The 123,621-nt window shown below is 32.5% G+C and overlaps 9 protein-coding genes and 2 non-coding genes across 14 annotated transcripts; 4 read left to right on the forward strand and 7 right to left on the reverse strand.

Moving 5' to 3' along the window:
• Window positions 1-3,270: 3,270 nt before the first annotated feature.
• Window positions 3,271-3,376, reverse strand: LOC123919188. Its single transcript, XR_006813100.1, has one exon. It is a non-coding gene; the product is annotated as a small nucleolar RNA R71 (small nucleolar RNA).
• Window positions 3,377-24,865: 21,489 nt separating this feature from the next.
• On the reverse strand, window positions 24,866-27,237 carry LOC123913881 (exocyst complex component EXO70B1-like). Its single transcript, XM_045964779.1, has one exon. The coding sequence runs from the start codon at window positions 27,006-27,008 to the stop codon at window positions 25,113-25,115; it is 1,896 nt and encodes a 631-aa protein (XP_045820735.1). The 5' UTR covers window positions 27,009-27,237; the 3' UTR covers window positions 24,866-25,112.
• An 11,758-nt stretch (window positions 27,238-38,995) lies between these two features.
• Window positions 38,996-52,469, forward strand: LOC123913779 (N-terminal acetyltransferase B complex auxiliary subunit NAA25). The gene is made up of 19 exons (XM_045964629.1): window positions 38,996-39,336; window positions 39,446-39,602; window positions 40,001-40,119; window positions 40,215-40,289; window positions 41,147-41,240; window positions 42,031-42,149; window positions 43,618-43,688; window positions 44,343-44,484; window positions 44,576-44,751; window positions 45,157-45,365; window positions 45,944-46,074; window positions 47,567-47,643; window positions 48,192-48,266; window positions 48,365-48,557; window positions 49,473-49,592; window positions 49,672-49,810; window positions 50,608-50,648; window positions 50,779-51,027; window positions 51,422-52,469. The coding sequence occupies exons 1-19, from the start codon at window positions 39,190-39,192 to the stop codon at window positions 52,124-52,126; spliced, it is 3,039 nt and encodes a 1,012-aa protein (XP_045820585.1). The 5' UTR covers window positions 38,996-39,189; the 3' UTR covers window positions 52,127-52,469.
• Window positions 52,470-53,705: 1,236 nt separating this feature from the next.
• Window positions 53,706-56,180, reverse strand: LOC123915846 (SWR1 complex subunit 6). Of its 3 annotated transcripts, none has more exons than XM_045967108.1 (4): window positions 55,836-56,180; window positions 54,962-55,068; window positions 54,723-54,855; window positions 53,706-54,160 (listed from the first exon to the last, which is right to left on the reverse strand). In XM_045967108.1, exons 1-4 carry the CDS (start codon window positions 56,044-56,046, stop codon window positions 54,054-54,056), a joined length of 558 nt encoding a protein of 185 aa, XP_045823064.1. In that variant the 5' UTR covers window positions 56,047-56,180; the 3' UTR covers window positions 53,706-54,053. The 3 variants fall into 3 exon arrangements, with proteins under 3 accessions (XP_045823064.1, XP_045823066.1, XP_045823065.1); XM_045967110.1 differs by having other exon boundaries at window positions 54,763-54,855; window positions 55,836-56,174; XM_045967109.1 differs by having other exon boundaries at window positions 53,706-54,855; window positions 55,836-56,176.
• Window positions 56,181-58,905: 2,725 nt separating this feature from the next.
• LOC123915101 (cation/H(+) antiporter 24) lies at window positions 58,906-62,163 on the reverse strand. Its single transcript, XM_045966252.1, has 3 exons — window positions 61,945-62,163; window positions 60,483-61,490; window positions 58,906-60,000 (listed from the first exon to the last, which is right to left on the reverse strand). Exons 1-3 carry the CDS (start codon window positions 62,161-62,163, stop codon window positions 58,906-58,908), a joined length of 2,322 nt encoding a protein of 773 aa, XP_045822208.1.
• A 22,379-nt stretch (window positions 62,164-84,542) lies between these two features.
• Window positions 84,543-88,639, reverse strand: LOC123914014 (probable protein phosphatase 2C 26). Of its 2 annotated transcripts, none has more exons than XM_045964986.1 (11): window positions 88,410-88,638; window positions 88,274-88,325; window positions 88,091-88,170; window positions 87,516-87,597; window positions 87,261-87,331; window positions 87,054-87,133; window positions 86,712-86,809; window positions 85,309-85,432; window positions 85,139-85,221; window positions 84,911-84,959; window positions 84,543-84,830 (listed from the first exon to the last, which is right to left on the reverse strand). In XM_045964986.1, exons 1-11 carry the CDS (start codon window positions 88,568-88,570, stop codon window positions 84,778-84,780), a joined length of 933 nt encoding a protein of 310 aa, XP_045820942.1. In that variant the 5' UTR covers window positions 88,571-88,638; the 3' UTR covers window positions 84,543-84,777. The 2 variants fall into 2 exon arrangements, 1 of the variants encoding a protein (XP_045820942.1); XR_006811755.1 differs by having other exon boundaries at window positions 84,809-84,830; window positions 85,139-85,216; window positions 88,410-88,639.
• A 73-nt stretch (window positions 88,640-88,712) lies between these two features.
• TRNAG-GCC lies at window positions 88,713-88,783 on the forward strand. Its single transcript has one exon. It is a non-coding gene; the product is annotated as a tRNA-Gly (tRNA).
• An 87-nt stretch (window positions 88,784-88,870) lies between these two features.
• On the forward strand, window positions 88,871-89,632 carry LOC123914016. The gene is made up of 2 exons (XM_045964988.1): window positions 88,871-88,936; window positions 89,047-89,632. The coding sequence occupies exons 1-2, from the start codon at window positions 88,906-88,908 to the stop codon at window positions 89,490-89,492; spliced, it is 477 nt and encodes a 158-aa protein (XP_045820944.1). The 5' UTR covers window positions 88,871-88,905; the 3' UTR covers window positions 89,493-89,632.
• Window positions 89,633-90,065: 433 nt separating this feature from the next.
• On the reverse strand, window positions 90,066-94,298 carry LOC123914015 (malonyl CoA-acyl carrier protein transacylase). Its single transcript, XM_045964987.1, has 10 exons — window positions 93,812-94,298; window positions 93,629-93,714; window positions 93,437-93,503; window positions 92,010-92,152; window positions 91,469-91,517; window positions 91,230-91,367; window positions 91,046-91,126; window positions 90,791-90,967; window positions 90,626-90,712; window positions 90,066-90,507 (listed from the first exon to the last, which is right to left on the reverse strand). Exons 1-10 carry the CDS (start codon window positions 94,067-94,069, stop codon window positions 90,445-90,447), a joined length of 1,149 nt encoding a protein of 382 aa, XP_045820943.1. The 5' UTR covers window positions 94,070-94,298; the 3' UTR covers window positions 90,066-90,444.
• A 7,207-nt stretch (window positions 94,299-101,505) lies between these two features.
• Window positions 101,506-102,488, forward strand: LOC123916647 (auxin-binding protein ABP19b-like). Its single transcript, XM_045968163.1, has one exon. The coding sequence runs from the start codon at window positions 101,575-101,577 to the stop codon at window positions 102,217-102,219; it is 645 nt and encodes a 214-aa protein (XP_045824119.1). The 5' UTR covers window positions 101,506-101,574; the 3' UTR covers window positions 102,220-102,488.
• Window positions 102,489-108,954: 6,466 nt separating this feature from the next.
• LOC123919083 (UDP-glycosyltransferase 87A1-like) lies at window positions 108,955-112,605 on the reverse strand. The gene is made up of 2 exons (XM_045971306.1): window positions 112,020-112,605; window positions 108,955-110,100 (listed from the first exon to the last, which is right to left on the reverse strand). Exons 1-2 carry the CDS (start codon window positions 112,492-112,494, stop codon window positions 109,130-109,132), a joined length of 1,446 nt encoding a protein of 481 aa, XP_045827262.1. The 5' UTR covers window positions 112,495-112,605; the 3' UTR covers window positions 108,955-109,129.
• Between the last annotated feature and the right edge of the window lie 11,016 nt (window positions 112,606-123,621).

The raw sequence follows: 123,621 nt of genomic DNA on the forward strand, positions 1-123,621 counted from the left end.
TATACAGTAAACTAATGATTATGCGTGTAAAATTTTGCATAGTAATTATTCTTAATCGGATTTTTGGGCTGAATCAAGTTCAATGTCACATTCATCAGCTCAATGTCACATACATTGACCTATAGATATAACATTTTTCCACCTCCTAAGGTATGCATTACTCTAACTCTGGATCTCCATCTCAAGCTTATATACTGACTTGGGTGTCATAATGTTTTCTACAAGTACCCCCACTTTTTTGCATCATCAATCACCTTCAACGCTCGAATTCCGACTTTCGACTCAAAACAATCATTCCACTGGTTCACACTATTGTGAATTTTCTACTCTCTATTTTATTTTTTAAGATAAAACTTGAATTCGATTACGAACAGTAATTATCATTTCATCTACGATCAAATGAAACATAAAAGAAACTAAACTCAAAATGAATGAAATACAGCTAGCTAGCTTGAAATAAAGACAAATAAAACTCGAAAATTAAGAAATCCGCGTTTAAAGGTAACCGTGTTTACTGGTAGAATCTTTATGCTTCGAATTATTCACTTAATTAGTTAGTAGTAGTTAATTAGGTACATTTCATATTGGGAAGTACATTTCTTCAAATACGTACGGTAGTGTGTATGTGTGTGAGTGTGTCTGTCTAAAAATGCTATATTAACGGTTAAGAATAAGCATTTGCAGTTCTAAACTACTCTCTCCATTCCAAAATATAAGATATCATTGACCACCGCACGTTTGCTAATACATAATTTTGATTACGAATATTTTTAGTTTTCTATTAGAAAAAATTATAGAAGTTTGATATTTTAAAAATATTCATCAAAATAAATCAAACGAAATATTATATGATAATATTTACAATTATATACTGTCATAAAAATAAGATAAAAACAAGACATGTGAATAGTGCATTTAGTCAAAGAAATTCTTATAAAATGGGACGGAGGGAGTAATACTATTTTGTTTGTCTAAAATTTTGAATATTTGTTCTGCACTTAATATGTGGCAGTTTAGAATGGATTACATGAACTCGGCACGGTGGACATTAATAATTTTAGTAAATTTTGTCTGAAATTTAGAGATAGCTCGGGAGAAATAACATGGTCAATATTTCAAGACTACAAGAGATAAATGTCATATCTTCACTCAAAACTTTAAATATTAGGTTTATGTGTCGTCTCTCTTATAAATTTAACATTTTTTTATTTATAGTCGATGTGAGACTTAAACACTCATACTTGAATTCCAACAATCTTCCCCAAGTGTGAGTTTTTGATAAAGTGCTAAATATTGGTTAAAATGCATGTTTAAAAGGCACTTATTGAATACAAATCCTTGGAATATAAATCACTTTTGATGTAAATATAGTGTGTACTAAGAAATTGTGCAAGAATTATCAAATCCAACCATTTTGTTAGGTTCATGCTGATATTAAAGAAAAGAAACAAAATCCTGAAGCATTCGCTGCAGCGAGCATGCAGCGAACAAAGGCAGAGATTTCATAGTACTTGGCGAACACCCAGCGAACCTGCAGCGAACAAACTCGCTACAGCGAAACCACAGCGAGCATGCAGCGAACGAAGGCAGGGAGTCCAAGGTACTTGGCGAACACTCAGCGAGCATGCAGCGAATAAGCTCGCTGCAGCGAGCACCTAGCGAGCATAGGATGAGTCACAGCTAAATACACGTGTCAGCAAACCTCTTCAACTAAGCAACTTCTTCGCGCAGCGAACAAGGATTCGCGTAGCGAATAGGCTTTTTCCAGAAGTCTATAAATAGCATTTCAGATCATTTTGTAAAATATCAAGTTAGATAATATCAGATAGAAAAACACTATTTTCATAGATATATCCTGTTAGTGAGGCTTTGAAGGTGGATTCCACACAACTTGAGAAATCAAGCCCAATGGTTTTTCAATCCTTCTCATCTTCACTCTTTTGTAAGTTTATCATGGCTATTCATAGCTAAATCTCTTTTGTTGGGATTGGATGTAATTGAATTATGATCATGAATCTAGTTTAACCTTGCTATATGTGTTTTATTTATCAATCATTATTAGTGATGTCCTTGTTTTCATGCTTTTATTAAAAGATTTAAATGATATAGACATATGTTATTTGAATCAAAGATAGGATAATCACTTGTTAAAGTTCAAAGTTTAGACATAGATTTTGAGATTTAATAGTCACTTAAAGTATTAGAGCTTAATGCTATTTTATCGATTAATGATTCGAGACATCGGAAAGTTAATAGATACAATAGATTTCAAGACATATTCCGGACACGGTTATGATCAACGAGTAATACGTGACGATATTGATTGGTAAATGAAATATATATATCAATAGTTAACTGATACATGTGAATGATTTGATGAAAGCCAATTCCAACAAGTTTTTATCTTAAAAGTTTATCACGCACTTTTATCGCAATTTTATGTTACGAAACCAAATCAAAACAAACCCGCACTTAGAATCATGGAATTTGTGTATGTACAATTGATATCACACTAGTCCCTGTGGATACGATATAACGAAAATACTTGCTTTTGTATTTCAACAAAATGGCGCCGTTGCCGGGGACTGGCGTTTGATATTAGTTGTTTAATCGCAATTTCTATCGTTTTAAGCAATTTTGTACTTTTTAATTTCAGTTACTATTCGTTATCTTTTGTGCACGCTAACTTGTCTGGTTAGATTGTTGTCCTGTTTATGCGAGGAAAGATTTCTGCAGAGAATTTACTTTTTGATCCAGAAATCGAAAGAACAGCTCGAAGGAATAACAGTCAAAGAAAGAAAAGGAAACAATTAGCCAAACAAAAGAGGCTGCAAGAAGAAAATTCTGCTTCTATTTCTTCAACATCCTCAATAGCCGAAGAGATGGCTGACGATCCGCCACGTAACGAAGGTGCCGGTATGAGGCCATGTCACAACAGTCCACGAAGGCTTGCTCATCTTGCAAGACCTCCCAGAGGTGCAAGACAGACGGAGATGAAAACCGGTCTCTTGCAACTGTTATATGCTAACCCTTTTACAGGTTTATCACATGAAGATCCATACAATCATTTGGTCAAATTTTATGAAATTGCCGGTTCACTTGGAGCCCCTGAAGCGGAGGAGGAAGCGGTGTTCATGAGAATGTTTCCACATTCATTGATAGGAAAAGCCAAAGATTGGTACCTTGATTTACCAGCTCAAGTCATGACAAATTGGAATATTTTGGAAGAAAAGTTTCTTGATCGATTCTTTCCGCATCACAAGTTCATGGAGTCAAAGACATCAATCGCAGTGTTTTCTCAAGGTTCCAATGAGACTCTATGTGAAGCATGGGATCGATACAAAGCAATGCTGCGTAAATGCCCTAATCATGGATTTGATGAACTAACCCAAATTCATATTTTTAGAAATGGTCTTTTGCAGGATTCAAAGCTCCTTTTAGATGCAACAGCAGGTGGTTCTCTTTTATCATTAAGTGCTGCAGATGCTACGACTATCATTGAAAAAATGTCACTTAGTGATCGACAAAGTGAACGCAGCAAAACTCAAAGGAAGCCTGGGATTCTTGAACTTGATCCATCAGATGCTGTATTGGCTCAAAATAAGCTTCTTACCAACACGGTGGAGGAGTTATCCAAACAAATGTCAAAGTTGATGACTCTTCAAGAAGGATCGGGGAAAGCAAAGCAAGTAGCATCTTGTGAATTATGCACCGGAGATCATCCAACTGGTCATTGTCCTCCATCTCATGAAGAGGTGAACTTCATGGCAAATCAACAAAGACAGAGTCAGTATCCGAATAATGCTGGCTATCAAAGGGGAAACAGCTCAAACTATGGTCAAGGTTGGAGACAAGATGTTGGCTCATCAAATAGGCAAAGACAATATGAAAGCTACAGTCAACCACCGGTACAACAAACTCAAAATTCAAGTTTGGAAGAAGCTTTGAGATCATTCATAGAGACGCAGACCAAACAGAATCAACAACAAAATTTGATGAATCAACAACAAAATCAGTTTGTGCAAGAAACTCAAGTCTACCAAAGAGGCAATGATGCGGTGTTAAGAAATCTTGAGACTCAGATTGGTCAAATAGCAAAAGAAATGGCCAATAACAAAAATCAAGGAGGATCATTTGCAGCCAACACCGAACCGAATCCAAAAGAACAATGCAAGTCAATTACAACAAGAAGCGGTAAGGAAGTTGGCAAGGGAATAGGTGATAATTTGAGGAAGGAAGAGGAGGTGATGAGACGAGCAGATGAAGAGGAGGAAGGAGAAAGTGAGAATGAAGCAGAAGAGAATAAAAAGGAAGAATTAGTTGAAAAAGAAAAAAATGAAAAAACAGAAAAAAATGAAAAAATTGCAGAGAAGGGAGAGAAGGAGGTTGAAGTGAGAAAAGAAAAGAGTAGTTTACCTCAACATCTGCCTTATCCACATGCTCCATCAAAGAAGGATAAAGAAAGGCAGTATGCAAGGTTTATGGATATCTTTAAAAGATTGCAAATCAACATTCCATTTTCCGAAGCTTTAGAGCAGATGCCAACATATGCAAAATTTATGAAAGAAATCCTTACCAAAAAGAGGAAGTATAATGATGATGAAGTCATTCAACTTGATGCAAGCTGTAGTGCCATTATTCAACGAACCCTTCCGACAAAAGAAAAAGATCCGGGGAGAGTCACGTTGCCAGTCACCATTGGTAATGTGAATGTTGGAAAAGCCCTTATTGATCTAGGGTCAAGCATCAATCTTATTCCTTTATCGGTGATTCAACGGGTTGGTGGTCTTGACATCACCCGTACAAGAATGACGTTGCAACTTGCTGATAAATCCATCACTCGTCCATCGGGAATGGCTGAAGATGTTCTTGTAAAAGTTGATAAGTTTATGTTCCCTATAGACTTTGTGGTGATGGACATTGAAGAAGATGATGATGTTCCATTAATTCTTGGAAGGCCATTCATGAAAACAGCTCGTATGATGATTGATATTGATGACGGGGTGATGAAAGTTCGAGTTCAAGATGAGGAGGTTAGTTTTAATTTGTGGGAAGCTATGAAGCATCCACATGAGAAAGATATGTGCTTCAAACTTGATGCAACTGAAGAAGCCATATTAGATGTAAGAAAGCAAGCACATAGACCTTCATCTCTTGAACAGGCCTTGACAGATGCTTTCGAAGCACTTGACCCCGAGAAAGAAGAAGAGATTGAGGACTTCTTGAAGCAACTTGATGCTTTTGAAGAATTACCTCAACCTGAAGTAGAGATTGACGAGTTGAAGGAGGATGGAAAGCCGGTAGAAGTAAAACTTGAGCTGAAAACATTACCATCACACCTCAAGTATGTTTTCCTTGGGGATGACAATCAAAAACCTGTAATAATCAGCAGTTCTCTATCAAAAGGTGAAGAAGAAAGTCTGATTCAAGTGCTGAAAAACAACAAAGAAGCAATAGGATGGGCATTATCCGACTTAAAAGGTATTAGTCCATCTTATTGTATGCATAATATCATGATGGAGGATGATTATAAACCAGTTGCACAGCCCCAACGTCGTTTGAATCCAACAATGAAGGAGGTTGTAAGAAAAGAAGTGGTGAAATTACTTGAAGCTGGTATGATTTATCCGATTTCCGACAGTGCTTGGGTTAGTCCGGTCCAGGTGGTCCCAAAGAAAGGTGGGATGACGGTAATCACAAATGACAAGAATGAGTTGATACCATCAAGAACAGTCACAGGTTGGCGGATGTGTATAGACTACCGGAGACTCAACAAAGCAACCAGAAAAGATCATTTTCCATTACCATTCATGGATCAAATGTTAGAAAGATTGTCAGGTCAAGAATTCTATTGCTTTTTGGATGGTTATTCGGGGTACAATCAGATTTCAGTCAACCCCGAGGATCATGAAAAAACAGCTTTCACATGTCCTTTCGGTGTTTTTGCTTATAGAAGAATGCCTTTCGGATTGTGCAATGCACCAGCAACATTTCAACGGTGTATGCAAGCAATTTTTTCTGACTTGATCGAGAAATGCATCGAAGTGTTCATGGATGATTTTTCCGTGTTCGGTCCGTCATTCCAACATTGCTTGAAGAATTTGGACACCGTACTGAAGCGGTGTGTTGAAACGAATCTGGTTCTTAATTGGGAGAAGTGTCATTTCATGGTGACCGAAGGTATTGTTCTTGGTCACAAAATCTCTTCCAAGGGTATTGAAGTGGATAAAGCAAAGGTGGAGGTCATTGAAAAGCTCCCTCCTCCGGTAAATGTCAAAGGAATCAGAAGTTTTCTAGGTCATGCCGGTTTCTACCGAAGATTCATCAAGGATTTCTCCAAAATTGCCAAACCATTAAGCAATTTACTTAACAAAGGTACGTCTTTTAAATTTGATGATGAATGTTTAATTGCTTTTGATGAATTGAAAGAAAGATTGGTGACTGCACCCATAATCATAGCACCCGATTGGAAACTCGAATTTGAATTGATGTGTGATGCTAGTGATTATGCAGTTGGTGCAGTCCTTGGACAAAGAAAGAACAAAATTTTTCATGCTATACACTATGCAAGCAAAGTATTAAATGATGCACAAGTTAACTATGCAACAACCGAGAAAGAATTGCTTGCTATAGTGTATGCACTTGAGAAATTTCGTTCTTATTTAATTGGTTCAAAGATTGTTGTGTACACTGACCATGCAGCTATCAAGTATTTGATTACAAAAGCTGATTCTAAGCCGAGACTCATTCGGTGGATGCTCTTACTACAAGAGTTTGATCTTGAGATAAAAGATAAAAAGGGAACAGAAAACTTGGTAGCTGATCACTTATCAAGACTTGTAAACAATGAGGTGACCAAACATGAACGTGAGGTTCTTGAAGAATTCCCCGATGAAAAACTGCTTATGGTGCAAGAAAGGCCATGGTTTGCTGATATGGCTAATTTCAAAGCATCTGGATTAATACCGGATGATTTCAATTGGCACCAAAAGAAAAAGTTCCTCCGTGAAGCAAATCAATATGTTTGGGATGATCCTTATTTGTTTAAGATTGGAGCAGATAACCTGTTGAGGAGATGTGTTACCAAAGAGGAAGCCACAAGCATCATGTGGCATTGTCATAACTCACCATATGGAGGTCACTATAATGGAGAGAGAACAGCAGCAAAAATTTTGCAGTCAGGATTCTTTTGGCCGAGTTTGTTCAAAGACACTTATGAACATGCTCGGAGATGTGATAACTGTCAAAGAATTGGTGGAATTTCAAGGCGCAATGAAATGCCACTTCAAAACATGCATGTTGTTGAAGTATTTGATTGCTGGGGTATTGATTTCGTTGGCCCTTTTCCATCATCATTTTCAAATGAATACATTCTTGTGGCAGTAGATTATGTGTCTAAGTGGGTGGAAGCAATTGCGTCACCAAAAGCCGATGGCAAAACGGTGATAAAATTTCTAAAAAGAAACATTTTCACTCGTTTTGGAACTCCTCGTGTGCTTATTAGTGATGGAGGATCACATTTTTGCAATTCTCCACTAGCCAAAGCACTTGAGCATTATGGAGTCAAGCACAAAGTAGCATCACCATACCATCCTCAGACCAACGGACAAGCAGAAGTTTCGAATCGTGAAATAAAGAAAATTCTGGAAAAAACTGTATCCGCATCAAGAAAAGATTGGTCATTGAAGTTAGACGAGGCATTATGGGCATATCGAACTGCTTTCAAAGCACCAATAGGCCTTACGCCTTTTCAGATGGTATATGGTAAGGCATGTCATCTTCCGGTCGAACTTGAACATAAAGCCTATTGGGCTTTGAAATTTTTGAATTTTGATGAAAGCCAAGCCGGAGAGCAAAGAAAAGTTCAGCTTCAACAGTTGGATGAATTGAGATGTCAAGCTTATGAATCTTCTAAGCTGTACAAAGAGAAGGTCAAAAGCTATCATGATAAACGGCTTGTCAACAAAGAATTCAGGCCAAATGGTTTTGCTTTTCAACTCAAGATTGAAGTTATTTCCGGGAAAGCTTAAATCCAAATGGTCCGGTCCTTTCAAAATCCGTGAAGTGAAACCATATGGTGCAGTTGTGTTGGAAGATCCAGCTACCAATGACACATGGACTGTGAATGGTCAAAGATTGAAGCTCTATTTTGGTGGTGAATTTGATCGTGGCACTACCAAAATCCCACTTTCCGATCCTTGAAGCTCCAAAAAGAACGTCGAGCTAATGACGTAAAACAAGCGCTTGTTGGGAGGCAACCCAATTTTGTAAGTATTTATGAGTTTTAGCATGCATTAAACACTTTTGTTATGAAGGAAGCAAGTTGGCCAGACACAGCAGGCCAATTATGCAGAAAAATTTTTCTGGTGTGTGTTCGCTAAGCGAATAATCCATTCGCTAAGCGAACAGTGCGAAATCTGCAGTTTTATAATTAAGTGACAGCTGGCCATTTTTGGCCACCTCACATGCCACCTCACACCCCACTTCCACAAAATCAGAGGGGAGTACGAATCTCCCCCTTTTCAACCCTAATTCCACTTTTCTAAACTCCCTCTTCTCACAAAATTCTCAAAACCACCATCTCCATCCTTCACCATCTCAAATCTAAGACAACACCCACTACCCCATTCATTTCTACTTTCAGTTTGTGCATCTCCATCACTTAGGTATGCAGAATTTTAACTTCAATTTTCAATTTTTATCATTTTTGTTCATAGTGTAAGATGCATGATATTATGGGTAGAAAGATGCATAATTGTATAGATAGTTTGAAAATTTTGATGAAATTATGGGTAGCCATGTATGTTCTTCAATGAATTAGGGTACACAAATTTAAATCTCTTCATGTTGAAATTCTTCTTGACAAAATTGTGAACAATTGTGAATAAATAAGTTGCTTTTGAATTTCTTTTGTGTAAATTTGTTCACACATGCTACAAATTTGTTTCAAGAAATTGAAATTTTAAACCCTAAATTTAAACTCTCTGTGTGTGTATAGTTGTTGTCTGCTAAAGTGCATCTTGCAAAACCCTTGTGTTAATTGTTACTTTATAACCGGAAATTTTCGCTAACAATTTGCGACAGGAACTTTCAAAAGTTGACATTCATGCTCTGTAATATAAATTATCTAATTATCTGAGCAAAAGACTTATGTGGTTTTTCGAAGTAATTTCAGGAATGGCACCAAAAAGACCCGCAGCTAGCACCGGAAAGAAGCAAAAGACTGGGGCAAGTTCATCGCACACAGCCTTTGACCCCAGCAGGTTTCGTGGACCGGAGCAATTTGAGCGGTACCAAATACTTGAAAAGAAAAAGATTTGGAATGAAAGGAAATTCGAGATTTTTGAGCATGGCAGCTATGAGAGGTTTGCAACAATCATCAATGATAGGCGTTGGGGTAGAATTATTGACCCACCAAAATATTTCAATACTACCTTTGTGAGAGAATTTTATGCAAATGCTTACCCATCTGAGGGTGAGCCATTCTCTTTTACCACTATGGTACGCGGAAAAACCATCCGTTTTGACCGCAATGCCATCAATGAGTATCTTGGCAACCCTTTCACCCTACCCGCCCATGAAACCTTGTGTGATTTTCAGAAGCAAAGAGCCCGCAAGACTTGGGACATTGACACCATGCGAAGAAAACTTCTTAGGCCTAACCATGACTTCGTATATGGCACAACCAACAGACCTTTGAGGGCCCTTAGAGATGATATGCGCACCTTCACCCTACTCCTTTTCCTACTTGTTTTATATAACATCCAACCTAATTCTCACACTTCTGATGCTGTCATGAATATACTTGGCCTCATTCATTACATAAATGAAGGCCTTGAAGTGGATTTGGCCGGTATCATCTCTGGTTGGATGAAAGAGATTACCTTGTGTGGCCACCCTGACAAAAACCTTAAGTCCACTGCTGTGAGATCCGACAGTCCTTTGGGTTTCCCGTGCTTAATTATGGGATTGTGTACAGCTAATAGGATACACATTCCTGAAATTGGACGTGAGGAGATTGGGAAGATTGATGATGATTATGTGGATCGGTACTGCAAACCGAAGAAGAGAAGAGCTGCACAACAACCACCACCACCCCCACCACCCCAGGCCTCCACCTCTGCTGTTCATGATCAGAATTTTTATAACCATTTTACTTATTTGTATGATCAGAATGATGCAGGGTATAGAGCCATGAGTGCAATGCAGCAATCTTTCTATAATCAGCACACCGGGCAGTCGGTGATGACACCACAAGATTTCGAAGCCTATGTTGCATGGCCTGAGGTCAGGCCTACTTTTCTCGGAGGGGGTAATGCAGCAGATGCTGAAGCTGCTAATGAAGGAGACAATGCAAGTGAAGGAGAAGCTGGTTCTGATGCATCTATGCAAGAAGGAGATGAAAGTGATGCTGGCTCCGAATCTGGTTCGGAGGCCGGTTCTGAATCCGAGTGAAGAAAGCAAGGAGATGGCTGAAAAGCACGCCAAAATGAGTGAACTTTAAAAGCTTTCAGTCATTTAATGTTTAAGTTTTAGTAGTTTATCTTTTGTATTGACTATGTGGAACATGTGGAAGTATGAATGTGTGTCACTTGTTTTGTGTTTTGTTGTGAACATATGATGAATGTTTGAAGTTTAATGCATGATAATTAGTAATTTAATATAGTAGTATGATAGTCTAGTAATGTGAAATATTGTGAATAGCATTTTGAAGAACAAGCTCACATATGTTTGAAATCGAAAGATAGGTTTGTGATAAATCAATGTGTTGAGCATGATAGTCAATTTGTAGAGATATTTGTCAATCTTCTTTGATTAGTGTTCAAAATAGGCTTAGAAACTTAACATGTTTTTGAAATGTGTTACTTGTCCTAAGATGATTCTCACTATTTTTGTTGAACATGATTGAAACTTGTGTTATCCAATCTAGCCAGGTGAGAATGTGTGAACTTTCCATTGTTTACATAAATATGAGAGTGCCGGCAATTGTGTATGCTCATTTGATTTTAGCTTAATCTTGCTGTCACTAATGTGTTTGATGTTGTGGATATGATCAAGGCCTTGTTTCTTTTTGAGTGATAACCACTTAGCCAAATTTAACCTACCCTGTGAGATAGTGATCTTTTGTGTCCCCATTTGAGCCTTAAATTTTGAAAATTGTTTGTTTTATAAACCCTGAAACCAGAAGAAAAGAAAAACAACTACTCTACCCTTGTCTTAGGATAGGAGAGCAAGTGTATTTTTATAAGGGTTATATGATAAAGTTGGGGAGAAGTAGGTTGAAAAATAGATAAATAAATTGGTTGAAAAAAGGTAGTGTTATGGTGATTGAAAAAAAAAAAAAAAAAAAAAAATGTATATATGTGAAAAAAATAAAAGAGTTGCTTGACACAATTGAAAGTCAAAAGGAAATGAGAAAAGAAAACAGAATTTTGTGAAAAGTGTCAAAACAAAAGAATCACCACAAATGGAAATAGGGGGAAAAAGAAAGGGAGTGAATGAATCATGAGATGAATTTTGCAGATTTTGTGCTCTCTTATCCTTGAGGCTTTTTGAATCCATAGAAAAACAATGAATTTTTGTAGCCCAGCCCCATTACAAGCTTGATGAAGTCCTTAGTGATCCACAACTGATAGCATGTTTTGTGATTTTGCTTGGATAAATGTTTGAATTGAATTGTTGCATGCACATTGCTTGGATTGAGTTAAACACTTACCCTTGAGAGAAATAATTGTGAGAAATTTGAGATAACACTTGAGTCTTGATTGTTTGATAAGAATGTTGAGAATTTTGCTTAGGCATAGGAATCATTTCATGATCATGCTTTATTTTCTTTGAATGTTTTGAGAACTAGTTTTTGAGATGACATTGCTTTACTTGTGCTCTGAGATTTTGAAAACTTTGATTGATTACAAACCCACTCTTTTGAATGAATATTGAGCTTGTTAAAATACCTTTTGTTTGAGGACAAACAAAGTCCTAAGTTGGGGAGATTTGATAAAGTGCTAAATATTGGTTAAAATGCATGTTTAAAAGGCACTTATTGAATACAAATCCTTGGAATATAAATCACTTTTGATGTAAATATAGTGTGTACTAAGAAATTGTGCAAGAATTATCAAATCCAACCATTTTGTTAGGTTCATGCTGATATTAAAGAAAAGAAACAAAATCCTGAAGCATTCGCTGCAGCGAGCATGCAGCGAACAAAGGCAGAGATTTCATAGTACTTGGCGAACACCCAGCGAACCTGCAGCGAACAAACTCGCTACAGCGAAACCACAGCGAGCATGCAGCGAACGAAGGCAGGGAGTCCAAGGTACTTGGCGAACACTCAGCGAGCATGCAGCGAATAAGCTCGCTGCAGCGAGCACCTAGCGAGCATAGGATGAGTCACAGCTAAATACACGTGTCAGCAAACCTCTTCAACTAAGCAACTTCTTCGCGCAGCGAACAAGGATTCGCGTAGCGAATAGGCTTTTTCCAGAAGTCTATAAATAGCATTTCAGATCATTTTGTAAAATATCAAGTTAGATAATATCAGATAGAAAAACACTATTTTCATAGATATATCCTGTTAGTGAGGCTTTGAAGGTGGATTCCACACAACTTGAGAAATCAAGCCCAATGGTTTTTCAATCCTTCTCATCTTCACTCTTTTGTAAGTTTATCATGGCTATTCATAGCTAAATCTCTTTTGTTGGGATTGGATGTAATTGAATTATGATCATGAATCTAGTTTAACCTTGCTATATGTGTTTTATTTATCAATCATTATTAGTGATGTCCTTGTTTTCATGCTTTTATTAAAAGATTTAAATGATATAGACATATGTTATTTGAATCAAAGATAGGATAATCACTTGTTAAAGTTCAAAGTTTAGACATAGATTTTGAGATTTAATAGTCACTTAAAGTATTAGAGTTTAATGCTATTTTATCGATTAATGATTCGAGACATCGGAAAGTTAATAGATACAATAGATTTCAAGACATATTCCGGACACGGTTATGATCAACGAGTAATACGTGACGATATTGATTGGTAAATGAAATATATATATCAATAGTTAACTGATACATGTGAATGATTTGATGAAAGCCAATTCCAACAAGTTTTTATCTTAAAAGTTTATCACGCACTTTTATCGCAATTTTATGTTACGAAACCAAATCAAAACAAACCCGCACTTAGAATCATGGAATTTGTGTATGTACAATTGATATCACACTAGTCCCTGTGGATACGATATAACGAAAATACTTGCTTTTGTATTTCAACAGTTTTCCACATTTTATAGTTATTCAATACCATGATCCACTCACGCTCCCCTATAGTTATTTGATACCACTTGTTGGGAAGTCCGAGAGAGCTAGAAAGAAACTACATGTCAATGCTTCACGACCACAAGAGAAGGATACGCCACATATATTCTCACCCAAAACATTAAGGTATACTCTGCAACTGTTTTGCTTAGTCGAGCGTCTTTAACTGCCCTATTTATATTAAAGCTGAATCTGTTTTTGTTCTTCCCTCACCTCAGTTGATGTGTCTCTTATAAATCTAACATTCTTCCTATTCATAATCATGTGGAACTTAATCACTTACATTTGAAACCCAACAAATTTTAATAAAAAATTGTTTGTATTTCACTTTTTATTATTATAAAATTGATTTTTTACTAAAAATAATAAATGACTTTTAAACTATTTTTTAGAGGTTCATATTGTATTATTAGTTGAGAGTTTATAATGAGATATGTGTTGGTTAAAAACATACATGTTGAAAAAATGTCTCACGTTATCTAGTACTTTTTATGTCCGACAATAAGTAACGCAGTTGACAATTTCACACATGTCAATGAATAATTTTGTTGATTGATATTTTAATTATATATATATATATATATATATATAGTAGTAAAAACGGATTCAAATGGAAGATTTATAGCTCAAAATCAGGGCAGCCTGAGAAATTATTTAACTTAATCATTATGCAATCATTATTCTCTATAGCTACAATACACATTAATTTTTAGTTAAAAATTTGTGGGCTAAAAAAAAAAAAAAAAAGCTTCATATATACAAAATATTAAAAAGTGGACGTGGCTACCATATAATAGCTCATTTCCAAATTAAAGCCCCACACCTTTCCTGTTTCATGTATATATAATTGGAGAGAATGGGGACTACTGTGATGTGATATTTCTATTATTTATAAATTAAATAAATAAAAAACTATGACAGATATTTAATTTGTTTGCCATTTTATTTTACATAAAAGAATTTTGGTGATGATATATTTGATATGTACAACTCATCATTGATGAAACTAATAAGGTCCGTGTATATTTATCAAAAACTAATAATAATAACGTCTATGTATATAAAATAAATACAAACAAACAAAATAAATAAATATATTAATAAATATCAATTACTATAATTGATGGATCAGAATTTCTTTGCTGAAAGCGTGTGAAATTAAAACTATACAGCTCTTAAAAAAAAAAGTATACCATCATATCTCACCATCACTTCCTATTTTTAATAGGCAATCACAATACCATTTTGTGTACATATATATATAACTATGTACTATAAACTTCTGAAAGAAAAATACTACTACTAATAATTGTTAGTCCAATACTCAAATATATAATATTAGGCTGGAAAAGTACGAAAATTGTAATCAATAATGAAAAAACTCTATTTTAAGTGATTTACAACCATGCAAATATCTGTAAACTTAAATATGTAGGGTGTTGCTTTTATATATTTTTTCAAAAAATGTACCCTGGATTTTTTTTACAACCATGCGATATTTTTTGTTTTAGGCAATGAGAGACAATAGCAATGGTTTATAGAATTTGTGGCTAAAATATAAAAAAAAAAAACCGTGGCCTATTCGAATAGGCAACACAATGGCCACATATTTTGAGCATGAAATCTATTGCTTAAGCGTTTAAACAACAGTTTTTGTGCTTTTAGCCACTAAACAAAATCTAGTGGCTTAAACCACCGTGGTTTGAACCAACTAAAATTGTACAAAATAAAATTTGTTCAATATTTTAAATATTTGTCTTATTTGTATTGTTTTATCCGGTCCTTTTAAAATTGGGTATTAGATCTAACTCATCTATCCGGGGACGGGCCTAAGCAGTGGCGGAGCCAGGATTATAGCGGAGCTTGGGCACAATTTTAACCACAATATTTTTTTGGATAGCATGAGTTAAAACAAAAAAAAAACTAGAAAAAACCAACAAAACATGAGTCAAATAAGAGGGATAAAATATAACATACCAATAGTATACTACATAAAATTAGGAGGTAAATGCCCTTTCCGAGACTTCTTTGCGGTGAAGGATCGGATAATATCAATATCATCAAGTGACTTGAATATCTTCCGCTCGGTATAACATATCATCAAGTCATTGAACCACTCATCATTGATCTTGTTGCGCAATTTATTCTTAATAATCGACATTGCTGAAAAAGCCCTTTCAACGGATGCTGTCGACACCGGTAATATCAAAGCCAGCTCAATAAGTTTGTAGACCAATGGAAATACGAAACGTTTATCAGTGGAGTGGAAGTCGTACGCGTATCTTCTTTCTTTATTTTTTTAGTGTATCTTTTTCTGGTTTCTATTTATATAAAAAAAAAAAAAAATAATAGTTTGGGCAGCTCGGGCACGTGCCCGAGCATGCTGTATGGTGTCTCCGCCACTGGGCCTAAGTGTGGCCTTGTGTGGGCTTGAGCCCGCACTATGATTTGGGAAGAATTTTTTTGATACTATATACACTAAAAATACACAACACATAGAGATAATTTCACTAATAGATTAAGTTGCCCACACATAGAAAACAATTATTTTGGTCCTCAAATGTGTTATTTTAGTCATTTTGGTTCTCGAATATTTTTTAGGTAGTCAATTTAGTTCTTAAATATGTTTTTCGTTAATCAATTTAACTCATAAAATTACTAACAAAAGATGCACTAGAGATGTGTTTGCAATTTTAGTATATTTATGGATCACAATGACAACATTTTACATATTCACAATTAAAATGATTGTTTTCCCTATAAAAAAATAACTCTCACTGCAAATTCATTCATCTCATGATTGTTTATTTATTTATATAGAGGGGCATTTTTATCTACATTGATGAGAAAATCAATATTAAAACCCGTAGGATATTTATTTTTATTAAAAATGAATTATTTTTTTTTACTAAATTAAAAATGAATTGTTATACATGCTTAATGCTATAAATTTATATAAATATGTTGTCCCCACAACTTAAAGTTTCTGTGTCCGTCCCCGCATCTATCCTTACAAAATCGGCTTATTATCTCGCAATTGATGTGAGACTTCTTAAGATATCCTTACCAAAAACACAAAAAACCATATCAGTATCTTACTTATAAACTCATATTCAAGTCATCTCACATTCGTCCGATGTGAGACTAACATTTCATTATATTTTGTAAATCAAAACCCTTGGACATGTTAATAAAGAAGGGTCATGCTAACTAGTGCCCGGGGGCACTAGTTAAGGATACAAAAAAAGTAATTTTTGCATTGGAAATGACACTTTTTATACTTTATAAATATTGACTACACAAATTTCAATGTAATTTTACTATAATTAGTATCCTTAACTAGTGCCCCCGGGGGCACTAGTTAACATTTTCCAATAAAGAATAATTTCTTCATACTAGTATAACTCAGCCTCGATGGTAGATATATGAAATGAGCATTTACATTGGTCAATTCAGTCAACTTTCTACTAACTGCAAATTTTGGCAGTTAGTATGTAAGAATGTGCGTACAATATATAGGACGAAGCTTCGTGGCACTGAGGTTTCAGGCACCGACCACATTAACTCAAAACCTCAATCAAACTCTTCTCTTAAACAATAGTGGTTGTTACATCAACGCACGAGGTATACCATTTTTTTTTTTACAATTAAATCTAACACAAACAAAGAATCTAATTATTAATTTATTTAAAGCACCAGTCCATTATTGAATAACGTGAGCTTAGTCTGTCATTACATTAAATCCAAGGTGGAAGCATATTAATTAATCAACCTCACTTTCTATTTTTATGATCGATGTATAAATGATGAGTAATCATCATTTTAATTAATTGATTAGGAATACTCCCTCCGTCCCAAAATATAAGGGAAAATTAGTCAACCAAAATTGATGTATTTAGTCCAAATTCTTAACCAAATACATCAACTTTCTTTGACCAATTTTCCCTTATATTTTGGGACGGAGGGAGTATTGTACAAGATTATTCAAATCAATCCTACCGTGGTACCTCTAATTAAGCTACATATTGATAATGTTCTTGTAATCTAAGCTCCATCAATCTCGAGAGGCTATAAGTTTATTTATTAGTATTATGAGTCAATTGCAAGTGCATGTTCTTTAACTTGAGAGTTGTTAATTAACATCCCGATAAACTATCATCTCTAAGATTAATAATTGATTCCATAAAACCTTGAGCAATACTCTCTCCGTCCCAAATTATAAGGAAAAAAAGCCTATTTTTTTTGTCCCAAATTATAAGAGAAAAAATCATTTTCAAAAATGTTTTTTCCTTATTTTCATAAAATTAAATGCAAATTGCATTTAATTTCTTCTCTCTCTCATTTTCTCAATAAACAACAATCAATAAAAATTGTTTTTACATCTTCCTATACAACTTATTCCAAGGAAAACTCACAAAAACATACTTCAAATTCTCATGTTTTACTTTTTCTTAATAAGTGTGATTTTTTTATTTTCCCTTATAATTTGGGACGGAGGGAGTATTTAACTTACCGTGTGAATTACTCCATTTCTTTCTAATGACTACCTCCATCTCTATATTAATACTCTCCCTCTGATCAATAATAATATTGTGTATCTGTTTGCTAACTTATAGCTTATTGTATTGGTTTACAAGCTTGTTCCATAAAATTAGATATCTTGGGTAACAAATTTTTCTCATTAGCTCATAGTTTTCTTCTTTTCAAATGTTATTTAAAGTAGCATTTTCATCTATTTTTATCCTTATAATTAACCGATCACTCAAATTATAACTACTCACTCACACAAGTAAATAATTTCAAAAAAAATAATTATATATGCATTTTTATGTCATCTTATATCCATAACAGCTTGCCAAGCACTTTAACTTTAATCAGGTAGCTTTTTAGCTACAAGTTACCAACTATAAGCTAGTTTTTCAGCCATCGGCTAGCTTTTCAGTTATCTTATAGCTTAATTCTACCAAACAAGACCTATAAGTAAAAGTAATTAAGTAACAGTAAAAGTAATTAAAAAGAAATTAGTTTTGTCCACAAATTCTAATTCAATTGATGAAAAATTGAAATTGTTAAGTTGTACGTCGTGACCAGAGTTTGTATCCTGACTAAGGCACTTATATATGTGTGTCTAAGTTTCTAATTGCTACTGTCATTTCATCTAATGGTTAGTGTCACTCTCTTGCTCCTACTTATTTTTCGGAAAAGAGACTAAGACACCAAGTAATATGTTGCAAATTGTATCAACGTAAAAGGGGTTAATTAACTAAGAATAAATTGGCATGATATTCATCTTTTGTACCCTATAGACTCCTCGAAAAAATCGGTTGTAAAGAAGATCTTACTTTGTGTGTCCTACAGATTCTTTAACGAAGATTAATTACTATCGCTAAAGAACAGTCAAAACTTTACAACTCAATCAATATGGTAACCCAAAGAAAAAACGGGTTCTACCAATGAGGTTGATTTAGCGGAAACAATTAAACTCCTTCAATGTGGTGAATTATGGTTCGAATCTCGGTTGGCAAACTGATGTGTTATGAGAGAATTCCAGATATCGTCTCACTTTTATGTTGCTAAACATCTACTTTTCTATCCAATATAAGACTCTTACTCATACTTGATATACAAACAAACCCAACTCAAATGTGAGTTTATCATTCACGTTGGTTCGTTTAATGTGAGCAAGAGTCTCACATATTGGATGTTGAGCAATATATATACACACACACACTTTTATAACGTCTGATAAAGTTTTGATGAATATATGGACTATGACGTGGAGTTGTCTAAAGTTTGGGCCGTCTTCGACTATATTTTGAGGCTTTACTCGAATATTAAAAATGACCCCTAACAAAAATAACAAAAACTACTTTCATAAATTATCAAATTAAAACATTTATTAATATATGATGACCACTTGACCCTTGATAGTTGGGGTACAGATTCATTGTTGTAACATTTAATATTTATACACAGTTTTACATTATATTAGGTCTCGTCCATTGATTTGAGATCAAATAACTCAGATTCCAACTTCATTTTACACAGTAAATTGATTTCTGTTATTTATATTAATCGGACAATTGGAATATGTAATTATGTCATGCAGTTATAATTGAAAATTTCATCCATAATAACTGATATATATTAAAAATATCATAGCTGACAATGTTTAATAATACTAACATGACTAAAGTTCAATGTGGCGATCTCAAGACTCAGTCACAACAAGACTCGATAATGGTATATATCAAGGCGATAATTTAACTAAAAGTGAATGTGAATGAAAAAACTTCCGCTTGATGGGAATCATATCAAGTTAAAGATCTCATTATCTATCTATCTATGATTATGTGACCTAGCTATAATACAAGTTGTATTATTTATGTGTGATCATTTGATCTTCCCCTCTCGCACTTAAAATTTAGTCATCTAACTTTTATGTAAAGGTATAGTACTCTAACTCATGACCATACACACTACTTGATTGGGAAATTCATCATTACATTATTGGAATTGGATTCATATATATCCCACATTATTTTGATGAGTTTGTTAAAATGCCATTGGTGTGTGAATATGAAGCTAGGCTTGATTCACGGCAAAGTCGATATCTTAAAATAAGTTGGTATAAGGTTGAAGAACATTAATTGAATGGACCCTTCATGACCCAATCCTATATCCTATTAGATTTTTGTAGGTGTTCTTTTAGTTTGTGTGGTTAACGTACTTTCCTAAGATCTTGTTGGTGTATATATCTTGCACTAATGTCCAAACAATATGGACTTCCATAGAGATAGAGACAAGTTTATAGCATTCACTTGTATGCTGAAATAGACATCTATACTTACCATATATTTTGCTAATTTAATAATACATTTATGCCCTATGATAATAATTTTCACCAAACAAAAATACCAAAAAATTGAGTAAAAAAAAAGTTGAAAGAATCAGAATATATACAAAATCAATTTCGGTAATCAGAGATTCTCTGACTAATTACTGTATTAAAAAAACAGAGAAAAGAAAGAGCAAAAACTTCTATTTTTATCTAAAAGTCTCCATTCTCAAAGACTACACCTACAAGGCTACAACCACAAAAATACAAATTTATCTCCAACTATTATGACATATATTGAAAAAAAAACAATATTCCCCTAATCTTAACTCAATTGATAAAGACATTACATTATATATGCAAAGGTTGAAGTTCAAACCCGAAGACACAACACTTATCCACCAAAGAGTGGAATTTCTACCACTAGAATACTTGAGGAAAAAAAATATGACTAGGTGAGATTTTACACCGTTATCTCTTCAACATTTTCTTAAGCGGCTTTTAGAATGCACAAGTATCTCACATAGTCTACGATAGATGGATTAATCGTCTTCTGTAAATTTGAAATTCATACTATTACTCATTATCATAATTGAGATAGTGATCTAATTGATGCCGACAAAAAATAAGGAAAATGAATACTAGTTCCTCGAAACACAACTTATTTCTCTTGTTTTTATTAAATCAATATTGATCAAGTTAGTGTCTCTGTCGTATATAGAGGACCCTGAATTTCTACTTAAAGTTGGCGACTAGTGATACCACTAGTCGTCAAAGTTTTAAGCAGATTTAAGTATTGACCTACCGTAAACTATATTATATGTAATACTTCCTCACCATAGCTAATAAATATAGATGTCATTGTAATTTTGTAACTACCATATCTAAGTTTATTTTCTAAAGTACTGCTTCAAGTTTCGGGACATTGAATAGAATCATGGAGAATATATGGAAAGATGATTTTGAACTAATGATGCTAACTGGCAAGACCAATAAATTGTATATATGTCCACGAGTGGGTTAGTATCAAATCAAATCTTATAATAAAAACAAACTCTTGGTCCTAGTGAATTTGGCAGATTGGCATCCGTGTATCATGCACGGTGCATGAACTTGATCAATTGTTCTCAGTCAAATTGAAGATTAGGGAATCAAATTGAATCAAATTGGTAATAATTAATACATTCTTTCATTATTGATGCATATGTTCAAAATATTTTCTATCATGAAAAATGTGACCTAAAAGATGTGATGGGAGTATATACTATAAAGTATTTTGGGGCCTCGAAGTAATAAGTTCAACATTGCATCAATGTTATGGGTTAACTATTTGACTTAAACTTAAATGACTTTCTTAAGCCAAAGAGGCAATCATGCACAAAGAAATCAAGCCAGACTGTCAATCAGAGAAATGGATTGTCTAGAGTCACGCAATCACGTCATGCGTCACGGCAAATTTGATTGGACTATCTGATCAAAAATTGAACGGTCTACGTTTGACATCATATTATGAATATGTTATCCAAAGATGGAATATGGATTGTTCAATTAAGATTGGTTGGGTAAGATTATGTGGTTGTGTGAACGCTGGATTATCTCGACCAGACTTCAGAAAATAGAAGCTTGGTCGATTAGCAGCAAAATGGGAAAGAAATCGTATTTTAATTCTCCACCAAACACACAGATAAATTGGTTCCAATGTTAGCAAGAGTATAAGGGATCCTCATCCTCCCATTCTCTCATACTATTAATCATACTTATATTTTGTCAAACAAAAAAACACCATTAGCTCAAGAACCTAATAGATTTAACAAGATTCATCCAATGTTACCAATCATAATCCCCTAGTTTTTCTGTTTGATGTTACAAACATATCCAGAATAGGGATTTTCTTTTGTTACCCTACTTATTTTCTCGCGCACCCTACAAAATTACAAAAATACTTTTGTCCGCTACTTAAGTAGGAGAACACCCTACAAGATTTTGTTTTTTTACGAAATTTTTCAAAAATTTCTCATTCTTATAACGTCCGCTACTTAAGTAGCAGAAGGGTAAAATGAGAATGGCGTATGGTGGCACACTTGCCCAATTTTTTAGTTATTAGGTTATTAGTAGTTTTAGAATTTGGCCTTCTATTATAGATAGGCCTTTTTGTTCTCTTTGTTGATTGATTCCTTCTTTTCACGCCCCCAAGTCTCACACGCACCCCCCCCCCCCCCCCTCGGCCTTCCAATCCAGTACCTGACTCTCAATTCTCATCCTAGAATGCGAACCTTATAAAATAGGGGCAAAGGAAAGGTGAGAGATGTAAAAATATTAGATTTTATTAGATTCACATTTTAGGATGCGAACTGTTTTTTTTCTAGATTTTGCGCCCCCTGAGTTCGCTACTTGGGTAGCGGGGGGAGTATTTTTGAAATTTTCAGGGGCGAACGAGGACTTCCAAAGAGTGCGAAAAGAAAAAGTCTTGTTGATTAAGGAGAAATAGTAGTTTTTTGTTTTATTATTCAGCTTTACTGAATCATCTTTTTTTCTTTTTCTTTGACAAGAAATTCTTGAAAGCTCTCTTCCTTTACATGGCATCAGAGTCTTGCCAACAAATCATCATTTTGAAATTATAACAAAATAATAAAAAGTAGAAGAGAAAAAACAAGAAAATGTTTCTGCTATTATTGCACTCTTGGGCATGTTTGTTTTATTTTATTAAATTAGATGTTTCTTTTATGCTCTTGTCTTGATAACTTGTTTGCTATTTTTAAATTCTTTCTTAATACTGCATGGAGCTTGTTCCTCCTATAGAAATCTCTCCTGTCACAAGAGAGGATCCAGGCCCCAGCCAAGTAAAGGCAGTGATACTGCGTGGAGCTTGTCTATAGTAAATTCTAATTGTTAATGTTAAGAAACAGTTGCGATAACACCTAAAAATAATTAACTTATACCCAACTTGAGAGGTTGTCGATTTTGATTTTTGTCGGCCATATAGGAATAGATTTCCTCCTATAGAAATATCTCTGGTCGCTAGAGAGGATCAGCCAAGTAAGGCAGTGTAGGTTCAAAAAGTTTTGCTAAGTTGAGCATGAGAATATTGTAGAGGTAGATTACATTTTTGCTGTATAAATACAGTTCATTTTGTCCCGTGAGCTTAGCTCAGTTGGCAGGACATTGCATTATATATACAGGGGACCGAGGTTCAAACCCCGGTCATCAAAGGCAATCAAACAAATTGTGCACCTTCATTAAATTATGGAAACACATGTATATTATTTATTCCCCTCAGCTTCATCTTCAATGCTAATGGAGTTCCTCAACTCATAATAGCACAAATTACACTTTGGTTCTTTTTCAGTAACCATTTATCAAGACCTATATTTTTCTGTCAGTTTTCGAATAATGTATACATGCGGCGATAAATGGATGATTGAATCACACTTTAAGTTAGAAACAAGCACTTCACACTAGTAGCTACCATTCTGTCTGCATCAATCGCAAGCTGAATGACTATTTCAATCGAATTCATTCAGAATCGCGGTAAAGCTGGAATGTCCTAAATTATGGTATAAGACTATAAGATAATATATTCATGGCTATAGTACAGGTTCTACTTCTCAGTATTCTCACAATATCATATAAAGAATGAAGACAAGGGGAGAATCCAGACAGATCTCTTGAGAGGATCAATCAATTTTACCTATTGTCCCTGTCTATTTAATTACTAGCAAACAAAAGGATGTAATAAGAACAAAAAACTTTTCCAGCGCCAATCAAATTCCATAGGCTTTTGCATAAATTGATAACGATAGAAACCAACTATATCATGAAGTTGACAAGTAGATAGAGCTGGATCATAATTTGGAAATGTTATTTCAGAAACCTTTCTCTTGACTTGTACACAAGAAATCATGGTATTCCATGAATCGTACATGTTTGGATTGACAGTGACTTTGGCAGAACCATGGTATAGGTATACCACTACAATTTTAGCAAAATCTACACCTTAGAGCTTCAGCAAAATCAGTTTCATCCTTGTGAAACTCACTATCAATCCAAACATATTCATGTGAATGAATACCAACTCCTCCTGGTGCTAAAACCTGGGATCTTCCTCCCAAATTCAAGTTCAAAAAGACCAAAACCAAAGACCCTGTCCTCTCTTTATTCATCCAATTATTTACACCTTGTCATGTCTCACCTTTCAGTCTTTAACTCTATAACTATCAAAGTAACTTAACTATTTCAACTAACCAATAGATACATTCTCCCTCTTCAGTTGGGGTCTGCTAAAAGAGGGAAAAATTACTAGTACTGTTTTTGAAACTCAAAATACAGTAGATCTGGAATTAATAAACCCGTGACTCAATTAGTCTAAGATAATGAATATAACTAATAAATGCTAGATGAGTCTTCCTTTTCAATGTTTTAATCTACGGCTGCAACTGTTTAGTTTCCTGGCCTAACCATTCACCACTCTCATATATCCTGCAAACCATCTAAAATCCAATTTGAACCCATACATCATTAGCACACCACTCCTAAAGGCTTGTGAATCTTCCTAGCTTACTCAACTTAGAAAGGTCCAAATCCAAATGATTCTAGTCCTTTTTTCCGATATATAAACTAGCTACTAGTCACTACCATAACTTACAAAGAAATGAGCATTATAATTAACAAATTAAATTTCATGATAAAAAAAAGCTCACTCTTAACTATCAATACCGTTCTAATTTCTAAACATTCAAATGTGAAATAACTACTACAATGGAACAGTTGAGGGAAATCACCAATTGAAACCTAAAATTTACAACAAAAATGATCTGAACAGGAAAACATACAATGATAAATATAGATAGATAGCAAATGTGGACTGCATTCAACACATTCAAAACTTTGTATCCTAATTACACTACAAATTCATAGATATATACACACAAGAATCCGTAGCCATTTACCTTCATTTTCGGACACCATTTGATCCGCTGCTTCCTTGAAACAAAGTGGTAAGCCGAGCTTCAACATCCTCTATTCCAAACTTGATATACTTATCACTATTCTTTGCAAGCTCTGGAACAATTCGAAACCTTCCAATAAAGCTTCCATATGCAGGCAACAAGATCTTTTCGATGGAGATCCTTAATTCTTCCCTGAGTTGCTCATCAAAGACAAACCACTGAGATTGAACTCTACATATTTCTTCAAAATGCAGATTGAACATCTTTAGTTTCTCCTTCATGGGTTTTGCAGCCATTGTCTCCACCTTCAGTAACCCAAACAACTTGTTCCACGAGCTTCTTTGATAGTTCATATGGCATTGCCGAATTTTGGCAGTGTGTTTTCTGATCCAATCATCACCCAAAAGCGTTCCTAATTCACTGTCTTTAGTCTTCTGAACAATGTATCTCCCATTATTCATCATAAAAACAGAGCACAAAGCCGGGTCTTTGTAAATTTTAGACTTTGCTTCCAAATTTCGTTCTAACAAGTCCATAACCCATGAAATTTGAACAGAAAATGAAGAATTTGATTGTAACCTATCATCATGCTTAGGGTAATCCTTCAAAGTAAGTGCATTGTCTTGAAAAACAAGTTCTAGGGTTTGGTACGACCGGCACACAGCGCGGAGGTAGTTCATCACGTAACGAGTGATTGGATGAAGACCTCCTCCGGGAACAATCGCCTTCACCGGATCACGACTAATCAGATTCTCCAATTCAATGAAAATTCCTCTAATAGCTTCTCCTAACCTCTTCCAAATCGTGATCGCTTCGTTAACAAGGAACGAGCAATACTGATCAGAGAACAACGATTCAAATTCAGGAATTAGGTCACGCATAGTCTCAAACACATCGAGGACTCTAAACAAACGTTCCGGCGAGCGACTACCTATGGCTACAGCATCGGCAAAATTCAGCAACTGAATCACTGCTCCACGACAGACTTCCATGAAGGAAAGATCAGCAGCTGCCGATGACGAAGACAAACCGGAGAAGACGCGATCGCAGAGACGCCGCTCACTCGGGAAGAGGATTTTGAGAGCGACATTCGAAGCCTTAATCCATCGTTCAATCTCGTCTTCAAGCTCTTGCCATGGCATCTTGTGAACCTCCGAAATGCTCAATTTCTGTAACCCTAACCTCGACAAACTCTCCTCCAAAAACTCCCTCCTACAACCACCGTAAACATGCGAGCACTCCTTCCCAAACCCCGCCGCAATCATCCGTTTCGCTATTTCCCGGAGATCGTTAACCGTCGCCGGAGGTAGCGCATCAATCACAACATTGTAATCAACAACCGCCTTCGCCACAGGAATCACATACTCATCACCGTCAATTTCTTCTTCTTCATCTTCCTCACCATTCGAATCATACAACGAACTACCGTTCTGAGTCAACTCGTCGCTGTTCCGCGTCACATCAAACGATTCACCTCCGATTTCCATAAGTGACCGAAACTCTTCCTCCGCACGAAACATAGCCTGTTGAAGAATATCATCAGCGCGTTGTAAACACGCTCCGACAACCTTATCATCGGAGAGAGGACTCCAATCTTCAATCGTCGAAACGAGCTCGTCAACGGTGGAGAGAAACGCGGTGGAGTTGCAACAAACAGAATTTTCCGACGAAAGATGATCTGAAATCTGACGGTCAAGAGAATTTACAGTTTGTTCAAGTGCAGCGCAGCGTACGGTATCATTCCCTACACCTTCATCAGAAAGTTTCTCCTTAGAAAATCTACCGTCGAAGTTTGAGAATATTTGAAGAATATCATCGGCCATGTTGTTGGTTTGGCCTAACGTTTTTGCTATGTGGCGCGCCACAGCGAGTAATTTCTCTTCGCCGTTTTCAGCCATTTTGTGGTTAGTTTAGTGATTAGTTTGGAAAGTGTTTTTCAGAGAAAGTGAAAGAGAAGAAGTGTAGAGAGAAAAAGGGTTTGGAATGACGAAAATATCCTTGGAAAAACGCGCTTTGTGAAGAGGTTAAAGTAGGGAGAGAGTGGGAAGTTGCGGTTGGAAGGGACGTGACGGGAACGTGGAAAGCGGTTTTCGGTGGTTGTTTCGTTTGTTTCGCAGCTTTTTGTGTCTTGTCTTGTCTTTATTTTATTTTTTATTTTTTTTATATTTTTATTTTCGACTATTTTCTTTAATTTCATTTCATGATGGTTATGTTTGTTAAAAATAAGTTATAAGCTAACTGATAGTTAAAAATTTAGCTTATAGCTAAAAAGCTATTAAAATAAAATTAGAGTGTTTGGTAAATTTAGTGTGTGTTTGGTAAGTCCAATAAGCTAGCTTATAGCTTATTGGACTAGTTTATAAGCTTGTTTGAAAAAAATAAAAGTGTTTGATAAAAAGCTTTTCTCACGAGCTTATAGCTTTTTTTGAGATGTTATTTCAAGTAGCGTTTGAGCTTATAGCTTATAGCTTTTTACAGTTTTTTCCATTTTTAACCTTTAATTTAATTTAATTATTTTTTATAAAATAAAAAACTACCCACTAAAACAAAAACTACCCACTACATATAAATGTTCTTTTATGTATTTTTATATTTATCAATCATTTAAAAAGCTAATTTTACCAAACACTTTAATTTCAATCAGCTAGCTTTTCAGCTATCAGCTATAAACTAGCTTTTCAGCTATTAGCTAGCTTATCAGCTATAAGCTAGCTTATAGCTTTATTTTACCAAACAGAGCCTTAGTTGTTGTAAGTACAAAATGACATAAAAATACATGGTTAGTGGGTATGGTTAGTGAGTAGTTACTATATTTTAAAAAAAATAAAGAAATAATAAATAAAAATAATAAGGTAAAAATGGGAAAAATGTAAAAAGCTATAAGATATAAACTTATACACTACTTAAAATAGCATCTCAAAAAACGTTATAAGCTAGTTAGAGAAGCTCGTTATCAAACACTTCACATTTTTATCAAACAAACTTATAAGGTAGTCCAATAAACTATCAGTTAGCTTTAGGACAATTTTTCCGCTCCCAGTGCATGCAGTCAATACTCCCAATCATCAATGTCATTCTCCACTTTGTTAGCCTCTTGTTGCATCAATGTCATTTTCTCCATTTGTTCAAGCTCTTTCTCCCTTAATTGTTTGAATTCAGTCCATTCTTTTTCCACCACCTCCGAGGTTTCCTTGCTTTATTTTTTACCCTTTTTTTTAGCTGCCTCCCTACCCATAGGACGAGCACTAGATCCTACAGAGTTTGAGCCACATGCATCACTCTCGTGAGATCTCTAAGATCCACTACTTCCCGAGCCAGTATTTCCTCCTAATTGACTATTATAACGTGGCTGATCACGGAGAGCTTGTCATTCTGCCATTAAAGTGAATTGAACATTCTTCCCACATGCGTATATTTCTTGCGCTTTTGCCAAAACGTCATTCTCCGACCAACTGCTTGCTTGCAAACGCCTAGCGGCCTCATAAGCGTCAATCCATTTACCCAGTATTTTGTTCATATAATTAAAACGGTTTCGGCATGCAGCTCCATCACACGGAGAATCGAATGAGCAATGCTCATTACAATAGTCAGCACTTTTACCCCAATATGTATCACCTTTCTCGTTTCTCCCGACAACACTGCTTGTTCCAAATTTAATCCACCCACTAATTAGCACCAAATTTTGATCAGTGTTCCACCCAATTTGATGGTTTTTCTTGCTCTTAGGAGTTGAATCATCTGAATTTGGAGTGACTTCATTAGCAATAGTTATTTGTGTTGAAAATTCGGGAAAGTTAGGTGTACCACCACTCGGAAAATTTTCATTAACCATCGGCATGTAACTATTAAACGGGGGTGTTTGAGATGGATTTCTCAGCATAGATCCATAATATGGATGAAAGTTTGGAACAAAGGATGATTGGTTGAAATTAGGTGTTAAACCAAAATTAGGTATGTTTTGAGGATGTTGATTGAAAAATTGATTTGAATTTTGATAATTGTTGGGATGATTAGAAGAATTTTGGGTGTTGTTGAAGTGATTATTGGGATCCATTTCACTTAAAAAAAGACTAATACTTCAAGATTAACACTAATAGGAAGATAAAATAAGATTATTATAGTGAAAAAATTCGTTTTTTTTTTTCTGTGTCCAAATCAAATGAACCAGGTCTCTATTTATAGACAAAAAAAAATCATGAATTTTGGTAAAAAAATAAAAAATTAATTTGCTATGAAATAATTGAGTTCAAAGTATTATTGTGATAAAAATCCGGCCGGCCAATCAAAAAGCAACACGTGTCAGGATAAGCTTCTCTCTCTTCGTCGCTCTGCCAATCACGCGCCTTGTCTGCGCGTGTGCTGCACGCGCCGTGCTTGAACGAACAGGAACATGCCACGTAACCCCCCACGTTCAGATTCAACACAGTTGAAAAAATTCAACTCCTCACTCCTCCACATCATTCAACACCCAATTTCAACATACCTCCTCCAATCATTTTCAACTATCAACCCCTATTAAACACACCCATTGTAATTGGTCTTAGCAAATACAGTCCAAAATCTCAAGAGAAAATTTTGGAGATGTCGAAATAGTGAGGTAAGAACAATGTTACCAAATTTCTTCCTTTTTCATGCATTTTAGTCATAAATTTTGATTTTTGTTTTCATATTTTCCAGTCATAAATTTCGAAATATTTTTCATGAATTCTTCAATTATATGATGTTTGTAATGGTGTTGTAGAGTATGTAAAGTTGTGAGCTGTTTGTTTGAGATGATGAACTCTGATATTGATGTGATGAATAGAACAAAAAAACCAGTAACAATGGCAACTGTGAAATGATGATTGAAATTTGCAAGGAATCTGGCAAGTAGTTTGGTAAGGAAATTGGGAAGGAGTTGAGTTAATGTGTAATGGTTACAATAATGATGTGTTTGATTTTGTTTAATATTACCTACAAGTCAATGTAATAGGTAGTTTATAAGGTAATGGTTTGAATGTTATGTACTAATAATTAGTATTGTTTATGATGTATCAACTGATAGTATTATAAATTTATTAAGGAATGAAAAATGCAGTACATATTCACAAACTTAAAGATTGTAAAATCTGCACAATTCATATTGAATACACATAAGTTAAGATGGTACATATTCACACATTTAAGACAATAAAATATGCACAATTGCAAAGGAACTTAAAGTATATAATTCATTAGATATTAATAAACATATGTTAATATCCCTTCATCAGCCTATGTGATCTCTATAGGTTGGTCACGAGTTGAACCAACTCCAACAATTGGGTTTTTAAAGCAATTAAGCATATCCTTTCAGTGCTTCTTCTTTTCACATTCACAAATTTCTTCTTCATAGTTTTCTTCTTCACATTCTTGTCATTGAAAACCTTGCCCTTCCTAACTTTGTCTTGTTCTGCATTGTCTTTCTCGGTAGGGATGACAATATGTAGGGTATGGGTAGGGTACTATAATACTCATCCCCATACCCGCAGTTTGAAAAAATACTCGTACCCGTCCTCATACCCGCGTGGGTAACAACCTTTGTACCCGTCCCCATACCCTATAGATACGTAAGTACTCATACCCGTACTCGTTACCCGCATTTTTTTCTAAAACTATATTGATCAATTATAAAATATCATATCGTTTTAATATAATTAATTATTTTTTTAAGATTTTAATGTTGAATCATGAAAATTATAAACAAAAAATTTACTAATCTCATGTTAAAGTTCATTTCTTTGTTGACATGTGTTTGTATTATGTTATAAATAATTGTTTTTATTAAAAATGTGTAATAGTTTAATAGTGTTGTATTTTTTACAATTGATATACATATGTTATTATATAATAATCTATATAAAATAAATAAATAATTGTTTTTATTAAAAATGTGTAATAGTTTAATAGTGTTGTATTTTTTACAATTGATATACATATGTTATTTTATAATAATCTATATAAAATAAATAAATATCCGTACCCGCACCCATACCCATTCATTTTTGCGGGTAATTACTCATACCCGTGCCCGTACCCAAAATGCAGGTTTTTACCCTACCCGTTATGGGTATTTTGTGCGGGTATCCACTGGTATGGGTCAAATTGTCATCCCTATTTCTTTGCCACTTCAATGTCTTGAATTTGTGTGCTATTTGGAATATCATCTGCAGTAATTTTAGGAATTATTGTCATAACTGAAGTAACAAGGTTTGTCACAAGAAAGAGGAGTTTGAATTGTGACCCTTTTAAATTTTAAACTGCAAAACAAGTTAAGACAATAACAGACTATAGCAGCACAATGTTAGATCAACTGGAGAACGTTCTCCTTAAAATATAAGTGCAAGGAAGTGTTTAGTGTGTATAGTGTTTGCACAAATAAAATAGTAAGTGAGAATAGAATCACACAAAGAATTTATCCTGGTTCACCCCTTAATAGTATGGGCTACTCCAGTCCCCACTTGCGTGGGATTATCCACTATAATCTAGATCAAGATTACTGAAACTTCCATTTGATCTAAGCCCAGATCAAAGACCCTTTATGATCTAAAACCAAGACCACAAAGTATCCAGCTATAACCAGCTGATCTACCTTTACAAGGTAACCTCAATCAATTATATCCAATTGACTTGAGAGAATCCTAAGAATTTATCGATGATTTCTTTTGGATCTAAGCTTATGAACCTAACCGGTTGTGAAGCTTACAAATTATACACTCAAAGTACTCTACAAAATATGATCCTAGATTTCTAGAGAGCTTTAGAGTAAGAGTGAAAAGAAGAGCTTGATTGCTTGAGATGAAATGTATTAGATTGCTTTGTGTGCTTCTAGTTCTTGCTCTTCCAACCAAATCAACGTGTTATTTATAGATGGAGATGTTCCCATGTTGCTTGGACATCACACATATACGTTGTGAGTGGAGAAATAGCCGTTGTGAGAGAAACAAAACAGTTCATGTGATTTTGTCCTTTAGATGCTCCAGGAGATCATTTTTCTAATGGTCTCTGACTGTCACATTGTACTTGTTGACAGAAATATTCTTTAGCCAACTGTCAATGAGTTGTTTCTGAGCATATATCCGTTGCACATGTATTTCCCATGTGTGGAAATAAGATTTGAATGCATTTGGATAAGATTGTCACCTAAGTAGAAAAACTTGGGAGATCATTCTCTAGGATTTTGGAGACAATTCTCTGAAGTGGTGTGGATAAGGTCCAACGAATTTATGAGCTGTTGCAAGTTGTCAAACAATTGTAAACACTCAACAAAGGCATAAAGTAGCAACTGTTCACTTGTCCTTCAAATGACACATGAATAGTAAAAGAATTATTCTTTTATGGAAGAATGTAGCCACCCTTGTCATACTCTTGTACTTGGATCAGATGTGAAGCTTCCTTGCAAGCTGTCACCACTTATTGTTGAGTTCTCATTGGTCTAGATTATCTTCTTTAATGATGTTCTTGGAGAACATAGAGCCTTGTTGCAAGATGTGATTTTATTATTCCTTAAAGAAGCTTATTCGAGTAAGTCCAATAACCAAAATCAATTCTTTGCGTTAAATGACTTATTTGCACTGTTATGATCCCTTAATAAGTCCAACTTAAAAGTTCATTCTTGTCTTGTACCTAGTTGACTTGAATAAGTGCTTATGCTTTTGAACACGTGAGTCTGGAGACCAATATGAGATCATTCTCTGAGACAGATTTGTCTAAAACGTGTTTGATTCTTTTTGAAAGTTATGGAGAAGAGGGAGAAGAAAAGGTAGTTAGTTAGAGTGAGAGATGAAAAATGAGAAGGGTTTGTTTGGGTTTGGGTGGAACGAACAAATGAGAAGGGTTTGTTGTAGTTAAGCCAAAAAACTTCTAATACTAAAGTCTATATTAGCAATACATAACTCTGCCAAACAAAACTATTGCTACTAAAATCTACATTAGCAAGACTTAGCTTAAACATTCGTCTGTCCAAAGATATGAGACACTAACAAAAACTTCTAATTAAGTTGAGACAATCAGACCAATGATTTTGAAGCATTCAAAGCACAATTTCAAGATTAGAAAAAACTTGAATCACCAACATGAAAGTGCATGAAAAAAATACAAGAGAGTGAAGTTTAATTTACGTTTACCATTTTTCTACTATTTTTCTTTTATTGTTCTAAATGACCAAACTTCTAATACAAAATAAAAACACTTGTTATAAATTATTTAGTAAAACATTTTGAAATTCCGGCATGCAGTGAACATATGTTGCGATAGATGCTACATCATCTCGTACCAATACAAAACACAATAGACAAGTTAAATAAAATGCATAACGTAAATAACATAGATAAGTTGTTAACCCAATTCGCTGCAACTCACCTACTCTTGGGCATACCAATCCAGGAAGGAAATCCACTATGATAGTAATGACTTCGGTAAGTAAATTAGGTTTTGCACCTTTCTTTAAATAGACAGAGCTTCATGGGTTTGGACTTCAACAGAACACAACTACTTCTACTCCAAAAAACCTTCAGTAGATATGTTTTAAAATTGGCAAAATTACACTACAAGTCCTTTATCTTATTTTTTTGTAACAGTTTGGTCCTTTATCTTTTTTTTGTAACAATTTGGTCATTTATCTTTTTTTTTGTAACACTTTGGTCCTTATCTTATTTATTTATAAAAAATAAAGGACCAACGTGTTACAAATAACAAAAGATAAAAGACCAAACTATTACAAAAAAGGGGACTAAAGTGTTACCAATAAAAAACATAAAGGACTAAAGTGTTACAAATAAAAGACAAAGGACCAAAGTGTTACAAAAAAAGATAAAGTACCAAAATGTTACAAAAAAATAAGATAAAGGACCTGTAGTGTAATTTTGCCTTTAAAATTAAATCTTCCACAAATATATTTGCATCAAATATTCCTATTGTCCATAGATATATTTTCTGCAGCAATCTCCTTGAAGCACAAAAATATATTTGACACGAATCAAATCTTTTATTTATTCCTTAATCTTCTATAACAAACTTGAGAAACCTGAGGATCAAATAATCGCCTTCTGAAGATTCCTAACCATGCGCGTCTTGGTGTACACAACTAGCACGAAACAATTTTTCAACCAAATTTTTAAAAGATTTCATGCGAAAATAATGGCGCGCTTCAGGTAGACATAATGTTGTACACACATGCTACAACATCTTGTGCAGCATTCTGGCTATAACTTGTTTTTACAAAATGTAGCCAACATAAAAAAACCTAACACATATAACTTCAATTGAAGACACAAATAAGAGTAAAAGTTATATCATAAAGAACTCAAACAAAGTAAAATAGAGAACATACAAGAAGTGAAAACAACACAATATTTTTATACTAGTTCACAATCAACATGATAAGCTAATCCAGTCTATTGACTTTGACTTTACCCTATAATATAAGAAGGAATAAGAAGGACTTCAATTATTACAATCATTTGATTACAATCACTATGATAAATCATTATCCTAGATCGCCTAGCTCAATTTTGAATGCTAAGGAAAACTAAAGACAAGAAAAGTATAGAAAACTTAGAAAAAATTGTACCATTTTTGGAATTTGGAATGAATTACACAAGTGAGGGATGATTTTTACTAAGCATATTATGAAATACCTTAATTTTGTGCATCTTATAAGTAGTCATGATGACATTATTATTGATTAAGTACATAAATATATGAAACGAAGAGACGAAGCCGACATTTTATTTTTATTTTTTAAGTGCTACGGCGATAACAAATTTGCTAGGGTTTTATCGAGAGGTTTTTGCACAAAACATCACAATCAATCAAGTTTTTTACGATCGTAGCGGCAAAAATCAGGATTCTACACACTTAATTTTTCACAATTAATAATATTTTAAGGTCTTATTAATTACACACCAATTAAGTTTTTTTTTTTACTAAATAAAAGGTATTCATTCATTCAAATTGATAAGAGTACATCGATGCAGTACAAATTCAAAATCACTAAAAACAAAAAGGATGAATCCGCGTACAACCTCACAACATCCATGTTAATAGCATAAAACGGCATATTGCATAAGCCTACATATTTGACTATATAGAAGTTTCCGGAATATCCATGTCTCCGGATCTGTAGCGTTGATGACACCAAAGTCATCGATTGGATCTGCACTGAATCAACTTTAATCCTTCAACCTGAAACAAATGAACATCGTACCAAGACGGGATGACAATACTCTGCACTAAGACGGGATACTCCGCACTAAGACGGGAAAATCAAAACAAAGGATGATGAAATCACAAAAACAAACCAAAGAAATACTAAATATATGTGGAAATCACACTTATTTAATTAAAATAGAAAGAAAAACAATTTAGAGGGGTGATTTGAGGCCTAAATTGACCCTAAATCACTCCCTCTAGTAGATCAAGAAGAAGAGAAAAAGTGACGACGGCTAGGGTTAAAGGAGGAGGAGAAGGAGAAAAATTGTTGTGTTTAACCCACTATGTTGGTTAAAGAGTTTTATGTGCACCTTTTTACTTGTGAACATTTATCATAATTAACAATGTGCACCTTTTTACTTTGGACAAATAAACCTTGACATTTAGTTAATTTATACTAGAAAATTGAGGGCTGACTAGGTAAGTTTTATTAAATGTCGTGCACTCATTTGGTAATTTAACTCACTTAATTATAAATATATGCAACCTAAATAAACGATCTATCAAATCAAAAATACAATTTTACATGATAGTAGTATGTAACTACTAATTATAAACATCAAACAAGTCAAATAAACACAACAACAACAACAACCAGTGAACAATATATAGTAGCTGTATTATGTTTGTCTAATCTTGAAATTTCTCTTTATTTAGAGTTACTGTAGTGAATCGTGATCACAATAAATCAAAAAAATAAAAATTATAAAAATGAAACTTAACCAATGTGAGAAAAATAAAGCCTAAATCATATACGAAACATAATAAAATCATGATATTATGATAGTGTAAGGAAAAAACAGCCCAATATAGAAAATTATAAACATTAGGTTTGCTAACGAAACACATGAAATACACATTAAGAAAAACTAAAAAAAAAGAACAAACACATAATATTGGGATTGAACAGAAATCACGCTGCAAGTGAGATATTAATTAAGAGCCATGATTCATTCATGTATTTCGTTTCCTATTAACAAGTGTTTTCCTTAGTTTTATGTTTTAAAAAATATTGGAATTTACTAACTTGTCCTTTCTTTATAACTAACTTAAACTAATAACAAATGGGTACTTTGGTCCAATATGAAAATGTGTACCTTGCTAATATATATATATATATATATATATATATATAGGGGTTTTCTAACTTAGACCCTAGTTAGGTCTAAGTTAGCAAGGTGCACCTTTTGAGTTGGACCAAAATACCCATTCTTTTAATTTTTGAAAGAATAGAGCAACAGGGGCATTAATAGACGTGGATCCAGTGTCGCGCGCGTACGGAAGGACCATGGTTACAGACCGTTGATTTCCATCAGACAGCCAAGATGTGATCTCATTAAGACTGTCTGATCAATCAGACAGCCCAGATCATCCTGATCTATCAGATCATCTTGTCTGCGCCACACTAGATTATATGCTGGAGAGAGAAAATTTTGCTTTTGAAAAAGGCAGCCACGTGTCAGCATATGAATGGGTCTGCGTGATTTTTTTCATTTTATACTTTAAACTCGATTATTTCGTCGTAAATTAATTTTTTATTTTTTATACCAAAATTCATAATTTTTTTTTCTCTACAAATAGAGACTTGGTTCGTTTGATTTGGACACCGAAAAAAAAACGCAATTTTTCACTACTTTAAACTCGATTATTTCGTCGTAAATTAATTTTTTATTTTTTATTTTTTATACCAAAATTCATAATTTTTTTTCTCTCTACAAATAGAGACTTGGTTCGTTTGATTTGGACACCGAAAAAAAAACGCAATTTTTCACTACTTTAAACTCGATTATTTCATCGTAAATTAATTTTTTATTTTTTATTTTTTATACCAAAATTCATAATTTTTTTTTTCCTACAAATAGAGACTTGGTTCGTTTGATTTGGACACCGAAATCCTTCTGAAACCATTTATATGGTAGAATGGTTTCAGAGAGTTGTAATCTGAAACCATTTTGCTGGTAGAATGGTTTCAGTAAGTTGATTACTAGTTATTTGCTTCTGAAACCATTTAGCTTGTAGAATGGTTGCACATAGTTGTATTCTGAAACCATTTTACTGGTAGAATGATTTCAGTGAGTAATTTATTAATTGTGTTTGCTTCTGAAACCATTTATCTGGTAGAATGGTTTCAGAGAGTTGTAATCTGAAACCATTTTGCTGGTAGAATGGTTTCAGTAAGTTTATTATTAGTTATTTGCTTCTGAAACCATTTAGCTTGTAGAATGGTTGCACATAGTTGTATTCTGAAACCATTTTACTGGTAGAATGGTTTCAGTGAGTAATTTATTAATTGTGTTTGCTTCTGAAACCATTTATCTGGTACAATGGTTTCAGAGAGTTGTAATCTGAAACCATTTTGCTGGTAGAATGGTTTCAGTAAGTTGATTATTAGTTATTTGCTTCTGAAACCATTTAGCTTGTAGAATGGTTGCACATAGTTGTATTCTGAAACCATTTTACTGGTAGAATGGTTTCAGTGAGTAATTTATTAATTGTGTTTGCTTCTGAAACCATTTATCTGGTAGAATGGTTTCAGAGAGTTGTAAACTGAAACCATTTTGCTGGTAAAATGGTTTTAGTAAGTTGATTATTAGTTATTTGATGAGATTAAGGTAGTGAAAAATTGGGTTTTTTTTTTCTGTGTCCAAATCAAACGAACCAAGTCTCTATTTGTAGAGAAAAAAAAATTATGAATTTTGGTATAAAAAATAAAAAATAAAAAATTAATTTACGACGAAATAATCGAGTTTAAAGTAGTGAAAAATTGCGTTTTTTTTTCGGTGTCCAAATCAAACAAACCAAGTCTCTATTTGTAGAGAAAAAAAAATTATGAATTTTGGTATAAAAATTAAAAAATAAAAAATTAATTTACGACGAAATAATCGAGTTTAAAGTATAAAATGGAAAAAAATTAACGCAACCAATCAGATCATGACACGTGGCCTGCCTTTTTCAGAAATTTCTCTCTCCGCGTCATCAAGCAACTACCACGCGCGTCTGTCGGTGCGTGTGATGCACGCGCGCTGCTTTTGGCCACTAACACGCTGCCACGTGTCCTGGGGGGGGAAAAAGAAGTGGGGGGTGCGTGTACTGTTGCGTAAAATTACAGAAATGCCCCTGTTGCTCTATTCTTCCAAAAAATTAAAAAATGGGTATTTTTGTCCAACTCAAAAGGTGCACCTTGCTAATTTAGACCTAACTGGGTCTAAATTAGCAGCCCCCATATATATATATATATATATATATATTGTATTTTTAATCATATCATATATATTCTTAATTTTTATAAAATGATCCAAACGAGATTGTCAAACAAATGAAGTATTTTGTTATTCAATAGAAAAAATAGTCAAAAAATATTACTACAATTAAAATTAGGTTAAATTGTATTTTTGATCCTTAATTTTCATAAACTTATAATTTTGATCTCCTAACTCACATGCCGCATAAACATATACATGGTCTCCTAACTCACATGCCATTATGACGTGTAATGTGAGTCACTTGTCACGTGTGCGTTGACTTGGTCAAAACTAATGAGCCATTCTTTTGTAAAAATGACTAAAATTAAGGGTTAAAATCGTAATATTTTTATAAAAATTTAAGGTCAAAAAAGTATTACTATTATAAAAGTTAGAGGTTAAAAATGCAATTTAGTACATGAACCTTGGTTAGTTCTCATTGTACACTCCAACAATCCCAATCCAAAGCAAAGCCCACTTCAGTTTCACTTCACTTCTTCTATTCTATCTAGGTTTTCTTCTCCTTCAGCCTCTCTCTCTCTCTCTCTCTCTCTCTCCAACACTTGAAGAACTTCGCAAAGAAAATCCAATTCCTCGTTTCTCTCCAATGGCATCAAAGTTCGGCTTCGCCGGAGGTATACCAGAACGAAAGGTTCGTCCAATATGGGACGCCATTGATTCTCGACAGTTCAAGAACGCTCTCAAACACGTTACTACGCTTCTCGCTAAGCACCCTAATTCACCTTACGCACTCGTAAGATCAATATTCCCATTCTTAATTATTTCTTTATACTAATAATAGTAATAATAATTGTGAAATTAAGCTAATTTTGTTTTGTTTTGTTTTTATCTCTAATAATTAGGCTCTTAAAGCTCTTGTTCTTGAAAGAATGGGGAAATCAGATGAAGCTTTTTCTGTTTCTCTCAATGCTAAGGACCATCTCTTTTCCAATGATTCTCTTTTGATCGATGATCTCACTCTCAGTACATTGCAGATTGTTTTTCAGCGTCTCGATCGATGTCAGCATCTCTCTCCCTCTCTCTCATGTGTAAAATTATGTTATACTGTAGTATATTTTTAGACCTACATAAATTTTGTTCAATTTTAGTCCTGCATAATCCCTTTTTTTTTTTGTAATTTTTATAAATAGAGACTAAAATTGAATAATTTTTTGAAAAAATTACAATTTTATAGCTAAAGATGTATTTTTTTTCCCTCGGTGAGTTGCCTAGTGGCTAGAAATGCACCCTTTGAAATAAGTGAGGAATCCCGAGTTCGAACCTTGACCCCTGCATGTCCCTACCAACTGAGCTAAGCTCACGAGGACATAGCTAAAAATGTATTTAATATTTTAAAAAAGTAATAATTTTGCTCTAACTTTTTTGACTGATGTTTGTTTGTTAATTTGTTTGATTAGTGGATTTGGCTACTGAATGTTATGAACATGCCTGTGGTAAATTTCCAAATAAAATGGAACTCATGATGGGTTTGTTTAACTGCTATGTTCGGGAGTACTCATTTGTGAAGCAACAACAGGTTTGTTGTTTGCTTTTCTCTGCGTGTTTGGTTTTATTTTTTATTTTAGATTTGTTATTTTACATCTTTATCGTTTTCTGTTTTACGATTTGCAGACAGCTATCAAAATGTACAAGCTTGCTGGTGAAGAAAAATATCTTCTTTGGTCTGTTTGTAGCATCCAATTACAGGTTGTCCCTGCTTGTTTTTTTCCCTTTATCCAAAAGTTATCTTATGCAGTATGTGTTGAAGTGTTTGTTTCGGTGCGCTGAGTGAGCTTGAGGGAGAATGAATCTGAATCGATAGTGAAATGTCATCACATAGCTGATAGATGTGTCTGCGAGATAGTAATATGCTGATTTTTTCAGTTTTTGCTATCCCATGATTTAGTGTAGTTTTGACTTGTTAATTTTATAATTATTGTTTTGGCTCTCGATTGTTTTTTCCTTGTTTCTGTTGGTCAAACTTGTAATTGTAAGACTAAAATATTCATCAATACTACTAATACATTAATTGATGATATGCTCAAGGCCTGTATGTCACCAGCGCCAAGACCGAAGCTGCTGATGATTGTAGTAGCTCTAGAGTCTTGGTCTGGTTTCAGGTTGCAGAAGTTTTGGTCCCATTCATAAGGAGGCTGTATAATTATATAGATGATTGTAATGCTGTAATATATCTGTTAGTAAAAAACATTTAACTGAAGGTGTTTGAAGCTATAACCATCTGTCATCCATTGTTAGATTTAAATGTGTGTAATGAGTCTTGAGTTGGGCAAGTTGTTGTTGATATCAGTATATGATTGCTTATATTATAATATTTGCTGAACCAAACTCTTGAATGCCACTTTGCAACTGTAGCACAGAGGTTTTCTGCATACCTTGTGCATATAGATTCCTTGTGATGCTTTCTACAACAGTTCATTGATGTAACATTGTTTCTGTTTCATTTTTCTTCCAAATATATTAAACTGTTCATGGTGATGGGCTTGATTTTATCCTGTCTAAAACATTTATATTGACTTATTTTATGTGTACTGAACTCCTGACAGGTGCTATGTGGCAATGGAGGAGATAAACTTTTAGTTTTAGCTGAAGGCTTACTTAAGAAACATGTTGGTTCACATAGCTTACATGAGCCTGAAGGTGATCTTCTAATTTCATTATAATCATCTTAAATATTATTTTGATAAAAAAGTAATTTTTTAAAACAAAAGGAGAAGATTACAGAGAGATTGGAGGATAAGGAATCCTCCTATGAAAACGAAAAAAGATACAAACCTACCCAGTCCTTTTACACATCTACGAGGGAACTCTAATAATACAACCAGCTGTACATCAAGTAGAAGCCAAATGCCTAATCCTATCCAAAAGAAGCTTATCACTCAGAGCTCTCCATAAAATGACACAAGTATAAAAATAGATGCAGGACTGGCTCTAAGTTTGCAGCCTTATATATAAGGGAAAATAGCCTTGTGTAGACTACAAGCTTAAATATATTATTGGTATTAACTCAAATCATGGGCAGCTATCCAAATAAAGGAGACATGATCTTAAAGGGAGCAATGGACTTCCGATTCGGTTTATTGAGATCAAAGGACCAAACCAGATATTGGAAGAAGGATTCACACAAATAACAATAACACCTTAGAATGATTAAGAGACCAAGTACTTTTATATAGAGGGTAAAATTACAAAGTCAAAAAAACCCAAGATACCAAGAGAAATTCCAACTCAAAAGTATTCCATATATTAAGTTACATAAAATGGAAAAATTTAAGGAAGAAAAGGGAAAAACACGTTGCAAAACCAAATTAAAAGAGGAAATTCCTACTCAGCAATTCTTTCTTATCTATTAACGGGCAGCATAAGAGTCTACCGTGCCGTTAAACAAAGCATACACACATGTGTTCTAAATTTCCAAAATTGGTTGCAGCTCTTATGGTCTATATTTCCATATTGGAACAACAAGCTAAGTTTGGGGATGCTTTGGAGATTCTATCGGGGAAATTGGGATCACTATTGATGATCAAAGTGGATAAGCTACGAATGCAGGTAATCTCAATAGCTTTCTTCCTGTTGTGTAACTTCAGTTTAACTTTTGTATTCAGCTTGCTATTTAATATGAATATAATTGTCATCCAATCCAATTAAATTAAAGGGATATTGGTATTTGGAAATTCAGAAATTGGGAGGATGTTTTTCAATGGTTAATATGGTGGAAGTCATAATTAAATAAATTTGTATGTTAATAGTTAGTCAAACTGAAAAGTGTCCCATTCTATGCAGTATTGTAACTTGTAAGGATATAATATTGGAAACAGTGATGCTATATATTGTGAAAGTTGTATCTCCTGAATATCACGAAACTGACTTTTTAGTTATATATGTTTATTATTTATTTTTATTAAAACAAAAAAGTAACATACAACCGTTTGCCGACAATTAGAAACTTAATACAAGGTTTTCCTTGGTACAATGAATTGCTTTGACAATAAGAAACTCAATCACAAGGTTTTTCTAGAGCTATGGCGACGCTATCGCTATGTAGTTGATGTGCTATTGTTAACAGATGCTCAAGTATATTCAGAGCATGCTGGTAGGTGTTCAATCGATTGTGAATTCCGACACGGTGAGGCACATCCCCCTGACGATGATGCCGTCTAGAACTGCCTTTGCGCCGACATTTACGTCAAATTAGCTGTTTGAGCTACACCCTGTTGCTTGACGGTGCCTCTATTTCTTCTAGGCGCCAGTAAAGAGGCATTGTACTGTGGCGCTATTGAAAAGCTCAATGGGTTTTCAAGTGGATGGAAGGAAGAAACACAGAGGTGGAGGTTGGTAATGAGGTAGAGTCATAGATGGGTGATTTGGGAAGTATGAAAGTTTACAGTGTACATAGAAGTTCTCTCTTTCTTTGTTTGATTCAATAGATGATTATTCCAATTTAAGATGCAACACGTCATTTGTGAAGGCTTTGCGAGTGCTAGCATATTATTCTATTGGAAATGTATCCTTTGACGCAAACACATTTTGAAATGGCCAATCAAGAGAATAAGTTAAAACTTGTACAAAAGTGTGCTATTTTTTTTATTTTTTTTATTTGGAGAAATGGACAGAACATAGGAATATGGTTTACCAAAAATCACACCAGAAGAATAAGTATTTAAGACCCATTTGTCTGCATTAAAAGATAAATTAATTGAATCAAGCAAAAGCTATATTTAAAAATTGCTTTGAGATTGGATTGTTTTCATGGTTTCTCTCTGTTCCTCTTTAGGCATTTTTTTAAAGGTTTTCCCTTGTTTCACCTGTAGATGGATTGGGAACTAGGAAGCTTTTTTTGTTCTCTTTAATTTTGTCCTTGTATTAATACATCATACCTTCTCGTTCCCCCTTGTATCTTTTCTTTCACTCTAACACTGTTCTTTTATAAAATAGAAAACAAAATAGGTAGAATTATTTTCATTTATATTGTTTGACTTTTCTCATTAACCTTTAAACTTTGACTTTAAGTTGACAGGGGAGACTCCTGGCTCTGGCGGGTGACTACACTGCTGCTGCTGATATCTTCCACAAAATTCTTGAGTCATGGTATGCCTTGGATGCTGACTTCTTTATCTAGACATGATATCTCAAAAGCTTAGCTGGTTAACCTGTGGTAGTTGTTAAATGTTATTAATGGGTACTAAAATGGTCTTGGTGGACTTTTCAACTAGGCGGGGTCAACTATAATGATGAAGTAACACCGTAATATTTATATTATAAATCATTCTCAAATTAAATATTTCTTAATGGTATGGCCTATTTCCAGGCCTTCCTCTACCCATATCTATTGGAATACCCTTCATTTGATTTACTTTCCTTACTGGACTTCTATAGGTCTTTTCCCCATATGCTGAAATAACTTAAGATGGAATTATATTATCTTTTTCACAATAGTTGCTACCCTACCTTTTTCTCTAATGCATTTTTCCTGAATTCTTTTCATGCCGTATCTACAGACATATCATGGTTTTCCCAATATTTGAATTACAGTTCTGTTCCTTGTCTTTTGTTCTTAATTTGTTCCTCTATGTTATGTTATGCTTAAGATCTACCTTCTTAACATGTAGCTTATATACTAAGTTGTGTCATCTCTGTAGATTTTCCACTTTGAGTCATGCAGTAAGTTTTAAGATGTCTGTTCCTGAATAAATTTCATTGCCCAGCTTTTTCTACCATTGATGTTGTTTCTTCTTTTGGCAGTCCAGACGATTGGGAGTCTTTCCTTCATTACCTAGGCTGTTTGCTGGAAGATGGCAGCATTTGGTTTGATGAGGCTGTTAACGATCCAGTTCACCCCCCAAAATTTGTCAGTTGCAAAGTATCACACTTGTCAGACGAACAGGTGAATATTTTGTCTTTGAGGGTGTTTAATTGTGACAGTATTTGTATGGAGCTTGATTCATGTTTAATTGTAAACTACTATATGAGTGCAGTTTGACTGTCAAATATCAATTGCATCAACTTTTATACGTAAGTTACAAACAGACACGGTTGATAATTCTATAAGATGTCCATACCTAGCAACTATAGAAATTGAAAGAAGGCGGCATTTACGTGGGAAGGGAAATGACAACGACTTAATGGATGGCATTGTGCAATACTTTTGCAGGTACCTTATAGAACAGACATAACATTCTTATAATTTGTTAGTTTTATTCTTAAATGTCATGCATATAGATGTAGTGCTTATTGAGGAGGCTTGAATGGAATTTTATATTGGCTTGAATGGAATTTTATATTGAGTCAATGACTATTGCTGATGGGGGAAAAACACCGGATCTAGTGATCCTGGTGCTGGAGTCTGTTGGTCGTCCTTGTGCAAACTATTTACTCGAGAGCTTTCTTTAGTTTGTTGAATTATTGTGTAGAGCGAAAATACTATTTTTAGTAAGGTTTAACATATATTTGTAACTCTAGGTTGGCTATATAATCATTTTTTAGAAAAACTGATTCCCTACATAAGTTTGTTGGTAAATGTGATATTTGTTTGATTAAGAACTCTGTTTGTTCTCAGGTTTGGTCACTTGGCTTGCTTTACTTCTGATGTTGAGATGTTTGTTGAAGTCTTCACTACTGATAAGAAGGCAGAGCTCTTGGAGAAGTTAATGAAAAACAATGATACATTATCAGCTTCACCAACCAAGACACTTGGGCTGTCTATAAGCCTTTTCAAAATAAAACAACAATTGTTGCTAGGTGACATGTTTAAGTCTTCTGAAAATGGTGGGTCTCATAATGTTCATTGCATATAAATAAATAGTTAAATACATATTCATTATTTATTCTCCTAGATTTTTCCATTGTTCTGTCTTGTTAGAAAAATAGAAAACATGCCTGACTGCATGAGCCTTATAGATTAAACTTTCTGGAAAGTCATTGACACAAAATTTGTTATTTGATCGGCTATCCTACCATTATTTAATTGACTTTTTAATAATTTAATTATAATTTTCTCACATGGATGAGGGGCATGTGCTTGATCCATACAACCAGAAAATATTTTTGACGGACACTTTTGACTCACCTGATTCTCAGTTGAACAGATCTTACACATTTTGTGTATATAAAACAAAGAATAGTTGTTATTAGTTGAATAAACCTTCAATCCTGATCCACTTTGACAATATCTATGTTGCTTTTACTACCAAATTGTTCATTTCTTTTAAAATATTCCTAATTGTTTTATTCCAATCTTTTATATTTGTTTTCCCTCTTGGGAGAGGTTAGAAACAAGCTGCTCCTGTTTTCAGCCTGTGGCTTCCGTAGTGAGTATTAATGTAGTTCTTTTTAACTTGTCCCAGATGTTGAGGCCTCCTGTGTTCAAATGTTTGAAATGTATTGCAAAAACCTTCCACTTTCAAAAGATTTAGATCCACAAGAGAGTATGCATGGCGAGGAGCTGCTTTCAGTTACATGTAATATTTTGGTTCAGGTATACCAGATTTAATTTGTGATTTATTTTTTTTGTCGCACATTGTCAAAAATTATTTTGAAGATATTCTACTCTTTTTATATTATAGTTTGATTTTGTCTTGTTTCCTGTTTACATATGAATATACAAGTTGTTGATAGTTATTAGTGTGGCAACTTATGCAAGAGTCTATTGTCTACATATCTTTTTTTCTGGAAGGGGTGGGGAGTTGTATGAGACACAAAGATGTAATGGTTAAGTGAGCGGGATATCAATGCAGACTATGCAGAGAAGTTTAAGGTAGGGTACATGAATATAAAAGATAAAATTAATCAAATATATATGTTGTAAAACATCTATAGAAAAAATATAATCAACTAAGTTATTGTTAAAGGGAGACTGTAAAAGACATCCGTAGAAAAAAAATATAATGATATAATCTAAAAATCAAATAAATAAAATTGTTACAAGGAGGGAGCTGAAATCTAGAGTGTATCCTTAACAGGTCACAAACTGTATTTGAGTGTATATTTGCACAGTGAGGGAATTGAAAAATTCAGCTAGAGAGTGTGTCAATGTTATCAATAGTGGATTAGACCCATTGCGGAAGCCCTAAATTCTGCCATACTTGTCCTCCCCAAAAAGCCATATGGCGGATGGCACCACAATCCATCACAAAATAGGAATAACGGTTGGCTCAAAAACTGGCACTGCAATTCGCCATGGCATGGTCGCTTTTTGACAACACTGGTGTCACGTAGTTGGAAACTCTGTTCCAGTATTGATCGTGGTGAACTGGAGAAGAGAACCCAATATTGTTTCCCGGCTGCAGACTCGCACCAATATCGATTCCCTCCCTGTATTTGAAAAACCTAAAATCTAAATCATCGGGTCCCAGGTTGTGAACATGATCATTTTTGTGAGATCTAGCACATGTATTCTTGCGTTCATGTACCTGACCAAAATAAAAGGTGCGTTATTGATAGTACCATGTGCGTACCTGAAGCATACCCAGTACAGGTGATCAGCCATTTCTGATGTACTGGTGCTTCTGAGGCTTGAAGTAATCCAGGCTTATTACACAATTTTCTTTTTAACATCAAAATTGGTTTTACCTTTTCAGAGGTCACTGCAGCATTGTAATATATTCAGATATTTCTACTGACTGTTTTCTTAAAAATGTTGAGAATGGATGGTTCTTGTTTTGTAGGTTTTTATTTACATAAAAAAGTAAATAATTTAGTCTTTTATCCCATCGATTAGGTTTTTTCTCCCAACTAAATAAACATATAAATAAATAAATGGGTTATATAATTTTAAACTAGTAGTTTGTCCAAAAAAGAATTTACATCTACATTACTTCAAAAATTAAATTCGTCATTTTGCTTTGGAATTGTGTAACATGGGCAAACATTGTTGTGTTTTAGAATTGCATTGCAGGTAATTTTTATCATTGCAAATACTTAGACAATGCTCTGACTGCTGTTAATGACTTGTGATACTATTGGTGTAGTTATTCTGGCGTACCAAAAATGTCGGCTATTTGGTAGAGGCAGTCATGGTTTTGGAGTTTGGCTTGTCAATACGAAGGTCAGGGATTATTATTTTGTATTATACCTTGAAATCTCCCATGAAAATGCATAAAGAAGAAGCATTTCATTGAACTTGCATAGGTTTTTGGCTTTCATGTAGCACATCTGGCCAATGTTTTTGGTGTCTTAACATCATATATATGTATATAGTACTATGATCCAGCTCGTTTAAAGTGAGCAACTCAGTTTAGAGTGTAAAATGAATATTATCATAAAATAAATATTAAATAAATGCATTTTTCCGAGTCTTAGATTAATTTTTTAATTTTAGTTATTTGGTCCACAGTCCACACAATGCCAGAGAATGAGAGCAGAGTAGTCTCTGTTCTTGAATAGTGTTGTGTTAGTGTATCGTGTCTTTCGCAGGAGGGCTGGGTGTGTTTTGTGTATTGATTACTCTCAGTTTTGGTTTCTTAGTGTGTTTATACTCATGCCTTTAATGCATTGGATGATTTGGTTCAAATTGGTAGATCAAGTTAAATGCTTATGATTCTGTTATAGGAACATTTTTTACTGTGAAATAACTGACGCACTTCTCTTCTGCAGATATGTATCACAGTACAAGATATTGCTATTGCACTTGTATTGCCACTTTGGTGCTCTTTCAGTGGCACATGAATGGTAAGGTAGTTCAGTCATAGAAAAGTGTGTTTGTGTTTGTGCTTTTGAATGATTTTGTTGCCACTATTCTATGTAAAGTATATTTTTCTTCTTTTCAGGTATAAATCACTGGATGTCAAGAATATCTTGATGGAAAGCATGTTACACCACATTTTGCCTCAGATGTTGGTCTCTCCACTATGGATTGAGTTAAACAGTCTGCTAAAGGACTACCTGAAGTTTATGGATGATCACTTCAGAGAATCTGCAGATTTAACATTTCTTGCATATCATCATAAAAATTACTCCAAAGTATGTCTACTTGTGTCTCTTATTATTTCTAGAAACTATCCTCTTGAACTAGATTATACATATGGAGTCTGGATGCATAGATATGCAATTGTAAACCTATTTTCTTCAAAAGATTTCTTCATGCATAGCATGCTAGATAATCAATGCCTAGTTGCAATATTCTTATCTAAGGAGATTATCAATCCATCTACACTGCCCCTGCCTCTCCCCAAAAATTTGACATAATTTTGTGGTGAATCCTTTACAACATTTGACTAGGTTTAAAGTCGTCTCATAATTGATGCAAGGCTAAAATTTAAACTGATGGCGTTCCTTTTGTAGAATACTTTAAAGGAACTTTATTTTTTAGTTAATATGTTGATCTCTGCTGAACCATGTTAGAAATGAAATCAAGATTTGATCATATTTGTTGTATTCTTAGTTGACAGCTATACTCAATACATGATTAGTGTGCACCTGTCCATTTAGTGTGTGTCGTTGTGATGCTGCTGCTCACATAACATAAAAACATATACACATGGACATGTTAGTTAGTACTTAGTACATAGCTTGTACTGTACGGTTGATGTTTCTGTATAGGTTGATGTTTCTGTATAGCCTCTGTAGTATACTGTTTTGTTCAAACGATCTCTTAGCATAGGTACAGTTCACATGTGTAACAAATAAGTCAGTTATAGTTAGTTTGAGTTGCAGTTATTCAGCTGCTATTATTTACGATATAAACATTATTTCACAGTTCAGCTTTATTATACATAAATATATTCTTGGAAATAATTTCGTCTTTATTCCATCAAATTCTCTCATCTATCATCTTAATTTTTTCTTCTATCTCTGTTGGTTCTAATGTAATGTTGAAAGCGCTGTGTCCATGTTTGAGTTGATTGAATTGAGGCTTACATTTACTTCATATTCCAGATAATTGAATTTGTCCAGTTCAAAGATAGGTTGCAACGCTCCAGTCTGTATTTGATGGCACGAGTTGAAACACCCATTTTACAGCTAAAGCAGAATGCAGATAATGTTGAAGACGAAGAGGTGATTCACATCTTCCAACTTTTATACAGGTTGCCACTCTATATATGATGGTTGGTTTAACAAGTTCATATTTTCTTAGGGCATCCTTCAAAACATGAAATGTGGTTCTCACTTCCTTGAGCTGTCTAACGAGATTGGGTCAAAGTCTTTGACTTTCAATGAAGACTTGGAGTCACGGCCCTGGTGGACACCAACAGTAGAGAAAAATTACCTTCTAGGTTAGTTTCTCAATAGTATTTCCAGCTTAGAAACTATGGATCTTGTATTCTTGTAATTATTTAACATTGATATTCATAAATAAAATGAATCCTCAGAGTATGTGAGATTTAAAATGAATATCAAATTGGCTTTTTATAACTATTTAATAAGTGAAAGTGATACTGCATGGTGTTTTGCCTCAAGTAAATGCCTTTTAGGCTTGAAGGGATGTCAGAAAACATGTCCATTTATTATGATGTGATTTATTATTGTTAAGTTAATGAGGTAAATTTTGTTTTTTGACCACACTTGCAGCAATGCCCTTTTGCCTGATCAAACACCACAGAATAATATTAAATAATACAGAAAAAGCACACATACAATATTTTTAGTTTAAGCAATGCAGTGCCATTGGCCCATATCGTTTAAACAACAAGATTTTAAAGATACAATTAACATTAAATTTGAAAATAATTGTGGTTAGGGTCTTTACAAATTACAACTGGTTGGAATTGAAAGGTATGTTCTGCATGTAAGTGACTGTGCAGTTCCAAATCCTGTGGTTCATTTAGTTACATCCTCTTCAACAATACCTTTGTCCATCCTTCTCCATCATTTTATTTCTCTCTATATCTCTAATTTTCTTTCTCTCTTAATCTTTTAACCATTTTTTATTTGTCTCTTTCACATTCATTTCTGCTTGCTGGAGAGTATCCTTCAGCGTTTTCAGACTTCGGATTATAATCTGGTATCATTCTGATGTAGTGTTTGTTGATTACTATATTAAACTTAGTGGAGATTTTGTCTTCTGTTTCAGGGCCATTCCAAGGGATTTCCTATTGTCCTAGAGAAATATTGGTAAGTCAAATCCATCTGAACGATTTGTTATCAGATTATAAATTATAATGTTCGTTGCTATTAAAACTAAACTACGGTTAGGATTTTTTTATATTTCCTTCCTTTATTGCATGGTTTGTCAACACTCTAGACCAAAGAGAGGGAGACAAGTTTAAAGAGAGACATTGAGAAGAAATCCCTACTCCCACGGATGATCTATCTTTCAATTCAAAGTGCTTCGTTATCAATCAAGGAGCATGTTGAGGTCAATGGTTCTGTTACACCAGACATCACTTTGGAGCTGAAATTATTGCTGGAGCGCTTTGCACAATTTTTGGGCTTTTCTCTTAGTGAAGCAATAGAAGTGGTCAAGGGTTTCTCTAATGGTGAAAGATCTGTGGTATGAATGCTTACACTTTTATGCGCTATTGGAAAATATTTCTAGGAAGTCAATGAAATTGAGACGTCATAACATTGCTTTAATGTTTTAGCAAGTTATATTATACACGTACAAATGCAAATTTTACTTGATTATTTTTCTAACAGAGAATTAAATTGAAATAATTTTGTGATGATTTTAGATATTTTGGAACCCACAAAATTATTGGATATTATACTACTGTACAAAATATACTTGCATACTAAATATGGTGGTTGAAAATTGAGCAGTTATAATTTGGTGTTCTAGCTACTTCTAAGTAGCATCATGTTTCATATATTTTGTCATCAATATATATATTATTGGAAGTTGTAACTAAGAATTTGATTCATTTCTTTAAAAAAAAATGTTGCAGATTTCTGACTCCAACTTGATTGACTGGTTGAATTTCATTGTATTCTTAAATGCGTGGAACCTGAGTTCCCATGAACTTGTACACCCAGATAGAAATGAACGTAGACCTATTATTTGGAATGTATTAGATTCATTGTTGGAGAAGCATATTTTAGAGAAGGTTAGGTCCATGGAGCCCCAGCTATGCTCTCCTTGGAGCGACATTCAACTTCTGATGCAGTTAGTTACAGAACCTTTGGCGTGGCATGGACTTGTGATACAGTCTTGTCTAAGATCCTGTCTTCCATCAAGTAAGAAAAAGAAGAAAAGTGGGTCTTCCTATCAGTCTAGCTCAAATATGGCTCATGCAATCACCGATTCAGTTCAGCAATTATCTCTTCTATTGGAGGATGTTATGAAATGGATAAGTGAATGGAACAAAAGACCCGAAGATGAGAACGCAGAGGGTATTCTTTCACTTCTCCGGAAAGATGGGCATACTGAAGGGCCGGGCCGGGTCTTTCACATTTTAGAAACATTTATTTCCTCTATGAGTAATGCGGATGTTGGTGATCGTATCTACCACTCACTTAAGTCTTGGAGTCCTGCTGATGTTGCCAGGAAAATGATGACAGGGAAGCTTAAAGTCTTGATGGAATTTTCAACCATCTGTGAATCAAAGTTGAAGTTATTGCAGTCTCTGAAACAGCAGATAGCTCATGTGTGAGGAAATGTCATCAGTGGCTGGTGCAGGAGTTTTATTTCAACTTGACAAACGACTTTTTAATCAGTCCAGATAGGATACTTCAATTTCAGGAGTTGAAAAATGTGCTTCAGTTCTCCTGTTATTTTCATTAATTGCATCTACTGATTTCATGTTAGAAGCTTCTGTCGAAGTCACAGTGTTTCATTGCTTGCTTAATTATTGGCTCTAGTTTTGTCGGTCATTCTGTAAAATTTTCCTGAATGCACATTCAACCCTCCCCTCTTTTTGAGCCGTTGGTGGAGAATTTTAGCTGTTTGTTTGAGCAAAAATTTTGGCAATGTATTATTGGTTTGATTGTTTTAAATGATAGTATATTCTTAATATCCTGTTCAGACCATTTGTTATCATTCCAAAGGTCTATTTTTTGTTAGGCACATACCTGGTAAGTGTTATGGTACTTATCTTCTACGAATCCCCGACAGATTCTCACACACGTTTTAACTATTTGAAAAAATTCTAGTAAAACAATGTGTCCAATTATTTGCATGGCAATTTGTAAGGGATTTGTCCGTGCAAGTATAATTTTATTTCTTATATTGTACTTAATTGAGCTTATGAGCAGTTTACCTACATATGCAGCCAATTGAGCTTATGAGCTAGTTTACCCACATATGCAACCAAACAAGATTATGCTTATGCTATGCATTTAGAAGGCGATGCTCAGGGAAATTTCACATGCATCAATGAAATAAATACTAGAAATTCCACCTCCATAGTCGTACCTTAGCTGCCCTTCAATTTACCCGCCCATTGATAGTCATAGACAATGTCGTCAAAAACCATTTAGACATGAAAAGGGAGTAAATTTTGCATTTGCTGTGCTACTGCACTTGAATTCAATTATTTTGCTAGTCATGGAGTTGAACTACCACACACAAATCTACCATTGAGTGTGCAACTTGAAGTTAAAACCCTCCATTTGTAAAAGAGAATAAGGTTTCCCCATAACCTGTTGCCTATTCTTTTTGTGATAAATATATGGAATTCTTAATTCAAAAAAATAAAAATAAAAAATATATGGAATTCTTTCAATAGAATAACAACTTTTGTATGTTGTGTCATAGAGTGCAATAGCTACTTCAAACAATCATTGTTTCTAGTGGGAGAGATTGGTAGAAATGATATTTTTCAGTATCTCAAATAAAAAAATGTTGCAGAAATACGAGAAGTTGTTGCCTTATTGATTGAATCAATTACAAATACTTATATCAATTTTAAGCACTTATACGTATTTTTATCCAGAAAAAAAAAATGAAGCTCTATTAAAGATATGACTAAATGAATCTTATTCATTGATAAATACAATAGTAAATTTTGTCTACTTTCTTTCTGTCTTTCAGGCATTAATCGAAAAAGGAGCAATAGAGCTAGTTTTTCCTGAAAACTTTCCGATGGGGTGCAATGCTGGTGTGCTGACAAAGATGAATAGTAAAAAGAAGAAAGACTGATTTCAGATGCTTGATAGCTTTTAATACTTTTGTTGAATACTATAACAAGCAGCTTAAAAATCCTATATAGAAACATTAAGACATAAACACCCTCAAGTTAAAATAATATATTTTGATTACTACAATAATGTCAAACATATAATCAATCACCACAACAATATAGTGGCGTTATTGTTTCATTTATTTTTGTTAATATTACCATAACTTATTCTTGTCTAATTGATTTGAACATGTACACCATTTTATGTATTAATCATGCAAGTTTTATTTCTGATAAGTACAAGATTTTGAAAGCATGTTGTGAAGCAAGTCGACCATAACATGTCGTTCTTCATATATTTTGTGGAATTGCTAGCACAACAGTTTGTCCCGACCCTTCAAAATATATAAATTGGGATGGAGCACACTTATATATTTTACTGATGTCGTTCTTACATGTATTATCTAAGCATGTGTTTGGTATCAAGGTGATAATACCCGCAATTACATTGAAATTTGAAGCTACACACCGTAGCTTTTAGGTACACGCGCGATGAAAGCCTTTCTACTGCATAAAAAACATGTACAAATTTAAATGAGTAGTTTGTGCCGACTGTCATGTCTTATGGTACCTACATGTATATAAAAATTAAGTGTCTGAATCACTTATCTAGCAAGTTTTAGGAAGTTTATTTGAAGCTAGTCTAATCATACAAGCAGATAAGCAAAGAAGGCTCTATCAGTAAAGTAAAAACAGAAAAAGCCTTGTAACATAATAAAGATAATCTTATAAACAATATCTTTAGTATATCCGAGCAGCTGAGAACATCATTAACAAGGTTACCTAGAACATAAGGATCCAGTAGGGTTTAGAAGAATATACATTTTTCTTTATGAAATGGACCAGGCAGCATAAATACTAATCTCAAAAGGGAAAAAGGGGAAAATTTGATTCACCAAACAACTTGCTTTGTACACAATGTTAGTGAAAATTGATACCTTACAATAGCAAGTATCAAAATATTGGACAGGGTCCAAAATGTTATATTAAAAAATGTATTAGGCAACAAATTTCAAGCATCGTGTATCATTGTGCACATTTTGACACCGATTGGAACAAAAGCGCATACCACATCTGACACAAGTGTAATTGGCAGAGAAACCACATACAGTACAAAAGTGGCGACGGGCGGTTGAGCTTGGAGGTCCGACAGCTGCTTTCCAATAGGTAGGAACATGTGGAGGCAATGATTCTAAGTTTGCCTGCATTTGTAGGATCAGGGTATATTAAAACAATAAAAACTAAACCAAGGAAAGAGTAAAATACTGAGTGTGATGTTGTCTCTCGTGGGCTTAATCATTAACTCACATCATTTAAGAGCTCAAGAAATGTTCTTGGGGCCTTCCTAGCTTCAAGTGCTTTTGCTTGCCTTGTTTTCCTTTTGGTGCCTTTAGATTGTTTTCTCTGCATGTACACTTCAAAAAATAAGGAATTAACTCAATTTGGATTTAATTCAGTCATTCATATACACAATTACTGCAAAGATCTTTCACACTGATAATCAATTAACCTTATTTTATATAGAATACAAATGCCCTTTTTTTTTGTCCGTAGACAAAGTGGTAAATAAATATCACTAAGACTTTCTTTGGGAAGACAAATAAGCTAGCTAATGTTTGGTAACAGTTTTTAAAAAAGAGTTTACAACTTATTTTACTAGATTATAGCTTATTTTTCAAACGCTATTTCAAGTAGCTTATGAGCTTATTTTTCAAACATTATTTCAAGTAGCTTATGAGCTTATAGCTTATCATTTTTTCTTCCAATTTTATCCCAGGAAAAAATTAAATATTAATTAAACATATATTTTTTATGTCATGTCATACTTATAAGCTAATTCAACCACTAATTTTACCAAACACTACAACTTTCAATCCGCTAACTTATTCGCTAAAACTAGCTTATCGGCTATCCGCTATTTTTTAGCAAACAGAGCCTAAAACTCACACAAATACCGAGTTGGTTCCTGTGTTTGAACACGTCCAGCCTAGCCTAGCAATATCGGCGATATCAGTTGGGATACTACAAATGCCCTCTTAACTGATAGTTATTGACATCCAAAACAGCTACAATAATGAAAAATTCTTCTAAAAAAATAGCAAAATTTCAGCTATTGAAAAGCAAGTTAAAAAAATAAATAAATAAATTTAGTAAAAAAAATGCAAGTAGGAAAAAAGCTAACCTTGATCATCATCATCTAGAGAAGCTTCATCATCATCAATATTGGGATCTGCAGCTTCAAATCCTGCATTGTCATTTTCCAAAGCATCCAATCGTGCGAGAGCAGCCTGGGTACGGTTGTCGGAGCTAGCCAGTGCGGCGACCATTTTGGTGGCAACTTTTCGGGTTCGACCAGACGTGCGGCGGATTGAGTTGGAACCATCTTCCTCCATTTCTAGGGTTTCACAGAAGCAGATATGGATTTGGTGACGACAACAATCGAAGGCAACTAGTTCAATAACACACACAGTAGTCTCTGATTTGAGTTCGTTGTGTACTTGTGTTAAGTTAAGTAGAGGTACGATAAAACTGATTAATTTTATTTTTGTCTTAAATGCACTTTTGGTCCCCCTATTTTTAAAAAAATGAAGTTTTGGTCCCCCAATTTTAAAAACTAGTTTTTTAGTCCCCCTATTTTCATTTTTTTTGAGTTTTGATCCCCCATCCTATTTTGGGGTTAATTTTGTTGATGTGGCCTTGTAACTAATGATGTGGTAACATTCATGTGGACAAATTTAATATACATGTCATTATTATATATTTTTAAATTCAATAAAACTTTATTTATAAATTATTTTAATTATTAGAATTATATATTTAACTGAAATAATAATTGTTAAATCTTATAAAATATGAAATTTGAAACCCTAATTATCAAACCTTCAACTACTAGAATTTTATTCACGCTGATATGCATTAGTGGTAATGTCACATCAACAAAATTAGCCTTAAAATGGAATGAGGGATCAAAACTCAAAAAAAATTAAAATTGGGGGACTAAAAAGTTGGTTTTTAAAATAGGGGGACCAAAACTTGATTTTTTTGAAAATAGGGGATCAAAAGTGCATTTAAGCCTTTATTTTTTTTTTGTTTAGGATCAGCTGGAAGTCAGGATCAATAACTATTATTATTACTTAAACCTCTTATTATCATTGGACTAAACCTAGTAGCTTAGAACTGATTATTTTTTGATAAACCGATAAAACTGATTTACGTCCTAATTTATAAACAAGAAAAAAAAAACAATTTATTTTCTTTATTATAAATTATTACTCCCTCCGTGTTACAATGAGTGAAACAGTTGACTACATCACGCATGCCAATGCAAAACTTTGACAATTAATATTTTTAATTATATAATAGTAAAAATTATAAAAATATTATATTTTGAAAATACTAATCGAGATGAATCCAACAACATCTCATATGCTAATATTTGTTTTTATTTATTAGTAGAAAAATAGGGTCAAAATAACATATGTGAATAGTGCATATAGTCAAAATGGCTCACTCATTTTAGGAAGGAGGGAGTATAAGTAAAAAAGACGATGTTTTATGTTTTAATTTATTTTTTTCATTTTTTAATTTATTTTTACTTACATTTTATTGGCAAGACTCACACATTTAAATGTGGAGAAACGTGAAATCCGGGGTTCGTACTCGGGCTACTCCAATAGTTGTTGGGAAAAACAGGCATAGAGAAAATAAAAGAAAATAATTATAACACAAAAATATAACGTGGAAATTCCAAATCCAACAACAAGAGAATATCAGTATGTGAAAATTGTTACAACACATAGATTTCCCTCAACCTTCCCACGACCCCCAGTACACAAATACTCTCCAAAGCAAATACCTAACTACATCTCACAATACTCTAATAAAAGAGTACAAGAGAAAAACAAAGAACTTAAGTCCAATATATAGCTTTGATTTCCCCTTGCTTCACCACTCTAAGCAATGTGAGACTTCTCCGGTAGCTATTTTTTAACCTCCTTCTTTATTTAAGAAACTAGACGATGTGAGATTTTACAATCAACCTCAACAATAATGACCTAGGTAGCTGTCATTTGAGCTACATGAGACATTTTTACTTACATCTTATTTTAACAAAAATACAAAAAATTATACCCCAAATATCATGTTTTGCTTTTCTTAAAATGTTTAAAATTATTATTATTTTTTTATAATTTGGGATGGAGAGTATATTTGTGAAGAGATTTTATTTTATTTTTTTACATGAAAATTTCTCTATAAAAAAAAGTAGTAGTCTCTTTGTGGACAAATGATTTATGGATTTTAAAACATTTAACATACATCAGAAAAACATTTAACATAACCCCAAATATTTTGAATTTCGTTACTTTCTAACCAACAGAGTTGGATTAAAATATTTATTCCTAAATATTTTGAAGTTGTTGGGTTTTTTTTTTTCACAAATTTTCTCACCAAATAAATTGATTGGAAATAAATTGATCGAAAAAAAGCGAGTTCAAGTAACTATTCAGTTCATGTGACTAATGAGCTGAACAATTTTTTAGTAAACTTTACTTATCTTTCTATTAAACTTTAGATTGTCATAAATCATTTTCCTAGACGGAAAATATCTTCTTTCTATCCAACATACACTATTTAACACTAAATATGAACACTTCTTCCTATGATTTGAACCTTTGTTATTTGCATTGTGGGAACAATTTTTGCTAAACACAACAATGTTGGTTAAGTTTATTCTTATTTTATTTTTCTTAATTTCATTGCTTAGCATTATTCATTTCAAACAATATTATATATAAAATTTGCAATGTCTCTTTTCACTAAGAAACATTCTTACACCTAAAGAAATCTACTCCATGAGAATTTCACATGTAGAACAGTTGGTAGATATATTGCATTTATAACCCAAACAAAAAATAACTACGTTTTTTTCCACATTTATCTATTCACTCATATGAAGGAAAGGGTACCTAACTTGAGTCTACAAATAAGCTACAACATCTATTCTTTTCTAAAGTACATTGAACATGCCTTCATCTAAAAACTAAATCTTAACTATTCACACTTATCTATTTAATTAAGCTATATATCTATCTATCTAATGGGTGGTGACTTAAAATTGTCTTAAATCTTAATTCTAGGTTAACAAATTCCTATCAAGGTCACCTCCGCGTGCAGTAGAAATAAATGAATGACTGAGATTTCACTGCGGAAAATTTAGATGGGAAGAGATCCATTATCCCAAAATACTAATTTTAACCTCTTAGGACTTGTTGTTGTACCACTAAAACAGAAGCTGAGCCATCAAAATCTCTAGAACTAACATAATCACCAATAAGTCCTAACTCATCACTTTCACTCCATTCAGATAACCCTGTAAGAATAGCAGGGTTAATCCCATGTTTTCTTCCAACTATCAAAAGATCATAATCACCATCATTCATATCTTGAATTGCTCCAATGGTTTCTTCACCATTCCTAACCACAACCTCTCTATACACAACTCTACTATTCATCTCATTCTTCACCCAAAACCATGTCACAATTCCATCATCAAGCTTCTTCTCCCTTTCATTATCCCCTACATTGTTGTAAGAAAGAAACCGTATAACGGTAAGCGATACATCTTCGCTCGCAACCATCCTATCTGCATAAACAAGTGCTTCTCTAGCATCAGCACCTCCAAGAAACAACACGGCAAACCGATTTCTAGGCTGCTGCGTCGAATTTCCTACCGTGGTAATATGAAGATTACCTTTGTCAACAAGAATTGCAATAGAACAAGGTGCATGATTCAAGACTTGTGAATTCGCCGTTCTTCTTGTTCCATGGTCATAAAATCCTCTATTCATGAAAGGCAAGATGATTAGTGACGCTTCTTGTTCGAGCGCAAGTTCGCATATGTTTTGGAACATTGATTGCTTGGGAGCCACGGCAGTGAAAAATTGGATTTTCATAAACTCTCTTCTGATATGTTGGAAACTTCCAAGTACATTTATGGTGTGTGTCCATTGATATATTGGAGGAACTTCTTGTTTCGCGTGATCGATGAATAAAGGGGTAGCACGGCCCGCAAGCTGAATTAGTCTAAGACAAGAAACTGAAATTGAGGTGGTTGAGGTTGGGTTGGTAACATCAAGTAGATGGAGTAATCCATTCGTATTTTCGGTGTCGAAAATGCATAAAATTATTCTGAGTTCTACACCTTGTGGATTGTGTTGAATGTTCCTTCTTTGGTTCAATATGTATGGTCTTGTTGGATCATATATAATGGAGACTAGAGGAGTGAAAGTTGCTGTCAATACCATTGTCATTAATACCAATAATGTGAAGCCTGGTACATTGATGACCTGTATAAGCATGCACACAAATAACAATGATTGGATTAGTACTTATTTGATTAGCTATTTTGCATAGAAAGAAATTTATATACTTGAAAGATATTCATAGTTCCTATGCAATTTTCAAGTTTCTTTGATTGCATAAGACATCCTTCGGTCGGAAGCTAGAGATTTAAGCAAATGTTCTTCCATACACACTGGTCAAATATGGAACTATCCATGACCATGTGCTTAATGGGACTCGGTTATTTGCCAACAATGTCGCACCATGTTGGTTGAATTTACAAGTTTCTAACAACCTAAATGTAATATGTTGTAAACCAAATACATTAGTTACTCAATGAACCTAAAAAATCTGTCTTACTTCAAAGCCATATCTTGCATCTAAGTTTTGTCCATTTTACTACAAAAATAGTAAATATGATATTACAAGTTTTGTCCATTTTACTATTCTACTAAATTATGTAAAAAAATTATTGGAGCTTACTTACCTTTTTGTCCATCAAATGCACAAACAAGATAAGTTCAACTTGTCCTCTTAAGCTCATAATGAGGCTAAAAGTTAATCCATCTCTAAAAGGCATACGCCAATACATTGCCACCATCCAAGTAACAAAGAATTTAGCCAAGTAACCAGTCAAAACCATGAAAAACAAAGGTTTCAAGCTTTTCCATTCAGAACCTCCCAATGCAAAAAAATCAACATATTGTCCAACCAAAATGAAAGAAAATGGCATAAGAAACTCATTCATAAAAGTCTTACTCCTATGCACTAATGTTGCTCCTAAACCAGGCCCATCAGGAACAGCTAAGCCCAACCACAATGGCCCATTAACAATTGCTATACCAAACATGTCAGTTATAAAGCCCATCACAAAAATCCCTAAAAGAATTGCAACAATAAAAGATTGATCCACTGGTTGTCCTTCTGGTGTTTTGTTATTAATCCATATCATTGCTGGTCTAACACAACATAACAAAAGTGTTGCTAAAGCTATAGCTGAAAGCATAAACCAAAAAGCATTCTCTGTTCTTGTTTGTCCTTGTCTTTCTGCTTCAAATGCTAATATGCTACCCATTCCAATTGAGTCTCCGATTAATGCGGTCGATAATGCAAATCGACCCACGTCCGAGTTTAGAAGGTTAAGCTCTTTCAGGACATGATATAAAACAGGAAACGCTGTTATTCCTAAGTATCCGGCTATTACTCCTATTGATGAAATTGCACTTAATTCTTTGTCCATTTGTTTTCTTAAACTTAGTGCTACAATATATACTAATAATGTTGGAATTGTTATGCTTGTTAATGCTATTGATACATGCATTTTTCCAGATTTTTTCAATAAGCTTGGATCCATTTTTACACCATAGACAAATACAAAGAACATGAACCCCATAATTCCTAGGTTGTTCATTAGGAATTGCGCCGCCTCGGGTTTCACGTGTCGATGATACCATTTACTTCGTCCTAGAAAGGATGGTCCAACAATGACACCACCCTAGAAAATTATACATGGAAAAAACAATGTTACATTTGAGAATATATCATATACATAACTACAAGAAAAAGTTGAATTAACGACAGAAAAAACATGAAATTCATCGCTAACTATGTTTATAAGTGTCAACTACGTCAAAATTTAACATGAAAAAAAAATGTTCCACAAGACAACAAATTATATATAATTATTAGAAAAAGTTAAACTAGAGACAAAAAGTTAGTGAAGAGAAAACCTAAAATCCGTCTCTTATTCTGTTACTAAATGTTAAAAACGTCAAAATTACAGATCAATTTGATTTTTTCCCGTCTCTAATTTTCATCGATAACACAAGATTTTATACATAAATATTATTTATTAATATTATTACTATTATTATTACAATACAATTTGATATAAGAATTGAAAGGATGAATGTATGATAAAAAAACTTACAAAGATAAAAAAAACTTACAAGTATTTGAGAAATGATTATAGGTTGTTTGAAAGGCTTAAGAAGAAAACGAAAAATACGTGTGATGGTGGTAATAAGAATGAGGTGGAACATAAGTATTGAGAAGGAGTGAGTTAAGGGATTGTCACCATAAAAGATACCACTAGGGTGAAAATTTGATTGTTCTTGACACAAAATAGAAATAGAAGAAATTGTTGAACCATGACTATGTTTCACCATTTTTTCTTGTACAATAGGAGAAGGTATAGAATATTCATGTTGTTGTCATTCATTATTTGGTGTTTGTAGCAAACGATTTGCAGGGAATATTTGAGTCATGCATGTATGAAATTTTTTTGAAAATAATTAATCATGGACATGCAAAAAATTACTCATGAAGGGTGTGTTTTTGTTTGAGAGAGAGAAGAGAGAAACACATATCTTAGAGAAGATTGTGGATATACGTCAAAGTGGGAGAACTAGTCTTCTCATTGCATTCTAATGGTTAACTATTTTTTCTTTATTTGTGAGGTAAATATTACACTTAATACTTTTTTTGTTAATTACACTTAAATTTGGATTAATATTTCCTTGTTATATATTAAATTTGGATTAATATTTCCTTTATAATGTTTTTGTTAATATTATTGCAATTATCTTTGTATATGAAAAATTGAGAAAGAGAGAAATTTTTCTTGATTTAAGTGATACTAATGATCATTTTACAATCGTTAGCAAGGGGATTTGATCTCTATCCTTTGAGATTACAAGGTCAAACTCTTACCAATGAGTTAATATCTCTTAGACTTTTTTAATAACCAATGAACTATATTAAGTTTCTAGGAACTTTCGAGAAGGCCACTCATCCAAAGAGTGTTTCAAGTCAAACATGTTAAACTATTGAATTCTTAAGGAATGTGCTTTAAAAAAAAACAAAAAACAACATATTGTCAATATAGATAGTGCAAATCAATTCTTATAAATCTTTCTTCAACCATGGAATCTCACAACCTCAAGATCCTTCTCTGTCCAACGTGGATTCGATTCGTTTATGTGCCCACTTTTTAACTAAATGTTTGCCAAGAGCCGTTGCTTGCACCGACAATGACTCCCTGACATGCGTCACATTCATCACTTATTTAATTATGTTAAAAAGTAATTTTAACTCTATTCGGTTGAATTAATATTAAGAAACTTTAGTTTGTCTTATATTACTTCATCATTTAAACCATAAATATATAAATAGGAAAAATTATACCAAGGTCTTTTTATCTTATTTATTTGTAACATTTTGGTCTTATATATATATATATTTTCCATATAGGTCATTTATCTTATTTGTAACACTTCCTTTATCTTTTCTTTTTCCTATATAGGCCTAAACTAATTTTAAGAATTGATGGTTGTCCCCACAAATTAACATAATTCTAGGAACTTCTGAGAAGGTCGTCCATCCAAAGAGTGTTACTAGTCGAACACGCTTAACTGTGGAGTTCTTATGGGGTGTACTACTAAAAAGAAGATGTATTTTATTGATAAATGTAGTGCAAATCAATTCTTATAAGTCATCCTTCAACCATGCAGTCTCATATATACCTGCAAGGCTTCGGGATCCCTCTTATAATGACACAGATTCAATTCATTCACGTGCCTTATTTTTTTTATTGGAAGCTACTAGGAGTCGCTCATTGTCTATACATGTCTTGTGCACCACCGATCACTCCATGTCGTCGTCGGTTGTAGGTGTCACATGTCCACCAACTTCCGTTTGGTTCGTCCCCGAACCACATTGTATTGGGAGAGATATCCTCTAATACCATTTCTAACATATCATACTATTTTTATGATCTCTTGATTGTCCTCACAAACCAACACGAGTTTTTTTAGTTTGGTTTATCCTCATTCACACACCCTCTATTATGAGTAAATTACCCAAGGAACAAGATACGTCAAGAATACAAAATACAATTGTAAGTCACAACGCAAACCCTAATTTAAAAAAGAGTTGTCCTAAGCGCTAAGCAAGCCCAACACGTATGTCCTAAGGTCCAGATAGCTCACATCGTACTACCTTATGCTACACTGCCCATATCGTATAAATGACACTTACATGGAATGTACGTTCCTCAATTCCACTCACGCAATGAGACCTACAAAGATGCATATTTTCATGCATATCCTCTCTTATATATACCCAATGCACTTACTCTCAAGTTACACACAATTCACCCAATTCATACACACTCATCTTGAGTTGTTACAGACTTGAACATTAAAGTGTTAACATTTTTGCAAGTACTTTTCCTCGCCGTGCCAAAAGCTCATAACCACCATCAGATTACACTCTATCTCACCGGAGGAACCATCCAATCTTAATACCTCATATCAATGAGAGAGAGAGATTATATTTGTGAATTAAGCAACTTAATAATAATAATAATCTCTTATTGAAATAAAATTTATGCAAATATTATAAAATTGAGTTGGCATCAACATTGTTGGGCCATGAAGAAGAGTTTCACTTGGAGTTACTTGGAATTAGATCAACACATCTAGTTAAGATGAGTTGGACACCAAATCCTCGATCAAGTCGAATCGAACTCTCCGCCTATGAGGAGAGTTTCACTGAGTTGGATCAATACATTCGACTAAGAGCAACTACACAAGTGAGTTCAACACCATATTTTCTCCCAAAACCGTAAGTTATTAAGTTTATAATCCTCTCCCTTATATGTTACTCCGTATTTAACATCTACTCTTCTATTCAATGTAAAACTTTAACTCACACATAATATATTTTAACAAACATATATTTTCTTCATTTCTTTCCTCAATTTCTTCATTGAGGGGTTTATTTTTCAGAGTTTTGGTTGTCATATGGACCCAATAATTTTATGAACACTGTGTAAAGCAGTAAAAGGCCGATGAGAGCCTTCACATTGAGGGCCCATGATAAATAGGCCATTGTAGGACCCATTAGTTGCAATCAAAAGTAGGCCCATGAAGAATGAATTTTCAGCAGATAATCATAGTTTCAGAGGAATTTTTTTTTTTTTTTTTTTTTTTTTTTTTTTTTTTTTTTTTTTTTTTCAATACAATGCAGCTTAAATTTGGCCGCAAGTGTCAGGGTACAGAATTTTTTTAAAAAACACTGTAATGTTGATCCCACACTTTCCGTAGCGATCTATACAATCATGTACTCCCTCCGTCCAAAAATATAACAAAAAATGAGTCAAAGGAACTTGATATATTTGGTTAAAAATTTGGACCAAATTCATTCACTTTTATCGATCACTTTTTGCTTATATTTTGGGACGGAGGAAATACATGATTGTCATTTTTTTTAGCTTACACCGAATGATACACACTACTAAAATTTATGCACATAATTTTTTTGAAATATAGTTGAAAAAAAATAACATGTTTTGCCGGTAAAAAAAAATGTTTTGGTCCATAGAAAAAGTTTTCATGCAGTTTTAGTTCATTCTATTTTTCAAATTTACTCCATAGAAAGAAATGTACTCTCTTGTTTGATAAGTTATTACAATATTTCATTTTTTAAATTTATTCAATCATCAATTGATCTATATTATATACTATATACATTAATTATTAAATAAATTTTAATTTTTTTTTATTTACATATAAGATTAGAGGGAATACTCCCTCCGTCCCAAATTGAGTGACACAATTGACTATATTGCACTATTCACATATATTGTTTTGATCATATTTTTCTACTAATAAATAAAAATAAATATTAGCATATAAGATGTTGGATTCGTCTCGATGAGTATTTTCAGAATATCAAATTTTTATAATTTTTACTATAGTATAATGAAAAATATTAATCCTTAAAGTTATGTATCGACATACGTGAAACAATAAACTGTGTCGTTAAATTTAGGACGGAGGGAGTACATTGTTTCTTATAAAAAATAACGGAAGTACAATGCTGGTATTACAGTCAAAAAAGACTTTTGTTCCCCATAGAAGTTTGAGCTATTGATGGTAGAAATCATTCATTCTCACCAAGCATAATCATGTTGGTCTGCCACTCCCACTATACATGTGGAATTAAATTCTGTCCAATGCTATGTTACTATACAAATAGAGGAAATTATTCAATTACAATTATACCTCGTCTCTAAAACAAATACCCCCAACATCCTTATAGAATTTTTTAGGGAAATATTAAACCATGTTTTAGATGTAATGATTAAGGAAATAAAAATGGTATTAATATACTTTTGAAAGTAGTATATTTAATGCTATAAAGTTTTTTTAATTTTTTTTTTGGTCAAAAGTTTTGCCCTGAAGGTATCGTTTAACATGACCCAAATATTTAATAATCATGGGTATTAAAAAATTGTTATAGTATATTTAAAATATGTATTGCTATCTTTACCAAAAAAAAAAAATATATGTATTGCTATTATATTTTCTATTGTGTTAAATAAATTTAATGTTATTTTTTTATATTCTAATATAAATTAGCAGTGTTAATAAGAAATACTACCTCCGGCCCTTTTTATAAGGAACACTTTGAAAAAATTACAAAGTCCAAGGAAACGCATTTAACATAGTTATTTTCATTTAATACTCTTATACATTTAAATTTATTCCGTGTATACCCTTTTTTTTTGTAGTACCATGTATACCCTTATTTAATTACTCTTTATTCGACTAACTTACTTATTTTAAAATTATCTTTCATAATAAATAAGAGCATAAGTGAAATTGAATATTTAAAACATTTGAAAATTGATCAAAGTTTTTTATAAAAAGAACCAAAATTTTTCTCCAAAATGTTCATTTTAAATAGGACCAGAGGAGTATATTAGAAAAAAATAAATAAATAAATTTAGAGATAGAAAGAGTTATAATACTGTTTACCTAAAAAATGAAGTTATAATACTACAATTATCTATCTCTCTCCCTAATTATAAAGCTCCATGAAAACAACGATGTCCCCAAGTAATGTAACTTTTTTTTTAGTAGCATCAGTTAAAATTTTGAATAACCAAAACTTGACGGAGAAGCAATAATTTAATAAAATTATTATTTTTCTCTTTGTCAAGTATGTTACTTATTGTGAGATAGAGGGAGTATATCTTCCGGTGAGCTTAATTCAGTTGATAGGAAAATAGAGTAATATATAAGTAGTTTATACTCCCTCCGATCATATATATAAGAAAACTTTTGTTTTTTAGATTCATTGTAAAATGAATGTATTTATACTATATTATTATAGTCTAGATACATTAATTCTACGATGAATCTAAAAAGTAAAAATTTTCTTATATATAAAACCGACGGGAGTAATTAATTATACGACTCTTGACATTTATTGGTTTATAAATATTTAATAGTTTACAAATTTATGGTTGGATATTTATTATTTGTTGGCGTTAGCCCTCTTTTATCAACAAAAAAAGATATTTATTATTTGTTCAAATATACTCTTGTTTAAAGTTCAAATGGACATTTAATATTTAAAGTGTTGTAAAGTTAAGATCATAGTTTTTACAAATGTATTGTCCATAAAAACATAAATATAAATTGACAATGTCGATATTTTTACACCGAACATTTTAAAAGTGTGATTCAAATTTTGAGATTCATTGAAAAACTAATCCATCTTAGTAATAAAATAAATTAGTTATTTATTAAATAATCTTACTATACTACTCCATCCGGTCCTATATATAAGAAACACTTTGAAGAAAAAAAATGGTTATTTTCATAAGAAACACTCTTTAAATTTATTCTTTATTAAATTGATAATTTTTTTATACCCTTATTAAATTATATAAAAGGTAATTTATTCCAATGTTATGTATTAATTACACTGACAGATTCTCAAGGTTAGTTTTGGAATAACACATAACATTTTAGAATTTTTAATAAAAAAAAAGCCACCTTAGTCTGTATCTTTTTCTCAATGTGTTCCTTATATATAGAACTGGAGAAAGTAGTATTATAGATCAAATACAGTAATTTTTTATTAAATAAAAAAAATTAAAATTTTGCTTATAATTAATTATCGAAGGAGTACCATTTACCATTTTATCTTCGGACAAATAAAAGACCAAGCTAGGAGATCTATTACATGAAAGGGTGTTCCTTTGTTCCCGTATAACAAGACAGCTACTGTACCTTTGCTCCCAATAGAACATATAATAGCCAACCACAAAGTTTCCTTTAATTATAAAAAATCACTTAATTTATTTTCTTTTACTCCTTGCTTTCCAAAATGAGTAAGTCATTTTAACTATACACACTATTCACATATTTTACTTTAATCATATTTTTCTACTAATAAATAAAAACAAATATTAGTATATAAGATGTTGTTGGATTCATCTCGATGAATATTTTCAAAATATCATATTTTTATAATTTTTACTATTATACAATTAAGAATATTAATCGTCAAAGTTATGCATTGGCATGCGTGACGTAGTCAACTGGCTCACTCATTATGAAACGGAGGGAGTACCGTGTAAGGTGTAATGGTTAGCCCTTAAATTTATCTATTACTCCCTCCGTTCCAAAATGTAAGTCACTTTGGCCAAATTACACAAATTAAGAAATGTAATTAATGTTGTATGGAAAAGAGAAATTATGAGTTGGTTTACAAAATTGTCCTTCATTAATGATATATGAAAGATAAACTGAATAATTGAAAAAATAACATTAAATGCTTCATTGGTAATGTAAAAGACTTATAATTTGGTACAAATTTTTTTCTCAAAGTAACTTACATCTTGGAACGGATGAAATATTATTATAAAATTTAAATTTTACTAAAAATGGTATCCACTTTTTTGACCATTTTTTAGAGGTTTATACTATACTCAAATAATATATATAACGGTAAAATGTACTTATACATATTAAAAAGGCCATGCTAACAAAGTGTACTAAGACCATTCACAATGGTGGAGACCCAATAAGAGTATAAGACTTGGTACTAAATAGATACCGTCGTTGATGATATAATTAAAGTGTAGTTCTTGTGGAAATGGATGCTATTTTAAGTTCAACTACCATTTGTGCTTGACGTGTTTTCACGAAAAAAGCACTGGTAATTGAAAATCAAATCATTTTGATTCTTCTACAACTATAAACAAAATTGCACTTTTAAGATTAATCGAAAAACTGGTGTATTTAAACTACAATACAAATAAATTAGTATATCAATTATTCAATGAATATGAAAAATGCAATTTTAATTATATTTGTGGCAGATGAGTATACACGATTATGATAGAATGTCTAACCATTATCTATCCTATCCTATCCACATAATAATCAATTAAATTGAAAGTGGTTACGTTTAATGATGGAGATTATGAAAATGTAATGGAAGTTAAGGAAAGCGACGAAACAAAGGGAGCTGAAAAAAGTTGGAAAGAAGTCAACATCAACAGTAACTAACCTACTACTAATACTGCTGTAATATTTACAATAATTGAATGAAAAAAGTCCTTAATGAATTCTGAAGAAGTTGCAGAAGTTGAATGAATAGTAGAAAACCCTAGATAGCTTTCTGGTTCCAACGTAGGGTTTGGCTTTTGGCCAGAAACAGAAAGACTGCTACCTTCAGAACTCGCCATTAAAACTCCAACTAACTCATTACTTTTCAATACTCCTTTTTCAGAATACTAATAATACAATGGTCTTGCTAGTGAGTGCCCCAGGACACTCTTTAAATAATCTATTTAAAGAAATTTTGTATTCAAAAAATCAAATATTACAATTTTCAATGCGTTGACTTTACGCTTTCTCATAAAAATTCTATAAAAAACTTACTATTTAAGGTCTTAAAGAGTACCCCGAAAGAGTATAATGAATAGTATTTAAGGTCTTACCATAATATAAAAGCAATGATTCATACAGCTTCTCCTTCTGTCATTCTCAGAATAAGATATTGATACTCCCTCACTTTCATTATATATATATATATATCATCATTTATTTAAGGGATAGTAAATTCTAACGTGAATACATGAAAATATTCAAAACTTTATGTCAATGGTCTTTTTCATTTTTATGAATAAGATAATAATTTAATTTATCACTATGATTTAAAGAAATCATAATTAAACTAAAGCAACGATAAGTAAATCTTTACTAGTTTGCAATGAACACTGACATCAATCACGTCATTATTTTAGTCGCAAAGATAAAGAGAATCATATAAATTATTTTCTCGTGAAAAAAGGGGATGATGAATTTTTACTTCGGAAGAGTATAATCAATAATCGTTAGAATTTATGATGATTTTTAAGTATCGGCCTATTTATGATAATATAATTTTTTATTTTTTTTTAACCAAATTTGTTATTTATATATATAGTCAAGATAATTACACATGGATGGAAGGTAAGCTGAAAACATCATATTCTTAATTTTAGAGACTAATAAAATTATAATTTTTTATATTTTTCTTAGAGCATATATATGCCAATATGACACTACATCACACATTCAAGAATAAAAAATGGTTTACCCATTAAGAGATAAATAATTTGAAACAAATTAAATCAGCCTAATCAGGTGAAAGTTGATAAAATAAATAAAGTGGTAGAACTAGAATTGGAACTCCGGTCGTCTAACCTAACAATTTCGACAATCCTACGAGTTACACTAAATTTGTAGACCATAAAATAAAGGCTTTACCCCAAACAGTTTTCTTTTATCATGTATATTAAGTACTCATGAAATAAAAACTTTAGACACAACAATTATATGATTCAAAAAATACTTTTAAAAGTATTTACAATTATCTTTTTAAAGATATGCTAGCAAAATTTGAACCCAAAACATCTAAATTTAAAACGTCATTTTACTTCTAAATAAATCTTTTAGTTAAGCCTCGGTAAATGATGTGCAGACTTTTTGGACATTATAAAATATATTTTAAAGAACTTGTTAGTATAGTAAAAATTCTTATGATATTTTTTACAGTACATGTATCATGTATGAGTCAACAGTCAAGGCTTTGGACAGTAGCTGGTTTCAGAGAGTTTCCATTCCGAACTTTGTCACAGTATAGTCAGTAGGACTTTCTGGAGAAAAGACCAGAAAGTGAATCTGACCTGAAAAAAATGGAAAGGAATGAATAAGCAACATGTGAAATAAATTACTAGTTTGAGAATAATATATAAATTCATAGATCTCAAGATCTATTATCATAAAAAATACTTTAATTTGGACATCAAATTTACCTCATCTCATTATGAATTATATAATGACCATACTATCAAAATGTTACCTTTCTGTCCTTTTATTACATGGTTAAATGTTCGATTTTTAATCCTCGTGAACTTAACTCAGTTGGTAGGGATATCACATATATTATGGAGGAGCTGAAGTTCAAACTCCAGACACTCCACTTATTCACTTTTAAGGTAAAATTTCTAGCCATTAGGCTATTAAAAAAAAAAGGATTTCTAATTTGTCCATTAACATTTATTAACATAACAGTTATCAACTAGACTTATGAATTGCAGTTATATGAGTATATGACAGAAATCAGACTCCTCTAAAGTGAATGATTCACTTTAAAATGTCAAGTGAGTAAAATCAATCGTTAATTAAGAAATCAAAAATAAATATTATGGATAAATTATAACAAATCATGAAATTATTACAATATCACATCCTTTGATCTTATCATTTTACCCTTTACTCACTTTAGAGGATTCAAATCCATATATAAGTAGTTAGCTATATATTTTTAGAATTTAGATTTAACTTAATTCAACCCTTATAAACTTGACTTGAAAAAAAAAGTTTATCTCTATTTATATAAATATAAGTTGAGACAATATCCCATCAAATGCGGAAATAGATTATATGACGTAGGTTTCAACACAATTTTCACGCTTTTTTTTAGATCAGAGCCGTCCAATATTTCAAATTGTACGGTTGAGATCATTTGAAATGATTTTATGATAGAATTAACCTGAACCTTCTAATATGTAATTAATGGCTCAAATATGAAATAATATGAAAATTGTGTGATTTATAACCGTAGCCAATTGGAGTCCATCAAATGCATGACTCTACTAGAAAGGATTAATAATAAAGTACAAACCCTTCCTTGACCACTTATTATGTTGAGACATAAATACTATTTGTTAATTATTTCAATCTTGCTTGCTAATTGAGTTGCATGATTTTTTTTTTTTAATAATGTAAAATGAAATATATTAATACAAACGGTCTGTCTTTCAATCATACTAATAGTTAATTTAAAATTTCTTTTTCAGTAATTTATTGGTTAGAATTTCACTTTTAAAGATAAATAACTAGTAATACTAAGATTTAAACCTTAATATTGAAATGAATTAATGAACAAATACCAAGGAAAGGAGGAGCAAAATATAAAACCGAAGATAGCATGCATATATAACCTGAGATAGATGAAGCTAGCTAGAGGGTATATAATTAAGAAAATTAATAATCATTAAAACCGTACAACTCATTATACATTTGTTATACCAAATAAATTCAAAATCTAGCTAAATTTCTGTACCAACTTGTATGACCGCAGCTAGCAAATTAATTAATATAAATCATAGAGAGCAGAAACAGAGGGAGGGAGAGTTTTTAACTATATATATATATATAGTGTTCATGGAGTAAGTATAGCTAGAGAAAGTGTAATTAAGAAAAAAGTGTGAGAAGAAGCTTAATTTACAGTTGCAATAACAACTTGTATGTGACTATGTAGTAAGAAGAACCAGTAAAACTCAGGATGGATAGCGCCAACTAACATCATATGAATTAATGGCGCTATCCCTCCTGAGCTTAACAGACTCTCCTATACTCTACTCTTTCCATATCTTTCAAGTTCACTGAAGACAAGAAAACATATATCATAGAATGAAATCAGGGAGAGATATAGTGAGAGAGAGAGAGAGAAAGAGAGAGAGAGATATTATATTTGTGATAGAAGATGTTTGGTAGCTAGTGAGGAAGGAGAATGGAGTGTGGGGAAGCCAATTTATAGAAGAATTAAAAGCTTGTATTGAAATGAAATAGAATAATAGATTATTTGCAAAAGCTGAAAAGGCTAAATTAGAATTTTTTTTTTCCTTTATGTTTTTCTTTTTTTTGCATCATGAAAGCAGGAGCAGCTTAATTAGACTGCTTAACGTGCCCCTGCTTTTTCTAATTTCCATTATTTTCAAAAAGGTTATGATAGAAACTATTATCTATTAAGCGTGTGTTTGGTTCTGCGGCGGAGAGAATTGATTTTGGCAGAATTGATTCAGTAAAATTGATTCTGGCCAAAATTGATTTTAAGCTGAAGTGGTTTATGTTTGGATATATTCATGAAAAAGTGAGTTGAACAAAAAATTTGAGTGTAAAAATCAATTCTAGAATCAGAAGCTACGATTTCTAGCTTCAAGTAGAATCAATTCTGGAGGCAGAATCAATTCTGCTTTTGAGAAACCAAACAAGTCAGAATCAATTCTACACGTTCAGAATCAATTCTGGATGCTCCAGAATTGAAACAAAACATACACTAATTAATCGTTTCTACGTATACTTAACTTATACCCTGCCGACTACTGTATTTTAGATTTAATTAGCGTTTTTTAGTTCACAACAATGGGAAAGGAAAGATAGTTTGTGAATTGATGGTACAATAATAAGAAACTTTTTTATCCTCTGTTTTTCTAAAATGCAAATTATAATAGATACCGAAAACCAAATAGTACAAAAGTCACTAAGTTTGATTTAGTAGTGAGAAATTTAATAGTATGCATGAGATTTTAGGTTCGATATTCATGGCTCTATTGTAAAAGATCACATAGCAAAACCAACAAAAGGAAAGAAAAAATAAGGGGGAAAATGAGAGAAAAATCCACTAGTTCGACAACTATCTATCGGGCAAAACTCATGTACCAATCAGAGCAAGAGATAATAAGAAGCAGACTCAAGCCTAGAAAAGAAAAAGGGAACAAACAATTAACAAACCAAAGCTCGAGCCGATCCATCCCAGTCAACCCCACAAACCACTATAGAGGCAAAACACATGACAGGTTCAAACTCTCTCACTCGTAGTAAGTAAAAAAATGACGAGGTATGGTCAAGAAACCACTTCCATGAAGAGAAACCTGTTTATCGCACTAAGGAGTCCTAAAGCTTCTCCGGTCTCCACATCAATAAAGGGTGAGTACCACACCGTCTTTGCATGAAAAAATTGTCCTTAGTCATCCCGAATACAGACACATATACGGATATGGATTTGCTGCAGTAGAAAGAGCACGCAGTTATAAGCTGTAATTGATTTTGGCTAATTTTACATTAGACAGTTTATATTACATATGCACTGAAATAATTCTGACCATTGATTGTAATCGAACGGTTACACAATCTTGAAAACGACGCATCCACATTACATTTCAAACTTCGTGAAGCAAGCTTCGACCAAACATTAATTTCCTTCACCTCTTTGGCATTCCTCCATCCTATTAGCAAGGACCTTCCTATCACAAATCAGCCCGGGGAATGCTCTCATTCCTCCAAATAACATTGTTTCTTTGTTCCCACATTGACCACATAATGCAAGAAAACACAACCATGTTATCATAGGCTGCCACTGAATCAAACACATTTATGGATTGTGATATGTTGTTCCATAAACCAATTCTTTGCCAACAAAACCTGATGTTTTGACACATAAAAAATAGGTGCAAACTATCTTCATCACCATCATCATAAAGCACACACCTACCAGGGCGGTCAACTCCCCGGCCTTGCAATCTAATTCTCGTAGGCAAACAATTACGAAAACTCACCATAAGAATTTTTAACATTTGGTGTGGACATTTGATTTTCCGCACGAGTTGCCAATTACCAATAATTCGATGATGATTTAAATCTAATACATCGTTCAAGTCCCGTTTTTCTTAAACTTCCAAATAAATTCATCTCTCTTAATTGCTTCAATTAGAGGTGTATGCAGAATTTTATCAACCTTATTTTCATCCACCAAACCTCAAATGAAATATACATCATAAAATTTCGGATGCTACAAAATCACATCAGCTATAGAATATTAAGCAAGTCCGGATTCATCAAATTTGGCATAGGAAATATAGTGGAAAAACATAATAACAAAGGCTCAGCAAAATTTATTTGGCCAAAAAACTCAAGGTGACCAATCGTGTAACCCCGGGACCAGCAACAGGTCCAGTTCGATGTCATTTAGAGATGAAACTACGACTATATTTAACACCCGCTATAAAGCCGATTGAGAGATTTTGTGCTCAATTCTCTTGATGTTCACAGTTCACCTCTTTTTTTCTTTCTTTTTTTTTTCGGTCTCATAGCCTAATGGCTAGAATTACGGTTCACCTTTAATTAAACATATATGAAGATTATACTTATAAAATCAATTTGATTTAATCTCTAATCAAATTATTGAATTGAAATGGTTAAATAATTTCACCAAATACACTTAATGGATGGATCACTCATACAACTCTAGCTTGTATCTATTCAGAAACTGTGCTCAGCTCCCAACGCGAATGTAGGTGGTTCTGAGTACATACATACATGTTATGAAAGCTAGCTGCTCACCTGACGCTGTGACTTAGTAATTCAGAGTGGCAGGCAGCCCATCTTCCATACTTGCTAAAAGCTGCTACTGTAGCAGAGAGACTATAACACACAAACTCACAAAGATATTTACACAGTTCATTTTTTTCCTTTTCAGTTTTCTGTAGAAATGAGATATCAGCAGTAATTTGAGTAGGCAAGAATTAATATGGAAATTTTGTGTTATGCCTTGAGCTGCCAAGTGCATTGGAAAAAACGGTGCATTCAAAATATAGGGGATGCACAAATTCTAAGCCGTTCAATTTTGATCAGACAATTCAGATTTTATCTCAGAATTTTATATTAAATTTAAACAAAAAAATGTCTTAAGATCTGAGCAGTTTGATCTTGATTAAATGGCTACAAATTACTCACTATGCATGCGGTTCTAACTTCACTCAATCCAATTCCCAAAAACAGTGGCGTCATTATAATAATAATAATAATAAGTTTAATATAATTCTTTTTTTTTGTCAATTAGTCTAATTGTTAAAAATTTACTTTTTAAAGCAAATAAATGGGTGTACGCAATCCCTTCATATTGCATGCATTGTCCTTATTAATAAAGAAGAAAACTAACATATGCTCTAAAGACACATGTTAAAGTATTTAATATAGAAAATCTGAAAAGTCTTGCATTCAACTTTTTCAAAATCAAAATCTTGTTTTTCTCGATACAAAACATCCATTTTTAAGTTCTTTAACATCTGTCCTTATGACAATGACACATGTTAGCAAGACTCATAGTAAATTAATAGAGTTTTTAAACAATGTTTTTTTCAAGGTAAATAAAAGAATATACTCTTCGGTTTTAAATTACTTGTCGTTTTAGAAAGAAAAAAATTGTTTCAAATTACTTGTCGTTTTGATGATTTAAGGTTATATTTTGTTTATTATACCCTCATGTAAATTTCAAATATTTAGGAGTAGTTTTTGAAACCGTAAAAGATTTAATATATATTTTGAAAACTAAAGTTTGTTTTTAAAATTTTTTTTTTGGTACATAACATTTTTATTTTTTTTGTACATAATATATTAAATTTATTGGAAACATAAATTGTGTGCAAAAAAAATTTAAAATAAAATTATTGGTGAATTAAAATAAGGATATAATAGAAAGATAATGTGCAAAAATACACTTTCTTAATTTCTTGTTTTTTTTTCTTTCTAAAACGACAAGTAATTTGAAACAGATGAAGTATTAAATATGTAAAGAAAAATGCTAAACATGTAACAAAAAATTTCTAAACAGTGTCCCGTATCAATGTTAAGGAAACAAAAATGATAATATAATTTTGAAAGTAGTGCATTCAATGCTTGATTTTTTTTTAAAAAAAACTTTAAAAATCCTATATATATATATATATATATATATATATATATATATATATATATATATATATATATATATATATATATATATATATATATATACCTAAACCATTTGCTTTTATTTCCATTTTTCCTTAATAATTGTCATGTGGATACCGTTTAGCATGACCCATAATTAGTAAATATATATGTCCGCAAACCAATCGTCAGTTGGTTCATTGATGATTGACGCTGAACTTGGTAGGGAGGACCGCGATTTGATCCCCCGTAACTGCGATCCGGAGGGGGCTGGAACCACTTGATGTCAGAATCGACTCCCGAACCAGATTAAACTGGTGGTGTAAAACAAAAACAAAAAAAATGTACGCGAAGTAATATGTATGTCAAAGGACAGATCGTTCGGGAGAACTCGATTTCAAATGTATATTACTCCATCTGTCCAAAATAAATGATTTGTTTGACCACAGTAACGTTTGCCAATGCACATCTTTAATCGTTAATATATTTAGTTATGTATTATTAAAAATTATAAAAATTGTATATTTTAAAAATACTCATCGAAACAAATTAAATAACATCTCATCTGATAATATTTGCATGCATATATTAGTAGAAAAATAAGGTAAAAAAAAATCATATAAATATTACATCAAGTTAAAATTAGCTCATTTATTTTAGGATGGAGGGAATAAAATTCTACTTTTTAATCAATTTTTATTAAAATTCGTGTGCGGTAAAAGGGAAAGTAAAAGTTAGTTGCACTATTATTCAGCCAGCCAGGCCAGGTGAATGCTGTAAAAGGGATGTGTGTAGGTGCAAGTGCCGAGGCACCTTTCTGAAATTCTGACTATAGTGGTGGTGAGTGATAAAAGAGAGGCACCCAATGATCGGGAGCGAAATTTTTCTTCCTCTTAAATTTAAGTGAGTAAAATAGGAGTGCTATTTTGTAAAAAAGAAGAAAAAGGAGTGCTACAAAAACATTAAGTATGTGTTTGGTTATTCGACGGATAGAATTGAGTTTGACAGAATTGATTATAGTTAAAATTGAGTTGAACAGAATTGATATTTGTTTGGATACATTCATGTAAAATTGATTCTTATCAACTCATGATGTTTGGATAACTTAAAGTTAAATTGCTTTTGAATATGCAATTACCAAAATGGGTTTTATATATATTTAAATTGCATTATTAAATGTTATATACTTTATGTTGGTAATTTTAGTATCAACAATGTATTTTGGTAGTAATGTGATTTACTAATGCAATTATGCGTTAAGTTTGAAACGAGTCAGGGTAGTGCGGAGTGCACGCTCGTCAAGCCAAACATGTAATTGAATACGAATAATTGAAACGGGGTTCCAAGGGGTGTAGCCCCTGGCGGGGTGCGGGGCAGCGCACTGCCGGGGTCCAAGGGACATGAATAGTCGTACCCTTTCCCAACAGACATGACTGTTTGAATAGTCGTACCCTTTCCAACAGACATGACCGTTTGAATAGTCGTACCCTTTCCCAACAGACATGACCGTTTTTTCCGAAAAGGTGTGCCTGTTCGTTTTCTGTTATTGGTCTCCTATATAAGGAGTCATTTGGCCACGGTTTTAATCTCGAAAAATACTTCCTCTCTACATTCTGATCTGTTCTCTATTGTCAGAAACAGATTGCTCTTCGAGAATTATCCCCGCAAAGATTTCGTGAACCCAGACAAGAATAGGGTCGAAATACTTTGTTCGGAAAGTGAACGAACACGATTCTTCGAAGATATCCAGGATTATCATACCGTATTTCTAACAAACGAACAAAGTATTTTTTCTGATAATCATGGCTGGAGGAGGAAACACCGTCAAGGAGATGACTAAAAGTTTCGGAAAATTGGACAAGTTTCAAGGACAAGACTTCAGGCGTTGGCAGAAGAAGATGCATTTCATGTTGACAACGTTGAAGGTGGTGCACGTCCTGTCTACACCGATTCCAGAAATTGGGGAGGATGACACGGTTGAAAATCTGAGACGCCGATCAAAGTGGGAGAACGACGATTACATATGCAGAGGGCACATTCTTAACGATATGTCTGATCCCTTATTTGATATTTACCAAAACGTGGAATCTGCAAAGGAATTGTGGGATTGTCTCGAAGCCAAGTACATGGCAGAGGACTCATCCAGTAAAAAGTTCCTGGTGACCGATTTCAACAATTACAAAATGGTTGAATCGAGGTCTGTCATGGAACAATTCAATGAACTCCTCCGAATCCTTGGACAGTTCACACAACATGGATTGAAGATGGATGAAACAATATCTGTCTCAAGCATCATAGATAAGTTGCCTCCTTCATGGAAGGATTTCAAACACAATCTGAAACATGGAAAAGACGAACTGTCTTTAATCCAACTTGGAAGTCACTTGCGCATAGAGGAATCTCTACGAGCGCATGAGGATAACAAAGGAAAAGGCAAAGAAATTGCTGGACCCTCGGTTAATATGATCGAAGAGGGTGGTAAGAACGATAACAACAAAAACAAAGGAAAGAAGCGTGCTTTCAATAACAAAAAGGGCAATTTCGGTGTTAACAAGAAACCGAAACTAGAATGCTGGAAGTGCGGCAAAACAGGTCACTTCAAGAAGGATTGCCGCTTCGGCAAAAAGCACGACAACGCGAACGCAAGTGGTTCAGGAAAGGGGTCTAAGGACAAATCCGAAAACCAAGGTCAGAAATCAATTTGTGATTTGAATAGTTTGATTAAACATTCGGTTTCACTAACTTATGAGGCATTTTATGTGCAGGATGATGCTATCGCGTGGTGGATTGATTCTGGCGCCACAACACATGTTTGCAAGGATCGTTTCTGGTTCAAGACTTTTATTCCAGTGGAAGATGGTTCTGTTCTATACATGGGAGATGATCACTTCGCTCCCGTTGAAGGCAAATGACTGTTTGAATAGTCGTACCCTTTCCAACAGACATGACTGTTTGAATAGTCGTACCCTTTCCAACAGACATGACCGTTTGAATAGTCGTACCTTTTCCCAACAGACATGACCGTTTTTTCCGAAAAGGTGTGCCTGTTCGTTTTCTGTTATTGGTCTCCTATATAAGGAGTCATTTGGCCTCAGTTTTAAGAACGAAAAATACTTCCTCTCTACATTCTGATCTGTTCTCTATTGTCAGAAACAGATTGCTCTTCGAGAATTATCCCCGCAAAGATTTCGTGAACCCAGACAAGAATAGGGTCGAAATACTTTGTTCGGAAAGTGAACGAACACGATTCTTCGAAGATATCCAGGATTATCATACCGTATTTCTAACACTTTATCCGTTCATTTTTAAGTGTTTTTTGACGTCGGATTTAACGTTCCTATTTAACATTCTTTTTGGTGTTTTAAGTATACGATTCGTCACTTATACCCTTTGTCAATTACTCATATCTTTTTCAATAAACTAATTAATGCTATATATTAATTTATCAATATATATATATATATATATATATATATATATATATACAATTTTTTTTGAACCAACAAAATATATATATTTGAAAAACTAAAGTTTGTTTAATTTTTTTTTTAGATAACATATTAATTTTTTTATACATAATATATTGAATTTATTGGAAAGAAAAAGTATGTGCAAATCTATCCAAAAAAACAAGTGTGTAAAAAATAAATTTTTTTGGCACATAACATATTAATTTTTTTTATACATAATATATTAAATTTATTGAAAAGAAAAAGTATGTGCAAATGTATCCAAAAAATAAGTGTGTGTAAAAAATATAAATTTATCGGTGGATTAAAACGAAGGAATAATAAAAAGATAAGGTGCAAAAATACACTTTGTTAAATTGTTATTACTATTCATCAAAATATCTTTTTTATTTGGTTGATTTTTATTAGTAAAAATATACTTTGTTAAAAATAAGATTGACGTTAAATATATTCCCTAAAGAAAATTTTACAAGAGGATAATAAAGGGTAGTTGTGGAATACACATATTGTGACATATACAATTGGGTGGAATCGATTTGCTTATGACGCAGAAGCTATGAATTGCTGCTTCACTTAGAATCCATTCTAGTCCATATAATTGGTTTCTCACAAAACACCCAAACAACTTTGTAAGGCTTTAAAATCACGTTTAATGAAAGAAACGTGAGTCTAGTGCTTGTGAACGTGGAACCAAACAGGCACTAAGTTTGGTTTACTAGCGTTGGATTTGGATAATACTTCCTTTGACTTTATTTATAAGAAAATTTTCTTGTTTCACATATAGTAAGAAATTTGTTATTTTATGTAAAAAAAAATTATTATTTTTACTAAGCTACCATTGGAACTATGCAATCATGTCAAAAAGTGAAATAATTAATGAAGGGTAGTTTTGAAAGAATAATATTAAGGAGAATGTTAACATGCGTCATTAGGACAAATGTTAAGGAATATAATTTTTTATTTTATTTTTCTTTTACGTGTAGAAATTGTTTCTTGAAACGTATGCATTTTTTACTTTTAAACATTAAATTTCTTACATTATTAAATGGAAAATTTCTATATTAAGATACTTTGTCATGTGCCATAATTATAAGATCATTTTATAAAAATAGTGTGTCCATAAATATAAGACTCTTTACAAATTTTTTAATGTATTTATTAATCATTTTCCAAAAATATCCCTTTGAATACTATCAATTTGTACACAAAGAATAATTTAGTAATAGTCACACACTTTTAAGACAAATTTCTTATTTCGTACTCCAATTTTTTTTTTTAATAATAGATTTACAGAAAATGATATATCTGGACGTGTATAATTAGCAAGGTACGTTAATGCTCTGATAGCAACGAGATATGAAACTTCAGGACCAAGTAATTCTTCACAATGTTTTTAAAATTGAACCAGAAGTGTAGCAGAAGCTTGTATTAGGTACCGTTTGGCCAATTTTTTTACCTCTTCTTTTGAGCTTATGCAAACAGCTTATGCCATTTTTATGTATTATTATAAGTTTTTCAAGGTACTTTATGATAAAATAGCTTATAAAAATACAATTTTGACTAGTATGAACTTATAAAATAACATAAAATCTAATTTATATTGCATAAGCTGTTTGCATAAACTCAAAAAAAGAAGGAAAAAAGCTAGGTCAAACGGTACCTTAGTTCCAATGAAGACAACATTGTAATCTTGCTATCTATAAAACAGAGAATATGTTTGTCATTGAATATTGCACCTGATCCTTATACAAATCTAATTAATTTGGTAATTGAATTGTATAACTAGTACTATAAATAATTTAATTTTATTATATTTTTATTGTTTATATTTCATCTTATACAGTAAAAATTAAGAAATAGATTATTCTTCCCTCTATTTTCATTTCCGTACTTCTATCGCCAGGCCCATGTTTAGAAAACTGAAATTTTGGGGTAACCCCTTCTATTAAGTGTTGCATCTTCTTTGACAAATTAAGTTCATTGTACTATTACTTTTCCTTTGTCAGACTCTATCTCAATTCATTTTTTATATCAGAATTTTCAATTATACTCTCTCTAGTCTTGTATATAAGCAAAACTAAAAAAAAGCACACCCTTTAAGAAAGTGGATAAAGTGCATTGAATCATGAAAAAAAACTACGACATTTCCACTTTTATCCTTATCTTTTGTTGAAAACCGTGAAAACAGTATAATCATTAAGGGTAAACATGAAATATTGATAATAAACACAATAAATGTAGTAGACTTTTGCTTCTATTTGAGACTTTCAATTTTTTTATTTTGTTGCTTATATTCGAGATTGGAGGGAGTATGTACGAAGTTTTCTATCTCATCTCCTTGTCATATAGGTAGCATTTTCTAATGGCTAGCTAGCATGGAATTTATTGACATCGTACTAGTCTAGTATGCTTGAATAGCATGCAATGCATTATTGATGTGTGTGAAAAATATAGTGACAAATCTTCGTGGTTAATAAGCTCTCTTGGATTAATTATTCGGGAGAATCAAAATTCAATTATTTGTAAAAATTTATTTTTATCGATCTTTAATTATCTCGTAGCCTAACTCTGAATTATCAGAATTAAAAAACCAACAAAAAAAAATATAGTGACAAATCCATTGTTATGGGGGTAAATTATTGAGTGAATTTTTTTTTATTAGTTAACACACTAGTAAGTACCTGAGATCAATAGTAGTAACTACCAAATAAAAAAGGAAGCAAGGGAAAAAATTAGCACTATATATATTGAAATCATCTTTTTTTACTTTACCTTTTTACTTCATTTGCTCACTACTTTTAGTACTTTGAGAATTTTATTTGAATACATCCAAAAGAGTATTAAAATTTGTAACACAAACATGATTCTTCTTACCACATGTCAAAAGAAAATCAAAGAAAAGGAAAACACAACATCCCCTTGTTTGAAACAGATAACACAAAAGAAAGGCTGAATTGCACAATGGTTCTATTAACTTATTTATTAATTTTATATTGGTTTTTAACTTTAATTTTATTTGTCATATTGATCATTTCCGTTAATTTTTCTCAAAAAATATTAACTTTGCTTACATGGCTAATTGCTACTGATGTGACCACATAATACACTGAAATTGGTGGTATGTTGAAAAGAACAACCTATCTATCAATAGACATTTTCTATATAAAAAAAAAACACTCAATTTTTAACAGCTTAATAGTGTATTTATCTCCAGTTTGAGAAAGATGTATGACCGCATAATCATATTCACCGGCACATCTAACAATATTACTCATAAATAAATCATTTATGCGTATATATAATCGATAACAAAAAGCTAAAATTAATGTTTTTTTGAGAAAAAACTGACAGAAAGAACCAATATGACAAAAAAAATGAAAGTTAAGGGCCCAATTTGTATAGTTAATTAATTAAGTGACCAATATGAAACCAATAAATAAGTTAAGTGAGCACTTGTATTTAGCCTAAAAGAAAAGCTTGATTGAAGAAACTCCAAAGAAAAGAAAGCTAGTTGCATAACAAAGCCTAATACCACTAAAAATATTATATAACAAGTCATTTCTTGAAGACCAGCCAATCATAAAGAAAAAACTAAATAAAATGAAAATCAAACTAAAACCAAATCATTTACTGAAGACAAACTAGAGTAAACAAAACTTAAAAAACTTCATTCAACTAAATAGACATTGGTTGCTAGCTAGAGGTGGAATTAATGTTTCATCCCTCCTTATGAAACAATTATAGACATCATTCATCTTGACAAACAAGGGTGGATTTTTCTTTGTTTATGGTTATGGTGGTTCAAGGAAAACCTTTGTTTGGAATACCCTATCAGCATCTATTTGATATAGGATGATATCGTTCTTAACAAGTCCCAACAGAAATATAATAATCAAAGACTTACCTCTGGATGCAAATTGAAATAGTCAGAAATCATCTCAGAAGGTACATAAACTATGAAGCAAGTGGCATGGCCTTCGTCTTTAATATCCAAGTTTGCATATAATTCGTTTTGAAACACAAAAAGCTTTGAGTCACATGCTAATCCTTTCTTGGCCACACATAAAGGAAACCATTTGGACTAATAGTACCGGTCGGCCGTCATACATTACAAGTGTTTGCTAACCACAACTGGTTCGATTTTTCTACTCGCCATCATAATTCTCCACCATATCAAAGACAAATGTTATTTATAACATTTCATAAACAAAAAAACTTTCAATGAATATCTTATACAGCTTTTCTCTATTCACATAGTAATTACATGAAGAAAAAAAAATCATTTTTATCTAAGAGCATCACCAAAACATATTGCTACAATATACTTAAGGCAACTTCTGATCTGGTAATGTCAACAATTAGGACCATGTTTTCTTTAAGCATAATCAATCATTCAGATTAGAAAATCTCATGAAGTTACAACCTGACCAACAATTACAGTAATATCATCAACCTTTCCACCTGTTAACAATAGAAAAAGTAAAGTAAGCAACATATATAGATAGAAAATGAAATTTATTTTAGAATTATCTACGCCGCACCTGTCAGCTTCATTCCAACAATTTTCTTCCACCACGGAGCTTCAAAACCCTGGAAAATTGTTCACAATGCATCAAAATAACTTTCTAGAAATGTATTTTCTACTTTCAAGGTGTTTCATGCATACAATATCTTTTTTGTCGTCAGTGTAACTGTTAACTTGTTCAATGACTACAATTCTTTTAAAACTTGTAAAGCAAATGAAGTCGAACTATAACTTATTTTTTTACCTTGGATCTTGCCTCTAATGAATAAGGAGAATCAAAATTTGAATCCGTTGCATGACTGCTTGCCAAGTTAGCTAATGCCTTTGCTAGCAACAAAATGAGTTGTGAATCAGTGGAAGTCCTACAGTCAATCTAAATTCTTCAAACCGATCAATCAAGACAGAAGACAATACCAGCCTCAGAAACATCTTTGTATCTACCGACGGTTAGAGCAATTTCATGGTCAAAAACATTATCAAAAAGGCCATCAGATCCCATGACAATTGTGTCTCCTTCTATCAACTCTACATTACTTACCTGTTTTCATGTCAAGGTTAATAAATGAAAATATAATAGAACTACATTTATCTCAGGTGTGAAATGAGAGTATATCCCCTTAGGGAAATTGTGTATTTAGTTAACTCAGTAAGGTGACACATATCTTAGCTTTCACCCAACATTTTTGACTAACATGTGAGCTCAAAAAACCTATGTTGGATCAACACTTCAAGTTGAAGCCGTTTAGATATGAACGTTAGGCATTCAATTGAAATCAGGCTAATGAAATCAGATTGTGTTACCGTTAGCTTTTAAGCAACCCGAATTAAAATTGTCTTTATTCCTATTTTTCTCATAAATAGGCGTGTTGTGGTAGCTTTTGCAAGAACTGAATTTTATATCAAAATCATATTGAAAATAATACTCATCACTCTCATTATTTTTACACTTGCTAATATATTATCTTGAGAGCTCTTTTATACTACATTGTTATTTTATAGTACTTGTGCTTCAATTTGTTATATCTACACATTTGGGGTAATCTTTTAATCATTGTAATCTCTATTGTATTGGGTGTGATCCCAAGGTTTTCAAGAGAGGTAATATCTCTTGGTTTAGAGGCTCTTGCACAAGGGAGGTGATATCCCATTGTTTGTGTTGAGAGTTCTCGGTTGTAAAGGTTATTAGCTTATCCTGTTATAAAAGCTTGGTTTAGTGAAATCTCAAGGTGCTTTCCTTGGGGACTGGAGTAGACCCTTTGTTTTTGGCCGAACCAGTGTAATTTTCCGTGTGTTCTTCTATCCCTTTCATCTCTTTTATTTCATTTTGGCATATTTACATATCGTTCTTTAATTTATATAAATTTATTTTCAAGCACTTTATTTTATTTGATTAAATTTTTTAAGTGCTTATTTTTAATCAGATTTTTGAGTACACAATTCACCCCCCTCTTGTGTTGTTTGGAGTCACTTGACCAACAATTTGGTGTTTGAAACCGACATGACACATGTATTCAATCATTCTATTTTCTTAAATTGTTGGTATCAACGTGTCGCATTTGATGTCTGTGTAGATGTTTCTCATAGCAAAAAACACAGTATACAAATATCGTTGTATTGTAAGACAATTCTAGGAAGTATTAATATTAGTTATCTGTCTCAATCTGAGCAAGAAAACTCAGGTGATTGCTTTCTCTTCTCGGCTTCTTTCTCCGTTTCACTTCATTGATTATTACACATACACAAATATGTATCTGATTTACTTGGGACGAGGAAAGAAAGTTAATAATATAATAGTAGTTACTATTGATAAATATTACCATTGCATCAAGGTATGTTTGGCCAACCCTCGCAGAGCATAGTTGGTATGGACAATCAAAGTAATGTTCTTGTGGAGTAGTGGAAAAGATTACTTGACCTGGAAAAAGAACGAAAAGAAATCAAGTTCTCAACATTCAAGTGTTTTGGATAAGAAAAGAAAACCAGATAAACAGAAAATATATATGGACTAACGGTCATTTTACAATTGTCCGAGGGAACTTGAACTTCGTTCCTTAAGGTTACAGGGTCAAATTCTTACAACTCAACTAACACTTTATGGACCAATTAAACCTTTTAGAAAAGACCAGGACTAGCAAAAAAAATATAGCGCAAGATATTACCATTACGGATAACTCTTAATCCACAATCTCCAACATTGGCAATCTTCAGATTCCCATTCTTTTCCAGCATAGCAATGATGCTTCATAGAATCATAGACAAGAAACCAATGAGGTATATTGTGGTAGAATAGTTTATAATTAAAATGCATATCAGTGTTTGATTTTTCTCTCCCGATTGGTAACCTAAATAAATGATGATAAACTTACACAGTAGCTGAGCCTGTAGAGAATGTAGCAGCATGTGCTTTCTTTATAAGAATCTGAGGATCATTGTTCACCTGCTTAATCCATCAATACTCAACATTATGCATAGAAGAATATTTATTGATTTATGGCTCAAAATGAGAAGATAAAAAGATATGCATATAAAATTATATTTAAAAAAATGAATGTACTTGGAAAGCAAATATAATGTTTAATTTGGGAATATTCATAATCAGTATCTGATTTAAGTTATGGTACCTCCTCATCTTTTACAAAATTATAAGCATTAGTCATCAACTCGCGTGGAAACAATGAAGGATCTACATCCTCTTCAGCCCAGCTGAGAAGCATGACCCAAAAACATGTTATGACAAATTATCATAAGTCAGATATTGTACTATATCATTGAAAACAAAATTTCAATGAGATACAAAACAGCACCATTTAAAGTAATTAATAACTAATTATAAGAAAATAAAAGTTTTTATTTGGGGTGTTGTACTTTGTTTGTTTGATGATATTAAGTGCATGTTTTAGATTGACCGTATGTTTGACGGCATCAAGATAGGTCACCGCGATTTTGACAAAACCTACACCTTTTAGTTTCAACCTATGAAGCATAGACACAGACACTGACACCGACACATATGCGTCGGTGTTGGTGTCAGACACCGATGTGTTTCCGACACCAGGACACACACCTAATCTGAAAACTGTCTGTGCTTCATAGGACTTTCAACAAAATCACGATGCCACTTGATGTCGCCAAACTCACAGCTCGGCCAAGTCTTCCACTAGACAAGAACCAGAGAGTAAGAAAGTAGCATGCATACCCAGAAACACCATCAGCAACAGCAATAACTCCACCATTATAGTTGCTGACAAAGAAAGCATCTTCTCCACCTTTCTCAACCTTCACAAACACCACAACTTTATCAAGTAACAAATATACCAAAAATAATTATAAAAAAAATTAGAAAACTTTATACTTATGTTAACTATGAAATTTCTACTACCTTTTTTGGATGTGGAATAAGACAAGTTCCAAAAGAAAACGATACCTCTGACCTATAAACCACCTCAGCAACAACAAAAAATCAAACCAAAACCCATTTTTAACAAAGAATAAACAAAAATAAAGAGTTTGCTTACCTAATTAAAGGATTAAGTTCTGAAGAATGAGAAGAAGAAGAACATAACACTACTCTTTTCTTCCTCTTAACAGTTTCATCAATAGAAGATAAGGAATATTGAATGAGTGGTTGAGAGTGAGCATGAGAAATCATTACAGCTCTCAATATAGGAATTGCCATTCCTTCCCACTTCAAACTTCAACACCCAATATCCTTCACAATTCACACAATGCCATGAAAATCAATGTTTATCACGATTTTTCAATTCAAGAAATATATATAAATGAATAAATAAATTAATAATTCAATAAATAAACAGGAAGCACCAGTGGTCTAGTGGTAGAATAGTACCCTGCCACGGTACAGACCCGGGTTCGATTCCCGGCTGGTGCATATATATTTTTTGTTTTTATTTTATTTAATATTGTTTTATATTAAAAAATAATTTTAAAAAAATACTATTTATTTCTTCGTGTTCTTTTTTCTTCTTCGTTTTTCACTTTCAAATTCAAGCAATGAACAGTGTCACCATTGATACTATCGAAGGTATTTTTTTTCCTTTTATTTTCTCAGGAAAAAATAAATTATTAACTGTTTCATGAATTTTCTTAGGTAATTTGATTGTGTTTTTTTTTTCTTTATTGGTGTGTGATTAGAAAACGGACATGTAAGCGATTCAGACGCGAATTCCGATGATGCATCGGAATACTACCAGCCGATATCGGCGGTAGACGAAGACGGAAGCTCAGACGGAGAGAACGGAATTGAGTTCCAGCAACTTCCAAACGGTTACAGTGTTCACGGTGGAGCGGAGAACGGGATCGCGATGCTGGATCTGAGCGACGGCGTAGAGCAGAAGAGTAGCGATGAGGAGGAAGAAGAGGAAAGGAGTAGAGAAGAATTTGAAAATGAGATTCGGAGAGCGTTGAGGGAAGATGAAAATCGGAGGAACGCGCCGTTACCGGTGGAGAATGCGACGAGAGTTATGGAGGCGATGCGTGGCGTTTCGTTTGTTGGAGAAGTTCCTCCATGGGCTTCAGAAGTTCCTGTGGATCGTTGGATTGATCAAATTCGTAGACGGAGACAATCACCAAATACTTGAAGGAAAATTTTGATATGCAGATTCATGCTATTTTCATTTTTCTTCATTTTAATTATGAATTTGTAATCTATTTGCTGGTTAATTTAATCAAATTTAGTGGTTATTACTCATTTTAATATTTATGTTTCTGGGGAAGAAGATGCATAATGTGATTTCTCATTCTCATTTCAGCTTTGATAATTACTAATTACACTAGTAAAACAGCTTCACAATGAGGAGTGTTTATAAACCACTTTAACTTCGATTTTCAAGCAATGTGAGAATTTTGCTGACTGGGACGCACACGTCACATCTAATAGTGTGTTTGGCAAGCGACGTGCGGTCCTAGCAGACAAAAGACCTTTGCGGGCAGAAACTGGAACGTAGTTGAGGCGGAAGGAATGGAAAGTCTCACATCTAATAGTGTGTTTGGCAAGAGACGATCGGATTTGCCTCACACGGATTTACCTGAGGCAATCTTGCGGTGATTTCAAGAAGCTACAAAACAGAGCTTCTACCTTAATGTGGGAATCTCGTTGTGGTTTTGTGAAAACGCAGAACCAACAGAGGCTAAATCCTATGTAAAATAATCAATTATTCTCAAATGTATTTCAAACTTTTAATCAACAATTATTTCATCTAAAACTTATTGGTATATAGAGTAGATATTAATTATTAACTCAGCCCAGTAGATAAGGTTTACAACATTCTATAAGATTATAAGATTACAGAAATAAACTCAAATTCTAAGCAACTATATCAAACACTGATCTAACTTATTCAAAGTGGTGTCTAGATTAAATTTGTTGAACTTCAAAACTGGCATTTAAATCTGACTGAAGCTACTCTTTGCTCACAGAAGCTTCAAGTTCCACACATTCTCTCCTTGATTTAGCTCACGCACATTTTTTCTCATGAAAAATAAATATGCTCTATTGTAGATTTTTGTATTGGAAGCCACAGTGCAACCTTCTTAAGCACCTATGTTTTCAATTTCAGTAGCTTTGTCCATTCTTTTGACAATTCCAGCAATAACCTGAAAAGGGTCCAGTAAAGAAAAATTTAACAGATTTATAAAACTAGAGAACTTATTTAAGAATGCTAACAAGTTCTAGGATATTGGTGTCTACTATTTTAGACTGTAAATTAATTACCTTTCCTGGTCCCAGTTCATAGCCTTTCTTCAGTCCCTTGGATAGAAGAGTCTTCACTGTTGTTTCCCATTGAACAGGGGAAGTAACCTGCCAATTGCATTATAAGTGCAATTAGTTTCCATTTATGTCTTTGAGTTAGATTGAAACAAGTATCACCAAGCATACCTGTCGTGCTAATATCTTCTTTATTGTGTCGGGATCTGTATGAGGCTGAGCATTCACGTTGGAAATGACTGGTATTCTTGGCGTTCTAATGTCTGTTGATAACAATGCTGCTTCCAATCTTGACACAGCAGGTTCCATAAAACTAGTATGGAAAGCGCCTGCAACAGCTAGCCGCACCTGACACCATGAGAAAAAAGCATTATGACTTTCTGGAAGGTGATGTCAGAAAGAAAACTTTAGGGGTCTAATTCATACAGTCATTCGAGCCTTGAAAGACTTTGCTTTGGCTTCCACCGCTTCTATTCCTTTTAGGCCTCCAGAGACAGCATAGTTTCCCTACCAAAATATAACAAAATTAATTCCAAAAGTTATTTATCATAGATTTTAGAAACAAAATTTTGCCAAAGGTTGATAAAAGCCAAATCCACAAGAACCTTACTGGACATAGGTAATTGGCAATCTGAACCTTCTCAGATTCAGGCACTTCCTGATTGGCTGCATCACATAACTGCTGGACCTTCTCTGAGTCCAATCCTACCACACTAACCATGGCACTTTTAACAGCATCAGAAGCATCCTGGATAAAAAAACAATGGTTATTCACGTGAATGCAAATTACTATCCAAAGAATTTGGTGTAATTGTGCAAGTCATACAAGAAACAAAAACAACAGATTACCTGCATGGCTTCACCCCTCAGTTTCACCAATTTCAGTCCATCTTCAAAGCTTACAAATCAAATCAAATACATGAATCAGGAGCATGTAAATAAAAAAAAAAGTTAAACTTCAACAAAAAACACTCAAAGGGCATTTCTGTGAAGTAATTTATGTGCAAAACCATACACTACAAACTGGCTAGCTGAAAACAAAGGGTCCTAAACTTCTATTGGATGGTATACTATCAAGTATCAACAATAAAACCATTAGCTAGATTGTAATGACCAAAGTGATTTAAACTATAAAACTTAAATGACTCATATAGAAAAACCCATACTTGGTTCACTTAAACATATTCACTTGGTTTTCCCAATGCTACTGCCATCATCAAAGAAAAGGTGTAACTCGACTATATGGCACAGAAATGTCATGGTAAAAGAAGGGCCACATGCGCCATAATTACATATTGTGCTCTTTCCAAATACTTCTTTAAACATTGGACAAAATATGAAAAATGGAGGCAATGAAAGGGGAAGCAATAGAAAATACATGGTAACTCACCTGAAAGCCCCAGCAAATGCCAGAGCAGTATATTCTCCTAGACTCAAACCACATGTAACATCAACAGATTCAATAATCTGCTCACCTCCCTCACGTGCACGAAGTAGCTCAACAGCAGCAAGACTTGTGACGTACAGGGCAGGCTGAAGAAGCAGAGAATTAGATAGTAAAATTACATCTATGGCATTTATAAACAACAGAATTTCATGGAGAACAGACACAGAGTGATGTATGCATTCTAGTGTACGTACAAAAGATCTATACATATCATACAGATATTAGTCTCTATTTTTTTTTTCAAACCTTGATTGCAGAGGATGTCTAGGTCTGATAAGGAAGGAATGGAATGCTCAAGTCCAGGCAATCTGATCTAGGTGGGGAATTGCCTCTGGTTACAGCTCTTAAGACTCCTAATTCCAATTTAAAGCTAACAGCAAAAAGTTTTAAATCATTAAGAGAGATTTCGAGGTAAATGCTCTCTATCAGGGAAATTGAAACATCATTAATCCATGTAGCCAATCCCACCTAATATGAAAAGTCTTGGCTGCTGTTTTAATTATATGTCTAATTGGTTGAATGTAATAGCTAAAGGTACAATTCAATAATTGAACCTGATTCAGAAGTTATTTCAATTGATTCAACTTCCAACCGTTAAACTGATATTTTCTTGACCATTTATTCTGAATACAAACCAACTGATAGTACACTATTATCGCACAGTGATCTATAGTTTTAAATTATCTATACTAGATCAACAAGCATGGATCAATGACTCAAAAGTGGCGAGCAAAATTCTGGCCTACTATGTTACCATTTATGCACATAAAAATATACTTGTTTTCAAATTTTAAGTAATTACAGTCTAAGGAATCTATCATAACTAAACATAGACTATCTTAAAATGTAAATAGTCAGTACATAAATAAACCTACACTTTATTCTTAGTTAAGTAACAGCCAATAGTAGAAGGTTCTTTATTAAATATAGTACATCATCACTATCAATTTATAACATCATTGAAACATTTCTTTATGTCCTTCATTGAACACGAAGGCTACGTATGAATGTAAGTGATGGGTGGAATACAATAGAATTATCATACGTTGTTTAGATACTTTATGATGAACTGACACAAACTTGATTTCTGTTGTTTGGGAAATGAACTGCGCACGGTAAGGAAATCAGCAAATAATAAGTTTATTCCATGATTCCATCTCAATCTTCCTAAAAAAATGATGAAATAGATTCCATCTAATATCATACTCATACCGTTCCATCATATTATAAACAATCTAAATAACAGCACCTAATGTTATTCCATTTCCCCCCATTCCACCCTTCCACATCAATATAACATAGTCTAAGACAATCAAATAATAACATTGATTGCAAATTATACTAAACATAGCAAAAGCTGTGAAGCATACCTGACTGATAACTGTTGAATTCAGCTTTTCCTTTGGCCCATTAATGCATACATCAAGAAGATCAAACCTAAATCATAAAATCATAAATTAGCAAAAAAATTATAAAAAAAATAATAAATAAATTAAAAATTAACCAAAAATGGTTGAAAATTAGAGTCATAAATAACTACTAACTAACAAGTAACTAACTACCCTAATATTTCATTAGCCTTCTTGTACAAAACTGCAGCAGAAGGAACATTCTGAGCTTCTTTTCCCATTCCAACAGCTTGTGCACCCTACAATAAAATCAAATCAATTCATTCAAACTTTTTCCTTTTCAATTTCAATCAAAATTAACTCCTTAACAGCATCATATTGAAAAAATGTATGTACCTGGCCGGGGAAGAGGAATGCATTGGAGACTTTATAATCAGCTAAAGAAGCTTCATGGATTGAAGATTGAGATCCAGTGGAGATGGTGGCGAAAACCCTAGATTTAGGGAAATTGTGGGTTTTAACGGAGAGGGATCGTTGTGAGAGATTGGGGAAGATAGGTGAAAAAGATGGAAGAGTGAGAGAAGAAGACATTGTAGAGACAGAAAAAGGATTGTGAAGAATTCGAGAATGAAAATGATGAAAGAAATGTTGCATTCAGTTGAAGTCTATGTGGTTTTGTTTTAGTGACGGCGGAGGTTACTAAGTGTTGTTTTAGTTAGTTAGTTACAACTTGGAAGTGTTGTTTTTGTCTTCGAACCAAACAAACCGGCCAACTACTAACCACTTCACTACCAATATCATATCATCTATGGTTTAATTTTATTTTATTTTTGACTAAATATCATCTATGATTTTGACTAAATATCATCTATGGTCGTGACCCAAATTAAAATTGATATAACTGCTAACATATGAAAGCATCCGGTCAGGTATGGGTTGGATTTTGGACCTGCTAGTGTGAAAAATTGATCATGAACGGTTATATACATACGGATGCAAATCTCTAAAATTTATATCTTGACACTAAAACTGACCGAACAACGATTAAGATGCAAATTAATTGTTTTCTTTGATTTCGAGTGCCTCCCCTCTCTCTCTCTCTCCATATATATATATATATATTGGTTAAGATCAAATGACATCAACTAGTTTGACATTAAATGTTACACCTCTCAATAACGTTTTAACCGATATAAATTTTATAAAATCCACCGTTGGATTGAAAGTTTATATCATATAGATTATTTATGTAAAACTTCAGACAAATTCAAAATCATTTAATATGTTGAGATACATTAAAATTAACGGTTTGTGTCTTTTTTTATATGTCGTTAATCTTTATGTTCTCGTCAATCTAGGAGTTATGTAATCAATCTCACATAGCAATTTGTTTGAGTTTCACCCAATTGAAGAGTGAGTGTTAAACAGAGATTGTTCTATCTTTTATTCATGTGTAATTATATTGAATATCAATTCAATGAATTTTAGTGAGTGTTCTTAGCATTCTCTTGGTAAAAATACAGAACCAATTTTAAATCATAAAATACCAAAATTCACTTGTGTTAGCATCTCAAGGATTCAACAAGAAAATTTTCTCCTCTAACAATAAGATAAAAGGAAAAATACACTCACTTCCCCTATACTTTAGCTATATGTAACAAACACTCCCTCTACTTTTTCATTAGACACAAACCTCCCCGGCTGTTAGTGTACCGTCAAGTTGCCGTCAAAACAAATAAAAATTCATTTAGGCATGCCTCTTCTCTTTGTTTTCCTCTTTTCAATCTCCTCCAAATAAAAACTACACCCATAGGAGCATATCACTGAAGCTTTTTCAGTAATCATTGTCCTTTTCAATTCTTCTCCTACAAACACAACATCCGTGTTTCTTAATAAGTTGGTTACAATAATTTGTTAGTTAGTTACAACCAATTTGTGAAGTTCGTTGTTTTATGCGTGAGTGACTTGGCTTACAAGTCATTAGCATAGATAGTATAAATAAAGACCGATTGTACTATTATATTGACACATTAGTGGATGAATAAATTTTTTTACTTTTGCATTCAATAATCTTCTTCATTCTTTTATCATCCATCGTTTTCTGGTTTTTGCCTTGTCTTGCTTGCTAGCAAGCCTGTGCGCACTGCCAAGCCTGCAGAGCCTGTCGTGCCTGCATAGGCCTGCTTGTGCAAGAACTTGCCAAGCCTCAACTATCCGCTGCGCCAACATTTGGTACATTGACTTATTTATTTATTTATTGGCAGAAATTGATTTATTTATTATTTATTATTTGCAACATGTGAAAAAGAACCAAAGCCGTATTTTATAGCACATTTTTAAATAACCTTTACGATAGTAAAAGAAATAAAGTCACATCATGCTAACTAAAAGATCACGGTCAATAGAAAGAATGCACAAGTAACAGCCTTTGGCTAGTTCCCTAGTTATAATAGACATCTATCTACTATCAATTTAAGAAAAAAAATACCAGCAAAAATTCACAATTGCCTTTTTTAGTTTGACCACTAACTCAACAATATTTTTAAGGACAACTTACTATATAAAATATTGCGATCAGTTTTTAACAAACTGAAATAAAAGTTTTTAAAATATTCAACTTCATGATCATAAATTTACATTGATCAAGAAAAGTTTCTAAGATTTGAGATATAGGTGCCGTAAAATTCCTATAAATGATGAAAACGTATGAAATGAGATATAGTTGTTGTAGAATTCCTATAAATGATGAAAACGTGGCATGCCTGGCAATATAATAAAAAAGTCTTAGAATTTTTTTTGATGTGTGGTTTTTATAGAGTTTTCAACAAACTAAAATAAAAGTTTCTACATTCAACTTCATGATCACAAATTTACATTGATCAAGAAAAGCTTCTAAGACTTGATATAGGTGTTGTAGAATTCCTATAAATGATGAAAACGTGAGAAATGAGATATAGGTGTTGTAGAATTTCTATAAATGATGAAAACGTGGCATGCCTGACAATATAATAAAAGATTCTTAATTTTTTTTGATGTGTGGCTTTTATAGGTTAATTAATGCTTATAATATCTCAAAAAAAATAATTATACGGCATCATTTAAATAAATGCATGTGTTAAAAAGTTTTATTCTGTTGTTGGATTTAAATTTTCTATCTTAAGTAATTTACAAAATTTTAAAATAACTATTATATATAGGATAAACTGATAACTTTTTTTAAAAAAGTATGAGTTTTGTTGTCGCTGATAAATATTTAAAATAAATATTATACAATATATCAATTGATAATTTTTTAAAATTTGCTATCATACATGGAAAATTTTGTCGCTGATAAAAAATCTAAAATAAATACTATACATGAGACAAAGTGATAAGATTTTCAAGTACCTAACTAGTTTAAAGACTCATGTATTTGCACACGGGTTCATTGACTTTTATTTGATATATAAGTTTGTCATTATATTAAGGTAGAAAATTTATTTATAATTAAATATTTAAAAAATTATTATATAATATTATATTGTTAAAATATAAGTGAAATTATTGTGTTTTTTCTTGTAAATTTATTTATTCAATTTTTTATGTTTTAATTATAAATAATAGTCCCGTATATATTTTTAATAAAAAATTATAAATTTTATTAGGAATATTTAGGGTAATTTAGTAAGTTTGATACTAATTAATTTTATTATTGGTCGGTATTTGATAGTAATATTATTTATGTTTTTTTCTTTTTTGTGTGAAAAATATTGTTTATGTTTTTATTTTATTTTATGAAGTATTGTTTCTTTTATTAATTACGTATTTCTATATTCTTTTTTTTTTGTTTAAAACATTTCTATATTCTTTTCTTTATGTGGTTTCTTCTTATTTTGTCTATAATTTTTTTTATTGACTAAATTTTTATAATGTTTTATATTGTTCAATGTTGATAATCTCTAGACAAAATCCATTTAGAATATGAATTTCTTAAGTATAAATTAATATAAAAATATGACATGACAATGAATTTTATTTAGGTACTAGTATCCAATAATATAAATTGGGTATAGCAATTTTCACCTTTTCTATATTAGGTTGTTCCACACACTCATCCGAAAACATATTTATTTTCAATATGTATTTTTCTCCTGCAACCTCTTATCCCTTCCATCTAGCGTGACGAGTATTACTTTTTGATTAACCCGTATAATATAACTAATCTTATGTGGCCACTGACATATTTCCTCTGTCCTAAAATATAAGTAAAAAGCGATCAATAAAAATGAATGTATCTGAACTAAATTTTAAATCAAATTCATCAAATTTTGTTGACCACTTTTTGCTTATATTTTAGGACGGAGGAGTATGTTACGATAGTTGTGAGAACAAATTTAAGAAACTTTTTTAATTTAAATAAATTTTTAGTCTCTATGAATATAAGTCTTGAAAATTGCTTGCTAAAAGGAAATACATCATCCATTTCCTATTAACAATATCCACGCCTATACTTGCTGCAATACTAACCAGTAAAAAGGAATCAACATAACAAAGATTGAACTTCCAAACAAATAATAATGCCATCCTTTCAAAAAGTAAGCAGCTTCCTATACAAAAACAAACACGTGCAGCTTAGAGATTATATATGCAGACGAACCAGTCGCTCCAAAGACGAAGACAAAGTGCAACCTCCTTAAACATGGCTATTTAGGATCTCGCGTGAATTCGGGCAAACAAAGACGAAGCCGCATCCGACCCGAACTCGGCGAGGAAGGACCTTATGAGATACAACCAAGAGCAACAAAAAATCAGGAGGACAACACGCAGTTCTTCGGCAATGAAACAGACAGGACCTGCACCAAGGTTTTAAATTGCGGTTGCGGTCGTGGATGCGGTTGCGGTTGCAGGTATTGCGATTGCGGCTAATGCGGACACTGCGATGTAATTGCGGCCGTTGCGGCGTGAAATAATTTTTTATCCGCACAAACACAGAAAAAATACTATAATTATTGTAATTCCTTATATATCTTTTACTTATAATTCTATATAAATTTTAATTCATTTTTAAGTCATCGAGACATAAGAAGACAGAAACTCTAAAACGAAAGGACATAAAGGAAAAAATAAAGGTGAGATTCTCTCAATTTTTACGAAAAGGAATATTGGATTGAACCGTTGCGGCCGTTGCAGTCAAAACTCCGTTGTGTTGCGGTAAAATGTTGTTGCGTTGCGGTTGCGTTGCGGCATCACGTGTGATTTGAGTTCACACCGCAATTGCGGTCCGATGCGGTTGCAGTGCCTACCGCATCCGCAATATTGCGGCCGCATCAGGTGATGCGGTCCGCAATTTAAAACCTTGACCTGCACACAAAACTGAGAACAAAAAACCAGCATAGCAGCAAACAGAATCACACAATTAAATGCAGACAAAGCCACACACAAAACACAATGGATTTGTGCGCCACAAACAAAGGTCACATGAAAATCCTTTCGAGTGAGTTCTAAGAATTCTCCAAGACAGCTTCAAACAATTTTTCCCAATCATATCCAATTTGGTTAAAAATCATGTCATTTCTTGTTTTCCACATAAGCGTGATCGTAGAGAACCAAATCACACCTATAGAATTATAATTATTAATTAAATTTTATGAATTTTTTTGGTGTATACTCGTATGGGTGTGTATGCAACTTGAGAGATTAAGAGAGTAATGAGATGTGGTATATAGAAAGAGAGATATAGAAATAAAACATAATGTTAAATGAATATAATTAAGCACATATGGATGCACAACCAAACAGCAGCGGACCTAGGGTGGGCTGAGGTGGGCCGCGGCCCACCCCCAAAAATAATTTTTTTTATATATAGAGTATTAATTTAAATGTATTATTAATGATTTTAAGTCACCCGGTATATATATGTACAAATATTAATATAAATATTAATTTCGAGTATATTATTGATGATTATAAGTAATTCGGTACACATATTAGTTCAAGTATTAGTGTAAATGTTAGTTCATAATTAATTGAATTTATAAGGCAAAATTACACTACAAGTTCTTTATCTTATTTTTCTGTAACACTTTGGTCCTTTATCTTTTTTTTGTAACACTTTGGTCCTTTATCTTTTATTTGTAACACTTTAGTCCTTTATTTTTTTTATTTGTAACATTTTAGTCCCTTTTTTTTAACAGTTTGGTCATTTATCTTGTTTTATTTGTAACACTTTGGTCCTTTATTTTTTATAAATAAATAAGATACGGATCAAATTGTTACAAAAAAAATAAAGAACCAAAGTGTTACAAAAAAATAAGATAAAGGATCTGTAGTGTAATTTTGCCAATTTATAATAATAGATAAAATTAGCAGTTGAACTAGCGTATATAAATATGAAATGACATAAAAAATATGTTTAATTAATATTAAATTTTTCAAGTCCCATATTTTCACATTTGTTGCAATTTTAGTCCTATCTCAATATTTTATTATTATTATTTTGCTGTAAAATTAGCGAATTTTAATGGCAAAAAATTGTGAATTTTGGTCTCAAATTTGATATTTCATCTTTAGTTTCAATGTTGGAGACAATAAATCACCTTTATAGCCAAAAATCACAATTTTTAGAGTAAAAATATAGTTTGTTGGTACCAAAATAGTAACATGTGAAAATAGAAGATCAAAAAATTAAATTTGAAAATAGATTGACTATTTTTCGGCCCACCCACGATATTTTTTCTAGTTCCGCCACTGCAACCAAACAATTGGGGCAGCTGCCTCCACTATTCTTTTACAAATACTCATTTTGCTTATAATTGGATACACTTAATACTTTTTCTCCAATAAATTTTGTGAACATCCAATATATATTATAGTGTTAAAAATAAAATAAAACATTTCACATCACTTTTTTTTAATCCAAATCATACGATTCTATAAAAATATGAAATTTGTATAGAAAATTATAATTTATATATGTTAATTCTTAATTTAATTTTTTTAAGAAAACAGATCTCCTTAATTATTTTATTTACTTTTTTGTGTTAACCTTTCAATTTTCAGAAAAATGAGTCTGATTATATAGAGTTTGACCGGTTGATAAATAAAATATGTTTAAAAATTCTTCTTTTTAGGATGAACTCAATGTTCTTATGTACAATTCGTCTTTAGATTAAGCTAATTAACTATCTTAGTTCAATCACATATATAATGTCTTCAATTTTTTAATATTCAATTGCATAGTTCTTGTAATATCTCATTATTGGTTAATAATATTGTCATTATTTTATCATTTATAAATTTATTTAATTTTTCAATAAATATTTATTATATATTTTGACCCTATGACTCAAAAAATTGCTGGATCCGTCTCTGAGTCTAAGAGAACGAAGAGTGTTCAAATATCATATAGTTATAAATTTTAATATTCTACCTAAAAAAAATAATTAATAGTCCACACCCCTAAACTAAGGTTCTGGCTCTGCCATGGGAGGACTTACCCTATATATTGTGATATATTTTTTAAAAAACTATATTTGTTTGGTAATTTAATTAAGCGTTAAATAAGTTTTTGGTCCCTCAAATTAAGCGTTGAATTTTATTTTTAGTCTCTATAAAATTTTTCACCAACTTTTGGTCCCTCAAATATTTTCTATCACAACTTTTGGTCCCTACTTTTAATCATACTCTTGTGTACTTTCACATTTTTGAATAATGTTTTGCATTCATTTTTATAATATTATAATAACATCTCCCATAAAATTTATAATTTTTTAACATAAAATGAATTATTTAAGAATTCTTATGTAGAAAAAACTAAAAAATTCAAATTTAATTCATCTCTTAATAAAAAAATTGAAACTTTTGCAAGAGATATTCCTATAATGTACTAAACTTGAACGCGAAAAAAATTTAAAATGATATACATGAGTTGACTGAAAAGTAGGGACTAAAAATCATGACAGAAAATACTTCAAGAACCAAAAGTTGCTAAATTTTTTTTATAGAAATTAAATATTTATAGGAACGAAAAACATATTTAACCTTATAATTAAAAAACTATACTATTTAGTAAAAGAAAATAGCTAAGGCTCTATCACCTTGTAATTAAGAATATTAACACTATAAATAGCAAACCAATCCTATTATTCTCTCATCCCACAAACAACAACAAATTTCAAAAGATGAAAATGATTCACATTATTCTTCACCTTTTTGTTCTTCTCTTATCATATACTATTACCTCCCAATCACATACTACTTCTTCTGTCAATGATTTCTGTGTAGCAAACTTGTCATTTCCAAACACTCCTTTAGGCTATCCATGCAAATCACCATTACATGTAACAGTGAATGATTTTGTATTCTCCGAATTTGTAGCTGGAAACACAAAAAACCCTTTTAATGTTGGATTAACCACTGCATCAGTGAATAATTTACCAGGTCTCAATGGACTTGGTATATCTGCATCAAGAATAGATATTGGTATAAATGGATCAGTACCAATGCACTTTCATCCTGATGCAACTGAATTATTCATTATCGTTCAAGGTCGAATTACTGCTGGATTTATCACACCAAAAAAAGTTTATGTTAAAACTCTTATTCCTGGTGATGTTATTGTTTTTCCAAAAGGACTTGTGCATTTTCAGGTGAATTCTGGTACTGGAAAAGCTATTGCTTTTGCTGCTTTAACTAGCTCAAATCCTAGCATGGATGTAATTGATGAGGTGCTATTTGGTAATAACTTATCAACTTTCATGATTGAAAAAACTACTCTTCTTGATCCTTCTCAAATTGAGGAACTTAAGGCTCAGTTTGGTCTTTGATTCTTCTCAAATTGTGAAACTTAAGGCTCAGTTTGGTGGCAGTGGCTTATGAATCATCCACTTCTATGTTTGTTGTAAATTAAATAAGTTGTGTCAACAATAAAACCTATGTGTGTGTGTGTGCTTTGTTTTTATGTCAAAATTTTTATTTTCAGTAATGTAAGTGGATGATATATCATACATATAGTTATTAATTTATTATCTAATCTCAATGGTTTTTACCAATTATTTAAATTTTAGATTTTTTATATTATGCCTAACTCATTTTAAGAAAATTGAATTTTAAGGTGTAGGTGTACCATGATTTTAAATTACAGTCCATATATGTATTTGAGGATGCATTATTGTTGATGCGGTGTGATTCCCAATCACGTGTACACCTATCAAAAATCGCACTAGACAATTTCGCTCATATTCGTTCAAATATTTTCACCAAAAATTAATAATTAGGAGTGACATGCATTACAATAGAGGTGGATAAATTATATATTTTTTTTATAACAAAAATTTAGGGTGAGGCCAAGGTGCCCCAGTCCAAGATAAGGAAGACCTTAGGGCTCTTAGAGAGCTTACAAAGGTAATTACATTTATCTCACTTTAAGAGCACTAGTGGGGCTCGAACCCGAGATCTCCCGAATCCAAAATCTGTCTTTTTATCGTTAGACCAAACTCTTAGAGTGATAAATTATACTTTAATGGTATGAATTTGAACCCTACAATATTGTTCCCAAGAGTGAAATTGCCATTTCGCCTCCAAAAAGTGTTCAAGCGTGTTCTCTTTGTAAAATTTTGAACATTACTTTTTATTCTTCTTTATTAGGGAATTGGATTTCTAACTGCGTTTTTTTTATAAGCAAAGAATGAATTATAAGGAGTATAAGGGGTACTCAACCCTTACAATTCTAAAAGAAGTTATTAGATGCTAAATATGCAAGATAATAGATCTTTACACCAATCTGAAAATACAATAGAAGACTTAGAAGCTATTCTACCAACAAACCAAAATCAAGAGATATAAATAATTTGATCCACTAAGGATTGCAAGTTAATGACATCTCCTCTAAACATTATATTATTACGGGCTCGCCATAAGCTTCATGTGGTTGCCAACCAAATTACATGTCGAGCTTTTGCATATGACTTATTCTTCACAAAAGCACCAAAGGAGATAAAGTGCTTCCAACAAACTTCAAAGGGGATAAAGTCCACATTCAGCCAGTCGAAAATTCTCTTCCAAATTTGTTGCGAAGAAGAACAATTGAAAAACACATGGTCAATATATCTTCCTCTTCTCTGAAGCAAAAAGCACAACACAACTCACGCAGATTAACAATAACACATTTTTTCGCCAACGCCATACGAGTTGGTAGTCTAGTTAATAATCTCCATTCAAATATACTCACTTTAGATGACATGTCATTTGTCCATAATTGATTCGAAGCTTCCACCACGTTCTCTTCAGTTGCCAAAGTAACAACACGAGATAGTAAGAACACGTACGTCGAATGGACTGAGAACTGACCGGTTTGATGTATGTTCCATCTAACGCTATCTTTGTCATTCGGGTAAGGAAAAATCCTGTCAACAAAGTGTCTAACTCTTGCGCTAATTCCTCCTCAGCTGCAGATAAGACCGAATTCCATTCAATCTTCCACACCCAAGTGTGATCTTGCCACATACCACTAGCACCTACCACTAGCACCTACCACTATATTTGGATACAATGCTCTATTGAACAAAATAGAGAATAAGCTCTTAAAACAAATTGGTCCCAACCAAACATCATGCCAAAATCTCAAAGAAGAAAGACCATCACCCAAGACATTGCTCACATTTTTTTTGAACCAATCTCCATTCTCAACTCCCCCAATCTTCATGATATTGTGCCACCACGATGAGTGTCCTTTTACATCGTTGGTTGATTGCGACATAAAATTATCTACCATATTCAACAAATTGGACCACAAAGTATTTTCATCACAGTAATATTTCCATTTACAAAGTAAAACTTGATTGAATAAATCAAGAGTTTTAATACTCAATCCACCTCTATCGCAGCCATTATAGCTCACAGCCGTTTGATTTAAATTGATGGTTGAGATTATTACTGTGTAATTTAACTCTACATTCTAAACTGTTTGATCTCAAATCAACAGCTGAAATTTATTAGTGCGTTGAACTGCGTCAATATTTAAGAGCAACCAATTTTAATCCCTTTATTGGTGTGACTTTGCAACTCCGTAGTGTTTATATTGTCATACGTCTCACTCGATAAACCTGTTCAACTAATATCAAACAATACAAAACATCCTACAGAGTTGCTGGTTAGAGATAATTAAAGAAAAACATTACACTTTGCGTATGGTTTTAAACTCTATGTAAAACCTTAGCTAAAAAAAACACTCAAGATAGATCAACTAAATTCCTATGAAAAACATCATCGTCTTGTGTTTTGTTCTTATTTTTTCTTTCGCCCCGTACTTATACATTTCTTCTCAAGTCTTTTACCTACCATTTTTATTGATGACAAAGGGGAGAAAAATAGGTGAAAAATAAAGAGAAAAATAAGATCAAAGGTGTAACATTATGACTGTTTACTAAGTTTTAAATTATTGCATTCATTAATTCTCTTCTTCCTCTAGTCTTTATGTACTATTCAAATCAAAGCATCTTAGCAATGTTAATAAGTGATCGATATTTTGATGAATATTTGCAATTCGCTCTTTGTTTTTAAAAGGCTTAATCATCCTTAAAAAACATAGTTTGTTACTACTGCTTAACATGCTAATTAAGGAGGTGTGAATTGTTATTATCAAATCAAAGGGAGCCTTTGAATTCTGATTAAACATATGTCTCTGGTTACTAAGAATTGAATAGTTGTGCAAAGACCTAATTATTAATAATAATATTTGTTGTTCAAAACAAAACAAAAATCTGTTTGTTTCTCTTGTAATCAAACTTCACCCGATCTGGTAAGATATTTTCAAGTGGTTAACTTTTAAAGACTTATTTTTGCCACCCTACTGATTCTAGGGCGCGCCCTACGAAATTATCAATATACTCCCTTCGCTACTTAAGTAGCGGACGCTATAAAAATGAGATTTTTGGAAAACAAACACCCTACCAAGATTTTTATAACATCCGCTATTTAAGTAGCGAACATTATAAAAAAGAGAAATTTTGAGGGAAAACCACTCTGCCAAGATTTTTATAACGTCAGCTATCTAAGTAGCGGATTCTGAGTAGCGGGCGTTATAAAAATGAGAAATTTTGAGGAAAAAAACTCTGTCAGGATTTTTATAGCATCCACTACCTAAGTAGTGGAAGGGTATCCACTACCTAAGTAGTGGAAGGGTAAAATGGAAAATGCGTAGGGCGTGCGAGTAACCGGTAGGGTGGAAAAAGTAATTCTCTAACTTTTAAGTTGGTGCCTCCTGGTAATTTTGGGCCTTTGGAGAGTTCTTTGGGCATAGATGTAGGTAGAAAATGTATATTGGGTGGACATGTTAATCTGGCATGCTATTTTTTTGACCATTTGGAACTCTTGAAACAATGTAATTTTTTCGGAGGGAGTTGTTTTTTTTGTTGTTGAGAATCTAGTGGATAAGGCGGAACATACTTCTTGAAAATGGTTTATGTGTAAAACTTCAGGTACCCAATGTTCCCTACAATGAGTTAGGGATGCACCATATTTTGTGCTGGAACTTTTAGAGTATGTTGGAGTGTGGAGCTGGTCTTAGTTGGTTGGAGGCCCCCTTGGCCTTGGTGTTTGTCTAACCTTAGTGGTTGATCATTTCTTCTCTTTGAGGGGAGTTGGGTCCACGGACAGATCTAGGATTTTATTTTTGTTGTGGCCAAAATTTATTATCATCAAAAGTTTTAAATGACAATATTGAATTCAAGCATGAAACATATATCCTATCTATTTCAAACCTTTGGTCACTTTAGAATTTCACACATAAATTAAGAAATAATAAATATTGAAATGTTATGTTATTTTTACTTTCCTACGAAATTATCATTCAAAAATATAAGTTTTCTTAAAAGTAAAGATCAAAATTGAGTGCATGATAATTTTTCAAGTATTAAAAATTTAGTAAAAATTAGGCAAAATTACACTACATGTCTTTTATCTTAAGTAAAGACTAAATTTAAAATGTCACTATTTATAGAGACCAAAAACATATATTTTTGGGGTCTAGTAGCCTAGTGAATAAGTAGAGTGTCCGGAATTCGAAACCCGACTCCTGCATAACATATGCGATGTCCCAACCAACTGAGTTAAACTCATGAGGACAAAACATATTTAACTCTATACATACATACATACATACATACATACATACATTTGAAAATTTTGGTGTGGCCATGGCCACACTAGGCCTTAACATAGATCGTCACTGGTTGGGTCTTCTCGTGATTGAGGTGTTGAGGTGCTCTTTGTTTTTTGAAGTCGGTGCACTTGTTTCATTTTCTTGCTAGTGTAGTTTTTGGCGTGTTTATCCAACCATGTGTTTCTATCTTATTTAAGTATTCGATTTCTAGTTGTGTGTATTTCTGGTACCCATTTGTACTCTAAATTTTTTCTTAATATAATACTTCATCCGTCCCAAAATGAGTGAGCCATTTTGACTATATATACTATTCACATATCTTACTTTGATCCTATTTTTTTATTAATAAATAAAAACAAATATTAGCATATAAGATGTTGTTGGATTCATCTCGATGAGTATTTTCAAAATATCATATTTTTATAACTTTTACTATTATACAATTAAAATATTAATCGTCATAGTTATATATCGGCATGCGTGACGCAGTCAACCGGCTCACTCATTGTGGGACGAAGGGAGTATTATCTTATATTTGTCATTAAAGTCCTTATTTCATACGCACTCCGTCCCAAAATATAAGAGAAAATTAGTCAAATAAAATTGATGTATTTGGTTAAAAATTTGGACTAAATACATCAACTTTCTTTGACCAATTTTCCCTTATATTTTGGGACGGAGGGAGTATAATATAATATTATATTTGTCATTACAAAAAATAATAACTTAAGAGTGATCAGTACATCTAATAAAGATGTTTGCATTGGTTCTACAAAATAAGCAGTGACAACACTCTCTAGTAAGAGCCTTAACATAGTCAACAAATGTATAAGATGTTGCTTCATATAAGACGGTGTAAACACGAACACTACTCTGGTCATTCATAGTCTAGAAGAAGAGTAAAACTTACTTGATTAAAACTAAAGTCTCTGGTGTGCATTTGGTGAACAATATGTGCTTCAATCAGTACAACATTCATCTGCTTCAATAGACAGACACAATTTTTCTCTAGAACCACATTCATCTGGTAGATCAATTCTTTTGGTTCAAGAATAAAGTCAAGTTTATTCTCAACAAGAATCAGTAAGACAACTCTTTACAAGATATTATAATAGGAAATGGATCCCCTCCTGGTGTTGCCGGGAGGTTTTTTGTGTGAGGAGATAAAAATAAAAAATAACAAATGAAAAATTAAGTTATATATTATGAGAGAGAAAACAAATAAGAGAGATAGACAAATATTCCCTTCGGTCCTAATTATAAGAAGAGAGTCATTTTTTTGATACATTTAAAGTTTTATGTATTTGGTCTATATTATTGGCTAAATATACATTAAATTTTGAATGTATCTAAAACGTGCATTTTTTTTATAATTAGGATTAGAGGGAGTAGAATGGGCAGACTGGAGAGAGGGCAGGAGATAAAAGGAGTAGTATAATAATAGCATGGACCCAAGATTATTGCAAGAATGTCTAATTTGATCCGTAGGCCAATTCTAACATACACAAGTGCAACATGTCTTTCATGATGCACAAATTAACAATATCGTTATAACGAATACGAATTTTACAAAATCGACCGTTGGATTTAAAGTTTGTATCATATAGATCATCCATGTCAAATTTTAAAGAAATTGAAAATCATATGATACGTCATTGAAGCCCATCAAGATTAACGGTTTATGAGTTTCATTAAATACCGTTAATTTTTTATGGATCTCAATGACATATCATATGATTTTCAATTTCTTTAAAATTTGACATAGATGATCTATATGATACAAACTTTCAATTCAATGATCGATTTTATAAAATTCGTATTCGTTATAACGATATTGGTAACTTATGCATCATGAAAGACATGATACTCTTCTTCATATTAGCCAAATCCTCCTTAGAGTTATTTTAAGTACAAGCAAAGTTGAAAATGTTATCATTGCTCTAGAATCTCTCTAGAAAGTACAATACAACATGATTTCAAATGTTGTTGGCATCAATCAAAATCAATAACCAATTTACTGTGGAAAGAATTTTTTAATTGTTGTTAATAATATATGATACCATTTTGGGTATCATTTTAACAAGTGGTCCTTACAATATTATGTAATACTTATGCAATTCATATATATTTTGCTTCAATGATAATATCACTTTGGGTATCATATATTATTAACAAGTGGTCATTTCTATATTAATTTTTTTAACTTAAATTGATGATATTGTATCTTAAATAAGATATTATATTATCAATTTAGATATCCTCTATGCCACGTCATTGAACTTCACTGATAAAAACAAATAAGGTACGGATCATTAGTCTATAAATTTCTCTTTAATACTTTTTATTGGAGATGCTATAATGCTTAATAAATATAATTTAAACAATAGTTCAAGAAAAGAAATGGTCCAAATTATCAATAGAATAATCATGAAAATACAAGGTCTCACACTAATACTTAATAAATATAATTTATAAAATAAAGATCTAGATAATCATGATACAAATAACCAAACAACCTTTAATTTGTACCTTTATTAAATCACTAAACAAGGCAAATAGAACCAAGGAAAAACAATTTAATTGAAATTATCAATAGCAACATGAGCTTGTAGTCCATTTGATCCTTCATTTGATCCATTTGATCCTTCATGTGCCAAACCACTCTCGAATATATTCTTCAAAAATGCATTAATATTAGTTTCAGAAGATCCACCTTTCTTTATTGCATCTTGACATAAAAGTTGAAGCTCTTTAGCTCTTTTTCTCAAATCACTTCCTAAATCAGAATCCAAATCCATGAATTTCCTTATCAACACAACAATTTCTTCTCTTGTAACCAAAGTTTCTAACTTATCATCTTTCTTCACTCTCCACCCAATTTTCCAATCTTCAACTATAATCTTACTAATCATTGGTTGATCCATAGCTATTGGAAATGTTAAAAATGGAACACCCGAAAAAATACCTTCGATAACTGAATTCCAACCACAATGCGTCCAATAACCGCCTATAGACGGATGTAACAATACCCTCAATTGGTCACACCATGTCACAACATACCCCATTTTCCCACACATCTCTTTCAATCTTTGCGTCTCGTCACGCGTTACCCATAAAAATCGAACGCCACTATCCTTCAAAGCAGCTGCGATCTCATCCATTTGTGTTCTTGAAACGGATAGGAAACTACCATATGAAATGTACAAAACAGAACCATATGGTTGGAGATTTAACCAATCCAGGTAACTTTGGGAAGAATCATTAACACAATTTAGATCATGTACTGACTTGTGTCCTAGATTAAAATATGGTATGTTTGGGCCAATTGTGTAAATTGGTATTTTGAGCTTTGATTTTAAGGCATCAATTACTTGAGGTTCAAGTTCATAAATTGAAGGCAGTAATAGATATTGTGCTTTGAGAATCCATTGACAAGCTTCCATAGCCCATTGTAAAATTTGATGGTTGTTCTTATCAAGAAGAGGAATATCTGTCAGACGAATCCAGGAGTTTGCTGGAATATAATCTATAATTTTTTCACCATTTTCTGCATCATAAAGATAAGTTACTGAGTTGAATCGACACATGTATTTGAAACTATATAACATAATTGTTGGGACGTAGAACATAAAATTCATTGGGTTGAATCGACACATTGGGCTAAAAGCAACCGTATAAGTGACTTTTGACATCACACTTTCACTCAAAACCTTAAAGCGTTAGGTTTATGGGTCATCTCACTTATATGTTGCTCAACTTCAACTTTACCAACCAATGTGAATGTGAGACTTAACTTATACTTGATAGATCTCAACATCCCCCCTCAAGTGTGAGTCTTTTCGTATCCATGATCCATCACCATTCACCTATTGCTCCCCCAACCTAACTCTAATATCAATGTTGGGCCGTAAAGGGGCAGCTTCACTGTGTTGAATTGACACAGGCTAAGAGCAACCACAAGTGAATTTTGACACAACACTTTCACCCAAAACATTAAGACATTAGGTTTATAGATCCTCTCACTTATATATTGTTAAACTTCAACTTTTTCATTCAACGTGAGACTTAATTCACACTTGATAGATCCAAATAATAATCCTCGTACATTCTTTATTTAATCAATCTAAAAAACTTTTGTTTGGTTACATTAAAAACCGGAGGAAGTAATAAAATACTATATCATCTACTTTTTTTTTTTTTTTGACTTATATCATCTACCTATATTGCATTTTTTTATTTGCGAAATAATAGTAAATTTGTTTGATCTCTAAAATGTAAGTTCGGTATAGTTTAGTTAGTGGTAGCTAGGATAATAATTTCAATTTTTATCCAGTTTCTTAACTCTCAGTTTGTTCAAACACATAAATAATTTTAAAATTAATACAGTACAATACAATTGAAATTATCTTATACACTCCTTTATTTTTTAGATTGTTTATTTAGCGTGTCGAAGATGATTTACTATCTACACTCATTTGATAATCATTATTTTAAAACAATCCCAATCCAATGATAAGAAACGAATATTTTTAAGGGACCTGGCTTATCCTTTTATAACAAAAAAACAAATTTCACTGTTACATTTGTTAGGAAAAAATCATACACGTTCTGGCCATGCACAGATCTCCATGTTCTACAATCTGGAGTATTTAACAACTTGCTGATAAAAAAAACTCAAGTCTAATTAATAATTTTGTCACGATGAAAATTTAACATAGATCTCAACAAATATTTAGCAACCAAAAAACATAAATAACAAAGAAGCTGATCAAACATAGAATCTCATTCAAACTCTTCGTTACTAGATCAAATTAAATTTAATGACTTATGTGTAAGAATGTTCTACATCGTTGTTGTACAAATTAAACCTCATGGCATTAGTGAAGGGTTTACAAACAAAAATTACGCATCACCATAAAAAATCATCTAAATTCAAAAAAAAATATGCATACGTCTAATATAAATTTGGTCTAAAGAATGACTCTACTATTTTTAATAAATTTTATTTTATTATTATAAAGTTTTCTTTTTTTTTGACGAATATTATAAAGTTAACAAATGAATCCCTTTAAAATGAATTATTTAAAAGAATCTGAGTGTAATTGATGAGAATTTTAAGTGAAATTCATTTATATAATAAAATTTGTAACCAAATAGTTAATTTTAAAAAAATAACATAATACTCTCTTCTCTCTTTTTTTTTTGTGATAACAACATAATGCTCTCTGTAGTTATTTTTTTTTTTAAAAAAAAAATTGTAACCAAATAGTTAATTTAGATTATATATTTATCCTATATTATAAATTAGATGCATCATGCCATCAATTATTTAATAATTGTTTTTTTGAAAAAATTATTCAATAATCTTAAAAATCAATTTTTTTTGCTATTTTAAAAATGGAATAGTTAACTAAAATGATAGTAGTAACTAATCTACCAAAAAAAAAGATATAGTAGTATCCTCACCTAAATGCTTTCCTTGTAGAAAAATATGAAAAAATTGCACCCACAACTCCGACGTGGACGTTGTCCAGAAAGCCGCCACCGGAATATTCCTCCGATTTCCAACATCAACAGCCCAAAAGAGAAAAGCATCACAGATAATAAGCGTCGGCGGCGGCTGAACAAGACGGTCAATTAGCCGCTCGAACGGCGCTTCCATTTCAGTCATAACAGCTTCAACAACTTTCATGAAGTTGTCACCACTAACGTTAGGGATTGTTTCGAGTCTTATGTTGTCGGGTTTTGGTTCGGAGTTGATTAAGGTTTTCCATTCTTGAGTGACAACAAAGGTTACGAGGATGTTGGGGTTGTGAGACACAAGTAACTTACTTAGATTCATCATTGGGTTAATGTGTCCTCGCGAAGGGTATGGAACCACTAACACGTGGCTCATTGTTATTGATTTGGGTGTGGGTGGATTTGGAACTTGTAACTCCATGGTAATGGTTGAAAGAAAAACAAATATTTTAGTCTATAGTTTTTGTTGTGATGTAGTAGTGAGGTATTGAGGTAGAAGGAATTCTTATAACTTTCAAATTTACTCCGAGCCACCTTGTAAGTAAATTAATACTCCCTACGATATTTATCGTAAGAAAAAATAAATTATTTTTTAAATTCATAAAATGTTAGATGTATCTAGTCATGTAATAGAAAAATATATATAATATTTTATGAATTTAAAAAATAATTTTTTTTCTTATAATAAGAATTAGAGGAGTACTATTTATTTTTTGAAAAATGCTAACTAGTGTCCTGGGCACTAATTAAGGAAGTAAATACGGTAAAGTCTTTCTTGGAACTTGTGTAGTCAACCTCTGAAAAAATGTACTCCCTCTGTCCCAAAAAATATTGTTTTTTATGCATAACTTTCTCATTTTTGGTATGTCCTTTTTTTTTCAATTAGCATAGCTGCTAGAAATTTCACCCTTAAGGTGGATATATAAGTGAGATGACCGCGGTTCGAAGTCCGGTACCTTGCATATATAATGCAATGTCCTGCCAACTGAGTTAAGTTCACGGGACATGAGGAGTACTATTTTATGTGTAAAGGATATTTTTTAAATTCATCGAATAATTGATGTATAAGTAGTTAACTATTTTTCAAATATATTGAATAATTAATATTATCTATATCTCTCTAAATATAATCTACCTGTGAAAATTAAGCAGACTAAGAGGCTGCTTGCTACAGAGTTTTAAAAAAAATCGGAAAACAGCTTCAAATGAGAAGCTTATAAGATGAAGGTTATTTTGCAATTAAAAAAAAACATTTTTATATGTTATATCCAAACAAACTAAAGATTATTTTATTAAAATATAATTTTTAAAACAATAAACAAACACAAAGTGAATTATATTTTTCTATTAATCTCTAAATTATTGAGTATTAAATCACTTTTTTTTATTTCTAACAAACAAACTCTGAGAAAGTTGATTGTGTATTAAATTTATTGATAATTGGTACTGCCCCGTCCCTATTTCTAACCACTATTTTTTTATTACCAAATTAGTGATTAAAAATTGGAGTTAAATGATTAAATATAGTCCATTAGATTAAAGAAAATGAAGGGATCAGATTTCATGTCAAACTAAACTTTGACATCTGGTATCAACGGATCCTGACTCTAAAGATAAATGTATACTCACAATGCATAGCCTCATTTAAGTATATTTCATTCTGTCACTATTATAAATAAATTTAACTTTTTTGGGTTATCATTATATTGGTACGAAGTTTCCACCGCCATTAGTGATGACTAATCTTTGTCGAGGAATCTGGGCACACAAGGTGGATTCTCACCCTCTCAATCGAATTTTTTCTATATACATCAGTTAAGAATCGAACCCCTGACCACATGCTTAAGGGAACTAAAACTCTTATCACTTGGACAAAACTTTTTTAATACATTGAAAAAGTGTTGTATCTAGTATGTATCTCTTTTTTTGGCTTAATTGCACATTTGGTCTCTTTTCTTTATTTTAGGTTTCAAGTTAGTCCCTTATCTTTTAAAAATTTTAAATTGGTCCCTTATTTCTTCTATTTAATAAGTTAGTCTCTCCCATCAATGTTTTCACTCACGCCGTTAGATGTGGACACGTGGCAAAAGGAAAACACTCTACAAAGAATTTTGACTTATAGCAACGAAAATTGTCCGTAGGTAAAAGTCACACAGCTTAATTTGACTTATAGCAACGGAAAATGTTCGTAGGTAAAAGTCACAAAGCTTCAAAATTGAAACCAAATCAACATAGCAAAGTTTCTCAAAAACAAAAGTAAACATGATAAACAAAGCACACGTCAGAGCAAGAAACATGCTAGCAACGAAAATTGATGGACGATGAACAAGCCAGGAACAATGAGCAGAAGAAACAGTATGTGGAAGGAAGAGGCAGCAATAATGATAAAATAAACATAATAAGGGTATAAGAGTAAAAATTCAATTATAAAACTCCATTCCATTGAATGCACCCCAAACTGGGTGGAAAGGAAAATTAAAAGATCGAATGGTATGGGATGGAATGTGTTCCATTATGTTCCATTCCACTCAATTTTTTTTTGCAAATCCAAACGATTAAACCTAATACTTACTACTTCACTCAATTCCATTCCATCGCATACCACCAATCCAAACAAAGTACTCCCTCCGTCCCAAATTATAAGGGAAAAAAGCCTCTTTTTTTTGTCCCAAATTATAAGGGAAAAAACTCAAATTTGACCAATTTAACTCTAAAGTTCCAGAAATACCCTTAGTTATGTTTTCCAAAACAATTCAATTTATTATGATTATTAGAATTTATTATGGTCAAGAACTTCTTGGTATTAAAATTTGAATTAATGGATGACCCTTCTTTCCCCTCTTTCTTGGTATTGAACCCATGAATTAACCAACTTTACGTATTTCAATTGCTTCATCAACAACATTTATTCCTTTATAGAGTCACTCTAATTAATATTATGATTATCATTTGATTTTTCATGTGATAAGTTAATAAGGGTACTTTTGGAAATAAAATTATGTTTTTGACAAATTTTAGAATATTAAATGATTTTCTTAATAAGTGTGTTTTTTATTTTTTCTCTTATAATTTGGGACGGAGGGAGTATATATGTAAATTATTGTGTATATGTACTTTCTCCAGAAAAATGATTGTCTATGAGGTCTATTATTGCCGGGGGATGAAGAAAAGCGAGTGTATTAAAGAGACAGAGAGGGAGGGGAGTAGAGATCCTCTCCATTTTCCAAAAAAAATAGTGTTGTCCATTATTATAGTTTTGAAATAAATCAATGATATAAATACACGTTTTTTAAGAATCATTAACATTATTTGAGTATTTATACACTAAAACCTTAGTAATTGCAATTTCCATTTCTTTTAAGAAATGAAGAGGATCCCAACTCGAGGGAGAGAGTATGCGGAAAGAAAGAAGGAATTAAAAAAGAAAGGATTGTTTTTGGTAAGTAAAAGAGAAAGGATTGCTCATGTATCAATTTAATTAAGCAAATCTTCAATAACAAGAGTCTTTGGATTAAATAAGATCAACGGTTTAAATTTTGTGTCAAATTGATAACCATATATATATATATGATGGAGTCAAATATAAAGAAAAAATAAAATAATACTCCCTCTGTTTCTCTTTAAGTGTCCATTAACGTTGAATTTAACGTTTATTTTTAAATGTCCGTTTGATATTTAATGTTACGATTTATCGATTATACCCATTGTCAATTACTCTTATTTTTTTAATAAAACTAATTATTTTTGGAAAACTAATTTTTTTTTAATTTCTTTTTTGGAACATAACATATTAATTTATTTTTTTTACATAATATATTATATTTATTGGAAAGAGAAAATATTTGCAAAAAAATATGAATTTATTGGTGAATTAAAATTATGGTATAATAGGAAGATAAAGTGCAAAAATACACTTTCTTAATTAAAATTTGTGTTACTATTCTAAACGGACATTTTTTTTTTACAATTCTAAACGGACACTTAAAAAGAAGGAGGAGTATATTTTATTGGGTTAAATATGTTTTTGATCCATATAGTTTCCCAGAATTTTCATTTTAGTCCCTAAAGATTTTTGTTCACACTTTTTAGTCCCTGAAGTTTTATCCGTCAATATTTTTAGTCACTACTTTTCATTCAACTCGTGAATACCATTTTAAATTTAAATTTTTTTTGTGGTCATGTTTAGTACATTATATGAATCTCGGTTACAAAAGTTTAAATTGTTTTAACAAAAGATGAATTAAATATGAATTTTTTAGTTTTTTGCACATAAAAATTCATAAATAATTCATCTTATGTTAAAAAATTCTAAAATTTTACTAAAGATGTTTTTATAATATTATAAACATGAATACAAAAAATCATTCAAAAATATAGTTGAATGAAATGTAGGGACTAAAAACATTGACGGAAAAAACTTCAGGGACTAAAAAGTGTGAAAAAAATCTTTAGGGACTAAAATAAAAATTCTTAAAAAGTACAGGGACCAAAAACATATTTAACCCTATTTTATTAATTTGTTTTTGACAACTCTTATAGTTGACCAAACTTTTAGTGTTGTTACTAAATTTTCACAAATAGACATGTTTTTTTAGCTAAATAAATCTACGTTATAAAAGTAATGACTTAAATGAAGTTTTAACCCCTCTTATTTTAATTGAATTGGAATTTTACTTCCTCTATTTTAAAATCTAAAATTTTAACATTTCTATTTTATAATTCTTTGAGTTTTACCCCTTATAATATTTCACTCATTCGTAAAAAAAAATGACTCATATTTGCTTATGACACTTTAACTAATTTTTTTTTAACAGCAAAAAAGTTTTATTAATAGACTTTTTTTATAAGAAAAAGTTGAATTATAAGGAGTACAAGGGGTACTCAACCCTTACAATTCAGGAACAATCTCCTTAAATACAAAGAAAACAACCCAAAGGATTGCTGCACCAGTCGGGAAAGGCCAAATTAGCATTACTCCCTATACGCCCTATAAGCCATAACCAAGCAATATACATAATTTGGTTCACTAAAGAGGAAACATCCACAAAATCACCTCTAAAAAAAATGTTATTGCGCTTGCGCCAAAAATTCTATGTCGTTGCCAACCAATTTTGAAGAAACGAACTCAGCCGTCTCCTTTTAGCACTCCCTCCCCACCCTCTGATATTCAAAGAAACAATCTTCATTAATGGACAATATGTTTGTGCTCCCTTCGAATTCTTTCAACCTCATCTCTTTTCTCATTACACTGAATTTTTTGTTAATAGATAAGGTGACATGCCTAAAACAAACAAGTATCTTGATGGTGGCTCTGTAAGTGCACATAATCGCAACCAAGTAATAAAGTGATAAGTTATCATTCTCCACAGGGATTGTGCCAAAATTATTAGTTTCGCTTATGAATGGTTTTGCATTCGCTTTGTTGTTTAGAGATAGTTGCGGGTAAAAGTAAATTGCAGGAAAGTAAATGACTGAAAAATAAATAAAGGTGCGTGTGTGTCCACGCGGGGTGGTTAAGTGTTTTCGAATCCCTCCCTTACTCCTGCTTGGTGGTTAATTCCCTTGTTCCCCTCTATCAGGATTAGTCTTCTAAAATAGGTTCGGAAGCACTCGTTCCCTATTTGTTGCAGATTTTCTTCAATTTAAACCGCTTTCTTATCGCGCCACGCTGGATCTCATCGTAGGTACGATGGATTGCGCTGTTTATTATGTTTTTGCCGTTTTTTTAATGTTTTTTTCCACTTTTCTTGCTTCTGGGCTAAGTAACTTCACTTTTAACGTATTTGCTTGTTTTTGAGCTTCAATTGCTATTAAAATTACCCTAAATTACTACTAACAACATCATATAATTGACTGTCATCATATGCCTAGAAGAACAAATAAAATTATACAATTGATAAACGGCTACGATGGAACCGTGAACAAGTGACCAATACTATTATAACGAATACGAATTTTACAAAATTTACGGTTAGATTGAAAGTTTATATTATGTAGATCATCTATAAAAAAAAATTTGAAAAGTTAAAAATCATTTGATAAAAACTTATAAACCATTAATTTTGATGGTTCTCAATAACCTATCAAATAATTTTCAATATTTCTAATTTTTTTCATGGAAAATTTATATAATATAAACTTTCAATCCAACGATGAATTTTATGAAATTTGTAGTCGTTATAATGTTATTAATGACCGATCTATCATGGACCACTTGATGAAGTGGTCCATATTAAGCAAGAACACAACGATTCCCTAATACACCATTACTAACATAACAAAATTAAATTTATCAAACTTACAAAAATCCAAAGCTAAGATACAACATACAAGGGCTTTATCCCTTCTTTCCATTCGATAAAATCCACACACCAACACCCAAAGTAACATTGATCACATGCTGCACATCTACGCGTGGGTGTGATTATGATATTGCAGTGGTTTTCTAGTACACACCTTGAATATGATAAGTTGTACGTAAGATTTCTTTCCAATATAATTAATGATAAGTTACCGTATTTTCTCTGTTTCCATAAAACAAGTTGTCATACAGTATAATAATATTCAGTTGTCCAACTGGCTTCGTATAGTACGGTCTAACGAATTTTTTTTTACCACGAGTCCAGTTCATATAGTACTTTTAAATAAACTGTTGATATATTTAAGGGGATTGTGATGTAACACTAACAACTTAGTACTCACTGACTTGCCTCAAATTCTTAGTACGGACTTCTTGTGTTAAATGTGATAGTGTGGCGGACAAGAATTATGTGACTTTTGGGCGGGAAAGATAGTCCCGTGTCCCGTCATCGTCTTCCACCGTCCGCCGATGTACGATCCCAGAGCGTACAACTGCTTTTGGTGGCATCTAAAACCACTGGCGGAACTAGGGTGGGGCTGGGGTGAGTCGCGGCCACCCCCAGAAAAATATGAAATTACTAATATACACTTGATTTTATTATAAAATAAACAATTATACTAGATATATATATTTAGTTACGCGTCCAAATGCAAAATGTAAGCACTAGCCTAGTGGCTCGTAGCATGCCATAACATACTCAGGTTGTGAGTTTGAATCCTGCAAAGCATGTTTTTTAACATTTTGTTTTTTTTATTCTTCTCTTTTCTTCAGTTTGTTCGATTTTCTTTTCCTTTTTCTTTTAAAAAAATAATTTTAATATCCATATGCATATATCAATACAAAAGAAGAATAATTTATATTTTTTTTCAAAAAATATATAGATATATCAATATAAAAGAAACACAATTTCTATCTTTTTTTCAAAAAATATATTATTTAGAGTTACACAATTAAATTTTTTAATGACCAAATTTGTGCTTATTATCACTTAATTTTTTGTATGAAATATAAATTTGTGCTTAGAGTTTAGTGGGGACTAATAGGATGATTTGACAGAATAAACGGGTACTATTAATGTAAAATTATTTTACATTATCGGTGCAAATTTTATTTTATTTTTCCTTTAATTTATACATTATAAATTTTTTCTCGGCCCACCCCAACTTTTTTTCCCAGTTCCGCCGGTGTCTAAAACTCCTTGTAATGAAACAACACCTCACAAACCAAATAAGTATCACCCCCCAAAGCAAGTTATTTTCCAATAGCCATCCTCCTTTTCCCAAATTAATTTCCACCAAAGATACTTCCACAAAGAAGGACTAATGAAGAACTGAAAATAATGAATGAAGAACGGAAAGAATTAATGAAGAATTGAAAATAAAACAATTAACTTACCAAAAGTCACACAATGAGCATCATTATCCATACATCGAATATGTATGGGCAAAATGTTGAGATGTATAAGAGAGATGATCTATTAACCTAATATCTTAAGATTTTGGAGGAAGATATGATGTCTCCCTCCCTTGTGGTTCCGGAGTATTGATCTCATTGGTTCTCCCGAGCTCCCCGGGACTCCCCAACAAGTGGTATAAAAGCTGTGGTTCAGCTTGGTGGGGGCTCAGGAGGAGATCCTGATATTGGATCAACTATAGGATGTGAGCACTTACACTTGGGGGAGAATATGTTGGATTTCAAATGTGAGTGGTTAAGTCTCACATCGACTATGTATGAGAAGAATGTTGGATTTATAAGAGATGTGACTCATTAATCTAATGTCTTAAGGTTTTAGGTGGAATTGTGGTCTCTCTCTTGTTGTCGTTGACATTGACCCCATTGTTTCTTCCAAGCTCCCCAACAAGCATTTGCGTTCTTTAAATGGATCTCACTTACGTTTTTATATTATTTTACACTTCCCAATTATATAAACAATTCAACTACATTTTCTAAATATAATTTATCAAAACTCTAAAATGATTCTCACATTATTCTGTTAGATAATAAAATAATAGGCTATGTTATTGAGCCTGTTAGTTTATAGTCCATTAAGTTTTATATATATTTTCTAGTAACTTTTTGTAATGTTAAGCTATTGGTATTCTATAAACCCTAGCCGCCGTTTATGTTTCTCTCTGCATTCTACTATATTAACATCGTATCAAAGAGCATGATCGATTTCGCTATTATTTGAAAGTAACTTACTTAAGGACGACGAGAGCAATAATTATCGCTGTGATTGTTGTAGTTGTGGAAAATTGGATCGTTTCACAATTTCGAGTAGTACTTTTTCTTTTCTTTGAATTTTGAATTCTTTGGTTTATTGGATTTTGGATCGCTGCTACTTTTTGAATATTGGGCACTATTATTATCTTCAATGCATTGTTTTTGCCCAGAATACTATTGTTAGATAAAGAGGGCTAGTGCCACCATTCTTTTGTTTTATTTTGGATTAGAGCAAACAAAAAAATTGGAATTTGAGACAAAAGAAGGGCCACGGTTTCCAATTGGTACTAGGTATTTGAGATAAAATATTTTGACATCCGGTGGTGTTTTTGGTTGTTTCATAGTTGATAATAATGAGTAATGATAAAGATGATTCTTTTCAATCTATAAGTGTTCAATTGAATGGAGAAAATTATCCTTATTGGAGCTATGTAATAAAGAATTTTCTGATATGAAAATATATGTGGAGTTATATTGATGGAACTTATGTTAAGCCGATGGATAAAAAAGATGTTGATAAGTATGTAGAAGCTTTGAAAACATGGAATAAAAAAAATTCAAAGGTTATTACTTGGATAAATAATTCAGTTTCTCAGTCGATCGGTATGCAGTTGGCAAAATTTGATACTGCTCAGGAGGTTTGGGAGCATTTGAAACGTTTGTATGAGCAGTCCAATTTTGCAAAACAGTATAAGCTGGAAAGTGATATCATGGAGCTTAAGCAGAATAATATGACAATTCATGAATTTTATTCGGCCATGACTAATTTATGGGATCAGTTGGCTCTTATGGAATCACCTGAATTGAAAGTTGTTAAAGCATACACTGACCATAGAGAAGAAGAAAGTTTGGTTCAACTTTTGATGGCTCTTTGTGATGATTTTGAGGGACTTCGTGGAGCTATTTTGCATCGTATTCCTCTTCCTAAGGTTGATTCAGTGGTTAGTGAATTGTTGGCAGAAGAAACTAGGCTTAAGTCTCGGTCTAACCCACATCAAGCAAGAGGAATTATCTCGAATCCTTCATTTGTTTTTGCTGCTCCTTTTCATAAAGGAAAACCTCAAGGGAGGGCTGTTATTGGTTTTGATGAATGTTCATTTTGTAGGGGAAAAGATCATTGGAAATCACAATGTCCAAAATTGTTGAAGGCAAGTAGAATGGATTTTAGGTCTCCATCATCCAATGTTGCTGATATTGCTCCTACTATGACGGGTTCTAACATTGGTCCCATATACTCACCTAAGACTACTTCACAAGCATCTGATCTTGTTGAGCAATTTCAAAAGTTTCTCTCTACTCAGCCTCGTGTTATGTCAGCCTCCTCTGTAAAAGGTTTGACTCTCCCAAATTCCTCGGGATCCACAATTCAGGAGGCTGATTAGGACATACCGTAGACCTGAGGACTTTATGTTTTCATTGAGATGAGGAGTTCCGTTTATTGTGATTTGAATTTCTTACTGGTTTGATTCTTTTGATTGCATCGCACTCCTCCCTATTGCACTTCTTTTCTGATTGCATTGCACTTCTTTCTATTGCACTTCTCTTATGATTGCATGACACTTCTCCCCTTATTGCACTTCTTCTGATTGCATTGCACTTCTCCCCCTATTGTACTTCTATTCTGATTGCATGACACTTCTCCATATTGTACTTCTCTTCTGATTGCATTGCACTTCTCCCCATATTGCACTTCTCTTCTGATTGTATTGCACTTCTCCATATTGCACTTCTCTTCTGATTGCATTGCACTTCTCCCTATTGCACTTCTCTTCTGATTGCATTTCACTTCTCCCTATTGCACTTCTTCTGATTGATTGCACTTCTCCCTGTTGATTTTTCTGATTGCATTGCATTTCTCCCTATTGCATTTCTCCCTATTGGTTATGTTTGGTTGTTTCTCTTTGTTGGTTCTTTTTGTTTGATTGCATCTATCCATTGGTGGATTCTTATGATTGGTTTAGTTTGAATTTGTTCGATTGATTTGGTTTTTGGTTAGCTTGGACTGCATTGGATTGGATGTTGGATTAATTTGATTTGGTTCTCCCCTCTTTGATGGTAAATTGCTGCTCTCAGTTGATCGTGATCTTAATTGGGTTGATTTATTGTCAGGGCTAATTTGTAACAAGCTTAAAGCTTAGTAAGCGTTAGCTTGATGGGTGATGTTAGAAGTTTATTTTATTTGGTAGTTTATTTTGTTTTCGTATTTTGTTTGACAAACTCATAATGCTTCTTGTTGATACATAATGAGTTTGAGAGTAGGTGTTAGATAATAAAATAATAGGCTATGTTATTGGGCCTGTTAGTTTAGAGTCAATTAGGTTTTATATATATTCCCTAGTAACTTTTTGTAATGTTAAGCTATTGGTATTCTATAAACCCTAGCCATCGCTTATGTTTCTCTCTGCATTCTACTCTATTAACATGGTATCTAGAGCTTGTTTCGATCCACCTTGAACCACTAATTGCTTCCATTGCTTCGATCCACATTATAAAACATATGTATAACATTTTGAAAAAAGAAAATGAAGGCAAATATTAATTTAGGAGCGTGTTTTAGTTTGCAAACGTTGCTGAGAGAACCTACAAGCAAGCCAAATATCCATATTGTTAAAGTTCAGAGAGAAACACAAAGTGACTGCTAGGGTTTTAATAATATCAGAATGACATTGCTTAACAAAATAGAGATTACAATAGAATTTATAATAATTCCTAATGGACTACTATACTACTAACACATAAAGCCCAATACTTAAAGCCTTAATAATACTATTATTTAACACTTTCCCTTAAACTCTCGATGCATTAACAGATAATCATCGAGAGTTTGACAAACAAAAAACGAAAAATCATACTAACTCAAACTAAATATTTTATTTCTAATACTACCCCTCAAGTTAAAGTTTACTAAGCTTTGAGCTTGTCACGAAATCAACCCTGAAAATAAATTAAATTAACTAATAGCCT

Source organism: Trifolium pratense, linkage group LG3, assembly GCF_020283565.1.
Source record: "Trifolium pratense cultivar HEN17-A07 linkage group LG3, ARS_RC_1.1, whole genome shotgun sequence".
Classification (NCBI taxonomy): domain Eukaryota; kingdom Viridiplantae; phylum Streptophyta; class Magnoliopsida; order Fabales; family Fabaceae; genus Trifolium; species Trifolium pratense.

Bases quoted from the DNA above. Each gene is read 5' to 3' on its own strand.
- LOC123914016 (XM_045964988.1), top strand. From the start codon at position 88,906: ATGAACAGTGTCACCATTGATACTATCGAAG. The intron at 88,937-89,046 runs GTATTTTTTTTC...GTGTGTGATTAG, and splicing joins CACCATTGATACTATCGAAG to AAAACGGACATGTAAGCGAT.
- LOC123914014 (XM_045964986.1), bottom strand. From the start codon at position 88,570: ATGGCAATTCCTATATTGAGAGCTGTAATGATTTCTCATGCTCACTCT. The intron at 87,332-87,515 runs GTACCATAACTT...TGGATTAAGCAG, and splicing joins ATTTTGTAAAAGATGAGGAG to GTGAACAATGATCCTCAGAT. The intron at 87,134-87,260 runs GTAAGTTTATCA...GATTCTATGAAG, and splicing joins TCTACAGGCTCAGCTACTGT to CATCATTGCTATGCTGGAAA.
- LOC123919083 (XM_045971306.1), bottom strand. From the start codon at position 112,494: ATGGAGTTACAAGTTCCAAATCCACCCACACCCAAATCAATAACAATG. The intron at 110,101-112,019 runs GTGAGGATACTA...TTTATGATGCAG, and splicing joins TCTACAAGGAAAGCATTTAG to AAAATGGTGAAAAAATTATA.
- LOC123915846 (XM_045967108.1), bottom strand. From the start codon at position 56,046: ATGGAGGAAGATGGTTCCAACTCAATCCGCCGCACGTCTGGTCGAACC. The intron at 54,856-54,961 runs GTGAGTTAATGA...CTACAAATGCAG, and splicing joins TTCTTGAGCTCTTAAATGAT to GCAAACTTAGAATCATTGCC. The intron at 54,161-54,722 runs GTATGCGCTTTT...TTTTTTATGCAG, and splicing joins TTACACTTGTGTCAGATGTG to TAGAAAGGCTTTCATCGCGC.
- LOC123915101 (XM_045966252.1), bottom strand. From the start codon at position 62,163: ATGGTGAAACATAGTCATGGTTCAACAATTTCTTCTATTTCTATTTTG. The intron at 61,491-61,944 runs GTAAGTTTTTTT...ATAATTTTCTAG, and splicing joins TAATCATTTCTCAAATACTT to GGTGGTGTCATTGTTGGACC. The intron at 60,001-60,482 runs GTAAGTAAGCTC...ATGCTTATACAG, and splicing joins TGCATTTGATGGACAAAAAG to GTCATCAATGTACCAGGCTT.
- LOC123913779 (XM_045964629.1), top strand. From the start codon at position 39,190: ATGGCATCAAAGTTCGGCTTCGCCGGAGGTATACCAGAACGAAAGGTT. The intron at 42,150-43,617 runs GTAATCTCAATA...TTAAGTTGACAG, and splicing joins TGGATAAGCTACGAATGCAG to GGGAGACTCCTGGCTCTGGC. The intron at 47,644-48,191 runs GTCAGGGATTAT...TCTCTTCTGCAG, and splicing joins TTTGGCTTGTCAATACGAAG to ATATGTATCACAGTACAAGA.
- LOC123913881 (XM_045964779.1), bottom strand. From the start codon at position 27,008: ATGGCTGAAAACGGCGAAGAGAAATTACTCGCTGTGGCGCGCCACATA.
- LOC123916647 (XM_045968163.1), top strand. From the start codon at position 101,575: ATGAAAATGATTCACATTATTCTTCACCTTTTTGTTCTTCTCTTATCA.
- LOC123914015 (XM_045964987.1), bottom strand. From the start codon at position 94,069: ATGCAACATTTCTTTCATCATTTTCATTCTCGAATTCTTCACAATCCT. The intron at 91,518-92,009 runs GTGAGTTACCAT...TTGATTTGTAAG, and splicing joins GCATTTGCTGGGGCTTTCAG to CTTTGAAGATGGACTGAAAT. The intron at 90,713-90,790 runs GTATGCTTGGTG...TGCAATTGGCAG, and splicing joins AGAAGATATTAGCACGACAG to GTTACTTCCCCTGTTCAATG.